Source organism: Cydia pomonella, unplaced genomic scaffold (assembly GCF_033807575.1).
Source record: "Cydia pomonella isolate Wapato2018A unplaced genomic scaffold, ilCydPomo1 PGA_scaffold_48, whole genome shotgun sequence".
NCBI classification, from domain to species: Eukaryota; Metazoa; Arthropoda; class Insecta; order Lepidoptera; family Tortricidae; genus Cydia; species Cydia pomonella.
Window position 1 is genome coordinate 1 of NW_026907881.1, and position 126,355 is coordinate 126,355.

Sequence of the window (126,355 nt, forward strand, 5' to 3'; positions counted from 1 at the left end):
GCAGTCAAAAATGTGTTTTGTACCGACTTATGGCGAAAGAATGATTTCGAAAGACATTTAATTATCTCTGAAACTAGGCCTAATCCAGAAAATTTTATGACATTTTAGTTTTAGGCAGTCGCTTTCGTAAAAACTAGTGACTACGCCAAATCTTGGGATTAGTTGTCAAGCGGACCCCAGGCTCCCATGAGCCGTGGCAATATGCCGCGACTACGCTAGGAAGAAGAAGGATATCGACATATTGAGTGAGCTAAGCTTACTCGTTCCTCTATGGTTTTAAGCGACATTCGGTGATCAGACATATCGGAGCGGCCGAGGCCGAAAAGCGACTGGTAAATATCAAATGATATTTCGTACAGTCAGCGTCAAATACTTAGTAGCAACCAAAGTAGCCAAATAGTTCGATACACCATATATTTAGTATGGTGTACCGAACTATTTGGCCATTTTGACTGCTACAAAGTATTTGACGCTGACTGTACTGATAAGTTCCGAAAAACTCATTGGTACAAAGCGAGGTTTGAACCCGCGACCTCCGGATTGCAAGTCGCACGCTCTTACCGCTAGGCCACCAGCGCATCGTGGATATACTTATTTTATAATGATAAGCTGTAAGGGAGGTGTGGTTAAACTTATTATTAATAAGTTTCTAACTTGCTCAAAACTTAATATGTATTTATTACACTTGAATCTTACCATAAATAAGTAAGCATAGAGTGCTCACTCCATGATAGATAGATAGATAGATAGATAATCCGTTTATTTGTTTGCCACAATACACACAGGAAATACAATTAATAAAATGACAAAAAAAAAACAGATAGTAAATTATACGAGAAATACACATTTATACAAAATAGAAGTAGAAACAAAAAATACATTTAAATAATACTGTTCCATACATATAGGAAATGTTGTGTGCGTCGCAGCAAAACAAAAGGGTTCTGGCTCAGTATTACGCTTCACCCTATGGGAGAGGCACTGATATTCTGCCAGGACCAGATCACGTCAACCAAGATACAGTGTAAAATATGCAATATTCAAAGTTAGTACTTACCTAAATACCTTGTTTATAAAACTAGTGACATAATTATCATTGAAAGTGAGTACTTGCAAAGTTATGATATTGAAGTGTCAGTGTGATTAGCATGCTTAACACTTTCACTGCCAAGAACTCCACTAGGGAGTTCTCGAAAACTTTGTTTACATGCCACGCGACTCCCGAGGGGAGTTCGTACTATACAATTATAGATGACTAAAGGCCATGCCATCCGACTCCACTAGCGAGTTCTTACGAAACTTACGATTTTTCAGGGTTGTCACTATACCTCGTTTTTTAGCCGCTCAAATTCGTTCAGCTTTATACTAATAGCTAGCCTAGTAAATAAAGTTTAGAGTAGGGGCCCGATTCGAACAATGATTTAGAGATGCGTTAGTTCTTGGAAAGAGATTGAAAAGATCGATAACTAAACGATATGTCAAAATTGACGTTAACTTTGATTCCGGTCTTATTTCAATAAGACATCAATAAGAGATGGTTTAGAGATCTAAGCAAGATCTAAGTGACTTCTCGAAAGCTCATAAACGTGATTGGTCGTGGAGCATACTTGTCAATTTTGACAGATAATTTGATACGTCAAATTATGAAAACCTGTCTTAAAAATGGCGAAGTCGGGTCAAGAATGTTTGTTTTTGTTATTTTGCTCGATGATAATATTTAAAATGTAATACTGTTAGCTTATACTGCAATAAACTAACGTGGAAGTGTGCAGCTAATGAAGAATTAGTCTTGAAACCATTCTTTAGTCAACAGTCAACACCCCGCACTCCATCCATTGTGGCTATTTGTTAATAAAAACCAGCGATCACTTTACTAAAAGCAACTACGGGACAACTTTATCCCCTATGAGAACGGTTCCTGGCGAAATCGTCATTAACTAGGTAAATGGAAAACATAAATATATATATCGTGCCCTCACGAAACAAAGGTTCTCCGAAGCAGATTCATCCTCTGTTCAAGCTAAAAGATGATTCGTTCGTGCTAAGTATGGACTAGCAGACTTAGAATCCTAGAGGAAGGCAGCCTGGGGTCGCAAGTGTCACGACAAACTTTTGAAGTGTTGACGACGTGGTTGTTCGCGCCGCCTGGTTCCAGCTAGTTACTCATTTAGGTACACGTGGACTGTCAAGATAATAATTTTATTTGTGGTGATTTAAGATAAAGTGATAGTGCCTCTTTTGTTTGTGTTACCTCAATTACAGGTTTGCTATATGTAAGATTATCTAAAATTATTTTAATTCAGAAAATCCGTACACTGTCTTGTGGTGACCCATTTAAATATAGGCCCTTACCCATCAGTTAGTAACAAACTAAAAACAATGTTGCCTTGTATGACACAAAATTGCTTCTTTCCACTATCTGATTAGTTGTTGGTACATACATAATATTGTACACTAACTTGTCTGCTTATGAGTTACAAATTGTTTCATAATAACTCATTACCCTTATAGTATATACGAAAGTGATCACTATAGTAAGTTATAATGTTTAAATATTAGGCAAAATAATATTTTACTGAATAAACTCCAAATCAGATGAGCGGCCCAAACGGGTCAATATTCTAAGTTATAGATAGACTAGCTAAAGAATGGGTTTTCTCATCTTTCTTCTAATAATGATCTGTAGTACCATTAACTTACTTTGGTGGGTCCTAGTGGGAATGATTATTCTCAGTTGTTACCAGTAAAATATTTTAATGTTCAATATTCATAAAAATACATAACACATAAATATAGAGTGAGTTATTTTTTCCTTTCAAAGCCGTTTCAGTAAACGGCTCCAGAACTAAAAAAACATTTTAAAACAAAAAGGTATGAAATTAATAGTTCTTCAAAAAACATTCTAACAATACAGCTACTTCATAATTAAGTTTCTAGTATGTTAATACTGATAATTAAACATTTCAAATTTGTTTCTGTAGTTACCTCCTTCTCCTACTCCTCTGGAGTTTCAGGCGTACATAGGCTACGGAGACTGCTTATCATCAGGCGGGCCGTATGCTTGTTTGCCACCGACTTAGTATAAAAACCTGTAGTAAAATAAGAACAAACCAGCGGTGCCACTATGGTTCTATTTTTATCACTTGTCACTATGCCCATCACTTTCGCACTTACATACATACTTGTTAGAATGTGACAGGCGTGGTGACAAATGATAAAGAGTTGACCTTAGCCCTACAGAGAAAGTTAAACTACAATTATTAGTCTTATCAGCGGTGGCATCATGGTTCCATTTTTATCATTTGTCACTATGCCTGTCACTTTCGCGCTTACATATTTGTTAGAACGTGACAGACATGGTGACAAATGATAAAGAGTCGACCATCTTAGACCTACAGGTCTTATCCATTAAATAAGTGCGAGAAAATTTACTTATCTTAGATGAGTTTTCTGTTTATTTTTTTTCTTTGATGACTCATTCTTTGATAATTTATTTTGACATTTATTAGTGATCTCATGTGTAATATAAGAATTGCTTCATTGTTAATAATTATATAATATGTTATGAGTTATGATTATGAATAATAAGATATTATAAGCTGTGCCCTTGCAGGGTCCATGTGAGACATTGTATATCATGTATAACATCTATACTGTACCATGGTTGCAATAAAGAATGATTATGATTTAGTATATTATGTGTAGTCCATACTAATATTTACTGTTGAAAACAACACATTTGTTATTATTTATGATTGGATTTTATATTATTTATTTACTGGGTTAGATGTGTTTGACTGCTTTTTATCTGAACCAAAAACCCAATAATTGGTATAAAATAATAACTTGTTATGTTTATTTAAGCAAGGCCTGTACTTTCAAGGTAGTAAATAAAAAATTAAAAAAGAAATATTTTTTATTTCTATACCGTAAAACTACCCAACTATAGTCCAATACTGCAACTATGGTCCACAAGTTCAAAAGGAAATTAAGTATCTATAACAATGTTCCTTTTGGTTTACTCCTAGTTTTACCTTCCATTTATAAACATACTTTGCCGTAGAACTACAGAAATATAGTAAAATACACACCTGAACGAGAAAAATTGAGTTTATTTGTGGACCATAGTTGGGAGCTTTGGACTCTAGTTGGGTGGTTTTACGGTACTTCATAAATAATGCTCCTTTTGTGACCGATCAGAAAGACACTTTACCCCCAATTTTAAATTCTACATTGTAGTGTAGAGATTGTTAGCAGAAGTTGCTAACTTGCTACCTAGGTTTATGGTTGAAACATTCAAAATATTTTAGAGGATAGTGGACGACCACTTCCCCCATTTTCCTCCCTCAATATTGACAATATTGCAGTGTTGCTCATATAGTACCAAAAGTTTGTATGTTAAGATACCGCACAATCACACAAAATTAGCTGATACAAATATTTGGGTGAAATTGTTGTTTATAACATAACAGAGGTGCTACATTTTACCTTAAAATTTAAATATTTCTTAAGCGAAAAAATTTACTTAAATAATTAAGCTGTGTACAACTACTTAAATAAGTATTTGTTTTAGGTTCTAACAGCATTACATCTGCTGGCTGATGGCAATTATCAACACGGGACTGGTCAGGATCATGGTTTATCTATTGGTCAGACGACTGTAAGCCAGTATCTCGAACAATTTGTAGATGCTGTGAACAGAAGGTATGTTCATTGGACCACTGAACTACTAGGCATCAAAAACTGTGAGAGTATACTAGGGCTATCTTAGTAGTTTTTACTTTTTTGAATAAGCATCAGTGTTGATGTATTGTGTAATGAGATAGGTATTGTTTGATAGTTATGTTCAGGTAGTTAGTTACATTGGATACATAATCTGGAATTGCAATACTAGCTAGGTTTGACTAAGGTTAAGTTCTAAAATGTGCCATCTAAAATATGCTCCTTTTTACAGACTTAAAGACCAATGGATAGTTTTTCCTGGAACTGATCGGTCCCGACGATCAGTTGCCTCAGGATTTGAGGATGCATATGGTCTGCCAAATATCTTGGGTGCAGTAGACTGCACTCAAGTGAAAATATTTCCCACCTGTGCCACACGGAGTGCAATATCTGAATCGGAAAGGCGTTCACGCTCTTAATGTACAGCTAGTAAGTTTCAATTTTAGTTACAAATAATGATTTTTTTATATTAATCATAAAATCCTCATCACTGACCACAATGTATGTATATTATAATTAAATAAAGAAATATAAATACTATGGGACAATCTAACACAAATCGACTAAGATAATGATGTACCTAATCTATATTGATTATAATAATTCATTAAAATAATAACTTATATGTTACTACTTGGTTGTCACCAATTCTCAATTAAGAATATAAATAACCTCATATCTTCAGATTGCAGATGTCAACTGTAAGATCTTGGCAGTAAACACGAGGTTTCCTGGCCGTGTGCACGACTCTTTCATATTTAACAATTCGTCCATTAAGGATGAATTAAGAAGATTGTACAATGGCCACATTGGGGAGTATTTCCTTCTGGGTAAGCAGAAAATTGTGTATCTGTACCTAGTGTAAATTTATTCGATGGGGAGACGTGACGTACGCGTTTGCGTTAACTGTCATTTTGTATGGAATTTTGAGTTTCCAAAACATCCCGCTTGGCGCGCTGTTTCTAAATCCCTTAGCACCACTTGCACCATTTCACTAACTCGGGGTTAACTGGTTAACCCTGGAGTTACCATGTTACCAGTACAATTTCACATTGGGTTAACGGTTTAACCGGTTAACCCCGGGTTATTGGGATGGGGCAAGTGCATGTTAGTAAATGTACTTAGATCACGACCACAGAATAAATAGTTCATGACTAAGTTAATATACCTATCATAATGTAAATAACCGGCCAAGAGCATGTCGGGCCACGCTCAGTGTAGGGTTCCGTAGTTACTCTTCCGTCACTATAAGCTAAACTGGAGCTTAAAGTGTAGTAAATGGTACCTTTCACCCGAGTTAAACAAATAGGCAAATTTGCATAATCAGTACCTAATTAAAGTAAGTCTTTTTACTATGAAGGGAAAACTTTTTGCGATAACTCAAAAACAGCTAAACTGATCATGTCCGCTATAGTTTTCATTTAATGTCTTTCTTAAGCTCTACTTCCACGATTTTTTTCATATTTTTTGGACCTATGGTTCAAAAGTTAGAGGGGGGGGACACATTTTTTTTTTCTTTCGGAGCGATTATCTCCGAATATATTCACTTTATCAAAAAATGTTTCTTGAAAACACCTATTAGTTTTGAAAGACCTTTCCAACGATATCCCACACTCTAGGGTTGAAGCGAAAAAAAAAATTCACCCCCACTTTACGTGTAGGGGAGGTACCCTAAAAAAATTAAATTATTAGATTTTATTGTACGACTTTGTCGGCTTTATTGATTTATATATCCATGCCAAATTTCAGCTTTCTAGCACTAACGACCACGGAGCAAAGCCTCGGACAGACAGACAGACAGACAGACAGACGGACATGGCGAAACTATAAGGGTTCCGTTTTATGCCATTTGGCTACGGAACCCTAAAAAGGCATAAGCAAGGGGGAAGTTTCGTTAGTTGTTCAGATGATTAAGTATTATGTAACCAAAAAATAATAATTTCAGGTGACTCGGGGTATGCTCTTGAGCCATGGCTCATGACGCCAGTGCTGAATCCTGCCCCGGGAAGCCCAGAAGCAAGGTACTCGGTCTGGCACTGTCGCGTGCGCAACACGATCAAGCGTACCAATGGGTACCTCAAAAACGTATTCCGGTGCCTGGGCCACGACCGCGTCTTACACTACAGCCCGACGAAGGCATCGTCAATAATAAATGCATGTTGCGTAGTATACAACATAATGCAACATTATAGGTAAGTGAGCTTAACATTGCAGATTCTCTTCAGTGATAGAGAGGTTAGATAAGTAACGAAATTTTCTTGTTTCGCGGTAGACCCTCAGGGCCTCCGCTAGCTGACGCGGACGCCCGCCGCGTGCGCACGCTCGCGGGTCCTGCTCCCAGGCCAAATCCGTCGCACGCGCCCGCGCCACTTAGCGCTATTCATACAATTTGTTATTAGACGGGGCGTCCGTTCGGATAATCCGCGTCAGCTAGCGGAGGCCCTCAGATTGTGATGGATTGTGGTAGTTGTGACCCCTACGCAGAGTTTCGCGTAATATTCCCTATTAAATGAAGTTAAGGGCAAATGGAATAAATTTCATTGTTCAGTGATTGATGAAGAAAGTTTCACATTTTTACTCTTTATAGTGATGATTAGGATCTTCAGATTTCTTCTTTAAATTCTAATATTCTTACCGATGTTCTCCTTTTTCTTGCAGAAATGTTCCCGAGGAAATCGTAGGAGATATTGATGAAGACGCTCCTCAAGAACTTCCTCATCGTCATGCGCAAAACGGACTCCTATTAAGAGTGGCGCAGGAAAAGCGTGCGCGTCTAATAAATACATATTTTGCTTATTACTATGTTTTATTCTGATACAAATACCTACCTAATATACAGAACGTAGAAAAATGCGCAATGCTTTAGATTCCCTTAACTTTGTTATGGCTACAGGAAAAATGAGAAAGAGTTAACCATATTATAAAATGTGTATGAACCAAATCCCTTTTTCCCGCTCTATGTAGTAATATACTAAATAAATATGTATTTTCTTTCAAGAAATGTAATCAGAACATTATTTTACTAATAAAACACAGTTTTTAAAATCAGTAAGCTTTAATTCCTTTTGCTCGGAAAACAAATAGGTAAAAACTCAAAAACGCCCCGAAAACCCCCATATAGCAAATTTAATTGAAATCATTTGAGCCATTTTCGAGATCACCGTAATCATTGACATATATCTAAGGACGGGCCTTATGGGCAATAAGAAAAACCGGTCAAGTGCGAGTTCGTTTACCGAGGGTTCCGTACAAACTTTAAATTTTCTCATGAAAGACTTGACCAATATAAAAAAAACAATTTTTATTCTTAAACTTCGGAGATAAGAGTGGGGGGAATGGTATTATTTTTCACATATTCCTTCATAAGTCAAATTTTTTTTACTATGAAAATAAAAAATTGTTTTGTAATTTTCAATTCGAGCTCTTTCAAATGATACCCCACTTGACCCATTTAACTAGACTTTGAAATTTTGCCCCCTCTTCATATTGGGAATTTTCCATTAATCCAAATCAAATAAAATAAATACACATCCAATATGTTTGGGTCAGCGTTATTCATTACTATTCCAAATTTCACATCTATAGCTTAAGTACTTCTCGAGATATTTAGCAATAGCACCATAAGGGTTCCTTTTGTACCTTTTTGGTACGGAACCCTAATAAACATACAGTGTGTATTTTGATATGGCCGCAAACGTAAACTTGACGGAGGGTGCGAGGACAGCGCTTAGCTCAGACGTCTTCCTCTTCCATTATAACTGTGTCTTCCAAGTTCTCAATAATCTCGGCGTCCTCCAATGTGTTAATACTGGAAAAATACCAAAATATAATTATAATAATAATTAAGAAGTGGGTCCTTTATTCAAGGTACGAGATATTAACTGTGATTACTTTTGAAGCCACATCCATATATGTGTGTAAGTAGAGTCTTTCGAGCAACTCGCAGATGGCGCTGCAATCGTTTAAAAACATATCACTAGGTACAACAAACCCAAAGGAACAAAACCGACATTAGACGATTCGATGGTAATCCCAGCCAGTGTAGACGTGCCTCGGCCGAGGCGGCGCACTAGGGCGAGGAAAACGCGCGCCCCGCCGCGCCCGCGCCACGTCTACACTGGCCGTTTTGTGCGTGAGGAAGTTGCCTGGTGCGTGAGGAAGTTGCCTGGTGCGTATGTTCGCTCTGTGTGGACCCGGCTATTTGTTACTTTTGTTTGGTGACTAACTAATCAAAGATGAAATAAGATTTACCACAATTATGAATGAGGAGTGGAAATTCACGATAAAAAAGCTATGCATTTGACATTTCGAAAGACCTCCGTCTACACTAGCGCCCCTAGTGGTGAAATTAAACGCGGTAGCACTCATTCGGGCGTTAATAATATTGTATTCCAAAGGCTCACATACACGAAAATAAGATCTTGCTCCTTGGAAAGGTCAGAGGATGAACCCAGCGGCGTAGAGTATATGTTTGCCGCCCGGGGCCGATCAGAAATTTTCCGCCCCAATTTACGACCAACATCACTTAGACAAGTCGTAAGTTCAGTCACAAAGATTTTTACTGATAAAAAAGTTATAGGTACAGTTTTTACAGTTTATTCTATTTAATTTTCGAAGGAAATGGTTTAAATTTATTATTTTACTTTATTAGGTACACTAAACAGATATCGTACAATATCATGAAAAACATACAATTGCATATGATGGCTTAAAAATTAGCACGAGATTCATAACAAGTGTACACAGCATGCTTTACAAGTAAGCGCAAATGTATAAAAAATCATGAAAAAAATACGCGGCCTCTTTAAGGTGATTTTGATCCCTATTTATAAATTTTTCTGTTTTACATGGTTGAATCGTACATAAAACAAATGTTGGGTCTTTAATCTTTCCTTAGATACTTAAATCATGTGTATTGGACTGGCAAAATTGCAACTATACATGTTTTACCAAACCTACTCGTTGAATGGCAGTCAAAAATAAGCATGTTACTGAAAAGTACCCTAAGTATGAAGGTATTAGCTGAAGTATAAACTTGTCGAAGAACTAAATGCTGGTGATAAAATAGCGTTATAATAAAGTAGGTTCATATAAATAAACAATTGTACCTATTTTATTTATGTGACACTGATTTTTAGTCCCTTTTGTGAAGTATATTTTTTCACAATCCAGCCGCGTATTCGCGTCTAACGACAATCCCAAAGTAAACAAGTAGTAAATAAAGTCGCGATCTAAATTTTAAAACAATTATAATACGTTTTGATCATATAAAACAAGCTTTCAAATCATGGCTAACTTTTATTATCAAAAACTTTGTATTACATATTATCAGTCAAAACCTTTGTGACATAACATATGACCTGACTAGACAAAGTTGGGTAAAAGTGGTAAAATACAAAAATATGTTCAAAAACCAAAACTCAACTACTGAAAATCTGGCTCATAAAAGCATGAAAAAAGAAAAAAATCTCATCTGAAGTAATCACGGAGAAAATATTGCATATTTACATCTTTTAAATAAAGAAATACAATTTAACATAATTTACTAATTTTTGAATACACTGTGGGAACGAGTAACCCGACAGACTTTAACCACGTATTGCTGACGTCATACGTTTTGATCAAATTCGACAAAAATGTGTGTGTATTTGCACACGACACGTTATTTATTTTTACATCTTGGTAAAAAAAAAAACATTACAGCGAATGTAATTGTTATTTGCTTTACGTTGTTGTTAACCACTCGTACTAATATTGATAAACGGGCAAGCGAAAGATTCAAAAATTGAAGTTCGAGCGGTGGAATCGTGACCGTTGCGAGGGTTTCAGGGTTAAACAGACTTTGCCTCCGAGTAAACACAACATTTTTCACCACACCAAAGCGAGGAAAATACTAACTATGAAATTAAATACCAATAAAATCAAACCAAATCAAATTCAAATGAACGTAATAATACATTTATCATTGGAAATGATAATTTAAAAGTAAACAACACTAGGTAACAACTTACAATTTGCATCTGATTAGTTGCCTCACATGCATGTGGATAAAATTCAACTTTCTCCTTCGTTTTTGAACAATCAATCAAGAGAGGTGAAAAGTTTTTTTTATTATTTACTGATAAATTTTAAGGTAAATTATTATTTCAGATGAGAATGTTTTCTTGTTAGTACGGTCAAATTAACTCAAATTTCACTAAAGTCAGGAACTAATTCTAAGGACTAATAAAATCACTACGGATTGTTTTGTATGGGCTAAAAATCGAATTTTATACAATCGTTACTAAATTCACTCCCCCGGAAAGGGGTGAAATCGGCTGAAAATAATGTAATGGTTATAACTAAGAAGAGAAAAAAGGTGTACTCGGTGTAATTTGGCGTACGTTTTACAACACTTATATCTAAATTCGCACGTGTTATTTATGTTAATTTAAGCTACGGAACAGGTAAAAAAAAACAACATTAAAAAAAATCTATTTTGGCCATTGCGGGTCTGGGGAAAGTAATGTACTCGGTGCAAATTGAGTAAATAATTAGAAAAAATATCTAAATCCAATGTCAAATTCGCACCATGGTGCGACACCCGGAAAGTAGTTTTTCATGTTTTACTGTCGTTGTACTTCAGGGGAAATTTTAATACTATTGGAAATTGATGCAATCATATTCATTTGATTTTGTTTACATTCGCACCCCATAAAAAATTGGCATTTTTATACGGAACATGCAGTTTTGTAATCAAGTACCAAAAACGTAGAGCAATAAATACACAGAAGCGACAAGCGCGTGATTAGTGGCAAGAGAAGGAACGCGCGTAGATGCACCGACGAAACACGGCTCTTGAGGCACGAGTAGTGGCATGTACTGCAAAAATAGTAGGGTTTCTGAGTATGTAGACAGACAGTCAACAAATTAAATACAGGTACGCTCAATGTTTGTTAAATTCGAAAAATCGCGTTTTTCCATATACTTACGAAAACGTTAGACTACTTAGTTCACTCAATGATTGTTTAAAACAATAGTTCCGTTTTAATGCCAGAAGAAAGATTTGTGCTCGTTGCCCGTCAAAAGTGTCAAACAAACTGTCTCGGAACAATCGCTGCGCGTAGGGTTTGAGATCCGGATATCCGAAATATCCGGATATCGGGTCATAAGATCCGGATATTACGGATCCGTTAAATATGGTTATTGTATTGACCTATAACCGGAACAATTTTCTAATGAAATTTATGCATAATTTCATACCATTTTGTCATTTAAATATAGTATTTTCATATATTTAATCAATTCAAATACTAACAGCACATCAATTTTGATAGGTACATCATGTCACGCAGTAACTTTATACAATGAATGCGAATGTTGCTTAATGCAAACATTAGATCATTGGATATCTTGATGACTTGGGGCTATAGGCTCAAAACAAAAGCAACCTGAAGGCCAAGGCTAGGATAGTAGAGTAGGAAGGAGAGAAAATTGGTCTGATAATCAACCACTAGAATATCTCCAAATGAATAGGGCTAAGATGGTCGGCTCTTTATCATTTGTCATGAAGGGCATAGTGACAAGTGATAAAAATAGAACCATGCTGCCACCGCAGATCGAAAAGAAAAGACCTACCTAAAGTAATCGGGAAGAGGAGATAGATGTTCGAATCCAAAATGCCCTAAGATGCTCAGCAGCGCTTCGTCGAGTTCTAGTGTCCAAGCTGATCAGTAGACTGTCCATGATTCAAGTCTATAAGACAATAATTAGATTTTGATGAATGACATCTGGACATTGGACTCTGAATCAGAAAAAAAAGAACAAGTTCTTAGTGAAGAAGACGAAATTCTGGCGGAATATTCTGGGACCTATCAGAGATGAAGATAGAGAAGATGAAAGCGTAGGAAAAATAGGGAGCTAGAGTAGCCCTAAAACGCCCTCGGAGTATCCAACTAGCGTGGAGTGGTGCAGAATAGAGCAGAGTGACGTTGTTCTTGTATCAAAGGCCAAGATTCTTTTTGGGTCACTGATCCAGTGAAGTAAGTAAGTATTGCTTTCATAGTTAGTATTTCATGACGAATGAACATGAGGTGAGGCATTGGATGTATTTCCAACTATGCACCAGCTAATCCAGATATAAACCCTCCTTATTAAGTACGGTTTTAGAGATAACATTATGTTAGCTATTAGCCTATTATAGTAATCAAGTAATCATTTAAAATTAGTTGGGGTGATATCATTGTATTAAAACATAGTTAAAAACGTTATTTCTTTGTTATCTAAATCAGTTTATTCGGATATTTATTTTGGTGGATATTCGAATAATTAGAACATCACAATATTCTAATTGCAAACCCTACATATAACTTCCCAGTAGGGACACAAATAGGTAATGTAAATACTGCGAGGATGATCTTGTTTAGGAAAAACCAGAGCGATCGAGTATATTCCTTCAACAGGATGCTCTCCTACAGCATATAAAAAGGGCTTAACAGACCCACATTGGGACCAATTTACCTGAATAGCGACCCACAAATGCTAGATTCTTGCAACTAGGCTTGGCGAAAGAAAAATGATGGACCAGCGTACACCTCTGCAAGGAGCTATTGTCTTGCAAGTGCAAAGAATGCTGTACAGGGTGTGGGGGAGTAAAACACGGATTTAAATACACTATGCTTTGCGCATGCGAAGGTGCATGCTCTGGGACAAAATAATACGTAAAAAAAAATATTTTTGTTTAATTAGTGTGTAACTTTAACAGTATTGTTAATTTTGATAATAATACTTTTATCGAAAATATTTTAAGTTACCTTTACTTAAACATCATTTGCCTTGCAAATTGTATTGAAACAGCCATCCGACTCTTGGTGGTGTCATCCGGTATGGAACAAAAATAGTGTAATTTGCTTGTTTATAAACCGATTTTCAAAATTTTAATGGAATTTTATAGCTTATTAATGTAGCATTCATATCTTGATACAATGTCTTCCTGTAAAGTTACTAGTAAAGTTAATGAAAACAAAAAACGGATTTCTTTTCGGGAAAATTTAAATAAAACTTAAAATTTCTCGCAAACTATGGTATTTACAAGGTCAAATATATAAACGATATTGCAGCGCATTTAATTTTGCTTTTTATGACACCCCACACAAGCTTACATGTGATATACTTGCTGTGGTATACGCAATATCCTGAACACGGCACCGGCCATTTTGATGACGTCATAACTGGTGACTTAACCACGTTAGAAACTGTCTCCCGATGGTTTTTTAGTCAAAATAACATGCTTAACAACATACTAAAATATGGTGCTGGTTTCATCAAAGGCACCTATTGGGCCCTATATGACCCTAAGGGAAGCGACTTCATACCTACTCGTATAACATTTTTTTATACAATCAAACACATTTGAATAAGTAGTCGATAAAGAGGTCATACACCGATAGATTATTAATATGTTGTAACATGCCATCACTATTTTTGATCTCACATTGACAATTTACGCACAAACTTGCATTTCATTTTTGGTCGCACTTTTGAAGTTTGACAGGCGTTCTTGATATCCTATTTCTATGTATCCGGATCCGAAAAATTGTCGGATATTGCAAACCCTAGCTGCGCGCTGCGCTATCTCCCCGCGCCGCGCGCCCCGCGCCGCGTGCTGCCAACCACCTTCGCTTGCAGTTCGTTGCGATTAATTCTATTTACTTTTTGACAAACTTCCGGTAAAAAAAATCTATTTTTTATTTAGTGCAAATGTAGTGTCTTTAGATGAGTACCGTTTTTAAAATTTTCACGTCTCTCTTAATTTCCCCCGAAGCACAATGTACAAAATAATTAAAAATACATGTTCCATAATTTGCCCAGGCGTGCAAAGTTAACTGAATGTTTATAATGCTTTAAAAAGCTTAACTTGAGATTGCACCAACCGACTGACTTATCCTCGAGCCGCAATCGAAAAAAAAAAAATTTTTAGGGTATCATACATTGCACATCTTTTTAATTAAGATATACTATGCACCAAGGTGTTCTCTATACACTACTTAGCTTGAACCTAATAGCTTTTAATTTACTCCAAAATTACGGCACTTTATAGTTTATACCTACAATTTAACGGTCTTCCGTACATAATAGAAACGGTGCAACTCGGGGGAAACAATCTAGTTGCGCCATCTAACAAATCCAAAAAAAGCACGACTACACGACTTACTTCCATACTTTTTCTTAACTTGACTATACTATGTTTCATACGTTTTAGAGCGCAATTTTCAGTAGTCTGCTTTTATATTTGAAAGTTTTTTATTTAATTAATTTTGGGGTTATAATTTCATAATCGATTATTTAAAATCATTTTACATTATTTTTGTGCCATGGTCCCTTCAGCACAGCAGCGCACGCAAAGCGCCCAATGCTTTTACATGAGAGCGCAAAAGGCGCCCGTTATTCCATCGCCCGCAGCGTGACAACATACGTCAGGCTAAGCCCGACTCTTTTAATATGAGGGCACCGAAGCCACCGGCATTTAATCGCGCGTATCGCACCACGTTCATTGGGCTACGCCCGACTATTTTTGCGAATGATGGCGCCGAAGGCGCCCAGATTGCGCGCAGAGGGCACCGTGTTCAATTTGGTGTGATGTCATATAGGGTTATCGGTTATACAGGGGGCCTACCGCAAAAACCGAAATTCGCAAATTGCGGGTATCATTCTCTTTTACTCTCACTAAGACGTAATTAGAGTACAGAGAAAAATGCCCGCAATTGACGAACTTCGATTTTCGCGGTTGTAGCCCAGCGAACAATCGTGTATGCTCGGCGGTGTAAGCACTCCGGCAGCGATTGACCGCCGTGCGCTCCCGCGGTGCATTGGTTCGTTTCGTGGCACGATTTGAAAATATGGATTTCTTAATTTTATGTTTTTTATATACCGTATTTTGCCGCCCCCTCTCATGTGCCGCCCGGGGCTATGGCCCCCCAAGCCCCCCCCACGCAACGCCTCTGGATGAACCGATAATTAGTCAGGTAGTTCAACCTCAGGGTAGGAGTGCTTGTTCATTCGTTCGCGTGTTACTACTAGTACATACTACTTAAACAATAAATATTACGTTTATTTGTTAGTTGATATGAGCAAAGAGAATTTGAAATAGAGGTGGATTGTCAAAGAAAATTTTGTAGCTACAACAGATTTACTGCCATCTTTAGGCACACAATTAAAACTTTTAGAACGCCATTTGACTTTGATCCTTTTACTGATGTGTCAAATTTGTTAAATATCATAAAGGAGCGCCATATTACTGGGCATAACCCGGGCCTTTGATCTATTAGATGGCGCCACTTTTTGATATTTAACAAATTATACACATATCAGTGAAAGGATAAGGATCAAAGTCAAATGACGTTCTAAAAGTTTTAATCATGTGTCGAAAAATTGCAGTAAATTTACTGTGGCTACAAAGGTTTCTTTGAGAATCCACCTGTTTCAAATTCTCTTTGCCTTCAGTATTAAAAGTCTTACCGATTCGCCAACAAGTCGTTCCGCTCCTTCAAAACACTCAATATTTGTTTCTGCGCCTCATTAAAAATTTTCAGTTCGTTCAGGATATCCTGTCAACATAAAATATGTTATAGCAAGTTGAAACTAAGTGGTATCACAGAGCAAATAATAAATAGCGCCATCTACCACAATGGAGATTATCTGTTCTACATAACTACATTTACTTGTCCCAGCTCATACTAAAGTTGCACAAGAAAGCCTTCATATACCACTGATTTCTTACGGGCTCCCCGTATACTTATTGTGGGAATACAGAATTTGAGTCAAACATATCCATACACAATTTACGGTATTAACAGCTTTATATCTTATTTCTGTTATGATAACTGACTCACACAAAATATGAACATTTGACTATTAACAACAACCAACTGAACCAACAACAGATTTTACTATTATGATACTACCAAACGCTGATATATACCGCACACGAATGAGAAGCTAATAGGTTACTTAGGATTGAATAAGTCTAGTGTTATGAAATACATTAGTAATAATAAAATTGCCGTGAACCGTCCAGTCAAATATATGACCATGGTCAAGATTTCGAGACAAATAAAATTCCAGCCTTTCAATAAAATGCATGTTAATTATAAGTTTCATAATAACCCTCTTATCGGTAGTTGGTGGTGTTATTTTATTTAAACGGCACTGTACGATACGAGAAATCCCGAAATGTAGATTTTGCGATTGCTCGCGTATATATATATTTATTATTTGTATGTTTTATCAATACAAATACGGTCAGATGGGGTAAGCGAAATATGGAGGCAAGAGAAACACTTGTAGGGAATGGTACGTCAAGTATGGAGCTTACAGGCTTTATGTATGCATTCTTACTGCCAAGTTTGTGCAAAGTTAGCGTGGTGGTCAGAGTCTAATGTTTTTCTTGTCCCAAGTTAAATAAACAATGTTTCTCGTACTCCACCTGATCTTAAAACATAGAATTATTAGTTCATAAATAAATTAGTTACTCTTAAAATATTATCATGCTCATGCTGCAGATGATTAAATTGTGCTGTCGAAGGTGCCGGTTCCGTTGTGCGGTTGCGGGGTTGTGGTCGCAGTAGCGTGGGGTATGGATGTACGCGTGCAGGGCGCGGATCCACGTACACAGAGCTGTGTACTTGACGTGCAGGCAGGACAAGACGTGCGGGTTGGGCGGTTATTGCGGAACGAGCGAGAAGGGCGGGACGGGCATAGCGGGCGGAAAGGGCGGCAAGAGAGGGACGTTCGGGTAGTCCAGGACTTGTGGGCAGTACTGAATGCGTGGAGCGTATAGGGCTGGCAGAAGGAGAGGGAGACGAGGACAAATGAGAGGTGGAGAAGTGTGGTTGTTCGCTGAGCACGGCCGCAGAAACGGTGGCGGTGGTTGGAACAACAACGAGATTTTCAGCAGTGGCAGAAAACGTGCTGCCAGCCACACTGTTCCCAGCACCCGAAAACTCAACGTAGTCGTCAATCAGAGGCAATGAGCACATGCAAGTTTAAAATATTTGTTATAAGAATGAAAACAAGCAAAAGATTGTAAAAACTTTTACCCGACTATGATTTTTTTCTTAACTAAAGCACCTCTTCCTTGTCCAAAGTCAGTTAAATATTATTATGTAGTCTATGTCACCCCATAAAAATGAGCCTATAAACACATTCACCAAAATTGATTAGTAATTTATACACAACAAAAACATACCGGCATCTATACGGCATCCATACGTAGACTGCTAAAATCATAACCCTTCCCATTCTCATAGTCGGGTAAAAATAATTCCGGTTAAACCAAACCAAAAACTTAAAAACTAAATATATCTGAAAATGCTAGCTTCTGCAAGGGTGTCGCCAGCGGGGAGCAGGTGCCCGCCTAGAGAATAAAATCTGTTGCCATTTATACATGATTAGCCGGGTCCACACAGAGCGAGCATACGCGTGAGGCAATATTCTCACGCACAAACTGGCCAGTGTAGACGTGCGCTCGGGCAAGGAAAACGCACGCGCCTCCTCGGTCGCTCTGTGTGGACTCGGCTATATAAATTCAACAATATTTATACCCATAGTCATAACTGCATGCGATTATGGCAAAATTAATATACTAACTATACTTATTAATAGTATTAAAACAGTTTTTACAGTACATATGGTGCTACTTTACCGCACTAGTGCGAAAATTAGCATATTACGTTACTGTGTCCAACATTTAAAGGGTACCTTATGTACTGTAAAACGTTGTACGATACATGTGCGAATAGGTAATTCGCAACTCGTGTCAATTTAAAACACTCCCTTCAGTCGTGTTTAAATTTATCGCCACTCGTTTCAAATTTTCTGACTTATTATTATATGCCGACGATACTAAAATATACACCATTATTAAATCAAGTGATGATTGTATGAAACTTCAAGCTGATCTTGATAGACTGAGTTTATATTGTTCTATGAATGAACTGTACTTGAATGTCGAAAAATGCTGTGCCATTACATTTACAAGAAAACGCAATAAGATAGAGTATAAATTATTCATTAAACAACAAAAATTTAAGGGTTGTGTCTGAAGTGAAGGACCTGGGGTTAAATCTTGATAGCGAACTACAATTTATTTCACATATTGACAAAATTTCAGCAAAAGCATACAGAATGTTGGGATTCATTTTCTGACAAAGCAGGGATTTTACAAACCCTAAGACTCTGCAACTTCTCTTTAACGCATTTGTTAGGTCCAATTTAGATTACGCTACTACGGTCTGGAATCCTCATTTCAATGTTCACATTAACACAATTGAAAAAAATCAGAACAAATTTATCAGAACAATGAAATATAAATTTAAATCTTTTTGCCCTGACAATTTCTCTCTTCAAACCCGTAGAGAAATTCGAGATCAGATATTTTTGTTCAAAATCATACATGGCCTTATTGATTCTCCCAATCTTTTGTCTAAAATTTCAATTCGATGTCCTGATCGGCGAACTCGCTCCACAAACCTATTTGCAATTAACTTTGGTCGTACTACATATGCAAGAAATAAGTTCTTAGCTAGAGTGTGTAGAACTTATAATGAAAAATTTTCTGATATTGATATATTCCATTTATCATTACAACAGTTTGTTTCTGCAATAAAATGTACAGCTAATAATAATATTGATTAGTTACTATATTTCAGCATACTTGCCAATTTGTTAATATTGTTTTCAACAGTTAGAGTTATTTGAGTTTTGCATGTTTTGATATTGATGTTAATTTCTGAGCAACATAATTGTTATTACTCATTAGTGGAAACTGTTTGGCTTGTGGATGTGTAATCTGATTAACTATGTGTGTTGTTTTTGCATGTTTGTTTCCCAAAGGTTTAATTAAATAATTAATTAAATAAATAAATTTCCTATTTTATAGAAATAGAAATCTTTATTGCGAAACCATGGTACATAATAGTTGTTATATTAGAGTGTGAAAACACGTGGCACCCTGTTAGGGCATTGCAAATAAACTTACATCTAATTTTTCGCACTTGTATCGTAATGTACTATTACAATACATATTGTGCTACTTTACCGCCCTAGTGCAGTAACTAGCACTATACATGCGTATATTGAAAAGGGCCATATGTACTGTAAGACTTTGTATGTACAATGTACGTGCAAAAAGGTAATTTCCTACTTTTTGCACTTGTATCGCAAAGTACTTTTAGAAACTTTACTTAGCCTGACATTAGCTCAACAAAATAACAAGACACAATAAACTCTTCATGATCTTAGTTTAAGCAAAGAGAAATAAGAAAGCTTAGATTACTCACTTCATAAATATTATTAAGAAATTAAAATCAAATCAAATGTTCGACGACCGGTTTAGCCTAGTGGGTCACTACAGCAAAACTATACATATTAAATACCTTTTTTAGAAAACATTATAATAAGCAACTGACTCTTTGACCTGCATTATCATGACCTCAGTAATCATTAAGATGGTAATTTTATTAGTTATTATACTTCATTTTATTACTATGCACAGATTGCACTGTAATTTCATTCAATATTATATATAAAAAAGTGTCTTGTTTAGGAAGACTTCTATGCGGACTAAGTGATGGAAATCTTAACTATAGGAAGCATATTTACTTACCACTTTCCATGCCTGACTGACTTATTGGGCCCGTGCTCCCTTAAGGCCTGTGCAAGGGCCTCCCATTGCGCCGTCAAATTCCCGGTTGGCGAACCAATATTCAACGAGCAATCTAATTTGTGCTGCGTTCGAGCGACTGAAAAAAAAACAGTCACATAAGTTAACGATCAAAGGAACTGGCAAAAAGCTATATTTTTCTGCAAATAAATTCTTTTTGTTTTGGAAATGCATTTTCTAACTTACATTTTTGGGATTTTTGGGTGGCATCCTTTCAAAAGTGGTAGTGGCGGTTTGGCCAAACACTTCACAGTAATAACACACAAACTGCCGATAAAACTTTACACTACAAACATAAACGGAAAAGGCTTTAATATTTCCTGAGGAGTAGTGGGCAACATATTTTCATCACTGTGATCACTGTCACACATTTTTATTTAGTATTATTCACGGTTTCACTCACAAAACAAAACTTTATGAGTTTTCAAACTTCAACAATGACTTCAACGCAGAGAAATTCTAGTGGGCGTCCGTTGTAAAAAAAAATGTTTGTGTTTGCCTAACAATCACAGACAGAGGGCCTACCGCGAACCACGTTCGACGTGCTGCCTCCCTGTCATACTTACGTACGAATTTATAAGTGCGACAGGGAGGCAACACGTCGAACGTGGTTCGCGGTAGGCCCTGACGCGTCGCAGCAGCGTGCAGCGTGTTTAAGTAGACCGAAGTATGACAGACGCCGCGACGGTATCGAAACGGCACCGTTAGCAAATTTGCATTGAATTGAGTCTCCTTAAACAAGAAATATTTTATCGAAGTATGTGAAGTTCTATTTTCAACATTTTTATAGTAGCGATAAAATTCGGTGGTTTTCCGATTAATATTATTTAGGAACGCACCGTAAATTTTATACTGCGTACTCAACTTGAATTTGCGTACTATTTTTAAGAGGTGCACGTAACGGAACGCAAAACCCATCTGGCAACACTGACTAAGATCTTAAAAGATATTCTAACGTCAAAGTGACATTGGTCACCCGAATCGTGCAGCTTCTGTCAATTATACGACATACAAACGATATCTAATTGAGAACTTATCTATATCTAAACCAGAACTAATCGTTCTGTTATCTTTTCCGTATTGCATTCTTCGAATAGGGCCGTAGGTAGGTATCCGACATACCTCCCTAATATAATATGTATTTATGCTCACTATGCAACTAAAAATGCATGGCGTTGGCAATTTTGTCCTTTGTGACAGCCCTGGACTCCCTAGAGGAGTCGTCGGCATACGGCATAGAAATAAATGAACTCCCCAGCGGAGTTCTTGGCGTGCAGCGTTATTTATTCTCCGAGTGCGCGTTTGGACTCCACGGGGGAGTCTTATATAGATGTTTGTATTTACGCCGGCATTCAGCGGTGGACTTGAGTTTTGGCCTGGCAATGAAAGTATTAAGTAATACGTAGTGTCAAGTGTAATTATAAGAAGAAAATCATTTTATATACATTATGAATTACTAAGACCAAATAAAATAATAGTATTAGTGAAGACTAAATTCGGGACTAAAAACTCCATATATCAGTTGTCTTACCAATTTTTCGTAGTCGACATCTAGCGTCGAGTAGCGGATCTATGAGTACTGCTACTTGACACTAGGTGTCGCGACGAACGCAGTCTAATGCTCAACAATTTTCAGCTAATTATATTACCGGAACTTTATTTTTAACACTTTATTTTTAACACCTGTTTATTTTTAACACTTTACTTTATTTTTATCACTTTTCGTTAGTCGCGACACTGACATCTAGTGTAGAGTAGCGGTACTGATAAATCCGCTACTCGACGCTAGATGTCGACTACGAAAATAAACGGTTTGGTAACTGATGTATGGAGAGAGCACTCTGTTTGCTTATTTCTCTATGCCATAAATAATAAAAAAAGCTATAAAACTAATTTTTTACAAGGTTTTTAACTATATATGAAGTGAACACTCTAAGATTACTTATTTCTCTATGTCTAAAAAGAAAATTTTCTCGGTAAAAACGGACGTAAACGCGGTGTTTTTTTTTAACTCCGTCAACTCCGGGGTATGGCTAAATAAAGAAAAGAAATGGCATAATTAATATTATTTTTTTTAAATTTATTGTTCATAAAAAGTAATTCATAGCGTTTTAACACAGATATTATATTGCAATCCTCCAAACGATCAAAAATTATGACATTTCGAATATCGATCGTACATTCACGTCTGAAAACATCGACACGATCGAAGCGCCAAAAATATGTATACACCATCTTATTATAACCATACATATATATTAGGGTAGTGTATACATATTTTTGGCACTTTGTCCGTATCGATATTTTCAGAGTACTATCTCGTACTTGCATTTATTAGCAAATGTATACTATACTAATCAATATGTAACCAGGCCCTAAGGCAAGTGTACACGCTCCTGGGCCTTCTCAGATAAAAATAAATCATTGATGTCCAAAACGGAGTAAAATAGATTTTTTTTATTATTCAAATTAGTTACGCAGCATTACAACATTACTACCAAGGCACTGCGAACTTCAAAACATATAAAATAAAAACATGTAAAAAAATGAATACCGGTTTCTTTCAAAAAGTTACTTAAATTAAGCTCAGGAATGCACTCTTAAAAATAACGGACTTTTAAATAACACCGAATAAGCGGCCTAACTATTCCATTTTCCATTCTTGCTTGCGGGTCTCGGAAACCGTTTTATTTTTTAAACCGTTTTCGTTCACTCATCTGAGAACAAAATCGACTTCGTTTCCGTTTTCCGGTTAAAGAACTGTTTCATTGAGATATAGTCAGACCAAGCTAACTCTGCAGCTTGAAAGGCCTCAACATTGCTAATTAAATTTATGGCAGTCGTATTGGGATCAATAAAAGTTGTACGTTTTAAAATCCGCTTTCTGAACCTACTGCACGTTAACGGGTTATTCAATATCGGTTGCCAGCAAGGCTAGGCACCGGTTTATAAAATACCGGTGAATACCGGTTTATTTCGGTTTTCCTCCGAACTTTTATAAGAACGCGAAAGTTTAAAGAACCTTATTGTAACCTAAAAAAACGGTTTATTCGACGAGCGACGATACGGCCAGCTTTGTGGTGTACCACGTAAACAAACACCAACATAGGTAGAAACCGGTTTTTATTGTACTAAACCGGTTAATTTAACACAAACTGTTCTAATAAAAATTGGTTTAAAAATAACGGTATTTCGAGCTGAACCGAAATCAAAAGATTTTGCTTCAAGTACATGGTAACGGTTTAGAAATTTAACCGGTTTTCGAGCCCTACTTGCTCGAATAAGTTGAGATCGTTCATCTGTATGTTACGTATACTTTGGGTTTATGCTTGCCGCATAACTGGCGACTAAGATCATAATGCTATCTCCTTTACCCTTGTTAAAACCAACCAAGAGTGAAAGAAATGGAGTTATGACTCGACTCGCTGCTGTGTTGCGGCAAGCGTAGTCAAAATCATGTTAATGATTTCAATACTTAGTACGCATAGGTCTAAAATAAAAACCATTATTCTATATTAAACTTATCTCTATTCATCGCACGAATAATTAAAAATATTGAATTCATATAGAATACATTAAGGTCAATATTTAAAACTCTGCTATATCACACTCATAATAACAAAGAGTAGACAACTCGCACTTATACATAAATAGCTAAAATTAATCAAATGGGAACTTCGTGTTATCTAATTATTAAAAATACAACATAATGTACACAATTAAATACAATTAAGTTTAATCGATTAATACGAAAAGCACCATTTAGTATAAAATTCATATGGACATTGGTTCTTTTCGAATTAATAGATTCAAATGTCCACGGGGTAACGGCTTTCAAACTTTTCTAAACGTACGCTCGCCATTATATATCTGGGCGGGGAAGGTGCTCAAAAATATCTGAACACGATACTATAGTCGAAAATTGCTCGCCATTATGTTTCACTCCGTACCGAGTAGCGTCATCGGGAGCACGCTTCGGCGCACCGACGTCGGATATCGAATAATTTTCGATTTAAAATATTTGGGTGGGGTCGAAGCCATATATGACAGATATAAGATGCAACTATATTGACAGCATATATTATACAGTGGAACTTGGTTAAGTGGGACCTGGGTAAGTGAGAAAACTCTATAACTGGAACGCATGCTGCTGTCCCGAGACTTTACCACTGAATTGGCTACTTTTTCCTGAGGATCAAATGTCTATATAGGACTCATGGCATTTAAGCAACACAAAGGTCAGAAATGAGAGTTAAAGTCTGACGCTCGCACTCGACGATTGAAACGCCTCTAACAAAATGATAAGGTGATGTGACGTCACATTATATAAGTCTGCCCTAAATGTATGGAAGATCAACGAAATTGCCATTTTGACCCTGAAATATTGCGTTTATACAACTATACACTTGTCATAAAATTTATTTTTCAATAAAATGTAAGGAATCGAATGGTACCATTTTCTTTTCTATTTTTGAAAGACAAAAAAATTTTTTTTTGTTTGAGACTTCGGAGCCTTGTATATTTTTATAATCTCAATATATTTTTTTTAATGCCACTTTTTTATAATGGATGGCTCATTTTCTATGCATTTAACTAAATTTTGTTATAATATTCAACATGTGTCAAGTACCCAATTACCTCTGTTAGTGGTACAAAAGAGATTTCTGTATCTGAGATGAGTCCTGTCGATTTTTTCGTCAAAACCTCTATAACTGAGACAGTGTTTTTACCTCTTTTACCGAGACTGTGTATTAAAGAGCTTTTTTGCTAACTTGTTTTTCTTGAATTTTATATTGTATTAGCCTCTATTACTGAGATGCTGTCAACTTCGGGCCTCTTCAACCCTTTACCAGGCTCCGTTTCGTTCTTGGGAGAATCAACTTTTTAGTGTCATTCGTTGCCATGGTTACGATTAGTTGTCCAGGGGACAAAAGTTCATTGAAATACTGATTTTATGGTACTTAAATGTATCAAACTTGAGTTTTTGTGGTCGTTATAACCAATGTCCATAATGGGCCCCCTACTAAGCATGTTAATAGAACGGCATACAACTTCTCTTCAAACAAACTGTGCCACTGTTGTCCCTTGGACAACGGGACAGGATAACAAACCAAAAAAAGTTGATTCACCCTCTTAGACTAATTTTGGACTTTGGCTTATTGTGCATAATGAGAAGAGTCTATCATCCGGGTGTTCAAATATTTGAAATATGCCGAAACGATGGCTCAAGTGTCTGTGTGGAATTTAATATGCCAAAAATCGACTTTATATCGAAAAAATTAAAGACAATATTCAGTTTCAATTTTCGGAAGGACAATGACAACTGAAGCTTAAACACTTTTGAGTGTGTTCAGATATTCGTGAACACTTTGGCCGCTCCGATATATCTGATGGCGACTTTTTGATGGCTTTTTTTTTATAGTATATCCATAGTCTATTAAAATTGTACGGAACCATTTTCCCTAAAAGCGAAATAAAGTGAACGTCAGCCAAGTGTCATGGTAAAAAATGACATCGTATTAAACTAAATGTATGAAGCACTTATTTCTTATTCCAAATCACCCCGCAGCGCAATCACAGTATGTGTAAGTGGGCCATGTGTTCAAAAAAATCTTCACACACTTAACAACAAAGTAGCGTCTTAACTCCTCTGCAGAATTTGAAATAGAAGTGGATTGTCAAAGAAAACTTTGTAGCCACAGTAAATTTACTGCCATCTTACGACACATGATTAACCTTTTGAACGCCACGCCTATCGCACGCGGCACGTAATCGTGAACCTTGTGGCCACGCATGAAGGTTGATATTGGGCTGTAGCCGCGCGCGTCATATGACGTCTTTGGCGGTCAAAAGGTTAAAACATTTAGGACGCCTTTTGACTTTGATCCTTATTCTTTCACTGATACGCTCCGGCTGTGGAATAAGCTCCCTGCCGGGGTTTTCCCGAGGGTCTACAGGGGGTTCTTCAAAAAAGGAGTGTACAGGTTTTTAAAGGGTCGGCAACGCGCATGTACTACACTCTGGTGTTGCAGGCGTCCATAGGCTACGGTGACTGCTTACCATCAGGCGGGCCGTATGCTTGTTTGCTACCGACGTGGTATAAAAAAAATGTGTTAAATTTGTTAAATATCAAAGTGGCGCCATCTAATAGATCCAAGCCACCCGGTAAGATGGCGCCACTTTTTGATATTCAACAAACAGTGAAAGAATAATGATCAAAGTCAAATGGCGTTGCAATAGTTACAACCACATGTCGAAAGATGGCAGTAAATTTACTGTGGCTACAAAGTTTTCTTTGACAATCTACCACTATTTCAAATTGTCTTTGATACAATGTATGTAATTAACTTATTAGCGTGTGTGTGGAGGTCTGCCATCTTGTGGCCTGAATCGGAACCATAAACATGTACATTTACACGTCACGTGTTTTCTTGTGCATAGTAGGTTCTGCCATCTTGTGGGCTACATCGGAACAATAAACATCACATTTACGCTTCGCACCAAAAATTTGACAGCTCCTGTGCTGCCTCCTACAGTTCATGTACGGTCCTTATTCACTGTAATAGTTAGTGCGGTTGCAGACGTCTCTGCCGTCACTGAGTAAGGTTCTCACGTCACTCGTATTCAGGATTAGCCTCGGGCTTCGAGCATCTCGTAGTCTTCGTTGTTGTCACCTTCGTCGTCTTCCTGAAAGGTAAGTTATTTATTTACAAGGGGGCATAGTTGTTTAACAACTCGTGCTAATATTGATATCCGAGCAAACGAAAGATTCCAAAATTAACGAGCGTAGCGAGTGGTTCGAGAAGTGGAATCTTGAGCGTTGCGAGGTTTTCAATGCGCGAGGGTTAAACAAGCTTTGCCTCCGAGTTAAACAGAATATTTTTCACCACACCAACACAAGGAAATTACTAACTATGAAATAGCAAAAAAACCAAATGAAATCAAATCCAAATAAACGTAAAAAAAAAAAAAACATTCAAAATCATCATTTAAAAGTCAATCCTGGTAAGGGCATTTATTCGTGTGATGAGCATGGATATTTGTTCCTGAGTCATAGGTGTTTTCTATGTATTTAAGTATTTATAAATATTTATATATTATATATATCGTTGTCTAAGTACCCTTGACACAAGCCTTAATGAGCTTACCGTGGGACTTAGTCAATTTGTGTAATAATGTACTATAAAAAAGAAAAAAAAAAAAATCTACTAGCTAACTTATGGAAACAACTCAAAATTTGCATCCGATTACTTTGCCCCACACGTGGATAAAATACAACTTTCTCATTCGTTTTTGAACAATCAAGAGGGCCTTTACCAGCTGGTGTGATGAAAACTAATTAATTAATATAGACTTTACACAAAGTAACTAAGCACCACAGATATATCATATTATTCGCATTAAGCATATTCGCAACTCGTGTCGATTTAAAAGACTCCCATCGGTCGTGTTTTAATTTATCGCCACTCGTTTCGAATTTCCTATTTTTCGCACTTGTATATGTACTATTAACACATTGAACGCCACGTAATATGGGGTTATTCCCAATAGTAACCACCAAGGTGGTAACTAGTGGGAATAAGCCATAATATGCATACCAAATCCGGTCTTCTGTCCGGCGTGGCAGGGTAAGGCATTATCATACCAAAAATAAAGAAATATAGGCCATTTTGTACAACTTTGACTACGAATTCATAGGTATCTTTCGGACCCTCAGATATAAATTTTCATCATGATTAGAACAAATTTTCCGTCGGACGTAACGTTTTTGACCTACAAGAAAAGGGAAAAGAGCATAAATGTATGCATATAGGACCAAATGTGACGTTCTCAAGCAAAAGGTATCACATTCTCGTATGCCATGAGGACTCCCTAACAGGTTATTAGTATGGAGATACAAGCAAATTTCGTCGTTGTAAGCTACAAAGTGGTACCTTTTGCTTGAGAACGTCACAAATGAAGGTATTAAAACAATTTCCAGCTTGCTGGAAATTAATCGTTGGTCTTTCATGTTTTACTTTTGACTCTCAGTTGCTCAAAGGTTGACTGGAAAAGATTCCTTATAGGGATAAATTCGCCTTTGTACATTGCCAACATTAAATTTTTAATTGTATGTTTATATGTCTCTTATGTACAATAAAGTGTTTACACAGTTACAGTGTGTTATTTACCCGGGTACGTCCTTAAACTACGTCCAAAAGAGAGGTATGGGCATTGTGAATGTCATCTCGCTTTGTGTGGTAGGGCACAGCCAGGGGATGTCATTCCAGATCTAGAGCAGAGCCCAACTGGGGAAGTACCTCCACCTTACAGAAAACCGCAGCCAAATAACACTAGACCCTACTCATAGTGTTGTGTTCCTGCCGGTGAGTAAGGTTGCCAGAGCTCAACGAGGGGCGGAAGGGGGTTAGGGTTGGCAACGCGCTCCTCCGGAGTTGCAGGCGTACATAGGCTACGGATACGGCTTACCATCAGGCGGACCGTATGCTTGTTTGCCACCGACGTAGTATTCAAAAAAATACACACATTAATTATTGGATAAAAACCGACTCTGATTGGTCTAATTGTCCTATAAGAATTATCCTATATGCGTAATGTCTAACTCTAAACATTACAATTTCACTCACATCGAAACCGAAGCAGGTGGTGACGTCCTTCTCGAGCTTGATGCTCTTCTCCATGACGGTCTCCATCTCCTTGTGCCGGACCTCCTCGGCACCGCTGGCTACTGACTCCTGTTCTTGGTCATCCTCCTCTTCTTCTTTAGGTCATCCATTAATTACGACACACGAATTTCTAGGTCTTTTCAAGGTATTTCCACCGACGACCTCCAGCACCACGTACTGCTGCCGTCGGCCACGGTGACACTACACACCTGGCTCCTCGCACTCGATGTACTCGGGCGCCACGACGGCCACATGCTGCTCGGTGCCGTCCTCCAGCTGGATGACCTCCAGCACCACGTACTGCTGCCGTCGGCCACGGTGACACTACACACCTGGCTCCTCGCACTCGATGTACTCGGGCGCCACGACGGCCACATGCTGCTCGGTGCCGTCCTCCAGCTGGATGACCTCCAGCACCACGTACTGCTGCCGTCGGCCACGGTGACACTACACACCTGGCTCCTCGCACTCGATGTACTCGGGCGCCACGACGGCCACATGCTGCTCGGTGCCGTCCTCCAGCTGGATGACCTCCAGCACCACGTACTGCTGCCGTCGGCCACGGTGACACTACACACCTGGCTCCTCGCACTCGATGTACTCGGGCGCCACGACGGCCACATGCTGCTCGGTGCCGTCCTCCAGCTGGATGACCTCCAGCACCACGTACTGCTGCCGTCGGCCACGGTGACACTACACACCTGGCTCCTCGCACTCGATGTACTCGGGCGCCACGACGGCCACATGCTGCTCGGTGCCGTCCTCCAGCTGGATGACCTCCAGCACCACGTACTGCTGCCGTCGGCCACGGTGACACTACACACCTGGCTCCTCGCACTCGATGTACTCGGGCGCCACGACGGCCACATGCTGCTCGGTGCCGTCCTCCAGCTGGATGACCTCCAGCACCACGTACTGCTGCCGTCGGCCACGGTGACACTACACACCTGGCTCCTCGCACTCGATGTACTCGGGCGCCACGACGGCCACATGCTGCTCGGTGCCGTCCTCCAGCTGGATGACTTCCAGCACCACGTACTGCTGCCGTCGGCCACGGTGACACTACACACCTGGCTCCTCGCACTCGATGTACTCGGGCGCCACGACGGCCACATGCTGCTCGGTGCCGTCCTCCAGCTGGATGACCTCCAGCACCACGTACTGCTGCCGTCGGCCACGGTGACACTACACACCTGGCTCCTCGCACTCGATGTACTCGGGCGCCACGACGGCCACATGCTGCTCGGTGCCGTCCTCCAGCTGGATGACCTCCAGCACCACGTACTGCTGCCGTCGGCCACGGTGACACTACACACCTGGCTCCTCGCACTCGATGTACTCGGGCGCCACGACGGCCACATGCTGCTCGGTGCCGTCCTCCAGCTGGATGACCTCCAGCACCACGTACTGCTGCCGTCGGCCACGGTGACACTACACACCTGGCTCCTCGCACTCGATGTACTCGGGCGCCACGACGGCCACATGCTGCTCGGTGCCGTCCTCCAGCTGGATGACCTCCAGCACCACGTACTGCTGCCGTCGGCCACGGTGACACTACACACCTGGCTCCTCGCACTCGATGTACTCGGGCGCCACGACGGCCACATGCTGCTCGGTGCCGTCCTCCAGCTGGATGACTTCCAGCACCACGTACTGCTGCCGTCGGCCACGGTGACACTACACACCTGGCTCCTCGCACTCGATGTACTCGGGCGCCACGACGGCCACATGCTGCTCGGTGCCGTCCTCCAGCTGGATGACCTCCAGCACCACGTACTGCTGCCGTCGGCCACGGTGACACTACACACCTGGCTCCTCGCACTCGATGTACTCGGGCGCCACGACGGCCACATGCTGCTCGGTGCCGTCCTCCAGCTGGATGACCTCCAGCACCACGTACTGCTGCCGTCGGCCACGGTGACACTACACACCTGGCTCCTCGCACTCGATGTACTCGGGCGCCACGACGGCCACATGCTGCTCGGTGCCGTCCTCCAGCTGGATGACCTCCAGCACCACGTACTGCTGCCGTCGGCCACGGTGACACTACACACCTGGCTCCTCGCACTCGATGTACTCGGGCGCCACGACGGCCACATGCTGCTCGGTGCCGTCCTCCAGCTGGATGACCTTGTCGAATAAATGACTAGCTTAAACCGTGGGGACTCACCTGTGACGTGGTCTGCAACTTCCTCAGGGGCCCCTGGTTTGGTTCCTTCGATGGTGAAATGTCGTTATCTCACAGGCTGGCGTCGGGAGACGATTTCGATTTATGCTGTACACTGTGTCAATTTGATTTTGGGTTTTTCGACTCAAGCTTCGACGGAGCGAGCAGATATCGCGCGTTTCGATTTGGAGATCGTTGGCAAGAGAGAATGGCAACACTCGAGCTTCGGTGTTGCGCGCTTTGAGAAAAGCGTTCCGTTTCAGGCTTATCCCGTTTGGAATATGCTAGTCCATGAAGTATTCATTGATTTAAAAATAATAAACGAAAATACGTAGTATTTGTGTGTACATATACAAAAGTACCGAACATGCCGCCGACCATAAAATAATACTTATTTTATTTAAGAACTACTATGCTAACTTAGGACTAAAACATGTGATGCTATACCTAAGTGATGCCTATTCAACAGGCAGGGGGCAGACCTTAACTACAGGTCGCTTGGTAAGAGTATTACCGATGCGTACAGTTACAACTCTGGTAATACCGTCGGCGCCGGGATGCAGTTGATGCACGCGCGCAAGACGCCATTGCAGTGGTGGCAGTGTGTTGTCTATCAACACTACTACAGAACCCTCCCGAAGGGGTGTGTTAGTATTGTCGTGGAACCATTTACCTCTTGGTTGTAGCTGGTGTAAATATTCTACGCTCCAGCGTTTCCAAAAATGTTGAGCAGCTTGTTGAATAACCTGCCATCTAGCGAGGCGGTTTGGGTTGTCGTTAGACAAGTCAAATTCAGGTAAAGACGTTAATGGTTCCCCGATGAGGAAATGTCCAGGAGTCAGGGGTAATGGATCAGTAGGATCATTACTAAGTAGACACAGAGGTCTTGAATTACATACCGCTTCAATTTGACAGATCAAAGTGTTAAATTCGTCCTGAGTTAGTTTTAGTGTACCTATGACACGATGTAAGTGTCTTTTCAGACTACCTACGGCTCGTTCGACGAGACCGGCAAAATGCGAAGCATATGGAGGATTAAACTGCCAGGTGATTTGCATGTTTGTCAGCTGGTTGTTTATGGCAGTCTGATTTGACTCGTTTCGCAGAAACGTGTAAAGTTCGGAAAGATACCTGTCACAACCTACGAAATTCCGTCCGCAGTCAGAACGGATTGTTTTGCAATACCCGCGTCGGGATATGAACCTACGCAATGCGTTTAGAAAAGACTCGGTTGAAAGATCGGGAACTAATTCCAAATGGATTGCTTTCGTTGATTGGCAAACGAACACGCATACGTATGATTTATAAACTTTCGCGTTACGAAGTTTACTTGATTTAAGGAAGAAGTGTCCTGCAAAGTCAACGGAAGTATTTAAGAAGGGACGAAGTGATCGAACCCTAGTAGTAGGTAACTGAGCCATGGATGGCTGCGGTGCAACAGGTCGTGCACGAACACAAGATACGCAGCGTCGTGTACGCATACGTACAGCATCGCGAGCACACAGGATCCAGTAGGTCTGTGCGAGGGCAAACTGCAAGGTTTGAGGTCCCACATGTAAATGTGTTTTATGATAGTAATCAATGAGAAGATTCGTGAAGTGATGTTTCTTGGGTAACAAAATCTGATGCTTGGCATCATACGGAACATTGGCCCGATTTATTCTGCCGCCGACCCTGAGAAGTCCGGCATCGTCCAAAAAGGGTTTCAGTTTCTGAAGACGTTTTGTACATCTATCATCGTCCTTGATACGCGAGATGTCTTCGGAGAAATAGTCACTTTGAACAAGTGATATAATTCGACTGAGAGCTTGTTTTGTCTCAGGAACCGTGATATGTTTAGTCGTCGGACTGTTAGGTCTGTTAGCCTTACGACATTTATTTATGAATCGTAACATATACGAAATGACGCGTAGCATCCTTGGAAGCGATGAAAATCTTTCAATGAACTCTAAATTATTAGGTTCTTTGGTTTGTGTGACAAGAACATGCTTACGACGTTCTTCGTCGGTGTGACATACGACGTTAGTCTTAGGCCACTCAGACTCATTTTTACTGAGCCAAGCTGGTCCCGTGAACCATAGTTGATGGTTCAACTGAGATGGGAGAACACCACGAGACGCAGGGTCTGCGGGGTTGTCTGCGGATTGAACGTGGTGCCACTGTGAGGCAGGCACGTTGCTTGTTGTCTCCGCTATGCGGTTAGACACGTATGTCCGCCACTTGTCTGGAGATGAACGTAACCAGGCAAGAGTTATAGTGGAATCGGACCAAGCGTAGACTTGGTCGAAAGACAATCTACTGCTGTAAGCAGTGAGGACCTTTTTTACCAATTTTGACAGTAAATGAGCAGCGCATAGTTCCAATCTCGGGATAGTAAGCCGTTTCAAAGGCGCAATTTTTGTTTTGCCTATGAGAAGGTGGGTGCTGATAGCACCGTTCGAGTCAACGACACGAATATAGACGCAGGCGGCGTACGCCTTTTCAGAGGCGTCTGAAAAGCCATGAAGTGACACTTGATGTGTACTCGGAAGCACGTGACGAGGTAACGCGATGTCTTGCAATAACGGCAATTCGTCGATGAACCGAAACCACAAGTCACAGATACCCTGTGGAGAGGCAGAATCCCAACCTGAGCCTGATACCCATAAAAGTTGGATTAAATGCTTTACAAATACCGTCACTGGACTTAGGAATCCGAGGGGATCGTAGATTTTAGCGATTTCTGCTAGCATTATACGTTTCGTACATTTGCGCGAGTTAGCCACTCCATCCGTTTGGTAGGTGAAAATATCAGATTTAGGGTTCCACTTGAGCCCTAAGACCTTGACCGAAGTGTCAGTGTCAAGTGCTGACAGAATAAGAGCGTCATCATGATTGGAAGCATCATCATTTAAATGCGATAAGAACTCAGCACTATTACTGGTCCATTTGCGGAGTTCGAACGTTCCTGCTTTACAAATGGAAAGTAGCTGATGCTGAAGAGTGAGAGCATCTTCAACCGTATCAGCTCCAGTAACGACATCATCAACGAATACTTCGTTACGAAGTACTTGCGAGGCAAGTGGAAAGTTAGCAGCTTCATCAATTGCTAATTGACGAAGTGTGCGCAAGGCTAGAAAAGGCGCGGAAGCGACGCCGAATGTGACAGAGCACATACGATATTCCTTGACGGGATCATGGGGAGAGAATCTCCAAAGAATCCGATGAAAGTCACGGTGTTCTTTACAAAGACCAATGTAGCGATACATCATTTTGAGATCAGCCGTAAAGACGATTTTATGAAGTCTATACTTCAGTAAAATTTCAGAAATGTCCTGATGCAATTTCTGACCAGTGAGAAGATTATCGTTAAGAGAACGACCTGATGTAGTTTTGCATGAAGCGTCGTACACAATGCGATATTTCGTAGTCGATGCGGAACCCTTCACCACAATGTGGTGGGGTAGGTAGTAGGGGGGAGTGCCAGGACTCGCTGAGTCAGTGACTGGCTCCATATGTCCCAAGTCTAAATATTCTTGGATACATTTATTATAGTTCTCACGTAAGGCAGGGTCGCGAGACAGGCGTGCCTCTAGTTTAGTTAAACGTGAGAGAGCTATAGCACGAGAATCACCCAATGGCGGAGCGTTCTCCTTGAAGGGTAGGGAAACTGTATATTTCCCATTTGCATCTCGTCTGTGAGTATCGACGAAGATCGACTCACAGCGCAATTCTTCTTTTGTAAGATGTGGATGTTCTGGTATGGATTCCAATTCCCAGAACTTTTGAAGTTTCATGTCAAGTTGGCAAGTACTCAAGTTGACACTAAGTCGTTTCATACTGTCATATGAAATTCTACCACCTAACATATAACCAAAAACGCTGTTGATGGCCACGGGTGTGCCCGGTGGACCCTTGATATTATCTAGTAGCAGTATGCTATCCAGATAGTCAGATCCCAGTAGCAGTTCAACGGGCCGCGTCGAGCGCAGTTCTGGGTCCGCTAAATCAAGATTTTGTAGGTGTGGGAACTTCTGAATATTCCCAATTGATTTAGGAATATTCGCAGTGTAGCTTGTAAGGTTAGTTAAGATAAGAGCTTCGATGTGAAGCTTCGGCTCGGGTTTGTTGTGAGGCGTGACCTCGCACAACACGTAACCACGTGGTTGGACTTCGCCACCAATGCCGGTGAGAGTGGTACTCGTCTGCGCGGAGTACCGCGGCAGGCCGAGACGTTGGACGCACGACTCAGAAATGAGCGTGGTCTGCGCTCCTTGGTCCACAAGGGCGCGAACGGATCGCGGCGAGTAAGGCCCCTGGTTCAGGGGTCGTAAATTTACAAGCGCAGTCGTGAGTAAGACCGTACAGTTCTTACTCGAAGGGTGCTCCGTAGCTCCATGTAATGGAGTGGGCGTGTAGGTTTCCGCTACTGAGCGCAACTCAGGGGAAGACGAAGACTCCGTAGTCAGTAAGACGTTTGGAGTGGGCGCATCTTCATGTAATGAAGAGTGATGCCTTTGAGTGCAGACGCGGCAAGTATGGCGCGACTTGCAGTCTTTAGCATCATGGCCAATAAATAAACAATTGGTACAAAGTTTATTTTGTTCCACGAAATGTTTTCGTTCCTTTAAAGTGAGCGTATTAAACTTCTCACATTTATATAAAGGATGTGAATTGTCCTTACAATACGCGCATTTAATTTTAGTTAAATAATCCACCGCAGTTGTAGCATGTACACTCATAGTACGCGAGTTACGCGCAAACGAAGAGTTATTATTGCGCGGTGCATTATATTGCACGTCGGAGTGCGCGCGAGTAAGAGACATCGCACGCTTTCCCGCCAAAGCATGGCGCGATGACGTCACCGCAGCTGACCGGGCCGAGCCGGCCGCTCCGCCAGCAGCAGCGAGCGCGGTCGCCGCGCGCTGCGCAGGCCCCGCGGATGTACTTGAAGTACGCGCGGACGCGGTCATCACTTCAGATGCCGCTAGTTCCTTATCGAGGAAATCGAGTAGTTCGGTAACGTCAGGAATTTCACATGAAGTTTTTAATGATAATTCAAAACGTCTACGAATATGAGGTGTGATTTTGCGTAGCAAAATATTTAAAAGTACGAAACTCCAGTCGTCAACTGGTAAACCTAATGATTTCAAAGCTGTAATATTCTCGTGATAACAATTCACCAAGTTACGTAAACTTGATTCAACATTTTTCTCGTTAACTGACTCACAGTCAAAAATGTTGTCAAAGTGTTTTGTTGAAATAATTCGTTTGTTTTCATAACGCGAAATTAATACCTGTAAGGCATTTTCGTAATTAGAATCCGTAACAGGAATCGATTTGATAAGATTATACGGTTCATCTTTTAAAAACAATAACAAATACCGGAAGCGTTCGACATTTGTTAAAGTGACGTTGTCATGTACAAGTGATTTAAATAAATCATAGAAAGCATTCCATTCAGTTAGAACACCTGTGAACGTTTGAAGCGATAATCGCGGTAAACGAATATGCGATTGATTTGATTGCTGAGCGCAGCAACTCGCATGTGACACCCCATTAAATCCGCCGCAGACGGACGTAATGCTTTGTTTACGCTCCTCTTTAAGCGTATCTAAGGCAACTTGGACCTTAAAGTACAAAGAATCGAATTGATTTCTCACAGCTAAATTATCATCGCGGTTGAATGACTCATTCTTTGCCGATAATTTTTCAATTTTCGCTTGAACTTGGAAAAATGATTTTTTAATTGAGGCTAACTCTTTAACTCGAACTCGAAATTCGGCTGCATTATTCGAACAATCTACAATTTTTTGAATATTGTTAATAGCTAAATCACGTTCGAATGTCAATTGTTCAATCTCCATAGCGGTCATTTTGTAAGAAATTGAGTTATTATACTGTGGAAAATAATAACGTTATCACGAGATAAGAGATGATTAAACTTGTTAATCTGTATAGTAGGTATATACGTTATGTTAAGCTATAAGATTTATAAAATGGCTAGGTACTAGCAAACATGTTAGTTTGTTTGTAAAATAGTTATATAATTTGTCGCAAATTAAAAGTAAGTTGTAATTATTTAACATGCAATGTTAAATACAAAGATAATATTTCCCGTCGGTAGAACCCGAGCTAAAGAAATTTGAACTCTGTGCCGTACGCAATACGAGCGACAGTTTACTCGATACTGTTATCGCGACAGTAAACGATATTGTGGTTTTCGGTACGTTATACCAGAACCTTAAAAAATACACTTAAGTACGTAAATACTAAATGTAATGTAATGTACGTTGTACAAATAAAGAAATAAGTTGCAACAAAATATATTTAGACCTAGGTATTAATTAGTACTAGGCAAATGACTCCACGCGCGCCGCTGTAATATCTACCGCCCGGTTCTCGGAAATTATAGACGAATGTAATTTCGCCAAAAGTGCTCAAAACCATATAAAACTATATATAATTAGAATGATCTCGTTGAGATCTAACTGTACGTATCAGTATTTTTGAGAAATATTGCACGACGTTGTCGGAAACTCGATATTTTTAATTGTAAGCGGAGGTAGGTTCTCGCTAACTTACGAACAAAGGGAAAGGAATTTACTTGAAATTACTTTTGTACAGCACAAATAATACGCATAAAACCGATACCAGATAGTAATATCCGGCTCGAACACAATTATGTCGAATAAATGACTAGCTTAAACCGTGGGGACTCACCTGTGACGTGGTCTGCAACTTCCTCAGGGGCCCCTGGTTTGGTTCCTTCGATGGTGAAATGTCGTTATCTCACAGGCTGGCGTCGGGAGACGATTTCGATTTATGCTGTACACTGTGTCAATTTGATTTTGGGTTTTTCGACTCAAGCTTCGACGGAGCGAGCAGATATCGCGCGTTTCGATTTGGAGATCGTTGGCAAGAGAGAATGGCAACACTCGAGCTTCGGTGTTGCGCGCTTTGAGAAAAGCGTTCCGTTTCAGGCTTATCCCGTTTGGAATATGCTAGTCCATGAAGTATTCATTGATTTAAAAATAATAAACGAAAATACGTAGTATTTGTGTGTACATATACAAAAGTACCGAACAGACCTCCAGCACCACGTACTGCTGCCCGTCGCCGTCGGCCACGGTCACCAGCTCGCCTCGGCGCAGCTCGTTCGACGTCAGACCGAGCTTCACCATGTTGTTGTCGTCCGAGTCGTTTGGTTCCTCCTGGGGGTGTAGGTTTTAGTTAGGAGTTTTGAAGTAGTAATCAAAGGTGCTAAAATAAATAAATATTATAGGACATTATTACACAAATTGACTAAGTCCCACAGTAAGCTCAATAAGGCTTGTGTTGAGGGTACTTAGACAACGATATATATAATATATAAATATTTATAAATACTTAAATACATAGAAAACACCCATGACTCAGGAACAAATATCCATGCTCATCATACGAATAAATGCCCTTACCAGGATTTGAACCCGGTGCTGAAAATATTTGCAAATAAAATAGAAAATAGGTGCAAAGAGGGCACTACTCAATATATTGATAATTCTTGAAAAAAAAATACATTGAACTTTTGTTATTCATTCGCAAACGCATTTAAATACAATATAAATAAAAACGTTTCACAATTTCTCGAGCTCCTCTTTATGCTCGTAAAATTCGTATTTATAGCTAAATATGGGCTGCATAAAATACATTTCATGTTCTAGTATTTATACTTTAATTCGCTTTTATTCATTCGCATCGCCAAAAACTATGTTAAGTTTTACTGTCTCACACTGAAAATCAGAAATTTTGCTCAATAATTTGTTATTATTTTAGGAACCAATGTCGTGTTTAAGAGAAATGTTTTAGGTATATCAATAGAAGTAAATTGTGTTCTAAATACCTAAAGTTACCGTGGAAAACTATAATTGTGAATTTTGTTTTTAACTCGCTAAGCGGCATTAGCGTTTTGTACATCAAGAGGCACTCATTTTAATTTTATTTTGTAGAAACTAGTAAAATTGAATTCGCAGGGCAGCAATTGGGTACTTGACACATGTTGAATATTATAACAAAATTTAGTTAAATGGATAGAAAATGAGCCATCCATTATAAAAAAGTGGAATTTAAAAAAAAATATTGAGATTATAAAAAAATACAAAGCTCCGACATCTCAAAAAAAAAACTTTTTATTTGTCTTTCAATAATAGAAAAGAAAATTATACCATTCGATTCCTTACATTTTATTGAAAAATAAATTGTATGACAACTATACACATGAGCGCAATATTTCAGGGTCAAAATGACAATTTCCTTGATCTTCCATACATTTAGGACCGACTTATATGATGTGACGTCACATCACCTTATCATTTTGTTAGAGGCGTTTCAATCGTCGAGTGCGAGCGTCAGACTTTAACTCTCATTTCTGACCTTTGTGTTGCTTAAATGCCATGAGTCCTATATAGACATTTGATCCTCAGGAAAATCGAGATCGTTTGACATTATTTACAAAAAACAGTCAAGTGGCCAATTGATTTTTAAAGAATTGAGGCAAAACCTTTAAGTCGAACAGACAAATCATACACACATATTTCTCATTGACACTCCCACAGCTGAAACCCAGTTAAGAACACCTCAAACGTTATCAAGCCGTTTTAGAAAATAAACATACATACATACTTTTAAAATTCGTGTTTCATCGTATGATGAAAGGACAATATGTGTCAGTAAATAAAGTTTCTGTTAGTAAAAGAAATATTCGCAAACGCTTGCATTGATACAGGTGACGAAACTTATGTTCTGTGCGGTAATTGGTTAGTAAATAATCACAAAAGCCTTATTTCTCTGCATAGGTTTTACAATATTTTTAATGTAATTTTAAACGGTGTGTCTCATGAATACTGAAGCCTGGGAAGTTGGGATCAAGATTTTACAGAAAAATATAATGGTCTACGACTGTAGGCATACTTAACACATTTACTTCCGGGAACCCACCTAGTGGGCGCTCGTGAACTTTGTTCAGATGGCGGACAACCCGCTGGGCGGGTTGTTTTGTACGCAGCTATAGACCACCGGTTTCTGGGGTAGTGCGCCGTTTTTTGTCTGGCAGTGAATGTGTTAAGAAACACATTTAGAACATGTCTTCTTCACCAATTCAACGAAATCTAAAAATGCTAAAGTTCTACAAAACCTAGTATCCATTTTACAAGCTTTTATTTAACTTGCCCTGTTAGTATGTAAGTTAGTTAGTTAGTGTGGGTCAAACTTTGAAAGCTAAATTTGACCCAATTCCCGATTGAGCTGAAAATGTGCATTTTAACTTGTCGATCGGTTTGGCCTAGTGGGTAGTGACCCTGCCTACGAAGCTGATGGTCCCGGGTTCAAATCCTGGTAAGGGCATTTATTCGTGTGATGAGCATGGATATTTGTTCCTGAGTCATGGGTGTTTTCTATGTATTTAAGTATTTATAAATATTTCTATATTATATATATCATTGTCTAAGTACCCTCAACACAAGCCTTATTGAGTACTACAAAAATACGGTTGATTTTTACTTAATATTTTTTTTAGTAATTAGTGAGTTGCTCGTCACCTAACGATATGTACTGTAAAACGTTGTACGATACACGTGCGAATAGGTAATTCCTACTCTGCGCACTTGTATCTGGTGGGGTCTGGTTGTTTCCTATAAAGTTTCAAGTCATAATGTATTGTTTATCCGCATTTTCGTTAGCCATAATTTAGTTTTTCTCACAAACGCAAAACTTTTCAGGATTGCCATAAAACAAACCTAACCTAACCTATCTATAGGATAACCTAAGGAAATTCCTGAAAAGTGAACGGTTTCAGAGTTATGACTAATGATAATATGACTATTATTACATTATGACTTTCGATAATTATGCGAAAGAAAGGACACGGGACCCGGGTACGTCCTTAAACTACGTCCACAAGAGAGGTATGGGCACTGTGAATGTCATCTCGCTTAGTGTGATAGGGCACAGCCAGTGGATGTCATTCCAGATCTAGAGCAGAGCACAACTGGTGAAGTACCACCTTACAGAAAACAGCAGCCAAATAACACTAGACCCTACTCATAGTGTTGTGTTCCTGCCGGTGAGTAAGGTTGCCAGAGCTCAACGAGGGTGCGGAGTGTTAGGGTCGGCAACGCGCATGTAACTCCTCTGGAGTTGCAGGCGTACATAGACTACGGAGACTGCTTACCATCATGCAGGCCGTATGCCTGTTTGTCACCAACGTAGTATTAAAAAAAAAAGATCCGATCTGGTGTTACCTGCGCGCGCGGCTGCATGTACTTGATCTTGCGCTGGCGGCCGATCTTGAGCGCGAGGGCGCGCTCGGTGTGCCCCGAGTCCGGGTCGTGGATCGCCAAGTGTCGGATCAGGTTGCCCTGTTGGTCACAACAAATATCAAATATCAAACATTTATTCAGCAAATAGGCCACAGGGACACTTTTACATGTCCATTTTTACAAACAATCAATAAAAAAAAAAAAACAATTACAAATATCGAATCGATGAAATAATAAATACTTTATTAGAGATGTATACTGTTTCTAAATGTCAAATAAAATAAAACCATAAAATACTAAAATAGTTTAGAGATGTTTAAGTCTCTAAGTGTCAGAGATAAAATATAAAAAAAGATATTAAATTATCCTTAGAGATGTAGAGGGTCGCCAAGGCTTGAATTCTTATATAAATAATTAAAACACAAAAAAATTAAATCAGACAAGAACCGAATGAAGTGTCTCACGTTAATGTCACTCAAAAGTAAAGTTACATACTTTAACATAACCTGTACCCCGTGTAAGCTTAAACAACGTAATTTAAAAAAAAACGATTTCAATGGGTGAGACTAGTGAAAGAACAGTTATTGTTGATTATTGATTTCATACAATTAAATTAAAAAGACAGCGTCCTACGCCTAATTATGTCGAAAAGGAGGTAACTTTTTTTTTGTCACCGCACCCACCTTGACACATTTCAGTGGTGGCATCATGGTTCCATTTATATCACTTGTCACTATGCCCGTCACTTTCACACTTACATACTTGTTAGAACGTGACAGGCATGGTGACAAATGATAAAGAGCCGACCATCGTAGCCCTACTGATTTGTATAAAAATGTGCCTTGAAAACCTAACAGCTTTACAAACATGCAAAGAGGACAAATTGCCAAACGTGAACTATGCATCGTTGAAGAGTTCCGTTCTGTTCATCATCAGCAGTTCCACTTCATCAAATGTCACTTCTACAAACATAAATACTTGATTTGTTGATGAAAATACAAAAATCATTATATGTATGCCTTTCACATTTGAAGAGTTCCGTCGATTCCTTAGGGATCCCTTCATCAGAACTGAGTTTTAACATAAACGGGACCAATCTGTATATATATAGGCATGGAAGGCACAGACCTATTCGGCATTCAGCCACGATTGAAAATTATGTAAAAATATTTTAAACAGCACTTAAATTAAATATTTTTAAACATAAACAAAAATATTAAATTACAAACAGTATTTTAAAAGTAAAACTCGTTAATGCTACTTGGTTTGTATGAATAAGTGACATATTTTTTTTAAATATCTATAACACCCTAGGGAGTTATACCTTTTTTTACAACCCATAACACCCGCGGGAACAAAATAGGCCTTTGTCCTTGAGTACACCTGTATGAAATAAGATCTTTTTCGGGCAAGTGTGATGAAAAGAGACTAAATATATTAGAAACGAGGACCAACCTTGTGCGCAAAAGTGCGTTTACACTCGTGGCAGGCGTGAGTCTTCTCCTTGGGCGGCTTGGGCACATAGTCCGGGTTGTGGTACAGATTCTGGTGCCGCCGCAGCAATTGCTTCTGACTAAACAAAAAAAAAAAACTTTGATAAAAATGTTTACAGTACATATGGTGCTACTTTATAGCACTAGTGCGAAAATTAGCATATTACGTTACTGTGTCGAACATTTAAAGGGCCATATGTACTGTAAAACGTTGTACGATACATGTGCGAATAGGTAATTCGCAACTCGTGCCGATTAAAAACACTCCCTTCGGTCGTGTTTTAATATATCGCCACTCGTTTCGAATTTCCTATTTTTCGCACTTGTATCGTAATGTACTGTATGAGATATGGAAGAAAAAGACATGCTGCGCCGACCCCAAATGAATGGGATAAGGGCAAGCGAATGATGATTGACTTTGACTTAGTAGGTCCAGTCAACCTAGGCAACCATAGACTGGAGCAACTTTTTAATAAGGCAACCTATTACAGTTAGATTATATATAAAATAATCTATTATTTGATATAATATCCGAATAAATAACAAAAAAAAGTAAAACTGAGTATTTATCATTTATTTCTTATCACAAACAAATTAATAACAAATGAGGCAGATTCCTTATAACGTATCTCCTACTATACTGAATCTGTGTATGTCAAGTACCGGAAGCTCTGGTCGCACTCGGTGCACACGAAGGGCTTCTCGTCGGTGTGCTTGAGCATGTGCGACTTGAGGTGGCGCAGCATGGTCGACGCGTACGGGCACAGGTCGCACTTGAAACACTTCTCCCCTTCGTGAGTCTAAAACAACAAAGGACACTATCAGTAAGCAGATACTAAGTTTAATATAATGTAAATATTTTTACGAATAACGCGCACTTTTTACTTTTAAATTTGTTGGTTTAAATTTATTTAAGCGTATGGTGTAACAGTGTAAGCAATATTATAACTAAAAGCAGGACTTATTATAGCCTTTTTTTGGTGTTATAACACAGTCTCAGAAGCACTTTCAATTGAAAATAGTTATTTGTTTTACAAGGGGGCAAAGTTGTTGTTTAACCGCTCGTGCTAATATTGATACCCGAGCAAGCAAAAGATTCCAAAATTGAATCGAGAAGTGGAATCTTGAGCGTTGCGAGGGTTTCAAGGCACGAGGGTTAAACAAACTTTGCCTCCGAGTGAAACACAACATTTTCACCACACCAACGCGAGTAAAATACTAACTATGAAATACCAACAAAAAAACAAAACCAAATCAAATACAAATGAACTTAATTAAAAATTTATCATCCAAAATTATAATTTTAAAGTAAATTCTACCAGCTAACATAAGGAAACGACTCAAATTTTGCATCTGATTACTTTGCCCCACATGTGGATAAAATGCATTTTTCTCATTAGTTTTTGAACAATCAAGAGGGCCTTTACCAGTTGGTGTGGTGAAAAATAATATATCTCCTTTTGACTCACAATCAATCATACAATCTATATGACAAACTGGGAATAAATTCTGACAAAAAATATTCGTGACTCTGAGCAGAAATAACTCTTTAATATTCTAATTTCTCAAAAAAGTTATATGCATTTTCTGAAAATGGCTACACACAAACGGATTTAACCATAAGAGGCTTGAGAATGCAAGTCAAAATTAAGCGACGGTCTGTCAACAAATTACATTTTTCATGAAAAACACCCTATCAATCATAATATTTGCTCCCTAAATGTGACAACGAGGGAAGCGAGAAGTGAAAAGCGATCCATTACAGCACCTTTTTTTTTATACTACGTCGGTGGCAAACAAGCATACGGCCCGCCTCATGGTAAGCAGTCTCCGTAGCCTATGTAAACCCGGCCCCCCTCGTTGAGCTCTGGCAACCTTACTCACCGGCAGGAACACATCACTATGAGTAGGGTCTAGTGTTATTTGGCTGCTGTTTTCTGTACCTTATTGTGTAGCTTGCAGGAGTAGCGGTCGGGGAACGTTTTCCCGCACCGCTTGCACTTGAGGGGCTTGTCCGAGGTGTGCAGCTTCTGTATGTGGATCCGGAGGTCAGTTTTACGTCCGCACTTGGCTGGGCACAGCTCGCATCGGTACACGGGTTTTTCTGCCACTGAAATAAAAAAAAAACAACATGAGTATACTCATGAACTATGCCAGTTGTCATAAACTAGGTGAAAAATAGTTTGTAAATCGGCAAAAACCAACCCAAGTGTAGTATCTCTGTTTGAATCAAAATGCGATTAGGAAAAATAACTTTTATTGAAAGCTAATTATTACGCTAGTACATTCAGTTATAGCACAGAACGAAATAGGCCCTTGACAGCCCATCATAGACAAAACTCTTCTCAAATGTTGCAAGCAACAAATATTAAACATAAAGTTTACAGCTATGTTGAGACTTGTCTCGAACATAATTGGGCCGGGCAAGGTGAGCTAATTTACATTAGGTAGAGATCGAAAACAACAATTTAACAAGATATATACAATATTTCGTCAGGAGATAAAGGACACAGCTTTGTATTAGGTCTGACATACAATTTGTCACATTTCAACAAATTTTTCAATTAAATTTGTACTGTTTGAAATACTACCAGATTGGTTTATCTTGCCACCAACAACATAGCCAAATAAGGTGCTTTGCAAGACAAGTCCTTCAGGCAATTTGATACAATCATTTAATAATGAATTAAAATAAATATCACTTGCCAGTAGCAATGAAATTTCTGATGGTTCATTAAAGTTTTCATCAGAAAGTTTGACATGGCTTGGAAACTTTAGTGCTGAACAATCAACATATTGTGGTGGCAAATGTGCCGTTACATCTTTTACAACATGACAGCTAACCTTAAATTTAACATCTTGATATTGACAAGACTCCACAGTAATAATTACTGACCTATCCATAATGATGGTCTGTTTAGCTACACCAATTATATTTTCACATTCTGCCACAGTGGAGAAACCCAGCCTTTCTACAAGAGAAGTTGTGGCAAAGGATTCACTTGAGCCAGTGTCAAGCAATGCACGGCAGTAAACATCACGGCCAAATTTATCAACAATTTTAACTTTAATTGTGGGTAATACCTTTTTATTAGATGTTTTCTTGACACATGTCAAAACAATAGATGCTGCCACTGGTTGATTGGCACCTCCAGCATCCTCTGTATGCAAAAGGGTATTATGATGACCCTTACATATCTTACATTTGAACTTGTACTTGCAAGGTTTATCTGAGTGAGGGTTTATACAAACTGCACACATCTCATTCTCCTGCACAAAGGCCAAGCGGTCCTCGACGGAGGCTTCCTGAAATTTCACACAATTATAGATTGCATGGCCAGGTTTAGTACAAAATTTACAACCAGGTAATGATGCTACAACATTAGCAACCTTGGGGTAAGATTTAAATTTAGAAGTACCTACATTATCATTTAGGATACTCTTTTGAGGCAAACTATCCTCTAGCGCCATAGCACGCCTTTCTAAAAATGCAATAAACTCCGACATCGTTGGAAGAGTTTGTGGGTCTCTCTCTAAATGGAAAGCCCGGCTAGTATATTGATCTAGCTTTCTGGATAATATAGAAATGAGCAACATATCCCATTTATCAACTGGTTCCTTTAAGTTTCTAAGTGCATGCAGATGCTGCTGCACTTGTGATACAAATGACCTTATAGAGGCCGCAGTTCCCTTAGGCATACATGGGATGTCTAAGATAACATATATATGGCTTATGATTAGCCTAACATTATTGTCATATCGCTTTTTTAACAACTCTAATGCCTCCATATATGAGACATTGACTAAAGGCAAATTTACAATGACAGATAGTGCTTCATCAGACAAAAACTTTCTTAGGTAAAACAACTTCTGTACATCTGATAATGTTTTGTTTTTATCAATCACTGCTATGAACATTTCATAAAAGGGTTTGAATAGGGTAACATCCTCACCATTGTACACTGGTATGTCAACATGGGGTAACTTTGAAGAAGAGACACCAGCAGCTTGAACTGTATCTGACCCTCTTAGAGACCTGAGAGCCTCATTAATCTTCGCTATTGTGTTAAAGTAGCGGTCCTCAAAGTCACCTGCATCCTCTGTGTCCTTGTCATCAAGGCTCAATATGTCCAGTTGGATTCCCTCGTAATCTTTGAGGGAAGAGGCTAGCTTCTCTTTTCGAGCCTCCAAAGTATCAAGAGAGGCGGAATTTAAGGTATTGGGGTCGTTGACAAACTGCTCGATGCGAGTCATAGTTGCCTTGACTTGGCCGCGCATTATTTTTAACTTCTTGAGCTCCGCCATTGTCGTATTTCACGAAACAAACGCTTAATACTATTTAAGCACAAACCCGCACTTTGATAAAACAACTTTGTTAATAATCGCAGCTGAAATATGTATATAAACACTTGCAAAAGTTGCAAAGCCCGTGAAGAAAATTCCAATTGAGCAGACGTCACTTTTTGTTGGAAATAGGCCACAAACATAAGCGCCTGCAGTTTTACTACATGCAACGCGACGCAGCGCGTGAGAGTAAATCTCGACTTTTAGGTACATCTACTTGCCATATATACGCGGCTAGCAACGTTCCATGTTAATCTTGTTTTAAAGTTTTTTAATATATTCTTTTTGTTTTTCCCTCAAAACTCGTATTATTTCATCAGGTTATGGGCCGCCCCATGCCTACATAGAATAACAATTGAAAGTCAAAGTGTTTTTAAAGTGAAATAGTTAAAGTAAAATTTCAAGTCATTCTAACCTAAAACGGGCACCAAGTAGGATTCTTTTTCAGTTTAATATCAAGTGTAATACATTATAATGACGTCTAATAATGGATTATTGAGCATTGAAAAATTGTCTGGAAGAGAAAATTACGCCACTTGGAGTTTTGCAGTAAAAGCCTATTTGCAGTTGGAAGATTTATGGGAATGCATCGAACCAGAATCCGGCAAGTCAGTCGACGCTAAAAAGGATATTAAAGCTAAGTCAAAACTTATTTTACTTATTGACCCCATAATATATGTGCATGTTAGAGAGGCACAAACATCCAAAGAGGTGTGGGAAAACTTAATGCGAGCGTTTGAGGACTCGGGCTTGACTCGGAAAGTGGGCTTGCTAAAAGATTTAATAAATACTACGCTAGAAACAAGTGCAAGTATAGAAGATTACGTAAATAAAATAATGTCATCTGCACATCGTTTAAGAAATATTGGATTTAAAGTAGACGATGAATGGCTGGGAACGTTAATGCTAGCGGGATTGCCAGACGTATATAAACCCATGATTATGGCTATTGAGAGTTCCGGAGTAAAAATCTGTGCCGATTCCATTAAAACAAAATTGTTACAGGAAGTAAAAACTGTGGAAACAACTGCATTTTACTCAAACTCCAGAAGGCAAGACAATAAAAAGTCTGATAAAGGGCAAGGGCAAAGTAAATCAAAAGGACCAAGATGTTTTTTTTGCAACAAATATGGACATTTAAGCAAAAACTGTTGGCATAAGAAAAATAAATTAGATAATAAAGATAATGGTTTTATTGCAGCTTTTTCAGCCACCAGTGCCACCACACATAATGACTCGCTGAACTGGTACGTAGATTCGGGCGCGTCGAGGCACATGACGTTACACAGAGAATGGCTTGAGGACGAAAGGGCACCACCTGTAACAAGCATCAGAATTGCTGACAATAACATACTCAAAGTACAGAGTTGCGGAGATGTAACAATCAAAGTACCTGACACACAAGGAAACATAAGTAAAATACAGGTAAGAAATGTCCTCTATGTACCTGATATAGGCACTAATCTTATATCTGTCAGTAAGACGATTAAAAGTGGCTGTAAAATTGAATTTGATGAAATTGGCTGCGAAATAATCAATAAACAAACTGGTTTAAAAGTAGCAGATGCCATTGAGATTAATGATATGTATAAGTTAAATACAATAAAAGAAAAAGTTCATGCCATGCCTGCCGCGGTTGCTGATGATGACAATTTTGTTTGGCATCAAAGAATGGGTCACTTAAACTTCAAAGATATGGAAAAAGTTCCAAATTGTACTACCGGTGTAAAATTGTCTCCGTGTAAAGAAAATATAACATGTATAAGTTGTATTGAAGGAAAGCAGACTAGACAGCCATTTCCAGGTGAAGGCTCCCGAGCAACTGAGTTGCTAGAAGTCATCCACTCCGATGTATGTGGACCGATGCAAACTGCATCACTTGGAGGTGCCAGGTATTTTGTCACTTTCATAGACGATTTTTCACGTAAAGTATATGTATTTACCATGAAGAGTAAAGCTGAAGTTTTTGATAAATTTGTTGAATATAAAGCAAGAGTTGAAAATGAACTTAATAAGAAAATTAAAACTCTAAGGACAGATAATGGCAAAGAATACGTAAATAAAATTTTTGACAATTATCTCAAGAAATTTGGCATATTGCACCAAACTACAAATCCATATACGCCGGAACAAAATGGATTATGCGAAAGGATGAATAGAACTCTTGTTGAAAGATCTAAATGTATGGTACTAAATGCTCAATTACAGAACAACTTCTGGGGCGAAGCAGTGGTCACGGCAGCGCACATTATAAATCGTTCGCCGACGAGAGCCCTTTCCTACGTCACTCCAGAAGAGGTTTGGACAGGCAAGAAACCAGATTTAAGCTACATGAAGATCTTTAGGTGCAAAGCGATGGTTCACATACCTAAAGAACGCCGCCAAAAGCTGGATCCAAAATCCCGTGAGTTGATTTTTGTCGGTTATAGTGACTCCGTAAAGGGCTACCGTTTCATAGACCCTAAAAATAAGCAAACTATAACAAGTAGAGATGTAGTATTTCTCGAGGCCACTGTAAAAAGAAATATAATTAATAATGAGTCTGCTCCTGAAAAAGAAAAAGTAATTAGTAATGAAAGGAAAGATAGTACACATGAAGGAAATGTACATGATGATACATCTGCACCTGAAAAAGAAAAAAAAATTAGTGATCAAAGAAATGATGTTACACAGGAAATGAGTAAAAAAAAATTGTCACACAAAAGGGAAGAATTAAACTTACCAAAGCCTAAAACAGTTTACTTACCTTTACCTGAAGAGAGAGAAGAGGATGATGATAATAATAGCGTTGGAACTGATGAACTGAATAGTACATTTATAAATATTGATTCGTCATCGTCACCTACATCAGTTTATTCAGATCCTAATGATGAGTCTTATATTCCTGAAGAGAGTATTGAAATTCCACAATTAGATAGGAATCTTCGACCGCGACGTCGAGAAGAAATATATGAAGCTGATCCTCCACAAGATGATGCATCCTTTATGTGCATGAACAGTGAATCTGCAATGAGTATTTTAGATAAGGATCCGCAAAGTCTTTCTGAAGCGCTACAGAGTAATAAGGCAGAACAATGGATACATGCTATGAAAGAAGAGCATAAATCACTGCTTGATAATAATACTTGGACATTAGTTGATTTGCCTAAAAATAAAAAAGTAATCCCCTGCAAGTGGGTTTATAAAACCAAAACAGATGAGAAGGGAAATGTATCAAGATTGAAGGCACGATTGGTTGTAAAGGGCTATCAACAGAAAAAGGGCATAGATTATCATGAGATTTATGCACCTGTGGTACGTTACACTTCTATAAGATACGTAATTGGTTTGGCTGTAAAGTATAATTTAAAAATTCATCAAATGGATGCAGTTACTGCATTTTTGCAAGGAGATATTGAAGAAAACATTTACATGTCTCAGCCACCATACTTTGAAGAAGGCGACAAAGTCTGCTTACTCAAAAAATCCATTTATGGTCTTAAACAGGCCAGCAGACAATGGAACAAAAAGCTCAATGCAGCTTTATTAGAAATAGGAATGTCACGATCCAGAGTAGATCCTTGCATATATCATCGTATAGTCAATGAAAAAGATATATTGATTCTGACAGTTTATGTGGATGATTTACTATGTTTTTATAACAACGAAAAATCTGTCAAGATGATAAAGAAGAAACTGAGTACAAAGTTTCATATGAAGGATTTGGGTGAAGCTAAATGTTGTATTGGTTTTAGAATTACTCAAGAAAAATCATTGAATGAAATGTCTCTGGATCAAACTATGTATATAGAGAAGGTACTTACTCGTTTCAATATGAGTGACTGCAAACCAGTGCATACGCCGTGTGAAGCTAATCTGCAACTGAAAAAGGCTGAAAATGATGACGATGTCTTAAAAGATATCCCATACCAAGAGCTGATAGGGTGTCTCTTATACTTGTCGCAAGGTACCAGACCTTATATAGCCTACATTGTAAATCAATTAAGCCGATTTAACAATAAACCTACAGCACAGCACTGGATGGCAGCAAAAAGAGTTTTAAGATATCTGCGAGGTACACAAAATTTAAAACTTACCTTCAAGAAAAATAATGCCAATATAGTAGGCTACTGCGACGCAGATTGGGCGTCAGATACTGAAGACAGAAGATCCTGTTCTGGATATGTCTTCACTTTTCAGGGTGCCGCCATTAGTTGGTGCTCTAAAAGGCAACCTACAATAGCTCTCTCGAGCACTGAGGCGGAGTATATGTCACTAGCTACAGCAACACAAGAAGCCATCTGGCTCAAACAATTGGAAGAAGATTTTTGGCCCACCATGTCAGGTATACCAATTGTCATGTTTTGCGATAATCAGAGTGCTATTAGCATTTCAGGTGATGACATCTACCACGCCAGAAGCAAGCACATCGATATACGCTACCATTTTGTGAGGGAGCGTATTACCAACAAACAAATCTCCGTTCGCTACAAAAGCACTCAAGATATGTTGGCCGATGTACTGACAAAAGGGTTGCACCGGCCGAAGCATCAGACATTCTCAATGGCAATGGGTTTGTGCCCAGAGGAGGGTGTTGGAAATAGGCCACAAACATAAGCGCCTGCAGTTTTACTACATGCAACGCGACGCAGCGCGTGAGAGTAAATCTCGACTTTTAGGTACATCTACTTGCCATATATACGCGGCTAGCAACGTTCCATGTTAATCTTGTTTTAAAGTTTTTTAATATATTCTTTTTGTTTTTCCCTCAAAACTCGTATTATTTCATCACTTTTGACAGCCAAAAGTCACTTTTACCGCCAACTCTGTCAAAGGCACGCACACACGCATCGACCGATGATCCGTACTACCAACCTTACAATCTAGTCCCACCTGAGTTGACAACCTTGTCAAAGCAAAGTATTCTCGTTGTACCGCTCAAATAAATCCGCCGGTACTTGCACAAAAATTCCTTTGTGCCGACGAACGGGAACTTTCCTGATGATTGTTGCAGCACGGAGTTAAACGATTTCAGGATAATATCAACCGAAATCACGATGATAAATTCGCCCAAACAATGGGTTGGGCGAGGTTGCGGCGGGCGGCGACAAGATATAGCAAGTCACCTTCGCCCAGCCAGCAAACGAAATACGTAGTAAAACCACGAAATCACTGATTCTAAACTTTTAAAAAGCTCGAAGGACCAACAATCGCATGTTTGAATCAAAATGCGATTAGGAAAAATAACTTTTATTGAAAGCTAATTATTACGCTAGTACATTCAGTTATAGCACAGAACGAAATAGGCCCTTGACAGCCCATCATAGACAAAACTCTTCTCAAATGTTGCAAGCAACAAATATTAAACATAAAGTTTACAGCTATGTTGAGACTTGTCTCGAACAATCTCTCTTCCAGGCATAGTACGATTTATCGACCACATACGCGCCATTAGAATTTCAACTTTAGCGTTCCGATTTAAGGTTCAAATTAGATTACACTTTCAGGAAATGTTACTTGTCTTCAAATGAATCATCAGAGCTGGATTGATTGGAATATATTTGGATTTTTTGGGAAAACCTTGTAGATTGGTGCGGCCTGGAAAACGGGTATACACCTGTATCTAAAATATGGACATTTCGTTTAGCCAATGTTTTGATTTTAAACGTTTTATATCGGAAAAGACATCAGAGAACCTAAATTAGAAACTTGAATTATTTTTGATAAAAAGGGCAGGAATTCGCCATATGCAATAGCTGATGTCTATACACCGTGTTTTTTTTTTGCGTTAATTTCAAGGGTGCATTCCTGAGCTTAAATTAAGTACCTTTCTCAAAGACACCGGTATTCTAAGTAACTCCATTTCGGAGATAATCATTATTTTATTTTTATCTTATAAAGCCCTTACGAGTGTGTACACTTATCTTAGGGCCCGTTCACATATTGATTAGTGTTTAGTACGGGTTAATACATTTGCTACTAAACGTAGGTACTATCTCGGACGATCGATGTTCGAAATGACATTGACATGTCACAATTTTCAATTGTTTGAATGAGATAAATGTAATGCCCGTGCAACAACAATGCTATATGCAACATTTAATTACTTTTTATAACAAAAAAAAATTCTAAAATAATATTAAAAAAAATTTTTTTTTTGGAAAATAACTATGTCATGGAGTTTCCTTAAACGTACTTACCAATACCCCGAAGTTAACGGAATTCAATAAAAACACGGTGTATATATCTTGTTGTGTTTGTAGCCAATATTACAAAAACAGAACTCTTTACGCCAGATTGAAGTATAATTGCGTACTTGACTCATGTTGAATATTATAACAAAATTTAGCTAAAGGGATAGAACATGGGTCATCCATTATAAAAAGGGTGGAATTTAAAAAGAAATACTAAGATTAAAAAAAAATACAACACCCCAAAGTCTGAATTTTTTTTTTCTAACTATCAAAATCAAATTGAAAAATAACTTGTATGACAACTATATTCAAAAACGCAATATTTCAGGATTAAAATAGCAATTTTCTTGATCTTCCATACATTTTGTTAGAGGCGTTTCAATCGTCGAGTGCGGGCGTCAGACTTTAACTCTCATTTCTGACCTTTGTGTTGCTTAAATGCCATGAGTCCTATATAGACATTTGATCCTCAGGAAAATCGAGATCGATTGACATTATTTACAAAAAAACTGTCAAGTAGCCAATTGTAAATAGACGTAAAGCCTGACCAATAATATATGATCACTTGATCACGCGCAATGTTGCGGAATTTCACTGGAACTAATTTTTTCATACTAAACTGAACTGTCATCCTATACATGAGAATAACAGCGCCCTCTTGACAATGATCATATATTCCTGGTCGGGCTTTATAATTGGAGTATCTTAGACATTTTATTCTTAGATGGTTAATCAATTACGTCGTTGGTTACAAGACGTAACCCATAAAACCACAGTAGGCTGGATGAAGTGGAGACAGTAGACCGGTGTTATGTGTGATAAAAGAATGCCTTTAAAAATAAAGGGTAAATTATATAAAACTGCAGTACGACCCGCCTTAGTTTATGGAACCGAATGCTGGGCATCAACAAAACAACACGTTCAAAAACTACATACAACAGAGATGCGCATACTTCGCTGGTCAGCTGGAGCCACCCGGAAAGATAGGATCCGTAACGAATACGTGAGAGGCAGTTTTAAAATCGCTCCTATTGAAGAAAAGCTGAAGGAAAAGCGATTACGTTGGTACGGCCACGTGCTCAGACGGTCTTCAGATCACATGGTACGAGTAGCACTGGATCTACCAACGACGAAACGAGGCCGTGGAAGACGTCCTGCTACTTGGCTGACAACGGTCCAGAATGACCTGAAAAATACAAATATTGACGCCGGAACTGCAACAAATCGTCCTGTGTGGAGAAAGAGGACAAGGAGAGCCGACCCCAGGCAATGACAAAAGGCTTAGGTTGAAGAAGAAGAAGAGATGGTTAATCAATTATTAGTGTCATATGTCATATGACATAATTCTGGTAAATGTTTATTGCAAATATAATCCATATACAATCTAATGATAATACAAATAACATTACATACACAAAAATCACTATGTCTAAATTTAAAATCTAAAAACCAAACGCATGTACATAAAAGTCAAATAAAAATTCTGGTAAATAAATTATCCTAAATTATTTTACCGTTGTGTATGAGCTTGTGGGCCTTGAGCGAGTTGGACTGCGTGAAGCACATGTTGCAGCTGTCGCACTTGTAGGGCTTTTCTCCAGTATGTGTGCGCAGATGTCGCTTCAACTTGAACGTGTCTGGGGAGGCGTATGTGCAGTCCGGGCACTGGAATAAAATACTTATGTTAGAGGCAGGTTATTTTGTCTGAAATATATATAGTAAAACCACTGTACTACTCGATTTTTTACTAAGGGGGGAAATAGCGTCTCTCGAGCTCGTCTAGCCAACTATATTGCTGCTCGACGCAACGTTGGCGCAACTGCGCAGCGACGCCATTTTCCATAGCGCTGACCAGACGCCGACGCTCAAGACGCTAGCGTAAAGTGTGACGTGTAACACAAAAGTATCAAATACTTATATTCAACATAACTTAGCTGATCTACACACCGTGTTTTTAATTTCAAGGGTGCATTCCTGAGCTTAAATTAAGTAACTTTCTCAAAGACAACGCTATTCTAATTAACTCAATTTCGGAGATAATCAATAATTCATTTTTATCTCATAAGGCCCTTGCGAGCGTATACATTTACCTTAGGGCTTGTTTACATATTGATTAATGTTTGGTACGAGTTAATACATTTGCTACTAAACGTAAATACTATCTCGGACGATCGATGTTCGAAATGACATTGAGATGTCACAGTTTTCAATTGTTTGGTTGAGTTAAATGCAATGCCCGTATTACAACAACGCTATATGCAACAATTAATTACTAAAAAAAAATTTTTATTTTTTTTATTTAACTATGCCATTTAATTTCCTTAAACGTACTTAACGGTACCCCAAAGTTAACGGAATTCAATAAAAACACGGTGTATATATATGTGTCCCTGTCCCACACTGATGGTAGCGATAGTAGTCTTCATAATAGGAAATAATAAATGTTAGTACAGCGTATACGGTAGGACAGGGGTGTACCTGCTAGGGTAGGACAGGGGTGTACCTGCTAGGGTAGAACAGGGGTGTACTTGGTAGGGTAGGACAGGGGTGTACCTGGTAGGGTAGGACAGGGGTGTACCTGGTAGGGTAGGACAGGGGTGTACCTGCTAGGGTAGGACAGGGGTGTACCTGGTAGGGTAGGACAGGGGTGTACCTGCTAGGGTAGGACAGGGGTGTACCTGGTAGGGTAGGACAGGGGTTTACCTGCTAGGGTAGGACAGGGGTGTACCTGGTAGGGTAGGACAGGGGTGTACCTGGTAGGGTAGGACAGGGGTGTACCTGGTAGGGTCGCTCGCCAGTGTGACACCGCACGTGTCGCCTCAGCTTGGACAACTCGACCGACGCGTAGTCGCACTCTGTGCACTTGTGCGGCTTCTCGTGCGTGTGCCGGTAGCGGACGTGGCGTACCAGCTCGCCTGTACGACAATAGTACATTACGATACAAGTGCGAAAAAAGGAAATTCGTAACGAGTGGCGATAAATTAAAACACGACCGAAGGGAGTTTTTTAAATCGAAACGAGTTGCGAATTACCTATTCACATGGTATCGTACAACGTTTTACAGTACATATGGCTCATTAAAGTTTCGACATATGCACGGAAAGTGCTCATCCCCGCACGCGTGCAGGAATGTAGCACCATATGTACTGTAATAGTACATTACGATACAAGTGCGAAAAATATTCGCACATGTATCGTACAATGTTTTACAGTACATATGGCCCTTTAAATGTTCGACACAGTCACGTAATATGCTCATTTTCGTACTAGTGCGGTAAAGTAGCACCATATGTACTGTAATAATACATTGTGCAACGAGGGGTGTAAGTAAAATATTGGACACGAGGGTGATAAGGAATTAAAGACCCGAGTTTGCAATACTCTTACCCCCCGAGTTACACACAATTTTTCATTACACTTGCGAAGAAAAATATACATTTTGAGCGAAATAATTCTTATATACCTACGTTGACATTTCAAAAATTCGTCCGCCATGTTGTCATTTTTTGACAAGAATGAAATCTCCATAGGCAGAACTGTTGCAAGTGTCCAGCTGTCAGCTATAGATAAAAGTTCCAAAACTCTCCAGAGTAGCGCTAGAGTAGCTAAGAACCTAGGCGTTATTGACGGAGTGAAGTGCGCTGTCTATGATTTGTTTTTTTTTTGCAAATATTCTAGGTATTGTAGCGCCACCTATTTAAGGTTTTTTAACAGACACTTTTTGGTACATGGGGATTTCATTCCTTACCTACCTTCCATATTTGACAGGTTAGGCATTGAAGGCACAGACCTATCGGTTAACTGGAAGAGATCCCATACAGGGATAAGTTCACCTTTGTTGTATTTAATTTACTCTGTAACTTTGTTTTTCGTGTTTTCTATTTCTATGTACAATCAACACATACATACATGTATACATACATACTTATCTGGCATTCAGCGACGATTGAAAATTGTGTAAAATATTTTGAACGCCTATTAAATTAATGAAAGTAAATCTTTTTCAACATGAAGATGATATAATTCTGTTCAGGGGTTTCATTAGGGACTCGCAGAAGAATTTCCCATTTGTCGTTTCCAGATGAGTCCAGTTGAGCGAGCCTCCTTCTCAACTGATCGCCTCCATCTGATGAGGCCGCCCTGACCGTCTCCTGCCAGGCTATTGCCAGCGGACACCATGGTTTTATTTTTTTTTGGACAGGTGGTTGTCCGGTCTACGAAGCATGTGTCCGATCCATCGCCATTTCCTTATAAGCATTTCCTGGCATATGGATATGGGACTTTTTTTAAAAACAATAATATTAAATTACAAACGTCAGTATTTTAAAAGTAAACCTACATGGTTCGTATGAATTGACTGGACACTACAATGTTCCAAATATTAAAGACCTATACAGACCTATACATATACTCTTCAGATAACGATGATGGTAGTTTTTATAGCCTCCCACCCCCTCTGCGTGATGCTCTTAATAGTCAATTGGCTGATGTCCCTAAAAACTTAAACATCATACATATTAATGCGCAAAGTATTCCCGCTCATTACAATGACTTTTTAACTACTTTTGATCTAACCGGAATACATGCTATCCTTGTCTCGGAATCATGGTTTAAACCTTGTCTGCCTTCAACTTCTTATTCTTTGCCGGGGTTCCATTTAATTCGAAATGATCGCATTGGTAAAGGTGGTGGTGGTGTGGCCATTTACCTTCGGTCACATGTTCCTTATTCAGTAATTTCTGCTTCAACCTCTTGTCTTAATACCGCTGAACACCTTTTCATCGAATTGAATATTTCTCATACAAAAATTCTCCTTGGAGTTTTTTACTCTCCCTCTCTCCATATCGACTATTTTTCTTCTTTCGAAAAGGTACTCGAAGATCTCATACCTTCTTATAATCATCATGTTATCATGGGGGATTTTAACACTTGCCTTTTGAAAAACGATTCACGCTCAAGGTCTTTGAAATCCCTCGTGGAAGCATGTAATCTTACTATTTTACCTTCCAATGCCACACACCACTTTCCCAACTGTACCCCTTCACTTCTTGATCTCACTCTTGTTTCATCTCCCTCCCACGTTGCAAAATACAGTCAACACTCTGCCGATTCCTTCTCTTACCACGATCTACTTTTCCTTTCTTACAAAATTCGTCCTCCAAAAGCCAAACCGAAAGTTGTTCTTCAGCGTAATTTTAGTCGGCTTGACGTCGTTAAGCTTCTTGAAGATGCCTGTAAAATTGATTGGGGCGTTATCGATAACGCTGGCACTGTTGATGAGAAAGTGGCGGTTTTTAATTCCCTTCTCATTGAGCTCTACGATGTCCATGCTCCAATTCGGCCAATCAAAATTAAACATCTACCAGCTCCTTGGCTTACCGATGAGATTAGAGCTTTAATAGTGAAAAAGAATTTAGCTAAGTGCAAGTTCAAATTGAAACCCACGGACAAGAACAAAGCCAAATACCATGCTTTACGAAATCGCTGCAGTACGGTGTGCCGTGACGCCCAAAGGCACCACATTCATCAGTCAGTAGAAAGGGGTGAACCTGCCAAAATCTGGAAATTTCTAAAGACATATGGTATTGGTAAATCTAGCAGTTCTTCTATTCCCATTGACTTAGACGTTAACCTACTTAATCAGCATTTTTCCTCTTCCACTTTTCTTAGCGGCTCACGTAAGGCTGAAACCCTTACTTGTATTTCTTCTTCTCCAACGCCTGGTTTTTCTCCCTTTATTTTTACGCCATTCACTACCAGCGATGTTGAGAAGAATATCCGTTACATTACCTCGAATGTCGTTGGTGTCGACTGTGTGGGCCGCAACATGATCATTCCGCTTCTAGACCTTCTTGTCCCTATAATTACTAGCATCTTTAACGCTTCCATTTCCTCCTCTTCTTTCCCAAATACTTGGAAAGATGCCGACGTAATTCCCATTCCAAAAAAACCGAATCCGTCTTCCTTCTCTGATTACAGACCAATCTCTATCTTGCCTTTTCTTTCTAAAGTTCTAGAGCGCCTAGTGCACTTCCAGCTTACTTCGTTCTTAAATAGAAACTCCCTTCTTAATCCATTTCAATCCGGTTTCCGATCTGGTTGCAGCACGGCTACAGCTCTAGTCAAAATCACAGACGACATCCGCTCAGGAATGGATAAAGGGATGCTTACGGTACTGACATTACTCGACTTTACTAACGCTTTCAATACTGTAGACTTTGATATATTGATAGGGGTACTAAGTAGCCTTAACATATCTCCTTCTGCAATTAGGTGGTTTCGTAGTTACTTGGAAGGTCGTCGGCAACGGATTAAAATTGAGGACACTCGTTCATCGTGGTGCAACACACTGGCTGGCGTCCCGCAAGGTGGCGTGTTGTCTCCCCTCCTTTTCTCTATCTTTATTAATTCTATTTCTCGTGACCTCCTTTCCTCTTATCATTTGTATGCCGACGATCTCCAAATTTACTCACAGTGCCCGATTGCTAACTTATCTTCTCTGATTCAATCCACCAACTCTGATTTAGAACGCATTCTGCACTGGAGCTCCTGTTATGGAATTAAAGTTAATCCTGCGAAGACTCAAGTCATTATTATTGGTAGCCCTATGAATATAGCAAAGGTGAATTTTGAGAGTCTGCCTCCTATCTTATTCGATGGGGTCCAGATCCCGTACTCGTCCCAAGTTAAGAATCTGGGAGTGATTTTGGATCGTACTCTTTCTTGGGGTCCGCAACTTAATGAGGTTGGACGAAAAATTTTTGCTGCCGTGGGATCGCTTAGGCGTCTCCGCAACTTTTTACCGCTTGCCACTAAAATTGCGCTGGCGCAATCACTTCTTCTTCCTATTCTAGACTATGCTGACATATCTTATCTCGATCTTACAGAAGAGCAATTAAACAAGCTTGAACGTCTTCAAAATGTGTGCATTCGTTTCATTTTTGGGCTACGGAAATTTGACCATGTCTCCAGCTTTCGGTCACAGCTCAAGTGGTTACCGATACGTTTTCGACGTAATACGCATATCCTTTCTCTTCTCTACAGTACCTTATTTATTCCTAATACTCCTGGTTACCTTAAAAAGCGGTTTAGTTTTCTTTCGTCTGTTAGGTGTTCTCAAAATCTTCTTCTTGCTCCCCCTCGGTCATCTAGTAAGTTCTACATCAAATCCTTCACTTTCCAGTCTGTAAGAATGTGGAATGCTTTGCCCATTGATATAAAACGAGCTCAATCCTTAACCATTTTTAAAAAACGTCTTAAAGAGCATTATTTATCACTTTCTTAGTCCTGGTCATTAAATTCTCCTTTATTTTCTCTACCTGGTTGTTACTTCACTCCCTAGAATGCTTAATATTTATTTATGTAGGTTTATGTAGTGTATTATTGTAATTTAAATAATTTATGTAGTTTATGTAGTGTATGTTTTATTGTTTGTAGTTTATAATTTAAAATTAACATATTATAAGTATACTTGTTTTATTGTTGTTTTGCACTGCCCAATAGCCTATTTCTTGCCACCGGTTCGCTATCTGAAGGTTGTCTGGAAGAGATCGCTTTATAGCGATAAGTCCGCCTGTTGTTATATACCTACTAATTTAAGTCCTGTATTGTTTGTATTATGAGTTTTTCTTTAGTAGTGCACAATAAAGAATTTTATTATTATTATTATTATTATATCAAGCCAGAATGTAAGGTTGAGAGGACACTCTAAAAAAACTAGTCAAACCTCCATGTGCTAGCAACCCTAGGAAACGCTTCTTGCCAAATCGTGTAGTAAATGTGTGGAACTCTCTACCAGAATCTGTTGTTAGTGCACCGTCAGTGAACTCTTTCAAAAATAGACTAGTTTTTTTTTATACTACGTCGGTGGCAAACAAGCATACGGCCCGCCTGATGGTAAGCAGTCTCCGTAGCCTATGTACGCCCGCAACTCCAGAGGAGTTACATGCGCGTTGCCGACCCTAACACTCCGCACCCTCGTTGAGCTCTGGCAACCTTACTCACCGGCAAGAACACAACACTATGAGTAGGGTCTAGTGTTATTTGGCTGCGGCTTTCTGTAAGGTGGAGGTACTTCCCCAGTTGGGCTCTGCTCTAGATCTGGAATGACATCCACTGGCTGTGCCCTACCACACAAAGCGAGATACACATTTTACAACATTAAAAAGTGCTAAATAAACACAAGTGCTGCGATATACACGCATCAGCTCCAAGAGCTGCTAGTGTATCAAATAAAATAATAATAATTAAGTACTGACCTGAGGTGGTGAAGGGACTGTTGCAGTACTTGCAGACGTGTGGTTTGACCCCGTTGTGCATGTTGACGTGGTTCTGCAGAGAGGCCATGGTCTTGAAGCCCCGCTCGCACACCTTGCACTTGTACGGCCGGTCTTCTGAGTGGGTTTTCATGTGTCGGAGAAGGAGGTAGCTGGAAGGGAGCTTATTATAAATAAATAATAAATATTCTTCCTCGCGTTGTCCCGGCATATTGCCACGGTTCATGGGAGCCTAGAGTCCGCTTTAAATAAATATTATTATATTAAATTTAAATATTATAGGACATTATTACACAAATTGACTAAGTCCCACAGTAAGCTCATTAAGGCTTGTGTTGGGGGTACTTAGACAACGATATATATAATATATATATTTATAAATACTTAAATGGAATAAAACTATAATATATAAATATAAACTTATGGAGCCGAAACCTGGGTCTTCACCAAGGACATACTACATAAGTTAAGCGTTGTCCAACGGGCGATAGAGAGAAAACTAGTTGGGACCACATTGAGAGACCGTAAAACGAATGAGTGGCTGCGACAGAAGAGCAAGGTCACCGATGTTGTAAAACGCGTAGCCAGACTGAAGTGGGAATGGGCCGGTCATATAGCACGAAAAACCGATTCGTGGAGCAAACGTCTATTGGAGTGGCGACCATGGGGGGAGGAACGTCCTCAAAGTAGACCCCAGATGCGTTGGGACGACGACATCAAAAGGACTGCGGGGAAGAAGTGGCTCCAGGTCGCACAGAACCGTGACGAGTGGCATAAAATGAAGGAGGCCTACACCCAAAGGGTAGAGAAGGGCTAAAGAAGAAAGAAGAAGAAGAAGAAATACTTAAATACATAGAAAACACCCATGACTCAGGAACAAATATCCATGCTCATCACACGAATAATTGCCCTTACCAGTATTTGAACCCGGGACCATCAGCTTCGTAGGCATGGTCACTACCCACTAGGCCAAACTGGTCGTCACCTCTTGGCAACCAATCCCGAGTATTTACGAATGCGACTGCCATCTGACCTTCCAACCCAGAGGGTAAACTAGGCCATATTGGGATTAGTCCGGTTTCCTCACGATGTTCCGAAAAACTCATTGATATGAGGTTTGAACCCGCGACCTCTGGATTGCAAGTCGCACGCTCTTACCGCAAGGCCAGTGCTTCTAAATAAATAATACATATTTTACGACATTATAATATTTTACAAATTGACTAAGTCCCATGGTACTAGAAATATTAACATAGAGAAAAGATCAAATTTACAGATATTTTACATAGAATAGACCAATTAAAATAGAAATGGACGGGACATATGATGCGGTCTAAAGAAGGAAAGTGGAGTAAAGAAATAACAAACTGGTACCCTAGAGGATATATTCGCAAGAAACGCCCACAGTTCTGCAGGTGGGAAGACGAAATAACGCTAACAGCGGGACCGTTTTGGAGAAGAGCGGCTATGAACCACTGGAGAGATTTAGAGGCCTTAGCCAGGAGGCACACTGAACCCTATATATACGCTATCTCAGTAATAAAGGCTATTTTATTTTATTTATTGATTTAAGTCCCATTGGAGTTACACAATGTTTTTCATCACACTTGCGAAAAAAAAATTAAATTAGAAGCGGAATCATTCTTAAATGCGGTGACATAGGAAACATTTGTTCGCCATATATTTTGGATAAAATTAAATTATGACTACTTATAAAATAAAACTACTAAAACTAAGCCTACCTAGAAAAAATAAAGATACTTAAAACGGTGTCCTGTCGTTTGGCCAAAAGATGTTTAGCAAATTGACACTTGACAACCAACTACTGGCAAAATTATATTTTAGCAAATCATTTTTTTACAACAATATTTTTGACAAATTATTCTTATTACCAAATAATTAAGTAACTAATAAAATTTCATTTCATAACAGATCTTTTTGACAAATGATTATTTAACAACAAAGTTAACAAATAAATCTATCATTGGTCAAAAAATGTTTCCTATAATGTATTATTTGACATGTGTTTCTGTACTAATCATTTATATTATGGGTCGAATTGAAACATTTAATTTTGACCAAATCAAATTACAAGTGCGAATATAATCAAATATTTACTAAATGATTATTTGTCAAGTGACTTTTTGTAAAATGATACATTTGCGGAATAACATATTTGCCAAATAATACTTTGGTGAAACGTTTTTTGTAAAATGAAAATTTGCCAACATTGTTTTGGTTAAACATTAGTGAACCAGTGAAAAGCGACAATTGAGAAGACGTTGATTACAATTTGGGGCCGCAAAAACACATTTTGTTGTTTGCAGTTATGGAGGGGTTGGTCTAAAATTATTTGCCATACGAGGGTGGCACTGAAAGTTTTTAGAACTGGCCATTTGTAAATGATTTAATAAAAAAGTAAGTTCAATTTTGCAAATATAACTCTCCCATTAAAACTGAGTATATTTTTAAAATTGAAAATTGGCTTTGTCACGTCAGCATGCATTTCTAGAACAAGTTTTAAAGCTGGTTCCATCAGTTTCATTTCAAAAATATAGTGAAAATGATGAAATCTTGAGTCCCCATGCAGCGAACAATAATTCAATCATGATATTTGACGATGTTGCGTGTGAAAATCAGAATAATATACGAGATTACTTTGCAATGGGAAGGCATAAAAATATAGATAGCTTCTATCTGAATCAAACGTATAGTAAAATACCTAAACAATTAATAAGAGATAATGCCAACTTAATCATTCTTTTTAAACAAGATGATATTAATTTGAAGCATGTTTATGACGAACATGTAGGAAGTGATATGTCGTGGTCGCAGTTTCGTGAAATGTGTGGACAAGTATGGAATATGCCGTTTGATTACGTAGTTATAAATAAAGATTGTAATAGAAATTCTGGATGTTATAGAAAAGGTTTTGATACATTTATCGTGCTAGATTAAGTGGATACATAAAGCATAGTATTTATATTAAAATTTTATTATTTAAAATGGAACCACATAGTTCGGACATGAAACATAAAATTAACGAAGAGAAATTATTTAAACAAAAAGTTGTCCAATCTGCTGAAGCAGTAAGAAAAAAAGTTAAGCTCATTCGTGATGTTAAATCAAACGATAATATAATGCTGGAAGCAATGTTGAAACCAATCACAGACGCTCTTAGTGAAATGGTAAAACAGAATAATAATAGTAATAATGCTAGCAATTTGAACATTTGTGACACGGATTTTGGTAATGATAGGTTTAAATGGAACAAGTCGGTAAAAACATTAAATTATAGTCCTTCTGAAGATGGAATGAAAGAAAGTTTAGATAATAAAACATTACTGAGAAAATCATCTGAATCTAACTTAAATTATAGTGAAAATGAATTGAATGACAGTGATTCTACATCTCATGAAAGTGACAACCAAAGCGATTCTGACTCAACAAATAATGCTTCATTTAGAACGTCAGACTCGTACTTTTCTCCTCGCGAAGATCCTGCTTGGAAAAAAACAATATTTTAACATTAACATTCCATTTGGTGTGCGTAATGAGCGCGGTAAGCTAATGCTAGGATCTTATCCAATTTCTGTGAATGATGACAAGCTCTTGATAGGTGGAGAAAGCTATTTTTTAACACAAGGCTTAAACGATTTATTGTTTAAGAAGGTACCTGACTTAAAATTAGTAACTGAAGATGATAAAAGATCATATAAAACATTATTATTGAAAACGAATGCACATAGACGTGACTTCGATCCGAATAAGCCAATAAAAAGCAACAAGGGTATGAAATATTTATACGTTATAAAACCTCTTTTCAAATTATCCAAGCAACGTACAGTAAGTGAAGAATTATATGTATCCGGCGAAGGTTTGCCATCAATGAAAAAGTTAAAAGAGACATCTCATATGTGTATTGGGATGACCCAAACGAATTAGTAGAACGATTAAAACTACTTATTGCATCGCGTGACGCTGGCAATACAGGGCTAGATAACGAAATCATATCTTTCATTGAAGAATTACGTAAAGCCGGCTTAACAAATATTATATAAATGAATACTCTTTTTTTCCCTGTCAGTTGAAGGTTGACATTCAAGTATAAAAATGAATATAGACAAATTCGGCCACCATATTCATAAACGTTTGCGTACCGGTGAAGTGCAAGAGCTCAAGTACAAGGCTTTGCTCCGAACAGAAGCAGGACATTTTGATTTAAAATCTTTAAGGTTAAAAGGTGTTGTTAAACCATTGTCTTCTGATGATGCAGTTAACAAGCAGTACGTCGACGAATACATTGAAAATATGTACTAAAAGAAATATATAGACTCTTTGTTTAACACAATAAATAATCAAATTCATCAACTCGTAACTCAGTTAAAACTGAACTTTTACACGAAGAAGGAGATAGATGATATTTTAAAGAAAATAAATAATGATAAAACAACAAATAGTGAACGAGATCCATCGATCAGCGCGAAGAAATTTTAAGCGACGATCGGTTGTACTAAAAGGAATAGATGATTTATGGCAAGCTGATTTGATCGATTTACAAAAGCTTCATACTTTAAACAGAGGATATAAATATATTTTAACTGTTATTGATACATTTTCAAAGTATGCATGGTGTACACCTATTAAGTCTAAAACTAAAATGGAAGTCAAAAATGCTTTTGAACTAATATTAAAAACATCTAAACGAAGACCTAAAAATTTACAAACTGACCTAGGAAAAGAATTCTACAATAATGTATTTGATTGCTATTTAAAATCATTAAAAGTAAATCATTACTCAACGTATTCAATTAAGAAGGCATCAATTGTTGAAAGGTTTATAAAAACACTTAAATTCAAACTATACAAATATTTTAGTTTAGTTGGTAACTATAAATGGGTTGGCAAACCGTTAGACGATGTAGTAAAATCGTATAATCAAACTGTACATAGCACAACAAAATTTAGACCTGTTGATATAAATATTGATAATGAAATCCAAGTATCAAAGAATATAGAAAAATCACAACCCAATTTACCTTATAAATTCAATATAGGGGATTGTGTACGCATAAGCAAGTATAAAAGCGTCTTTAACAAAGGCTACACACCCAATTGGTCAACAGAACTTTTTACTATTAAACATGTAAATCGCACTCAACCTGTTACGTATCACATTCAAGATCAGCGTAGAAACACTATACTCGGTACATTTTATGAAGAACAACTTCTGAAAACCAACCATCCAAACGTTTACCTTGTAGAAAAGGTTATTAAAAAAAAGGGTAGAAAGTTGTATGTTAAATGGTTAGGTCTTAATGATAGCGAAAACAGTTGGATTGATAAAAGTGCTGTTGTTTAATAATATTTATATGCTTTATTTTTAACGAATGTGTTATTATCTTACGGGATATGAAAGGGAGAGGACTCCTAAACAGCGCTATTAATAATTTACCCTTTGAATTACACTTACCTGGCTGGTTTGGCTATTGTGGCCCGGGAACAAAATTGCGCAAAAGGTTACAAAGAGGTGATAAAGGAATTAACGCGTTAGATAATGCGTGTATGAAACACGACATAGCATATGATAGTTATTCTGATTTAGCTGATAGACATCGTGCAGATTTAGAACTATACGAAATGGCGAAACAAAGAAAAAAGTCGAAAGATGCAGAGAGAGGAGAAAAAATTGCTTCGTGGTTAGTAAGCAAAGTGATGAAGTCTAAAATAAAGGCAGGTGCGGGTGTAAAACCGTTTAAACGTTTTGTGACCAAGATACGCTCTGAATTAAAAAAGAAACCAAAAACAAAAGGTTGTAATATAATTGATCGAGCACTTATTGCTGCAAAAAAAGTTTTTAATACCAATGCCAAGGTACGGGTACCTCGTCTCATACCAATTCCAAAAACTGGTGGGTTCTTACCGTTGATACCTATTTTTGCTGGTCTGTCTGCGCTGGGATCATTAGCAGGAGGTGCTGCCGGAATTGCCAAAGCTGTAGGTGATTATAAAGCCGCAAGAAAGAATTTAGCGGAATCAGAACGACATAACAAGATGATGGAATCTATTGCATTAGGAAAAGGGTTACACATTAAGCCATATAAAAATGGTAAAGGATTATGTTTAAAATTTTCAAAAAACTAAATGAGAGGTTACCCAGGCGCGCTCTTTCAAATATTGACATTTTAAAATACTCAGCTGATATTCCATATTTTCGAGGAGTTTATATGAGAGACAGTTTACCAGAGTCCTAAAAAAGTAGAATGTGGAATTGTTAATTTGGGCAGTTCTAAAAACAATGGTACACACTGGGTAGCCTACGTAAAAGATAACAATTATTGTGAATATTTTAATAGTTACGGTGATCTCCGCTGGAATTAAAGAAGTATTTAAAAATTTATGATTTTTACTATAATTATGACACGTACCAAAAGTTTAATACTGTCAATTGTGGTCATTTATGTCTAAAGTACTTAAAACAATATTGGAATAATCGTTTAAATATCGTCACACAATAAACAGTTTATCATTCTCACAATGTCTTTCACTTTGTCTATAACTGGGACATCTTCTACTCTGGTAACAAACTATTCACCAGCTCTTCAACTGGATGGTGAATATGAGTGTGGAGTATTGTATATGTCAACTTTTAATTCGATACCCAACATAGACAACAGAAATAATAATTTCTATTACGGTAAAAACAAAGTAATTAAAATACCAGAAGGATCTTATGAACTTCAAGATATTGACGATTACCTTAAAGAACATATTCAAGGGTGCTCTTTTGCACTAACATGCAATAATAATACCCTAAAGACATCTATTTTATGCTCTGAAAATATTAATTTCGACAAAGAAAACTCTATCGGTAATTTACTTGGCTTCGGTTCAGAATCCATTCAAGCTAATATATTAACTGAATCCCCCTATCCTGTCTCCATTCTGTCAACAACTATAGTCCGGATTGAATGTGATATAGTGAGCGGTTCATTCGTTAACGGAAAACCTAGTCATATTATTCATGAGTTTGTACCAAACGTGCCACCTGGTTATCGGATTATAGAAACACCAAAAAACGTTATTTACTTTCCTGTGACCCAAAACAGCTTAAATACAATAACGATAAGAATTTTAGACGTTAACAATAATCTAGTTAATTTACGGGGTGAAGAAATTCAGATATTTTTACATATAAGAAAAAATGATTGACTTTAATAAAACTTCAGTCTCCCTTAAAAACATTACCAGTACTCATCCTGCAATCACGAAAAGAAGACCTAAAGTGAAACTTACAAAACAAAACAAGCAATTCCTTCAAAGCCTACGTTTATTAAAATGAGTATATTAAACTTAACAGAACCTTTGGTCTTTGATAACTCTATCGAGAGCTTTGAATACCATTCATATAAACCGTACGTAAAAAGTTTTAATTTCAACGATGAAATACGTATACCTATAAACCAACAAGATCTTTACGTACTACCGTCAGCAAGTTCTTTATACATAGAAGGTACTATAACTGCATTCAATAGAGAAACAAAAGCTGAGGTAAAAAGTGTTCTTTTTACAAACAACCTGTAATATCTTAGCCTGACTAAACTCTACTACAAAAGCTTTGTAAGCTGAAATACTGTTACTTTCCTCAACTCTATTGAGACCTTTAGAAAGTAATACCGAAGTTTAGTAAATAAGGGTCTAGGCTAAAAGGGATGAAGTATAAAATAAACAATGTATTAACTGCTAATAAATTTTATTTATTGCATTAAAATTGATTAAATATGATTCAATAATTTATGAACTCTATATCCAATGAAGTCTGATTAGGACCCATTCGGATATACCGCCTTGATTACTAGGGCCAAATACCTAAGTCAGGAAAACAAGACGGAACAAAAACCTGACTGCCCAATTTAACCTGTACACAAACATAACAAAATATGTCACAGATAAAGACAAATTAAAACCTCATTTAAATTAGGTATGGCGTGATCATTTAGTGGTAAATATAGACCAACATCATGATAAATAACAACCCAAGCTCTCTGAGGTGTGAGACATGTTACATGATAAAATAAAATCTGAAATATGTTCCAACAAGCACAAAACATATCCGTTCTTAAAGAAAGACGAATATTAAACCATGTCAATAAAATGAAACACTATTTTAAGTGCATTGAACCAATAGGAAATTATAAAATCCTATCAAAATTATTGAATACTATTTACAAGACTACTATAATAAACCCTACCTTCTTCCTATAAAATGCCATTGTGGGATATTCTATTAATAATATATAAGGTTTACTAATATGCTCAGATATAAATAAAGATATGTTAGCACTTATGTTGTGATTGACGTATTCTTAAATGTGTTATAAATATCGACCGGGTGAAGTCTGGCTTCCCACAACTGTATTACTTTAATTAGTATACTGTAAAATAGCTGGTTGCAGTCAACTATAAGGCGACCTTTTGGATCTCATAAAATTATCATGCATACGCCGCTCTATGGACAACTCCCTAATATGTCAAGCCGCAAATCCCACGTGAAATGTTTCCATAGGTAAGTCACTTGGACCTTGCACCGTCTGCAGTACCTGAGGCATGTAGCCTAATGGAATATTACACGTAAAGGTTCAGACTATCAAGTACTGAAACCGGGATAATAGTAAATAAATGACATGAGTGACCAAGAACGAAAATATACAAGACAATGATATAAGCGTTGCCCCTAATATCATGAGATCAGCCATTTTACTAAATTATCATATGCAACGTCACGCAAAGAGTAAGACTGTTAATTAAATTAAAAGCCAGTTGGATTAAGATTTGATACCTTTTGATCAAATATAAGTAAAGATATATTAGTACTTATGATAACACATTCATAAATACGCTATAAAATTAGGTAGGATCGACGGGGTGTAGTCTGGCTTCACACAACTTTATTACCTTAATATACTGTAAAATAAAATAGCTGGTTGCAGTCAACCATAAGGCAACCTTTTGAATCTCATAAAATTATCATGCATACACCGCTCTATGGACAACTCCCTAGTATGTCGAGCCGCAAATCCCACGTGAAATGTTTCCATAGGTAAGTCACTTGGACCTTGCACCGTCTGCAGTACCTGAGGCATGTAGCCTAATGGAATATTACACGTAAAGGTTCAGACTATCAAGTACTGAAACCGGGATAATAGTAAATAAATGACATGAGTGACCAAGAACGAAAATATACAAGACAATAATATAAGCGTTGCCCCTAATATCATGAGATCAGCCATTATACTAAATTATCATATGCGACATCTCGCAAAGAGTACAACTGTTAATTAAATTAAAAGCCAGTCGGTTTAGGATTTGATACCTTTAGTCATAACTGGGATCAATCAAATGCAACGACAATCCAAAATATAACCAAAAACCGCATTGTTAAAACAGCCACTTATAAAACCACTGTGACAGGTTTCAACAACTACAATTGATTAGTAAATATATATAATATCCTCTCAATTGGACATAATCCAAAATGTAATAACCACATTCTAGTCATATGATTTGATTCAATATGACAAATAAATTAGGGCAGGTATAATACATTGGCAAAACTATATACCAAATGATCAAAATATATACACCCACAATAACATTTCAACATACGTAATATACTTAGATATGTACCTATAAAACGGAATCATGATCATAAAATAAGTATCAAATAGGCACCAGTTATCTACCTACAAATAAGTAAGCAGTTAGGAATCGTGAATATTATTTAAACCGCTTGTATACTCCTATCATAACTAGACTATGAAATTAAAACCTTTTGTATAATTTATTGAAAGGTTACGTCACCGCTAGGTATTAAGATCTGCTTGATGGGGCTTCGATGCTCTCACATCATGATGAGAAGACAAGGCAAGGCAGGATCAATTCTCGTTCCACGCAAATGGACGGCGCACTGGATACAATGTGCAGGCGTGAGATACAGATGCGGCGTAGTGCAGCCAGCCTCTTCATGTAGAAGGTAGGTCTTGCATCTGGGCGCTCGTGGCAGTGGGGTTGATCAGGTACCGACGAGGATGCTCGGAGACACCGAGACACTCGAAAGCCGCTGATGGAACAAGACTCGCTCCGCAACCACCGTGAACCGGAAATTGAGACAAAAATAGTGCTTAATATTCTAATCGAGTTAAACATTTACGCCCTACGGAATATATGAAGCTAAGTATCTATATGAATAAAGACAACTAGGCATTCAAAGGAAGAATTATTTCAATTATGATAATCAAACTATAATAGTGGAAGTCAAAGGATCTAAACTTAGTGACGTACATAATACCTATAACAGTAGCCACAGTAATTAAGCTACTGTAAGAAGTCATTGAATAAAACCTATAATGTATTGCGACATAATATTACATCATTAGCCATTTGTATAACATTCTAAATAAATAAGTATTTTGTAAAACTCATTCACCAAACAATTATATCAATCTAGTTTATGAACTTGGTTGCTAATTAAACAAACGTGGCCGTATACCTATATACGCGCGCACAAATAATTACACAACCAATTATTTTTGTAGTATTGTAAAAGGTGAATTATGTAACTGCGTATTACATCATAATTAATACACTCAACCTATCAACCTACATTTTCAATCAAAGTGCTGTAATTCACTAACACTGAAACATGAAAGTATCTGATATATAAATATGTCAGGTCAAGATTGAGATAAAATATAAATCAGAACCAACGCACCGTGTCTACTAGCTTGCACCGGAGTGAAACTTCGCCCACATCTGCGAGGTCCGCATCTTGATTTGAAGCGTAGGAGCTCTCGAAGGCAGAACACCCCAGGAATTGATGGCGGGACACGAAGCAGGCGCCCTTAGGATCCGCTGACAGGACTCGATATTCCTCGTACATGAACCGAGAATTCAGAAATAAATAATTTTAAATATATGTTAAAACATTTCATGAATTAAATTACCTACACCGTTCGATGACTTTACGTGTTATACTATATATGGTAATAATGACTGATATTGACGGCTAAACCTACATAAAACGATAAAGAAATGACCGCCGAGTGTAACACAACTAAAGTTATTTATCAACCTAATTGAACACATCTACTTATGCCATCTATATCTAAATCGAGACACATTCCACCCTTGCCATTGAATTAAAACATGGAAAATACATACGTTCCACTTCTTTTCGTAAACGGTTAATCCACTATAATAAACGCGCTCGTTTACTACTAAACATACATTCATTTATTTGCTAATGATTTCACAACTCAAATCAAGTACTTATCGTAATTGAATGCATCTACCTACCCTATAATCATATCACACACGAACACTGATTTACCTATCTTCAAAATTGATTATATTTAAAAAGCATATACACGATATAGGAATTCATTGAACAAATGAAATTAAATATCTCAATCCATTTTGCCGTCGTAGTTAAAATAACACTCTCATACAAGAATCCGACTTGCATTGACAGAGCACAAGAATCGTCATCTCGCTCCACAATGAAGGGTACCCAACGCGATCTATTCAACCTACCCGCTATTCATATATAGAAATAATGATTTTATTTATAGGCAACTCGTCGGTAGGTATCAACCAAGCCTACAATCCTACTGATATTAAGCAAACATTGGAGCCTATGAATGAACGAAATATGTATTTTAGGTTTCCTCAAGATATAAAATGATATGCAAATAATTAAGTAGGTATATGAAATTGCTGCACCGTAACACGTAGTTGTTTGGCAGCTGACCCATGATAGTTTTGTGTTTTTCAACACGCCCATGGTCCGGATGAAGCTCCTACAGCGTCCCGCCCATGTTGGCCGTATCCACACGCTAAGCTTCCAACGAAGGTGGCAGCTTATACTCGTATCTGCGAACAAGTTAGGATTCCTTCTTGACTCGACGCTCTGCTGAAGGCAAAAGACCTCGAATCCACTTTGCAGTTCCTTAAATAACCTCGTTCCCCCATGAGAACCCCTCAACCGCCATGTTAATCCTACTCCTAAGCCCAACCAGAATGCAGAGTTTTGATTGGATAATATTTACTATCCACGTCTATGATTGGTCACTTTTATTCCCGCGTATTTAGATTGATCTGCCTTACAACAGATGGCATCTCTAAAGATAACATAAATAAATTAAAAGCTTACGAAGCAGTTTATTGTGTTTAATCGATTATTCAATAAACATTACTTAAGAATTTATATTGAAAAATATATTATAAACAAATATTGTACTATGCAATATTATCATGAGTAAACTACCTGCTAGTTCAGTCATTCACCGCCAGATGTCACCGGATGCCACTGTCACATTACAAGTGCGAATATTATGCGCGAAATTCACTCCAAACAAATTCAATAATTTCTAAGAGAGTAAATAAATAAATGTAGATGTCAGTCTGTTACAAACCCCATACTTCATCTATTTCAAGATATTCGATATGAATTAAATGGAATTGAAATTGACAAAATTAAAAACCCAGGAGTCACAACAACTATAAAATCTCTTGTATCTATGAATGAACTGGAAGCATCCATGTCTAAGTTATGGGGATTTGATGTCAACGGTACAAAAAACACACAAGGTACATTTTCTGTGTCTGTACCTTTAAACAAGATTCTCGGGTTTGCTGAGGATTACAACAAAATCATAATTAATTGCAAGCATGAACTTATTCTTTTAAGATCCAATACTAATTTGAATAGCGTGAAACTAAATGCAAATGAATATATAGACAATATTACTATATCTAAAATAGTATGGCGCATGCCACATGTTAAGGTGTCTGATCGAGAAAGATTAAACTTGCTAAAATGTTTGGAAAGAGATCGTGCCATTCAGATAGCGTTTAGGACTTGGGATTTGTATGAATATCCGCTCTTGCCTGAAACATCAAAACATTCTTGGTCTATCAAAACTTCATCTCAAATTGAAAAGCCGCGTTATGTTATAATTGGATTAAAAACGGATCGAAAAAATGTAGCTAATAAAGACATGTCACACTTTGATCACTGTAATTTGAGAGATGTTAAGGTTTTCTTGAATTCAGTCTACTTTCCGTACGAAAGGTTGGATGCCAGTTTTTCGGCTGAAAAGTTTGCTGTATTATACGAACAGTACGCGAAATTTCAGCAGTCTTATTATAACCGTCTACAGACGCCATTGCTAAGCCCTCAAGATTTTAAAGATATAGCTCCTTTATTTGTAATAAACTGCTCTCGCCAAAACGAAACCTTGAAAACCGGTTCGGTAGATGTGAGAGTTGAATTGAACTGTGAATCAGATATACCAAAGAATACTGCAGCCTACTGTCTGATTTTAAATGACAGTGTATTTGAATATAAGCCTTTAAGTAATATTACGAAAAAAATATCGTAATGCAGCATATATTTGTAGACCTCCAAGTGTTTAAAACAAAAGAAAACGAATTTATTGTCAAAGAATTTGCATACAGCACGCAAGAATACACTCAAGTTTTCTTAATTAAACCCCCTTTTCGATTTTGTAAATTGACGGAAAGTGAAAAGAGGCAGACGAGATGGATAGAAAAACACTTAGGTATTTTGTGGCACGAGGGTTATGTTGATTATAGAGAATTTAGAAGACTAATTGATAATCATCTAAAAGATAAAACTATTTTTGTGAAGGGAATGGAAAAAATTTAATGGATAAAAGAATTACATCCAAACTGCCAGGTCAAGAGCACCCTAAACCGACGAGCGTGTATGAGGAATGTCATGAAAGTGAAGGAAGCGAGAGGTATGTCAGGATCGTAGCAAGTGGAAATCCGTGGTCTCTGCCTACCCCTTCGGGAAATAGGCGTGATTATATGTATGTATGTATGTATGTATCCAAACTGTACTGTTATAGATTTAGGTGAAAAAGACGTACCTAATTTAATAATTCATAATTCATAATTCATTTATTGCATTTTTAATCATGTGTTACATATGGTCTTACAAAGAGCGTTTTACAGCTAGTGTTCACATGAACCCTGTTAGGGTATATGGCAATATACTTATAACTAAAACTATTTACTAAAACATGATATTTATATATTTAACATTTAAACTATTTTTATATATTATATATGCAATATGACACGTCTTTTTAGTGGAAAAATATAAGACATTTTAAAAATTATTAAAAATATTTTTCATTTTAACTAACAAAGTAATTGGTGAAATTAAACATCAGCAAAAAAATATTTTTATAGATAATAATTAAAAATTCCATTTATATCTTTCAATTTGTAAAAATCTTAATTTATTAATTATTTGACAATGGGGTATATAAGAAAATATGATTTACATTTTATTAATATTTACATTGTTTTTTAATTGGATAAGGTTGTATCATTCAAAAAATCATCAATAGAGTAATAGCACTTTTTAATTAACAGGTCTTTAAGTTTTCGTTTGAACAATTCATCTTTGGTTTCATTTTTTATTACTTCTGGTATTTTATTTGCTATAAGTATACATCTGTAATACGGACCATTTCTGAACATTGCTAATGTTGAAGTTGGTAATTCTAGCTGATTTATTTTATTTCGTCTCTGTGATTTTATTACTTTTTGTTTAAATAAATTCATGTTCTTCCTAACAAATAGAGCTGCTTCCAGAATATAAATAGAGGGTAAGGTAAGGATTTCAAGTTTAATAAAATGCGGACGACAACTATCTGGTACCCGGGTATTTGATAGAATGCGAATGCATTTCTTTTGTAATATAAGTAATTGGTGTACGTCAGTGCTGGCTCCCCATAATATTACACCGTATTGGAGCCAAGCGTGGGCGAAAGCAAAATAGGCTGTAACGCGGTTTTCTGATTTGTATTAACCTTGAGGACACTTAATGCATATATAAAGCTACTCAATTTACTTTTGACAGATTGAATATGATATTTCCAATTTATACTTGAATCAATTGTTATTCCTAATAATTTAAACTCAGTTACTTCTTCAATCATTGTCTTGTTTATCTGTAAAGTCATTTCTAATGCGGCTTTCTGTATGGGTTTAAATTGTATTATTTTAGTTTTGCTAAGATTTATCTCTAAATTATGGTTTTCTAGCCATTCGCAAACTGTTTTTGATACTTCTGACAAGCGGTCGTTACATTCCTTACTACTATCACTACTTATGAGTATGGAGACGTCATCAGCAAACATCACGCTTTTAGTGTTTAGTATTTTTGGCAAGTCATTTATATAAGCAAGGAATAGGAGACAACCAGTTACACTTCCCTGTGGGATTGAACATCTTACATGTCGCATTTTTGAGGTTACGGTTTTTGTTTCTCCCGAGTTTTTTTAGTACCAGTTGATTTGTACACATTGTTGCCGATTTTGTAGATATGTTTGAAACCATCTATATGCGCTACCTCGGATCCCCATGCCATATAATTTTCGCAACAGAATATCATGTGATACGCGGTCATAGGCTTTTGACATGTCCAGAAGTAATCCTATGGCGTAGTTTTTGCAATTTATGTGACTAAGAATTTCTTGAATGTAGTGGTAAACGGCTAATACGGTAGAATGTTTTTTTCTGTATAAATAAATAAACTGTTTCCTTTCTTCTATTTGTTGGTTATTTGTTGGCTGTTTGAAACTGTATGTAACGCTTTTGTGGTCAGAAATGCCGTAGTCCCTGATACATACCGAGTAGTCTATTTTGTTAGTGAATACTAGATCTATACATGTGGATGATATGTTATTTTCCCTTGTCGGCTCGTTAACTGTTTGTCTAAAATTTTGGGTCAACATTTCTGTGAGAAGTGTTTGGGAATGTAGTGAATTCTGCATAACATTAATATTAAAATCTCCTCCAATTATTATATGCATTTTTTGTTGCTTAATTTTAATTTTACATAGGATTTTGCTTAGTGTTTCGAAAAAGGTATTTATTTCTCTGTCCGGTCTATAAATATTAATAATAAAAAGATTAAGCTCGGGTATTTCAATCGCACAACATTCTACAATAAATTCAGTAGATAATTCTGCAATATCTGTTCGCTCTGTTAGCACAAGAGCTGTATAAAAAATATTGTTCTAATGACTGTATTTTTAATTGTGTGTATCATAAAAAGTCATGTGCATTAAAAAATGTTTTATGTATTAAAAAATGGTATTCAGAAAACCATTTATGATTCTATTGTTACTTATTCATAATTTTATTTGTATGAAATAAATGTTATTTTATAAATTGAAGTGAATTTTATTTTTCATCCTTGAAATAAATGGGATTAAATAATCGCTTACTATAAATTTGAGGAAATTAATGAAACACGAAATAACTTAAATAAAGTTTATTAGACCAACATAATACAAAATATAAAGTAGTACCATTTAACTTTAGATGAACAGATCTATAAACTCGCACTGTAACCACATACTTTCTTCGAAATTTTATTTATTACCCCTTCTGTGCAGTCAATAATCTCATCATAGCTATCATTGGCCACGTACTGCGCGCTCAGGAGCACCTTCTCGTCTTGCTCGTTTGTTCTGGAATGCCATCTCGAATATCTATAATTTGGATTCTTACAAGCTTGTTGCCTTTTCCTGCTTCATTATTTATCACGAAACATGGTGGATGTCCAATGTATCGTTTAATGACTTTATTATTGACTTTTGTTGTCCGTTTCTTTACTTTTGGATTGTGAATAGAATTCTCGACTTTTTTATATATGTCGCTGTCATCGAATTCTTCTGGAAGCACAAACTCTTGTGCGTATTGTGAAAAAGGGATGTGGACGTCTTCGGTATCTCCCATTTTTTGAAAATCTATAACAAAACGGAGAATTTAATTTATTTATAGGTTTATTTTTGAAGTTTAGTTTTAATTACTACTTTCTATTTTTTAAGTAGATTTATTTTAAAATTGTATACTTAGTATATGTTTGAATAAATAAATCCATATACTTAAATAAATTTATATAATATAAAAAATGTACACTTTGCAATAAAAAAGAGAAAAAATAGTTGATAAATACAGTTAAAAATAATATGAATATTCATAAATTATATACACAAATAATTTGATGTTTATTAGATTTTTAAAATCAACTTACCAGGTCAGTTCGTGAGAAAGCGTGTGATGCTATTCAAATGTTAGCAATTAAACATTACTATGCGCTTATAAAGGTTAGCTACTGTTTGTTCAGCAAAATATAAATGCGCAATAGTGCTATATGATATCCTAAGCTTTACACGTGGATACTTGTATACCTAAAGCAAGTCACAACTTGTTTCTGTTTCATCACATCACGTGGTTTCATATAGAAACGTATATAAATATACTGGCTTTAAAAATGGTTAAGGTGAATTATAATGAAAACAACAAAATAATAAGATAATACATTTATTTATAATAAGACATCATTTATCAGTAAAATATTAACAAAATTACACATAATGGAGTCAAAAATACAGTGAGTTTAAATCTTAATATTTATGTATGCTTATGTCAATAAATTAACAATTAAACATTAAGTATTGAGATATGTCCCCAAGCTTTTGTGGATTTTTGGTTGTCAGAAATCATCCGCTTGTCATCATTAGCTGAAAGAGCAATTTTATTTACACTTTCGGTAAATATGTTGTGCTTAATGGACTTAAATAAAATGTTTCTCCTTTTTATTACATCTCCTTCAAATAATGATTTCTCGTAATTTGAAAACTTAAATTTGCTTACAACATGTTCTCTCACACCCTTAGCTTTTTTAATAACTTTATCAATGGTTTTAATACAATAAACTTTTGAACGCAGCCCTACAAACTCTTTAATCATTTTTCCTTTCATTTCATCCTTAAAAAGTCCAGGTACTTTTTTATTTTGAACTGGCAGGAAAAATTTATTATCAATGTCGTAACAACTGGTGTCAAAATGAGACAAAAAATGTTTTTTTAAATCTTTAAAATAGTCTTTAGTCTGTATATAGTACACAAAACTATCTGTATCCGTGTAGCACATTTGTATACGATTATCATAAAAACTTTTAAATACTGAGTAATGAAAATCAAACATAATTATGGCTTTTAGATAATTCTAATACTGCGAAACCGATGTAAATCGGTTTATCTAAAATAATATGATCAGGTTTCAATTGCACTGCAACTAAATTTTCAGTAAAGATGGATGCACTGTGAAAATTTGGACTTGCAATCAATTTATCGGCTGTAATTTTCTTTTTTGTTTTGTTAGTTTTGTCGGTCCACTGATTAACTAACCGCACGTCAACTCTTTTCTCAGTGTTTTCTAAAGTTTTACCAAATATACTATTATTCATCAATTTAAAAAAGTTTTGTTCAAAAACAGATGTTGCCTCTTGTCGTAACTTTGTATTCATATCAATATATTGTTTTAAATAAGGTGACTGTTTAAATGTAATTACTCTATGTATCTTTTTTAATTTTAGACCATGTTTAAGACACGTTTTTAAATTTATATAATGAATCACATACGAGTATTTGTCATATAAATTAGGCACAAGCTTATATTGCGTTCCACCTGGCGGTATACATTTTTCAGGACAAAATGGTAAATCATTATGTTTATCATGTAAATCTTTAGGGTAAATAATATCCACTTCAAGAATAAAACCATAATCAGAGTCATCAGGGATTTGGGTGATGTTTAAAGTACTTATTTCATGATTTTCTAAAAATCGAAAGTCAGATAATGGCATATACTGGCACATGCTGTAACCATACAAATTATTACAGTCGATATAAATAAGGTATGAGTCCTTCTGAGTAGGATCATATCGAGGTAAATATTTATTATTAGCCTTTGCATACCGTAGAGATGTCATACAGACCCCACCTCGTATTCCGGACTGGATCATCCTTAGCATGTTAAAGTCATCTAAAAGCTCTAATTCTATACCAGTTTTCAGAAGCATCGCATCAAATGATAAACTAGGTGTAGTTAAATAAAAAGCGGGATCCAAATCATAGTGTTGTTTGCAAGTAGCTCGAAACTTCTCAAAAATATCGGTCAATAGAAGCACATCTGTTTGCAAATAAAGGTCCGTATATTCGCCTAAGTTACGAATTTTAAATTTGTTCCATACTGATTGCGCGTGCTCATAATCTTTGTTAGAGAGATTTTCATTAGTAAGTGAATTATAAAAGGATTCAATACATGGAAGATATGTTTCTTCAAAACATTCCCATTTATTCATGTATTAATAGGGGTACACTCCTTTCCTTGTAAGTAATTTAAACTCCTCGTCGTTACAAAAAAACTTGCGTAAATAAATAAAGTCAGATGTTTGCATAGTTTTTGTTAGTTTCTCTAAACTTGTATCTAAAAATTTGAAAGAATCTACGAAACGAAGCTGAAAGTACTCGTTATCGATCGGAATAAATTTGGTAAAAGAAATATAGTTTTCCTTGGTTTTTGGTATAATTTTTATGTCTCCAGGCGCCTCACCCAGTTTTTTAATAAATAAATGACAGTCATAACCAGATAAATTATGAAAAAATATGGGTATAAAACATGGGCGTTTATATTGTAAGTTACATAAATGATGTGCTGCGCCGCGGTAGTTTCCCGTAATGTGACAGTGATCACGAACCCTATCAGAAAATAATAAATGGTTACAAATATGACATCGCACCGCATTCAGAAAGTTTAGCTCGTCATTTTTGTTGAATATTATGGGAGTATTTTTGGTAACAACCCTATGAATATGAGCAACATCTTTATAGATTGCTTCAATAAATCTGTCAACGCAATCAGTACCGCGATAAGAAACATAGCGATTTTGATTTGGATCTGCATTACAAACAATATAGTATGCAAAGGCAGCTGGAATATGGTGTTGCAACCTAATAGTGTTAGGAGTAATAAGACTATCAAGAGTATCAGAATCATCAGTATCATTACTACTAGAAGTATCAGTATGACTACTAATTTCAGTTGGTTCTAACAATGATTCAAAATCTGCATATATCACAAATGGAACATTCTGCTTGCGATCAAAATTTTTGAATTTAATTACGGTTCCCTTGTCTGGCAAAACAGTCGCTACTCCACTACATAAGTGATTTGCTAGTTCGTACTGTTTAGGAAAAAATAACAGACAGGTTTCGCAAAAGTATATTCTACTATTATGTTTCGTTATTTGTTTACGCACAAGACGACTCAAATCTTTGATCAGAACATAATGCGGTGGATGGCTACCATCATCCATTAAAAGCAAGTTTATATTTTGTTTACTTTCCTGATGTTTAGGTATTTCAGACTTGTACAGCGGACCAATTATAGTCTTTTCTTTTTTTAAACCAAAAATTGTTATTGAAAGCATAGGGTTGTTCCTTTCAAATATTCTAATATCATCGAACGTAACTGGAAAAGAAATTTGAGAAATATTTAAAACGTCTCGAAAATTCGGATAAGATGATACTCTTTCAGGATGATTGGTGCAAGGATACAAAGCTGCTGTTACACAGCATAATTTAATTTTTAATTTTAATTTATTTATTTATAAAATAATAATTTTACACGTCTCAACATTCAAATTACAATGATAATTTATACTACATATAAAACAATAATTTGGTTAAAAAAAAAATTATAGTTTATAGGTATATCACAACACATGCATATTTAATTTGTATTGGAGTCCGAGTATGGATGTTTAACTGCATATTTTATTACATACTTATATGAAATCGTGCAACGAATAGTAGGCAGCAGAGACTAAGTAAGATTTCAGTTTCGTTACAAACAAGTTATTGTTTCTAGCAGCCTTTATGTCATCGGGCACTTGGTTGTAAATTTTCGGACCGATGTAGTTGAGGCACTTTTTAGCCTTAGCCAATCGCGTACGAGGAGCACGGAGCTCCTGGCCACGCCTGAGGTGATACTTGGGTTCATGAGCGTTTGACTGGAACTGTTCCAAGTTATATCTCACCTGCTTTGCGACCTCCAGGATGTAAAGGGAAGGTAAGGTTAGGATTTTGTAACCTATGAACAGCTCTTTGGCTGGATGATCCCACCTGACGCCGGCCACTATGCGGATCGCGCGCTTTTGTAATCTGAAAACTCTTTCACGGTCAGCGGCATCACCCCATAGCATAAAAAACAACATTGATCTTTATTTTTTATGTTTATACATGCTTTCTTGCTTTTAATGAACTTTGGTAGGTCAACGTAGCTTGAACCTCGTAATGGTTGATACTTGTCTATATTAATCTCTAAATGCGAATTACTAACAAAGGCCCACCCACTATCGCGGCCTTGAAACTCCTCTGATTTTTTCTTTAGACAGGTAACGATCTCGCAAAAAAGTCTCTCAAAATCATAACTAAGACATAAAACTTTGTTTTTAGTTCCAAATGACTTAATGGATTGACTATTATCTTTAAACATCATGAAAACTCCAAATAGTTCAAAGTTAACTTTAATGCACGTATGTTTCATCAGAGAACCATCTAAAAGCCATTTTATTTTGTTTCGAATAGAGTTCATAAATGTATCGAGACACCCTAGACTTTGATCGTTTTTAGCTAATATACGATAAGTAACAATGCGGTTTCGAAACGCTGAATCTACTACTTCAACGTCATCATTAAGTACTTTGCTAGATTGTACATTATTTTTATGTGCATTGCTTCGAAGATGTCCGACCCAATTTATTTTTTCTACAGACGTACTACACGAAACACAATAAGGCATTTTGAAATAATAACAATAATAATCTGAAATATATAACTAAACGTAATAGGCTATTTTCATAAAGTAATTTGTCAAACACGAATCAATAAATAATTTGTAAACCATCGATATACCTACGTTTACTATTAGTATACGATGTATTAATTAAAACGGCTGACTCCACATAAAAATACAATTGATAATGAACACTATGCAAAGTATAGATAAGCCTATAAATATATATTAATAAAATAACGAAATATAATTGCTTTATTTGTAATTACTTTTTATTAAATATTTAGCAGAAAGTATCCTTTATCTATATAAAATTTGAATAGAATAGAACGATATATATGTATATATGATTAAAATATTTATTCGTAAAAACTTTACTGCACATAAAATATACCCATTGCACAAATATATGTAATATATGCAAAACCTTTAATATGTATCCATTCTGGTGAAATATTCAGATAACAGCACGATATGTTATAATGCAAAAATCACAATCAAGATTTATTAATAAGCTTATCCACCTTTTTCTAACACAACTTTATTTAATAAACAACGTAAATTATGCATATGTGTTGCTAAAATGTAACTAACAACGTTTGAGTAAGAAATAATTCTGTTATTATCATACGTCGCGGTCCAGCCGTTCAGGACCAAATGCGAACACGTCAGGTGGTACGGTTAACAAATGAATTTTCGAGTTGTCAGAATAAAGAATTTGTACATACGGCGTTAGAGAATTGTGGCCCCCTAAGTTATGATATATTTTGTTTTTATGTTTTTATGTTAAATACACATTTTAAAGGTAAATTCAGTTGTATTTTCAATAATGATCAATGTAAATTTAATATTTTTAATTAAATAATTTTTAATGTATACTATTGAAGTGCACTATTTTAAAATAAGTGGGGTTAACTTTCTTTGACGTAGTGTGTACATATACTCTTTAGTTGAAGTGATTTTTGTCAACCTTACCAAATGACATGGTTATTTTACAAAATTTGAATATATAATATAACTAATTTTTTTTATAATTATTGTAGTAAACAGGATCACTATCTTTGAAAATATTAAAGGCTTGCCCTAAAAACTTTTGCATCTGATCCCATTCAGTGGAATCCTCCTTACACTGTAACTTTACTGCTGCTAACGCTTTTTTATAACGCTCCTCGGGCTGAGTCTTTTGGAAATCGTCAATGTTATACACTTTTAAATCAATTAAAAAATTACCGTCCGTAATTGCAGTACGCCGTGTAGAACCCGATGATAACCGACTGGTAAAGGACGAAGTGGTCTTGACGGTTTTCAGATTTTGCTTGTCGGTGATCTTCTCTTCATCTCTTATAATCTTGAAGATGTCGGCTTCAGGCGCCTTTTTGGAAGAACTAGACAAAAGAAATAAACTTTTTTAAAACATCTACCAAATTTTATGATATATCTAGTTGCATAAACACATAAACAAATATCTTTTAAAAACAACAAGTAAATTAAGTACCTAGAGCCAGGATTCTTGTTTTTACTGGTTGATGCACGAACTATGCTGGTTGATTTTTTCTTTTGCGCTGGTGATGGCGTGCGTGGTCACTGATATGCTGTTTCAAATTCGGATCTATAAAATAAGAAAATAATCATAAGTTAGAAATAAAAATATATGCCACACAAATATATGTCAATCCCGGTAAAAAATCCGATACCTCTAGCTTACATAGTACCTAGACAACGTCACTATGTATTATGAAATTTATAAAGATTATTTTATTTTAATTTATAATAAATTAAATACCTTGATGCTGAGGATGATTTTCTTTTCTTGATATTCTTTGTAGATTTCTTCGGCTCAGGTGACGGAGTCAGACCTTCAAAAATATTAACAAAAAATTAGGATAATAATACTTTTTACACGTTTAAATAAAATAAATAAATAAATAGGTCACTTACTAACATTTTAAATGAAGGCTGCGGGGTTGATTCACTTAAAAAATCGACGAATAGCTTGGAGCACTGTGCACTTAAATATTTAAAAAACAAATGCATAGAAACGTTATGTTTTATAGTAAAAAAAAATATGAGTTGTTATTTAACCGAAATAAGAATATATGGCTAAACAACCAAATTCGAACATTCAACTTTGAACCTTAATGTCATCATTGTAGAAAAAATATAAATCGTTTTAATACCAGTACCTAAATCGTATTCAAAATATGTTTACTTCCTGTTATGCACAAAGCGCCGACAAAATAGATATCGAATATCAAATAATACCCTAGATTGTGAAAACCTTGCAACACGTGGAGATATGGCTGGTACCACGAGTAGATGCCTATTTATTTAAAAAAACTATTTTTTTTTCTTTTTAATTTCAGTAAATATCATCATCACTATCGTTCTCATAAGTTTGCTTCTATTTTGACCATTTTTGTGCATATCTGTATAAAAACGAATAAGAAACAAGCCCCCCATTAATATTTATCTAAAGCCTAAAACAAAATTAAACCTTATGTTTAAATTTAACGCAGGATTTAAATCGTGAAAGAAGAAAAAAACTTCTTGTTTTATTAGTCAATAAAAAAGTATGTAAGAAAAACATAACCCTCCTACTTAGAAATATATATATATATTAAATATTATAAGGACATTATTACACAAATTGACTAAGTTGGTTAATAAATATTCAGAACCTTATATCATGGTACAAGGCTATAAAGAAACAACCCGTCATCATTTTTAAAATCAAGCGCGGTCCTAATGAATGAAATGTGATCTTATGATCAACACATGACAGACGTACATGATAATAGACTCCGCAGACGATATTTTTGTGATTGAATGAATATTAATTGAACTCCTACGGTCTGTATTTTCGTAAATATGTATCGGCATGACCATTCGATTGCTTTATTTATGAAGTAGTACTGTTAATTACTTTGGCAGAAAAAATGATTTATTTTATAAGGGTAACATTAAATATAAATAAGGACTAAACTACATAAATAATTAAAGGAAACTAACCTTATACCTATTATTTACAAAAAGAATACCCCGTCCAGTATTGACAGTAAATATATTTTATCACAAAAGGTAATAGGAAATACTTTTCGTTTATTTTATAATAATCATAACCGAATAAAAATGCTGATATTGCAGATTTATATTTACGAAAAATTAGATCAAGGGAGTTCAAGTAATATTCATTCAATTACAAAAAGATAACTTGTTGAGTCTATTGACATATGTCTTTGACCTGATATTATATATCAACATACGCTGGAATACTGTCCTATTTCCTGCTTGTCACTTGTTCGCTTATACGAAATGCTCGAAGTATGACAAGAACAGAGCATAGGTTCGATTATTCACGCTTCAAAACCAGTTTGAGTTTATTTGTACCATGTCACAATGAATAGATGAAGAGATCTCTAGTTGCATTTATAACGGTTGTCACTGTGACATGGTACTAAATGGGTTAGATATTAAATTTGACTTGCATTCACATAAAAGCATCTATGAAACGTTAGATTCTAATAAAGTACATCTTTATTTTCGATCAATAAGACTGATTTTATTGTAACCCAACAGAACGTTTTGACTGTTTTACTTTTGTTATCAAGTTTACACGTGGGTTTAAATTGCATAGTTTCGTATAATGCATTTCAAACTTTAGTACGATCGAACTATGGTCGAATTTGGTTAGTAGCATACATAAATTACAAAAAAAGGCGTCACATCTGCGTCACACATATTATCCAATCACATAGCCTGGTCTACATCGCACTATTGAAGTTTTTGTAATCGGTTGCATAAATACAATTTACATTGATAGAAATGTCGGAGTGTCTGTGGCTATACCGACCGATAGTTTCAGTACTCTTACCTCTTCGATGTTGCGAGGCATGGCCAACCTTGTGACGTTGAATTGGTAACGCGGTGGCGTGTGCAAACATACTTGGTTCTAATTTACTTCGGACAGGGTATGTATGCATGACACACTACAACGTGGTGACGGTTAAACACATACGCGGTGGCGTGTTACTGTACTTTGCGTACAGTAATGACACGGGTGATCCATGTTGCTAGACGGTCGTAGTGACGTTGGAGATCCCACCCTCAAAATCAAAGTTTAAAATCAAAGTTAAAAATCAAAGTTAAAAATCAAATTCTAATCCCAATCTATCCATACTCTGTGACACACAGTCTCTGGCCAATTCTGTGTTGTCTGAGTGTGACAAACACCGTAATAAACCTAGCCCGACAAATCTCTACCAGTTGCAAATCTGGGCTATGATGGTGCGTTACGAGATCTGGTTTCTCAAGCAGAACTAGATCTGGTGGGTACAATGCTAGCTTGTACCCGTTGTGTTAAGCCTTTTGCAGTTTTTTATCATAACAGTAAAAGTAACATTCGTTGGCAACATACAGAAACCGTCTCATGTGAAAGCTTTGACTCGATTCGACTGAAGTATTTGAATTTTTAGATTTTTATGAAAGAAAGTACAATAAGGACTTTAACCCAAATGCAACTCGGATTATATCCCACTTCTGCAGACTGCGAATCGTGATCCTAACCCACTAGTGTCATTTGGATTCTACCCCACTGTAGTTTGTAGCTTAGATATTGAGAGGAACTGGGCCCATTTTAGCGACGTGGAGCGAGCGAAGCGAGCGGAACAAGCGTATAAATGGGTCCAGAACTCTCAATATCTAGCTACTGATGTCGCCGACAAGGCGGCGCGGCGACTTATATAAACGTTGCGATGAGTTCGATCCGTTTGCTACATCTCATAGGTTCAATACGTACACCATTTTTGGTTTGTAATTATACTGTTTTTGGTTCAGCAAATTACACCTATGTTTATAAATTATGATTTTATACTTGTAGTAATTTTTTAGCGTATGATCCACCAAACCGTCAAATTGGGTCACTAAACTTGAGTCGAAAAGAAATTTCGTTCAATTACGTTAAACATGTTTAAACAAACGACGTTAGTATCAAAGACTCTTAGATTAACAATAAGAAACCATTATCTCATACATAAAACTGAAAAATATACCAAACACGACCACTTTCAATGAAAAAGCACTAAAGTTTAATAAACCGACCAAGTGGGACGCTCCCTATATAAAATCACTAAACTTTATACACACAAAAAGTACTTATAATTTGATATTTTACATACTTTCTATGCTTGATAAGTATGTTTTTTAAGTAATGTTATATATTAAGAGACACATGTATTTTAATTTTTATGCATGGCACTCTTCAAATCATTTGTTATTAACTTTTTGACATAATAACTAAATAAAAGGATCCACAGAATTATTTCTGTCTCTTTTAGCATGGGAAACCATTTATAAATACAACTTTAATGATAAATCTGCGTGCCGTATAATAGAATATAGAAATAAACCCATAATAATATATTCAGGATTTACATATTTTCGTCCTGTTTTTATGTTCAAGTCCCATAACATTCAAAATACTAAGGTTACATACATGATTTTAACTAATTTAAAATCCCTAAAGTATGCCCATTCATTTAATACCAACCACTCTATAACTTCAAAGTAGAAGTGTGTTTTCTGCCATCCCAAACTTTAACCAACGTTTTCTCAATTGTCGCTTTTTCACTTCTGCAACTTTGCAGAATTTTTAAAAAATAACTATAGCACCTAGAGACATGAATCTTTCACCAAAAGATAGCGTATGATCTGTAGTATTAGGAACTACTCTTAACTCTATATCGACGAAGTGGGACGTTTTCCCAAAAACCGTCACAATTGTCTGTTTAAATTTAAGATTAAATATATATGTAGACACGCGTGTCCAGCCAAGTTCAAAGAAAAAGGAACTGGCGACGCAACCGTGTGTAATATTACACGAACCATTTCGAGCTACTTTTGACCCCTTCACAACTTGAAACCTATTTAACCTACACACATGAAATTTTGTACAGTTTATTAAACCCCTTAACTTGTCTAAAATACAAAATTTCATAGACGTAGCTCAATCAGTTATTGATTGAGTTAAAAACCGGTATTTTTGTGTCTGACTGACTTATAGATCAAAAACCTAACCCACTTCCAGGTGACCTAGAAAGTTGAAATTTGGCACCAAGGCAGGCTATGCATTGGGAAAAAAATCTGAAAACTGAAAATTATTGAAAATTCGATTGAAAAAAAATTATATATCGATATAGGTCAAAAATCTAACCCACTTCCAGATGACCAAGACACTTGATATTTGGCAACAAGGTAGGCTATTAGGTGTACATGAGGGGAAAAATCTGAAAACAGACAATTATTTAAAATTCGATTGAAAAAAATCATATATCTATATAGGTCAAAAACCTAAGCCACTTCCAGATGACCTAGAAACTTGATGTTTGGCAACAAAGTAGGTTATTAGGTGTACATAGGGGAAAAAATCGAAAAACAAAATTATTCAAAATTCGATTGAAAAAAAATCATATATTGATATCGATCAAAAATCTAACCCATTACCAGATGACCTAGAAAATTGATATTTAGCTACAAGGTAGGCTATTAGGTGTGCATAAGGGGGAAAATCTAAAAACAGACAATTATTTAAAATTCGATTGAAAAAATCATATATCGATATAGGTCAAAAACCTAACCCACTTCCAGATGACCTAGAAACTTGATGTTTGGCAACAAGGTAGGCTATTAGGTGTACATAGGGGAAAAAATCGAAAAACAGAAAATTATTGAAATTTCGATTGAAAACAATCATATATCGATATAGGTCAAAAACCTAACCCACTTCCAGATGACCTAGAAACTTGATGTTTGGCAACAAGGTAGGTTATTATGTGCACATAGGGGCAAAAAATCGAAAAACAGAAAATTATTCAAAATTCTATTGAAAAAAAATCATATATTGATATCGATCAAAAATCTAACCCATTACCAGATGACCTAGAAAATTGATATTTAGCTACAAGGTAGGCTATTAGGTGTGCATAAGGAAAAAAATCTAAAAACAGACAATTATTTAAATTTCGATTGAAAACAATCATATATCGATATTGGTCTAAAACCTAACCCACTTCCAGATGACTTAGAAACTTGATGTTTGGCAACAAGGTAGGTTATTAGGTGTACATAGGGGAAAAAATCGAAAAACAGAAATTTATTCAAAATTCGATAGAAAAAAAAATCATATATTGATATTGATCAAAAATCTAACCCATTACCAGATGACCTAGAAAATTGATATTTAGCTACAAGGTAGGCTATTAGGTGTACATAAGGGGAAAAATCTGAAAACAGACAATTATTTAAAATTTCGATTGAAAAAAATCATATATCGATATAGGTCAAAAACCTAACCCACTTCCAGATGACCTAGAAACTTGATGTTTGGCAACAAGGTAGGCTATTAGGTGTACATAGGGGAAAAAATCAAAAAACAGAAAATTATTGAAAATTCGATTGAAAAAAAAACGTATATTTTTAATTCACATAGTGTTGTTTCGCCATCTTCTCCAACTGCCTCCAGTGAGACAACTGTCGCCATTTGAGGCAAGAAAACGACCAACTTTTCGGCGAAATGTTGGATCGAGTAAGAATGGGTGTAATAACAATTCAAGACAGGTATACTTAGTCTAATCGACTCCTTAAATTGACCGCTAAAAACCACAAAGACCTGCTTAAGGAAATTATAACTTATTTTAAACTGTTGCCCGATAATACTGTATGCTAATTTTCTACTAAAAATAGGTGCAATCAGTTTTATAATGCAATGTTGGCAAGTATGGAACAACCACAAATTAAATTAAATCCCACAGACGAAATAGACTGTCCACGGTATTAAAAAACAAGAGCAAAGGAAGTACTGAAAAAGACCGAGGATGATTCATCAATAACCGCTGGCTTAGAAAATTTTAATCACAATAAAAATAGGTGCACGTGTAATATTGCGAAGAAACAAAGATATCAGTAAGCGGCTGGTAAACGGATCCGTTGGAAAAATAGAAAAGGTACATTAGAACGCGAACAACAACAATAACGCACGTAAAATTACAATCATATTTAGTCATAATTTAATGTACAAATTAGAACGTGTCAAGACTAAGTTTCAGATATTAAGTAATACATTATGTTCATCGGGTCAATTCCCTATTTGCTTTGTATACGCTATCTACACAAATCACAAGACCTTAGTCTTGACAGCGCTCTTCTAGATATAGGCTCCTCAATATTTCGCAGAGGGCAGGTTTACGTTGCATTCTCTAGAGTTAAAACCTTAGACGGAATACATCTTATTAATCTAGATCCGAGTCAAATCAAGGCACAAGAAAGCTCTATACTTAATAGAATATAACCGCCTACGCACATTATACCACCCCGACTTGGCCAAATTATATATAAACCGAAAACGTGTAAGAAAAATTGCAGATGATGAATGGGCAATTCATCCTAATATTTTAAGGTACAAGAAAATATAGAAAATAACACAAAAAAGAAAACTATACAGCGTAAACTTAGAAAATACAGTAATTTTACAAAAAAAAAAACATTATTAACACTAACATAATTTTTGTACAAAAAGTAATGATATCCCATCAAAAACATAAATGTGAAATGACAGCCAAGTTCAATATAAAATTAAGATAATGCGTCGTTGTTGTCTTTGCCTACAAAAGAATTGAGATCTATATGGATGCCACGTTCTGTGTTGAAAATCCTGAATTTTTAGTTACAAGGATATGCAACGTTCTAAAATGAATTTATATAACAATTTCTTGTTTCTTGATACTATCACAATGTTTGCTGCTTAGTATGAAATATATATTTAATCTTAAATTTAAACCGATAACTATTTACACAATGCACTTATTTCACTTGGGACATTATTCAATTTCAAGATTTAACTTGGCTAGTTTTTACGTACAGGCTAAGTATATTATATTATATTTGACTATTTTAATTTTCTAAATTTTGGTTTGTTAGTAAAAACTAGTTACGTACAGGCTATATTATATTATATTTGACTATTTTACTTTTCTAAATTTTGGTTTGTTAGTAATATTCATATATCAGTTTCGGAGGGCAGGGACGCTACTACATGTTTAATACGGTTAGTCCAAGATCGGCATTATAAGTCAGAGACGGCCTTGTGGCAATGCCACCCAGCTATATACTTATAAATACATAAATATTACATAATAATATATACCTACTTACATAGCTAACATAACTAAATATATAATCATATAAAACACTTACATATATAAATATAAATGCACAAATAAATATATAAATATTCATTATAATAACGCACATGCAATATATACATAAATAATCACATTAAAATCAACATAGATATTAATCGAATCTCCGCCGTGGTGGACACGCAGCCGTGACGTCACACCAGGAAACCGGCTCGACGAGGTGCGCGGCCGCACCAAAGAGCATATAATCACTACGTTTTAAGAGACGGGACTTCCATACTAGCGAGTGGACTAAGTTTGTTTCGCAAATCATTACCAAAATCTACTACAAAGAACTGTCAAGGACCCATAATACCAACATAACCGATTTAAATAGTACGCTACACGCTTGCGATTCTTATCGATATCGATAAAATGGGGAGGGTTGAAACATAGGCTCCTGTCTACAGATTTTGTACTCGAAATCAGGCTAGCATCGAGTCCACATTTAAGTTGTATGTTATATAGTGGATAGTTCTTGGACTAATATCTGGTCGGGCTTAATGTGGACCCGAATTATTTTAATACAGTTTTTAAGTCGTGTTTTTATTTTATTTAAAGCTTTATTTTCAAAATGTTCTGCACATACATGTTTCAATAAATGTTACTTTTCTATGGGAAGATGTATCGTCAGGTCTTCGTTCCCAACAAATTTGACCCACTGCCTGCATCTGAAAACATACAGCCTTGGACAAACATGACTTTATCTACAGTTTATATTCCAAGTATTTGCTAATGAGATGATCAACTGATTATTTAGCGCTAATATGCATCTATAAATCATGTTTTTCGGCATCCAGTTATCAACAACCCTTTATCAATGCTCTAACTTTTTATGTATTTATATGTCTGTTAATCATGAGAACCGGTCTGGCCTACTGGGCAGTAACCCTGCCTATGAAGCCGATTGTCCCAGGTTCAAATCCTGGTACGGGCATTTATTTGTGTGATGCGTATTTGTTCCTGAGTCATGTGTGTTTTCTATGTATTTATATGTATATATCGTTGTCTAAGTACCCACAACACATGTCTTATTGAGCTTCCTATGGGATTAATTCAATTTGTGTAATAATGTTGTATAATATTTTTTATTGATCACAAAAAGAGAGATTAATTTACTTACATTTCAGATTAATATATTAAATAATTACTAGATTAAAAAAATATGTCAAATAATGACCATTAATGCATAGATCATAGATAATTTTCCACTGAAAATCTTCGACGAATTAATTTTGTGTCATATTGCATGCAAGTTCTCAGGAATTTTCGCATATTTTATTTAATTACTCACACTGATATACAAATTAATCAACATACAATTATCGATAGTTTTAGTACATCCCTAGTTCACAACTAAAAATAATATAAAATATCAAAGTTTCGATGTGTTTAAAGCCTGCTGCACCAAAATAAGGTCAAAAGTATCTAAAGCAATACGTACCGGTCTTTATCCAAGGGAAATTTCGCCATAAAATCCCTTTTTTCGTGATTTTCTCGAGTGGCTCGCTTGCCACATATTTCACAGTTAGTAAACCATTTTCTCGGTGGCATTGTAACAAAGTCGCTCTTTACTCTGATCACGGTTCACTATTTTCGATATTTTCACTAAAAAATAAAGAAATTGCACGAAATACCCGAACAAAACATTGAAGCCTTCCTAATAAACAAAACAATTAGGCTGACAGTTGACTTGATGTAAACTTGAGAGAATAAATAGCACTGACGTTTTATTTTTCTTCGTTGGCAAAGATTTGCGAAACAAGTTCCATACAAAACTTATTTTGTTCCTAGTTGCGTCAGCCTGGGCCGCACTGGCCGCGCCGCCCGCCACGCCGCCACGCCAGTCAGACACTCGACCTGACGGCGAATGCATGCCGCTCCGCGCTGCGCCCGCGCTCGCTTATCGCTTACGTTTACGTAGTGTTCACATCTATATTTGAGAGTGATTTGTTATTTCCTTTGGGGTCAGATCCCGTTACCCACAACTACAGCCTTATTACGGGAAAATAAACAGATAAACAATACATTACGGCGGCTAAATCTGTTTTTAGATAAAAACAATTTAAATCGGGTCGGCGGTAGAATTGATGCGTCCGAACTGCCATATAACGCGCGGCATCCAATTTTGTTACCTGGCAAAAATCGGTTTACGGAACTATTAGTTACTCATTATCACAAGGTATATTGCCACATCGGGGCAAACACACTTGAATCTATTTTATCCTCTGGCTAGTCGCCGCGCGGCGGGTAACGAGGAGTGTAACCTTCAACAGGAAAGTTATCGATCTCGAAAGTCAGTGACTTAGTAAAAATTTAACACGATGTATACATATATAAATATGTATATGTATAATGAATTTAATATTTGAATAAATTATTTACTATTTAGATATAAGTGTGAAACAATTTGTCAATAAAATTGATAATCTATAGCTTTTTACGATTAGAATTAAAATTGTGAACATATGTAGCCCATTATACTCCATATAAGAGGAGGTATTTAAAAACTAACAGCAGAGTAGGTAACAAAAAACCCGGTGATAAATAAATATAATAATTAACTTTATAGCTAATGGCTACTGAGAATTTTAGAGCGATAGGCTCATTATCAATTGTCCTTAATTAATAAAATAAATAATTCTAAACCTCTCAGTAATGAGATTGCCTCATATTGGTTCATTGTATTTCCCAAAAAAATAAAGATAACGAGACTTGTTTGCTTCAAATATCATTGGTACCTACAAATTTCGATCAACAGTGTGCTTACGTGACTATCAGTCCACATTGACCTATGAACTGGGTTTTATCCAGAGAGTCTCGATAAAATTCGCAAGGTTTTAGGAATAGGCACTAATTTATAACCTAACATGGTCCTCTTTAATCCAGTAAAATAGATCAATGGTCACTACAGGAAAAACAAAATCAATTACTCATACAGTACCGCTTTCACATCCAGTTTTGACTCACAATAACCTATTGTGGGTGAGTAATTTAATACTGGCAGTGCGAGATAAACTATAATAAACTGTGACTATTTATCCGCTACTAAGTAGGTTTGTTATCGTTGTTCGAAGTCAATTGATACTGTTCAAACGTATCGATATCTTGCAGCTGTACTTAACCCGTTCGTCTAATATTCTCCGATGCTCTTGTTCGAGGATCTTCATTTTACTTTCTTCATTGTAACTAGCGCCAGATTTTTGTTTTGTGACACTTCCGCCCATTTTTGAAAATTCACTTTCGTATTAGGATAAGAGCATTTGTTTCAACCAGAGACTAGTATCGACTGAAAATTATTTTACTGAGAGTGGCACTTTTATAGTCCTGTTTCAGCATAAATATCATTTTTTTCCTTTCAGAATTGATAAACTGAACAATATGACGCACGAGGTTCCAATTTATTAAATTTTATACTCATTCCAACATCATTAAAAATTAATTGTAACAATCGATATTCCCGTGTGGTTAATTAACAAACTTATCAGTGGATTTAAATGTTATCATGAACTTCCTTCCCTTCAATGTTCTTAACAATGGTATTGTTAAATTTAGGTACAATTAAAAATCCTGTATATGGATTTAAGGCAACTAAAGCGTTGATATGACGCATCCTATTTCAATACATAAAATTAAATATTTCTTTTATTATTTTAAACTATTAATTTTCAAGTAATACTTCCTCTACCGAAAAATTTTTGGTTATACCTTCTTACGTACATATACACACGTGTACACATGATGTTTAATCAATATGTAGTTATTTAAGTTGGCTACGTGCCGAATAGAGGGTGCGGGAATGCCGAGCGCGATAACATTTAACCTGCGGGAAAACCCGTGATGGAAGCTATTTTTGTTTATACATTTCTTTATATCGGCTGCGACTATAAAAGACTCATCCAGTAGGACGTAGTATCATTGCGATTCGGGACTTCAAGAAGTAACCAAGCTCTCTAAAAAATGTCTTCGCGTAAACTGAACAACATTTTTGGCCAAGTAAAGTCGGAAAAAAATAATATTATGTTCCATTTAATTGCTGAAGCGGGCCTTGACGATATTTTGGATCGAATTTGGAACGCGACCGGTAAAGACGAACTGGAGAAAATACTGAAGATGAAGAATAACGACGGAGAAACCTGTCTACACAGCGCCCTTAAGAACTTAAGAGGATCAGAAGCTGAAAAAATGATGGCTCAACTATTCGACATGGGAGCAGATTTGGACGCGCAAAATGCCAAAGGTGACACTGTTTTGCACATAGCCGTAAAACAAGAGGACTACAAACTCATCGACTGGCTGATTTCAATGTGTGTTGATAAGAATATCAAAAACAAGAGTGGACTAACGGCGTATGACGTGGCAGTAAACAACAGTAATTACAAAATAATGAAAATGGTATCGACTGGAAAAGAAAAAGATGCTGAGTGTTTAGTGGACCTGTTAGCATCTATTAGTCTCTAGTAATTTTCAGGATATGTTTAAATGTAAGCGTGCAGCTATTAATTGTATTATATTAACAAGTAGATAATAAGTTTTATCGATAATTTGATCTTATGAGCCGTAGTTTTTAAATGTTTTATGTGTTTTATTAAATGGTTGAGTTTTTAAGTCAAGGTAATTTTATTTCAAAGTAGCAACAGATTCCCTCACAACTAGTTTGTTCTGTATTTATTCAATTTAAATAATTTTTCAATTTTTTTTGCGTCAACTCTAGTCTATCGTTCTAAATCACTGTCTCAAAACACTTTGTTATTCAAAACAGGAGTATAAGGATGAAACTTCCGCTCCTGGAGCGGTTAGTTGAACAAAAATGATTCTTATTTCATAGAGAGAAGAAATTATTTTTTTACAGCCATGGAGTTTATTTTTAAAGCAAACGTGACTCTTGACGTCAGTGAAATCGTAAATTTTCGTTTATTGTTTTCAGTTCAAATGCAAAAGAATTTTTGTAGGAGTTTATTAAGAGAATTTCAGTAAAGTACCTAAGCCCCACCTACATATCCGAGTTTTCATTAAATGTTAAACATGTGTTATTTTTTTACGTCTAGTAATAAAAGCTTACCGGGGAGTCATTTCTTCAAAACTCTTAAAATTTTTATAACTTTATAAGTAAATTGCTGTGTAAAAGCATTCAAATTAGTTACTTAATGTACTTTAGGTATTATATGTTTTTCACAAAATAGGCCTGGACTGATGTCATGTCAAGAATTAGGTGAACACTGGGCCCTTTGTTACGAAATGTCGTTAATATCGTAAAGACTGATAGCTGTGATTCATAGAACCGTGGACATAAATCAACTGAAAGCATGTCGCACTCTTATAGCGAAGAAGTTACAAGATATTTATAATTTTAATGCTTATGATTATTCAGACACTGTAAACATCATGAATGCAAAAGTATAAAAATTCAAGTTAAGAGTGTAACCTAATGTAATTGAGGTTTTTGCGTCATCAATAATTTAATCAATTGAAAATACGTCAGTAAATCCTCTCTTTGATGGGCAATGCTCCGATCAACGACCCAATTATTTATGGTTATCTTGATGGTATTTTATAGTCGCTAATCATTAACTATTTTATAGGAATTCCTATACGTACATTATTTGCGTCATCAGAACAATAACCTAATTAACTCAAATAAACCGATACGTTAATTGAGTTTTGGAAAAAATATACTGATAATAATTGTTCTCTTTCATTAGGTTTTTCCAAATGGTTTGAATTAAACGCAGTAGCTGGACGATAGCTTCATTCGTTACGTTGACATCTGACACTGGTCCCGATGACAAATTTGACCTCGCAGCTAATTGTTTCTTGAGTCAAGTAGAACTTTCATATCATATGTTCGGCCACGTATTATCTTTTTATTGGCAACAGACTTACAACTGTATATTTATTGCTCTTAGTAACACATCTCCGAATGCATGAAAAATACAATTTTATATTCACTCTCTTTCAAATTCAAACCGTTCTAACATAATGCACTGTTTAAATAATATATCGATGACGTTAGTTGTCTAAGGTTATTTAGGTCACATTGGCAGTGACTCCCATATCCAGATAATTTTTTGTCTTGTTATTCCTGAGAATGGGAGCAAAATATATGGATGTATGGTAAAAAATGTGCAGCACAGTTGAACAAAAATGAGCTTTATTTTGAAACATTAAGGACTTTATATTGCTTACAAGTCTGTTTCTTTCGACCAGTTAACAAATACCTCTTGTATCGTTATCTTAATTTATTACCTCGATGACTGTAACCCGACGTCCTATAAACCACAGGATACTTATAAGTTGCTTATTTCGTTGTGAAGTCTTATTACGGTCATACGTGTATCAGGATGTATTCTCCTGAAGATAGACTAGAGCTTGCAAAAGAAGTCCTTAGGCTTCAGGAAAAATTTCACCGTTTAAACGCTAGAAATCCTCAAACGGAAGAAGCTAAGCTACAAAATGACGAAGAGATCCAGATAGCAAAACAACAATATGAAAGTAAGAAGTACGACTTGGTTATCATGTGTTCACGAGAGCGATTTGTTGAGGATTTAGTGGAAATGGCTCTCTTGTAATTAGGTAAGTGCTCCTGCTTTGTTTTTATTAATCACATCTTCTATTATGCTAATAATGATTCGTAATAGTAGGTCGATTACAATTACCTAGAAAGCTGCAGTGAGGTCAATCTAGGGTTAAAAGCATCGACCCGCTTAAAAACTTCGTGCGTCAACAATTAGACTAGTTACTTTCATTTAGATTAATTAATCCATTTGGGAATTGCCTACAAAGATAATGAACCAGGAATGCCCTGTTTACGTATAACAATTAAAACCATGAACCTCACCTGGCCATTTAATTTATGCTAATGATTGTTGGACACCTGCGTAAGGTTTTACAAGGGTATAAAGGCATTGTACTACAAAATAAAGTCAGTTTACAAACAAGTGCTTAGGAAGAAACAGTTTTTACCAATTATTGTGCATAGTTGTTTTCTTTCTAACAGAATACGCTCATCATAAAAAGCCTGCACCCCAACCATGAATACCAACGACTTTCTTCACTTTATGGACCAACCAAATCTACAGGCTCGTATAGTACAGGAATTTAACTCGATAATTTCGGAGCAAGGAGCAGAACAGAAAGGCTGTAATCTATTGGTGCATTACCTCCGTCGCAAGAAGCTCAATGATGAAGCAAACCAGGAAGCAAGCTTTGTCGACGGTTACGATACCCATCGGAAATTCTTGTGCATTAAAAATCCATCTGTGAAAGACCGTGACATGTTTTGGCAAGCAGTGTGGGACAATAAAGTCCAAATAATAGTGATGACGTGCCAGTTGATCGATCAGACCTATCAATATTGGTCTCCAAAAGAACGTTACACTTTAGTGAGTAAGAAATTTAATGTTAAGACTTTGAAGATTATAATCTTTCCTCACTATACTATAACTGTCTTAAGTTTAAATCAAACTGGACCTAAGTACAAGCAGAGCCGTCCAATTTTTCACTATCAGTATACTGCTTGGCCTAAAGAAAAATTTGATCATCAACCAGACGCTTTTGTAGAGTTTCATAACTTTGTTAATGAAAGATATGTCAAGTTGAAGAAACAAGTAGCTGATAAGACATTTCCTCCGATGCTGGTGCATTGTAACGAGGGTATTGCCAGTTCTGATGTATTTTGCGCGCTAGATATGTGTATCTACCAATTGAAAGCTACAGGAATCGTCTCATTGCCACATACCCTTAAAATAATGCGACAGCAAAAATTTGGGTCTTTTTGCCACTCTGATCTCTATGTATTATCCTACCGATTGATCGAAGCATATCTTGATAACAATTAGCCCATCAGGCTCTAATGTAAGTTTTGTCTTTTCAATTTTTTATAACTCATTTGACTGATTATAAAGTTTACAACGTATGTTTGAGTTTAAAGTAATTGTGAGATATGAATGAGCCGCTTCTCTTATGAACTATAAGCCAATATTGTAATTAATAATAATAATAATTGCTATTAGAATGTAAGTATAATTTAATTAAAGTTTACATAATCTTAACTCAAGTCTGTTTCTCAGAAATTCGTACCCACTGCGATTAGTGTCTTTATAAACAAACAAGTTTTATGGTTATGTTATTAATGATCCGGACTTGCAGTTTAAATAGATACAAAGAATAGGTTATCACTAAATTATTCTATGACATAGTTTTATCAGCAATGATTCATGACCCGGGAGCATCATCCCTTGACTCTAATTGAATATAAGTGCCAGTTGATACATACTCGTTTATATTAGTCTTCCTCGACGATTCATGTCGTACAGTCGCATTGTTAAAAAATTAAAAATGAATTTACAAATTAAAGTGAGTGACCAAAAAGTAGCTGCAGTGAGTGAGAGTGAATTCAGAAGCAGAAGAATTCAATCCAATTACTTAAAAACTATTAAGTCGGAGCATTATTACATCATGTCACAGTCGCTCTTTGGATCGTTTGAGCACTTTTTAAAGCCAGAAAATGAAAAAAAAATCGTTACTTCGACGTCACCTGCTGGGACAAATCTCGGGTGACAATTACGCCTAAAGGAGGTAATACTGATTACATCCATGCTAATTATGTTGATCATTATGGAAGACCGAAAAAGTTTGTGGCGACTCAAGGACCGCTGAAAGAAACAGTTAATCAATTTTGGCAGATGGCCTGGGAGCAGAATTCCCCGATTATTGTCATGCTGACAGAACTCCAAGTTAATGGTAAAGAAAAATGTGCTCCGTACTGGAATGCTTCAGGTGACACACGAGGAATTTTTGAAACCAATGAGTTTTCAATCAAAACAATGATAAAGACCAAAGACAATCGAAGTTGGATTAAGACACTATTTGAAGTTTATAATTTCACTACCGGAGAAAGCCGGCTGATAATACATTATCGGTACGTAGATTGGCCAGAATATGGAGCACCTCCTAACAGTAAATCGTTTTTAAACCTTATTTTTGATGTAAATAAGCAATATCAACGTGTTTTAAATGATGCAGTGAGTGGACAAGCACCTGGACCTATTATTGTTCACTGTAGTGCTGGGATCGGAAGAACAGGAACTTTTTGCGCTATAGACTCTTGTATCTATCAACTAGCAAGAACCAGAGAAGTCTCAGTACCCAAAATTGTAATGCAGATACGTGAACAGCGGCATTTAAGTGTTTTAACTGTAGAACAATATGAATTTATTTATACTGTTCTACATGACTTATTACAGTTATTTGATACTCATCCTATTACAAGACAATTCTTTAGTGAGCCTTGACCGATGTACTTTACACGTTTGTTTTGAAATAAAAACTGAGCCAATATTGTAATAATTTGATAGTTTATATGACATTTGAAAAAATCAGTAATTAGATTGACACTTGTTGAGTCAATCACTTGTTGAGTCAATCACTAACAATTTTGCGTGGGCAGAAAACGGACGTCCTTTGGTGAACCAGCACCTAAAGTTCTTATCAACGAATACTGAGGGAAACCAATCTGTTACTATGTGAACTCCGACTACGATTCAGAATGAGTACTCTTGATTGCGAAATAACCGAAACATTATGATTACTAATTGTTCTTATCAAAAATATTAAATGGGGAAGTAACATCCTGTGGGGGGTAACATCCTATGATTCCAAGAGATATAAGCGGGAGCTGATGGATACTATATAGTCATACTCGACATTCCAGTGCGAACGGTCATATTGTTTGAACATTTAAAATGAATATAAAATTAATTATGTTTTCCCAAAAATTAAGGACATTGAGTGAAAAAGAATTTAGAACAAGAAGATTTCAAGCTAGCTACTCAAGCACAATCCGACTCGAACATTACCTCATTATATCACATCGGCAATTTGGATCGGTTCACCACTCCTCAAAGCAAGAAAATGAAATGAAAAACCGTTACCACGAGATCCTCTGCTGGGATTCTTCACGTGTGAAAATAACTCCAAGAAACGGCGATACGGACTACATTAATGCGAATTTTGTTAACTATAGTGAAACAATTGATCAGTTTTGGCAAATGGTGTGGGAGCAAAACTCTCAAATAATTATCATGCTGACAAAATTCCAAGTTGCTGGAAAAGAAATATGTGCTGAATATTGGAACATGGACAAAAAACAAATGAATTTTCAAGCAGGTGAGCTGACAATCAAGACAGTAGATGTAATACAAAATTCGGGATACATCACAACGACATTTGAAGTTTCTAATTGCACCACTAAGGAAAGCAGGCTGATTATGCATTACCAGTACTTAGACTGGCCAGAACATGGAGTGCCTTCTAAATTCGAATCTTTGACGAATCTTATTATAGACATGACTAGAAATCATCAGAAGATCTTAAGAAAAGCAACAAATGCACCCACTGGACCTGTTATTGTTCACTGTAGTGCCGGGATTGGAAGAAGTGGGACTTTTTGTACTATTGACTTATGTATAACTCAATTAGTGAGGACCGGGAATATCTCAGTGCCTGAAACTGTGATGCAAATACGAAAACAAAGACGCTCAAGTGTTTGCGATGTAAACCAATACATATTTATTTATACTGTGCTACATGAGTTTTTGCGGTTATTTGACATGGATTCTGAAGCGAGACAAATCTTTTGTGAGCCTTAACTGATGTATTTTGGACATTTGTACTAATTATTACCCAATATTCAACACAGAAATAGTATTATTATATATAATCGTTATTAGAATGTAAGACATAATTGATTAAAAATTTTAAAGGAATTGTCACTGTGATTTTTGCGAAATAAAACGATGCGCATAGCCCTCGTTTTTTTTTTCAAACTATCAGCCTAAGCAACCGAATGAAAAGAATACTCATATTGTATTGTCATTCTAAAGCAACAAATAGATCAAAGATAGACAGTACTCAGATATGGGTCATATAAAAGGAAAATTATGTGCCAGTTTTCAGTACTCAAGTCTAATCTGTCACAACTTGAGTATTCTTAGATGCTATGGAGCTAATACTATAATTTCGGAAGTGTATAATAGTGATGATAGTGTTTAAATATTTTACCTCTTGTATCAATGATAGGTTTAAGTGTTTAGAGGTGGTAGAACAAATTAGTTGTTAAATAGCGGGTAAGTATAATATTGTATGTGCTCTTAAATCTTTCATTGCACTTGTTATTTCAGAAATAAAGTTATTACCTCAACTTAGACTTCTTATTTGACTCCCACAAGCCTGTTTAATGTTTAAGGTCTTTGAAATAATAAAAACGGGGTTACATATTAAATCCTCAATTTTATTGGGCGTTTTAAAAAAAAATTACAAATTCCTTAGATAACTTTGGTATTTTTGATTTAATTATAAATTACAACCTCACTTAAAATCACACAAATCTTATACTAACTTATTTATGACTAAAGTTATTATAGAAACAAACTTGAATACTAAAATGTATGTAAAAAATTTACTTGAGATTTATTACAAAATAGAAAACACCTGTTTTATTCTTTAGGATAAGTTTTAAAATAACAATACAAAACCAAGTAACTGAAACTTAAGTAATTTATATCGAACACGCTGTCAAAGCTGTTAAATCTACTCTTTTTCAGTTCTGAAAGAGTTAACACTCTTGTCTTGTAGATACCTTGAAATTTCTGTGTCTATGGCACAGAACGCCATCGTTCGTCCCGTCCCATCACTGCAATGGATCACCATGGGACTTTTTGTAGGAGAATCTTGTTTGACTTGTAATTCATTGTATAATCGTACCATCTTCACTAACTGAAGAAAGTCATGTGCTGGAGGTGACTTAATCTCATCCTGCCAATTGTTAAATAAAAAGTGTTCCACGAACAATTCATCTCCGTTTTCGTGTGTGACACGAAGTTTTGTAAGTTGGAATGTCTCGAAATTCTTCTGAACATTGACAGTCTCAATTCTGAATTTTTTACAATGAAACGTACCTCCTTCGTTCGGGTTCCAGTAGTAAATGCCCTCCTCTTCGTGAGCAGGTGTATTAAGCATTACAATAATTTTAGACTGGTGTTCCCAAACCATTTTCCAAAATTTGCAGATTGTTACTTTTGAATACGGCGTTTCTGTAGCAATGTACGCCTTTGGTTGTTCAAACCCGTTGATGTAAGAGGCGTTTATGAAGTCCGTAACTCCTTTTTCTTCTGAGAGGACCACACAGTTGTGGTCGAAGCACAGCTTTTCTGTACATCTTTTATCTTCAAAATCAGCAGCAGTTGTACAGGCGTAAAACGTTCCTTCTGTTTTAATCGCCTTTATTTTTTGGTATTCTTGATAACGATATTCAATAGAGTTTTCACTGCTGAGTACTCTCATGTAGTCTTCACGGGTCAAGGCTTTGGAATTGTCGTAACTCATTTTTGTGAATACAGCTGTATTGATGTATGTTAATTTCACCAGATTACAGTGCGAACTGAAGAATTGTTTGCCATTAATCCTCATTTATACAGAATCGTTTTCCTCATTATTACCATCATATATGACGAACCATGGAATACTTGACGTATTAACCCAATTAAAAATATATTTTCACTTCATTATGGTTTAATGTCACTTGAAAACCATAAATGGTAAACGTTAATGACTAACTATAATAATAATATTAATTATCATAAATTAATTCGCAACAAACAACTAACTGTTGAATGATAACGCCGTTGTTTATTCAATTCTACGAAACCCAACTATACCACACTAACCACGTTCACAAGTGAAGTATAATGATAAGGGATAAGAGATCCTATAAAAAGCGCTAATAAGCGTTGATTTATTCTTAATGTTACAGAACCAATCGTTGTAGTAACACTTGTACGCGTCTCACCCTAAGTGAAGAGTTTTTATTTCCTGCTATGGCTTCGATACCATCAACAATTCTTGGAGCTTCTGAATTTGTGCAACGAGCTCACTATCCGGATAACATCAATTTGATCCGTAAAGAACATTCCAGTATTCTTGCAAGATCGATAAGTGGGACCTGTGAAAACTTTCATAAGCCTGAAAATAAGGATAAAATTCGGTTTTCATACTTTCCATGTTGGGACATTACTCGTGTGGTCTTAGCAAAAGATTGCAATGGATCAGACTACATCAACGCTAACTTTATAGATGGATATAACGTAAGTAAAAAATTCATAGCAACTGAGCAGCCGATGAAGTCCACCTTGAATAGCTTCTGGTCCATGATTTGGCAGCAAAACTCTCGCATTATCGTCCAACTGACCAACCTCGGAGAACCATCACAGCCGACCTGTGTCTTGAGAGACTTCATACTCAACGAAGAGGATATCTATTTGGAAAATTACTACACCGAGACAATTTCAAGTTTGACTTACATCCAGACTGGAGAGAAAAGAACGATATATTGTTTCAAGTTTTTAGACTGGCCTGAAAACGGAGCTCCTGATGTAAAATCGTTTCTTGACTTTTTGTTAGTGGTCAATAAGCATCACCAAGAATTTTTCGTCGAAGCATTGACTACCGGACAGCCATCGCTAAGCCCAATTGTTGTCCACGGAATGGCAGGTGTGGGAAGAACTGCAACCTTTTGTGCTGCAGATTACTGTCTGTATCAACTAATAAATACAGCCACCATATCAATACCGTCAGTAGTACTAGGTATAAGGATGCAGAGAAATTTCAGTTTTTTATCTAATTTCCAATATCTTTTTTTAAATTATGTTTTACTCTTCTTCATAGGTACTATTCGATCTAACAGTCAAATGTTCTTGGAACTACGTTCACATTTTACGGACAAAGACGCATACTTAATGAATCTCCAAATTAAAGGAATTTAATTAATAAGAAAATTATAATATTTTGTTTATTTTAAGTTTACAATAAATATTTATTATTGTTTAAGTTATTTCATTTTGTTTTATTTAACTATCAAGTGATGGTTTCTTTAAATCACTTAGCACTAATACACATACGAGTAATTTGATTTTCCAAAAAATATTTGTACGTAAAAAATACAAATCCGCTCATTATTTCATTACTCAATATCAAAAATTTATCCAGTTCACGCAGGGAAGATCACTGCTGAAAGAATTAAAATTTTGAGTTCAAATACTCTAGGTAAAGACCACAAGTCATTAGTCATAATTTCCGTGAGCACTGAGCTCAAATGTGATACCGATTTCAGAAGATTATAACAGGAAAACGACTCAAATAACTTATAAATAGTTCAATTCAAACGATCTTAGTTTGAGCTACCAACTGGAGATAAAGGAGATAAGGTTTGACCTAAGTCTGATCCCGGCGAAGGAAAACCCTGATCGTTGAATAATAGGAAGATAATAACGTTACTAAGCGGCAAATATCTTGACAAAAAGAACATTGAATAAAATCACATTTCAAGTGTTTTGAGCGTGCTGATTAACACGAAATTTTGTGGTTAAAAAAACCTTTTTTTTAATTTATAATTTTTTTTTCGTTTGGAATTTCAACTTTCGACATCAAATTCATTCCTGTTCAAATGTATAGCGTGTTATAAAACCCGGCCGCGATCGGTGCAACCTTTCATGGCGGACTTACCCCCCCGATCGGGTAAAATGCACCCGAGCATTTCTCGGCACGGCAACAGATTTCGGCGGTCCATTTTACATAAAATTTAGTAGCCTTCGTAATGCAAAAATAGAGAAGTGTTTCCTTTGCATATTTGTTTGCCTAAGTACTAAGGCTGTCCACTTGGAAGTAGTTAGTCAATTGTCGGTTGAGGCCTTCGTTGCCGCGCTTACGCGTTTCGTATCTCGGCGTGGACTACCAAATTTATTGCGGTCAGATTGTAGTACAAATTATACGGGCACTAACAAATACTTAAAGGAACTGTACTCGTTCCTGCGGCAAAAGCAACCTGAGATTGACCGGGAATGTGTTAAGCGCGAGATTAAGTGGCTCTTTAATGCACCATCAAGTCCAAATCACGGCGGCTTATTCGAGGCGGCAATTAAGTTTGCAAAGACTCATTGTAGGCGTGTGCTTGGTGCATTTGAACAACTGGCGACCTTTTTCTCCAGGGTTGAAGCGGTGATGAATTCACGACTATTATGCCCTCTAAGTTCGGATCCGGCTGATCTAAGTGTATTGACTCCAGGTAGTTTTTTGATCGGGGAACCTTTAGTAACGCTCCCGGAATACCCGTATATGGAAGTTAAGGAATCCCGTTTATCTCAGTTCCAACGGATACAAAAGATGACCCAACATTTCTGGATCTTATACCTTTAAACGAGCAATTCTTGTATATATATATATATATATATATAATTATATTTCCGGGATCTCTGAAACGGCTCTAACGATTTTGCTGAAATTTGGTATATGGGGGTTTTTGGGGGTAAACAATCGATCTAGATTAGTCTTATGTTTGGGAAAATGCGTGTTTTCGAGTTTTCATGCGTTTTTCTTTCGACGCAGAATATGGTCGCTAATTTCGTGTTGCCGGCCACTGTCCGTCTGGTCCAGCGGGTTAAGACGCGGACGGCTAGAAACGAGTGTTACGTTACGGGTTCGAATCTCGCCCGGTGATTAACTTTTTTAGAAACCTCAATATCATTTTTAAAGACCTATCCATAGATACCCCACGCGTATGGGTTTGATGAAAAAAGATTTTTTGAGTTTCAGTTTTAAGTATGGGGAACCCCCAAAATTTATTGTTTTTTTTCTATTTTTGTGTAAGAATCCTAATGCGCTTTATAGAATACATCTACTTACCAAGTTTGAACAGTATAGCTCTTATAGTTTCGGAAAAAAGTGGCGGTGACATAATCGGACATGACGAATCTATAAGGGTTCCGTTTTTTGCCATTTGGCGACGGAATCCTAAAAACGTGATAATAATGCATGTGCTTGCGTGGTGATAATTTATTGTCTATTAAGGTCATTGAAGTTTATTATGAGTTAACAAGTGTCCTTGGCTCCTACGAAGTCACAAAGAAACAGAATTTATGTTGTTTGTACAAACAACTGGACTTATTAAGCATAATTTTTTTTTATTGCATAGCTCTCATGCTTTAGATTTTATTCATATCTAAAAAAAACGATTTCTCGACGACTCACACACTCACTGATGATCATCAAAACCCTTAGGGATATTATTAGTACACAAACACCAAAAAATTGAAATTTCTTGCCCCTAGGGGGTGAAAAAGGGGGTGGAAATTTGTATGGGGAATCAATAACCACTGAAACGATTTAGTTGAAATTTAGTATGTAGATAGTTTTTGTTATGGGGAAGGATATATAATAGTTTTCGACCCCAAAATCACCCCGTAAGGATGAAAATGGGGAGGAAAAGGGCGTTACGGGGAAAAGGGGTTGAAGTTTGTATAAGGAATCAGTAAAAGCAGATTGTACAAAAGATCTATATGTACGTATCGCGGGGTCGAGGTACGTAAATCACCTCCAACCCTTTAAATTAGGGGATAGAGGATTTTCATAATTCATAAGCGACTTACAAAAATAAATTAAATCCCATCAAAAACATTTTCATGTAAAATGTAGCCAAGACTATACCATAAGGCTCGCAAAAGCAGAACGTATGTACCCGAAACTATTCACAGGTGGTTTAGGTTGCTGTAAAAATGTTTACGTCGATTTGCATTTAAAACCAGAGGCCAAACCAGTATTTTTTAGATCACGACCTGTGCCGTTTGCATTAAGGCCAAAGGTCGAAAACGAGATAGATAGATTAGTTGAACTAGGGATCTTATACCAGTGCCATTTTCTGACTACGCAAGCCCTGTAGTGCCCGTTTTAAAACACAATGGCAGTATACGCCTATGCGCCGATTATTCGGTTAGTTTAAATAAACAGTTAGTGATAGAAAAATACCCGTTACCGCGCATAGAGGAGCTATTCGCAAAGTTACACGGCGGTCAGCAGTTTTCTAAGCTAGATTTATCGCAGGCTTACAACCAGTTATTGTTAAGTGAGTCATCGCAACTGTTAAAAACAATAAACACGATTAAATGATTGTTTAAATTCACGAGACTAGTTTTTGGTCTAGCATCGGCGGCATCAATATTCCAACGGACTTTAGATAAAATACTATCAGGGTTAGAGGGTGTTCTAATTTTCCAAGACGACATTTTGGTAACCGGACGTGATCGGTCGGAACACATGATGAGGCTAAATAAAGTGTTTGATAGGCTGCAAGAGTCAGGTTTAGTATTGCAAAAAGACAAATGCATGTTGTTCCAGGACTCAGTGTCGTACTTGGGATTTAAAATAGATCGGCATGGTCTTCACAAATGTCAAGACAAACTAAAAGCAATAAGTGATGCAAAAATCCCCACTAGTATCACCGAACTTAAATCTTTTTTGGGTATGGTAAATTATTACCGTAATTTTGTGAAAAATGCATCGACTATTTTAAGCCCATTATATAATCTGTTGAAAAAAAATGTTCCGTGGCAATGGAAAAAAGAGCATGATATAGCTGGTAGATACAGCTATATCATACTGCTGGTAGATATAGCTGTATCTATTTACCTACTACCATTAAGCGGGAATTAATTTCAGATAAAACGTTGGCTCATTTTGATCCGGATGCTAAACTGATTTTGACTACTGATGCGTCACCTTGGGGTCTTGGAGCGTGTTTGTCCCAAATTGGGGCCGATGGTATCGAAAGACCTGTATCGTACGCGTCCCGGTCGCTCACGTCAGCCGAGAAGAGCTATAGTCAGATCCAAAAGGAAGCAACTGCATTAATCTATGCGGTACGCAAATATCACCATTATTTGTATGGGCGATCAGTACCTTTTGTACTTAGGACTGATCACAAACCTTTATTGTCAATATTTAATCCTGACAAAGGAATACCAGAGGTAACGGCAAATAGGTTACAGCGTTACGCCATTTACCTAATGTCATATAACTTCGTTATTGAGTACGTAAGTAGTGCCCACAACGCATGATTTCGGATTAATCCTGGGATTTTGTCTGGACAAAATGAATGATTTCAGCGCTTTTTTTATTATTTTGACATAAGCCTCAACCTGTCCGTTGCTACTCGGGTTATACGTTGGAGAAGTTAAATGAGTAATTCCGTTCCTCAAACAAAAATCCTCAAATTCCACTGAAACAAAAGAAGTACCATTGTCAGTACATATGGTGTGAAACAACCCAAACCTTGACATTATCTCACATATCTTTTCTATCACTACTTTAGTCCCATATCCGTTTGAAACATCAAAACATTCAGGCCATTTTGAATATGCATCAATAACAATTAAATACATTCTATTATTTAAACTTAAAAATCTAAATGTACTCGATGGAATGCGCGTGGCGGAAACGGCCAGGGTGTGAGAGGGGCGCGTGGGGGCGAAGGTCGTAAAGAAGTACATATTTCGCACGAAGAAACAAACTTATCTATACATGCCCGGCCACCAAAACCGGCTCCGAGCCTCTGCTCTCATTTTATTAGACCCTAAGTGGCCAATATGCCGTTAGGATTTTGTTACGACATATAATAGGAATCACGACCTTATGACCCCTAGTTACGCATGACTTTTCAATTGCCAATTCGTTTCTAACAGAGAAAAATGGCTTTACACAGTCACTAACTTGACTAGGCCACCCTTGCATCACATATGTGCGTACATTTGAAAGTACATTATCTGCCAATTGTCGTCAAGCTCACCATACTTATTAACCTATCGAGTGAGCTAATGCTTTTACGGATACCGGAAAGCGATATGTAAATGTACTACATACCTATACGAGGCCTGGATGTTAGTGAGATGACGATATGAGTTGTGCTGGTGTCCGACTTTATTACCTACATATAACATGAGTATCACATGATTATCCACCTGGTTTCTTGAGCTTAATAGTCGCCTCCAAACCTCCCCTTATAGCGACCCCATTCCTCACACAAAGTTTACCTTAAGTTCATATTAGCCTCACTGGATCACTGTTCACTCTGAGTACTGATAACGTGGGTCACAATATACCCGAGACACATCATTATTCTAATAACACCATAAGAACGTTCTTGACTTGATCTAAAAGCAAATATCACTGCCGCGTCGATTTGTTCGCACACAACCTTTTTCCTACTGTCGTTCTCATCTACCCTCTCAACTTCCCTCAAAAAATCCCAATAACCTAGAAGCGGTTACTTAAGTTAAACGTGACTACTAGCGCCATCTACTCCATGACGTTGGCAAATATTAGCTGGTTCGCAATACGTTCGCGACACTCCCGCCCAGAAAGACAATGCTACTCTTAATTAAAATTAGATGTCTATAGGCAAACATATAAATAAATCAACAATCAGATAATAAGAACACTTGTGAATAACGATGTGTTTGAGCCGTCCATTCTCGAACCGCATGGTTCACCCTTTGCGTCGTGAATCGGCACGGCCTGACACTTTGTGCAATTTCTGATTGTAATATCATAACCTGGCTCAAACTCTACTACAAAAGCTTTGTAAGCTGAAATACTATTACTTTCCTCAACTCTATTGAAACCTTTGGAAAGTAATACTGAAATTTAGTAGATAAGGGTCTAGGCTAAAAGGGATGAAGTATAAAATAAACAATGTATTAACTGCTAATAAATTTTATTTATTACATTAAAATTGATTGAATATGATTCAATAATTTATGAACTCTATATCCAATGAAGTCTGATTAGGACCCATTCGGATATACCGCCTTGATTACTAGGGCCAAATACCTAAGTCAGGAAAACAAGACGGAACAAAAACCTGACTGCCCAATTTAACCTGTACACAAACATAACAAAATATGTCACAGATAAAGACAAATTAAAACCTCATTTAAATTAGGTATGGCGTGATCATTTAGTGGTAAATATAGACCAACATCATGATAAATAACAACCCAAGCTCTCTGAGGTGTGAGACATGTTACATGATAAAATAAAATCTGAAATATGTTCCAACAAGCACAAAACATATCCGTTCTTAAAGAAAGACGAATATTAAACCATGTCAATAAAATGAAACGCTATTTTAAGTGCATTGAACCAATAGGCAATTATAAAATCCTATCAAAATTATTGAATATTATTTACAAGACTACTATAATAAACCCTACCTTCTTCCTATAAAATGCCATTGTGGGATACATCAGGAGTTCAAAATATTCCTACTTTAGGATAAAGAAAATTATGAAACAAGAAGTTGTAGCAAGTTCTATTAATAATATATAAGGTTTACTAATATGCTCAGATATAAATAAAGATATGTTAGCACTTATGTTGTGATTGACGTATTGATAACGTATTCATAAATGTGTTATAAAGATCGACCGGGTGAAGTCTGGCTTCCCACAACTGTATTACTTTAATTAGTATACTGTAAAATAGCTGGTTGCAGTCAACTATAAGGCAACCTTTTGAATCTCATAAAATTATCATGCATACGCCGCTCTATGGACAACTCCCTAATATGTCAAGCCGCAAATCCCACGTGAAATGTTTCCATAGGTAAGTCACTTGGACCTTGCACCGTCTGCAGTACCTGAGGCATGTAGCCTAATGGAATATCACACGTAAGGTTCAGACTATCAAGTACTGAAACCGGGATAATAATAAATAAATGACATGAGTGACCAAGAACGAAAATATACAAGACAATGATATAAGCGTTGCCCCTGTAAACAACCTCGGAAATAATGAACACTTGTTGTGATGAAGATAAATTATATTTCAAGCTACCACTTGTAAACAACCTCAAAAAACAAATCAACACTTTTTGTATTTCCAACTATTTTAATCACAGACGTCCGTTCGGTTCCGTCGCCCGGTCAAGAATGCCCCTGCGCGCCAAGTCACCTCACTCCCGTTTTTTTTTCCGCCATCGGGCATGACGCCACCAGAATAGTCAATGCAGTTACTAATTTCGGTTTAGTTTCTTTTCTAAATATAATAGAACCTTACACTCGACCATCCTGATGACGTGCATGTCCCCAGGCACGTATCTGGTGAAACCAAAACCTTACACTCGGCGAGCAAGGACATTCCAGACCTAGAAATTGTTTTACATTCAAGATAATTTTATAGAAAACTAAATCAATCAATTCAATTCAAATTTTATATAAACATAAATTCATCATTATGTCATTCATATCTAATTAAATGTAACGAATATAAAACTAGTATATATATTTTTTAGACATAATTATCTATAACAATTTATATTGATTTTAATAGCAATTTACTGTTATATAATAAACATTATGTGAGTGATTATCTATTGGAATAATAATTATATTCATTACGATTTACCATGTATCCAAGTAGCTATATAATTAGTTAACTCTCTATCATAGAAACTATGCATATGGAACTAAGAAACTGAGTAAACGAGTAACCTTATAACTAAAAAAATATATATAACCAATTATCCCTGCTGCCTTATTACCAAATATCCTATTAACCTTGTAACCAAATATCCTTGTAACCAAAATACTTGTAACCTTGTAACCTTGTAACCCAATATCCTTGTAGCCGTGTAACCAAATAACCTTGTAACCAAATATGCAATCAAACATATATCCAGATTTGTTCATCTCGTTTCAGGCCAAGCTAAGCACGCCAACCATTTCCGCGTCTTCTAGCACTCGACCTGAAACGAGACAAAAAAATACATTTGCGATAGCTAGTTTTCTGAATCGTCTACCTCTTCTATGTAAGAAACGTCGTTATCGCTTTCGTTATCACTATCGATTTCTAGTGAGGCTATATGTATCCAAGGGCGGATTCTGTCCGCAGCCACTGTAGTTTTTCGTTTGTTCTTCATACCTTCATATCCAGAAATAGGAGCTACCTTATAACGGTCGTTACCTAGTACCTTAACTACTTTAAAGGGCCCCTCGTATGAAGGCATAAGTTTGGTACTCTTGCCATTATTTTGGAATGCAACTTTAGTAATTTTTACTAAATCGCCATTCTTATAAGAACGCGCAGGACGTCTACCCTGATCATAACGTAGTTTTTGAGCGTCTTGAGCCTTGTCAATTCTATCCTTAACCTCGCTACGAATAGACGTTAGGGACAATTTATTTTGTGTCTTATCTGCAACTTGATTTAAAACAGGATTATATTCGCTTGTCATTTCAACCCCGAACATAACTTCAGCTGGTGCCCTACCGATCGTCTTCTGCACTGTATTGTTTAGTCCCCACTGAATTTTCCCTAATTCCCTATCCCATTCTCTCTCATCCGTTCCAAGGCCCTGAGCTGTCAGCGAGTCGAGGATCGTTCTATTGTATCGCTCGACTTGGCCATTTGCTCGCGGGCTGGCCACTGCGTTTAAGACATGTTTAATGCCTCGATCTAAACAAAACCTTCTGAACGCATGAGAAGTGAAGCACGAGCCACGGTCACTAATGATTCGATCAGGCACTCGGAAAGTGTCGAATATGTCCTGCAATACCCTTATAACGTTCTGAGTTTTCGTGTTTTTGACCGGTTTTATGAATAAAAACTTCGTAAATGCATCTACTACGGATAATATATAAGTGTGTCCCGTTTTTGATCTAATGAAGGGCCCAAGATGGTCTATATGCAGCGTATGAAACGGTTTTTTAATCTTTTCTATAGGATGTAAAAGGCCTTCCTTTGCATTTGTACCCTTTTTGGCATATGCGCACTCAATACAGGCTCCTACATATTTCTTTATAAACTTTTTCATCTTTGCAAACCAGTAATTTCTTCTAACTCTATCTAGTGTTTTTTCAAAACCTACATGACCTATATCATCATGATTACGCTTGCATATTTGCCATCTAGCGCCCTTCGGGACTACCCACCTCAAGCATTCTTTATCACCGCCTATGCATCTAAATACTTTATTGTCCCGTAAAACGTAATTTGATTTAATGTATTCTACGCCTTTGGGGTCTAGATTACTACTGATGGTATCGCGGATGCGGCAGAGTTCCGAATCACCCATTTGTAGCGTAAGAAGCCAGTCATCATCGCAAATTGTCATGACAGAAGGGTATTGTTCGGGACATTCGGTTTCTACATCGGTAATGGGATTTCTAGATAGCGCATCGACGTGTGCCATTTTGGTTCCTGCCCTATACTCCACCGTGCATTGAAATTCCTGCAGTGCTAACCACCACCTGGCGATCCTAGGTATAAGATCGCGTTTTTCGAACGTGGAGCGGAGAGCACTACAATCGGTGACTATCTTAAATGGCTTACCTAATAAGTACACTCTCAGTTTTTTAAGCGAGCATATCACGGCTAATGTCTCCAATTCATAGGAGTGGAAGTTCCTCTCTTCCGGGGTAGTTTGGCGACTGTAATATGCCACCGGATGAAAAGAGCCCCCACTCCCCGAGGGTCGTTGTAGGAGAATTCCGCCGACGCCTAACCTACTCGCATCTGTGTGCAGTTCCGTTTCTGCAGTAGGATCATAGATTGCCAGTACAGGCCTATCAACTAACTTTTCTTTCAACGTTTTAAACGACTCTTCTTGGTCGTTTCCCCACTCCCATATAGCATTCTTTTTAAGCAATTTTGTTATAGGCTGGGCTAACTGAGCAAAACCTTGTATAAATTTTCTAAAATAACTCACAAGTCCAAGAAATTGTCTAGCATTATGCACATTTTCGGGTCGTGGGAAATCGACCACACTCTGGATTTTTGCTTTTCCCGGCCGCATGCCAGCTGAACTAATTTCAAACCCTAAGTAGTTGATTTCGTTTTGTAGGAAACTGCATTTAGATAAGTTAAGCTTCAAATTAGCCTTTTTTAGCGACAAAAGGATTTCTTCTAACCTACTTAAACATTCCGCGGAGGTCTTGCCAAAAATTAACAGGTCGTCAATATATACGGTAGCTTTATCGAATCTGGCCGGTCCCAGCACACGGTTCATCATACGTTGGAACACCGCTGGCGCATTTGCCAGGCCGAACGGCATCCGGTTATATTCGTATTGGCCATCCGGCGTGACAAACGCTGTCAAATGCTTACTACCTTCCGAGATTGGTACCTGGTAGTACCCGGACATCAGATCCAACGTGATAAACCATGACTGGCCGGCCAAACGAGCGATCTCGTCTTCTATTACCGGTATTGGGTAGCGTTCCTTTACGGTTATCGAATTGAGTAGTCTGTAATCGACGCAAAGTCTGACGCCACCATCCTTCTTTCGGACGAGTATAATAGGACTAGCATAATTAGATACGGATTCTCTGATTATACCAGCTTGTAACATATCATCTATCATCGCACGGACCTTCTCACGTTCATGATGTGACAGTCTGTAAGGTCTATATACGACCGGTCGCTCACTATTTAACTCTATATTCATTTCGGTCGTATTAGTGCAACCTAGACTAGCTAAATCAGAAGCAAAGCAATCTTCGTAACAGCTGAGAAGTTTGACGAGCTTGTTTTTATCATCTTCGGTAACATTTTTACCTATATGGAGTTGTTTTTCATCAAACGGTGATGACGCGGTTTCTTCTACAGTTATTTCATTTTCGTACTGGCGTACTGTGGTACCTATATCCGATAACCTATATACCGCCTCTACACGTTCTGCTCGCGCAAATACAAAGTTTTCTTGTAGGTAACAAGACGCAGCACAGGGCATAACCATTACAAAAAGGTTACCCTGCTTCACCTCATAAATCCCGCCACAAACCAAATACTGATCTTGAGGTTTCCCTACCACTTTAGTATTTAACACAACGTTACCACTAAACTCTGTCCCAGTGGCGGCTCTTACGCTAGCTACCCCATATATCCTGTTACGTGCTACAATTCTTACTCTCTCTAACTTTCCATCGGCACGCTCTTGTAAGTTAGGAAGCTCTGTACCTATGTGTAAAAATTGCAACTTATTTGCATCTTTGTAAACCACGATATGTGGTTGTTCAGAGTAAGTCTGACCTATGAGCATCGACTTTTCAAGCAGACTATCATTAACTACCCTACACATAACGGTGGCGGATACACCATCAATTGTTATGGTCAACTCCGCCGATCCTAAAGACTGTACGAGCTTATCACCGAAACCTATCATCGTAATAGGAATGCAATCATGAGAAAGCCCAAGATGAGAGAAACTGGATTCTCGTATAAGAGTGACTTCGCTTCCTAGGTCGACAAAGGCTCCCACTGTCTCACCATTAACTTGTACTGATTTTCTAAATTTGTCAGACGGGTTAGATCCGTATATGCGCATCACTCTGGGTACAGTGTCAGCCTTTGTCGAACCAGAGTCTGACTTTAGCCTACACATCTCTGGTTTATGGCCCACCTTTTGGCACGTACTACATTTAACTAAAGGCTTAGGACAGCGAGAATAAATATGCCCTTTTTCCTTGCAGTTATAACAAAATATGTTAGGATTTAATTTCGTGCTGGCTCTACTAGACGTCTTCTCATCACCCCCAGTCACGCTCCTATCCTTAGGCAACGAAATATTTACGAATGATTCTTTATTATTGCTTAGTAGAAATTTAAGAAGCTGATCGGGTTCCTCACACCGTAAAGCTAAAGCACTAGATCGCATAGTTTTATCTGTGATACCATGAATAAGGCAGTCGACTGCTCGCCTACCCGTGATTTCGCACTGATTAAGCAACGCTAATTTCTCGTAAAAGTAATTTTCCATAGATTCTTGGTACTTACTCCTACGTTTCAACATGTCTTCTAGTAATTGCCCGTAGTTTTGTTCTGATGGAAATGCGTTAGCCAATTTAGTTTGCCACTCGTCCCATGAAAACAAAATTGTATTAAGGCTCTCAAACCAAGTCTTAGCTAACCCTGTCAGTTTCTGCATAGCAAAATGTATAACCGTCTTTTCGTCCCAGCCGTAAACTTTAGCACACTCGTTGACTTTTTTTAACCACACATCAATCCTTTGATTTTTTTCGGATGGGTTAAATTCTGGAATAATGTTTTTGTAGTCGATATTTCTGTTAATCGGAATTTGGCTTTGTGTTGTCGGCTGAGACGGTAAGACATATTTAATTGATTTGATTATTTTGACAATATCATTAGAAGAGAAAGAAGGACTACATGACCTTTTATGCCGTCGATCGATGCTCGTGGAATCCCTTCCTGCCCGATCGCGCGTTGCTCTGGGGCCCCGCTCTCGGCTGCGGCTGCGCGGCTCGTGGCTGATCCCGGCTCTCGGTGGTCGGCTGCGGCTGCGACGCTCGCGGCTTCGTCTTGACGTCGAATTGCGTTCGTTCCTCCGTGAGCGGCGCTCGGCGTCTTTTTCTTTCTGCAGATCCTCCTCCATCTGCCGAATACGCTCTCGCTCCCTCTTTAGAGCCAGGTCTCGCTCCCTCAAGCGGCGGCTGTGGCTGCGGCTGCGGCTCCTGCGTCGTACATACGTCCCACTGCGCCTCGATCGGGAGCGATCACGCTCTGGAGTCACTAAACTTCGGCGTTTCCCATATTCTTCATCCATTATCTGAAACTCGTTGCATACAGTAACATTAGTACCTTAACTAGGGAGGTAGGGAGTAATTTTAGGCGACTAGAACTTTAAGATTTCTCTTTTCTCTTATATCTCGAAAACGGTGCGTCCTAGCGCAAAACTAATGAAATTTTAGCTCCCCTGTGATACCCCTGTTGACCTTAGGCACGATGATTGACAAAGCAAAAATTTAGAAAATCCTAAGTTTTCCAAAAAAAAATTTTTAAGTGGTTACAGCATTCATGTAGGTAGTATAGTACCTTGGGGTACACCTATATCTGTTTTTTTTTTATCACCCGCATATCAGGTGGCTGGTGTAATTCAGATGTTGTATAAAACATGTGTTTTATAAAACACGTGGTTATCACGTGATCGTAATCACTAATACAAATATGCAGGAACAGGTAGTTTATCGAAATAAAAGTGTTTGTTCTAGAAATCTGAGTACTTATTGCATTCAAATATATTTTACACAAAACTATGTAAAATATACCAACCTAACTTTACACTCGTGTCCAAATTACTCTAGCACCTTATTTAGCAAAGACTCCTTATATCATATTTGATATAATATGCATTATTAACAGAATATACATGTGAGCGAGTACTTACGGAATTTCGTTATCCCACTGGCTGACTTGTAAACAACCTCGGAAATAATGAACACTTGTTGTGATGAAGATAAATTATATTTCAAGCTACCACTTGTAAACAACCTCAAAAAACAAATCAACACTTTTTGTATTTCCAACTATTTTAATCACAGACGTCCGTTCGGTTCCGTCGCCCGGTCAAGAATGCCCCTGCGCGCCAAGTCACCTCACTCCCGTTTTTTTTTCCGCCATCGGGCATGACGCCACCAGAATAGTCAATGCAGTTACTAATTTCGGTTTAGTTTCTTTTCTAAATATAATAGAACCTTACACCCCTAATATCATGAGATCAGCCATTTTACTAAATTATCATATGCAACTTCACGCAAAGAGTAAGACTTAATTAAATTAAAAGCCAGTTGGATTAAGATTTGATACCTTTTGATCAAATATAAGTAAAGATATATTAGTACTTATGATAACACATTCATAAATACGCTATAAAATTAGGTAGGATCGACGGGGTGTAGTCTGGCTTCACACAACTTTATCACCTTAATATACTGTAAACTAAAATAGCTGGTTGCAGTCAACTATAAGGCAACCTTTTGAATCTCATAAAATTATCATGCATACACCGCTCTATGGACAACTCCCTAATATGTCAAGCCGCAAATCCCACGTGAAATGTTTCCATAGGTAAGTCACTTGGACCTTGCACCGTCTGCAGTACCTGAGGCATGTAGCCTAATGGAATATCACACGTAAGGTTCAGACTATCAAGTACTGAAACCGGGATAATAGTAAATAAATGACATGAGTGACCAAGAACGAAAATATACAAGACAATGATATAAGCGTTGCCCCTAATATCATGAGATCAGCCATTTTACTAAATTATCATATGCGACATCTCGCAAAGAGTACAACTGTTAATTAAATTAAGAGCCAGTTGGTTTAGGATTTGATACCTTTAGTCATAACTGGGATCAATCAAATGCAACGACAATCCCAAATATAACCAAAAACCGCATTGTTAAAACAGCCACTTATAAAACCACTGTGACAGGTTTCAACAACTACAATTGATTAGTAAATATATATAATATCCTCTCAATCCAAAATGTAATAACCACATTCTAGTCATATGATTTGATTCAATATGACAAATAAATTAGGGCAGGTATAATACATTGGCAAATACAGATCAAACTATATACCAAATGATTAAAATATATACACCCACAATAACATTTCAACATATGTAATATACTTAGGTATGTACCTATAAAAAATAGGCACCAGTTATCTACCTACAAATAAGTAAGCAGTTAGGAATCGTGAATATTATTTAAACCGCTTGTATACTCCTATCATAACTAGACGATGAAATTAAAACCTTTTGTATAATTTATTGAAAGGTTACGTCACCGCTAGGTATTAAGATCTGCTTGATGGAGCTTCGATGCTCTCACATCATGATGAGAAGACAAGGCAAGGCAGGATCAATTCTCGTTCCACGCAAATGGACGGCGCACTGGATACAATGTGCAGGCGTGAGATACAGATGCGGCGTAGTGCAGCCAGCCTCTTCATGTAGAAGGTAGGTCTTGCATCTGGGCGCCCGTGGCAGTGGGGTTGATCAGGTACCGACGAGGATGCTCGGAGACACAGAGACACTCGAAAGCCGCTGATGGAACAAGACTCGCTCCGCAACCACCGTGAACCGGAAATTGAGACAAAAATAGTGCTTAATATTCTAATCGAGTTAAACATTTAATATGAAGCTAAGTATCTATATGAATAAAGACAACTAGGCATTCGAAGGAAGAATCATTTCAATTATGATAATCAAACTATAATAGTGGAAGTCAAAGGATCTAAACTTAGTGACGTACAGAATACCTATAACAGTAGCCACAGTAATTAAGCTACTGTAAGAAGTCATTGAATAAAACCTATAATGTATTGCGACATAATATTACGTCATTAGCCATTTGTATAACATTCTAAATAAATAAGTATTTTGTAAAACTTATTCACCAAACAATTATATCAATCTAGTTTATGAACTTGGTTGCTAATTAAACAAACGTGGCCGTATATAGATACGCCTACGAGATTTTTGTAGTATTGTAAAAGGTGAATTATGTAACTGCGTATTACATCATAATTAATACACTCAACCTATCAACCTACATTTTCAATCAAAGTGCTGTAATTCACTAACACTGAAACATGAAAGTATCTGATATATAGATATGTCAGGTCAAGATTGAGATAAAATATAAATCAGAACCAACGCACCGTGTCTACTAGCTTGCACCGGAGTGAATCTTCGCCTTCGCCCACATCTGCGAGGTCCGCATCTTGATTTGAAGCGTTGAAGCTCTCGAAGGCAGAACACCCCAGGAATTGATGGCGAGACACGAAGCAGGCGCCCTTAGGATCCGCTGACAGGACTCGATATTCCTCGTACATGAACCGAGAATTCAGAAATAAATAATTTTAAATATATGTTAAAACATTTCATGAATTAAATTACCTACACCGTTCGTTGACTTTACGTGTTATACTATATATGGTAATAATGACTGATATTGACGGCTAAACCTACATAAAACGATAAAGAAATGACCGCCGAGTGTAACCCAACTAAAGTTATTTATCAACCTAATTGAATACATCTACTTATGCCATCTATATCTAAATCGAGACACATTCCACCCTTGCCATTGAATTAAAACATGGAAAATACATACGTTCCACTTCTTTTCGTAAACGGTTAATCCACAATAATAAACGCGCTCGTTTACTACTAAACACCTTCAATTATTTGCTAATGATTTCACAACTCAAATCAAGTACTTATCGTAATTGAATGCATCTACCTATCCTATAATCATATCACACACGAACACTGATTTACCCATCTTCAAAATTGATTATATTTAAAAAGCATATACACGATTTAGGAATTCACTGAACAAATGAAATTAAATATCTCAATCCATTTTGACGTCGTAGTTAAAATAACACTCTCGTATAAGAATCCAACTTACATTCACAGAGCACAAGAATTGTCATCTCGTTCCACAATGAAGGGTACCCAACGCGATCTATTCAACCTACCCGCTATTCATATATAGAAATAATGATTTTATTTATAGGCAACTCATCGGTATCAACCAAGCCTACAATCCTACTGATATTAAGCAAACATTGGAGCCTATGAATGAACGAAATATGTATTTCAGGTTTCCTCAAGGTATAAAATGATATGCAAATAATTAAGTAGGTATATGAAATTAACGCACCGTAACACGTAGTTGTTTGGCAGCTGACCCATGATGTTTTTGTGTTTTTCAACACGCCCATGGTCCGGATGAAGCTCCTACAGCTTCCCGCCCATGTTGGCCGTATCCACACGCTAAGCTTCCAACGAAGGTGGCAGCTCATACTCGTATCTGCGAACAAGTTCTTACACACGGTTTTCTATGATTTGCCACTTACAGTGACAAATTAAGAACCTTTAAGACCCGATGCTCGTGAAATGTAGTCCTTTCGGCAGCTGCCCGTGGTAGGCTCACACAGTTATTCACAACCATGGTTCAAGTCAATACGACCCGCGCGTCGTCCATTGCAGTCGCTATTCTTTTTCATATCTCCTGAAGATGGCCGCTAATAGACGTATCTGCAAACAAGTTTAGACACATGGTTTTCTTACAACCTAACACTCACAGGATTCCTTCTTGTCTCGACGCTCTGCTGAAGGCAAAAGATCTCGAATCCACCTTGCAGTTCGTTAAATAACCTCGTTCCCCCCATGAGAACCCCTCAACCGCCATGTTAATCCTACTCCTCAGCCCAACCAGAATGCAGAGTTTTGATTGGATGATATTTACTATCCTCGTCTATGATTGGTCACTTTTATTCCCGCGTATTTAGATTGATCTGCCTTACAACAGATGGCATCTCTAAAGATAACATAAATAAATTAAAAGCTTACGAAGTAGTTTATTGTGTTTAATCGATTATTCAATAAACATTACTTAAGAATTTATATTGAAAAATATATTAAAAACAAATATTGTACTATGCAATATTATCATGAGTAAACTACCTACTAGTTCAGTCATTCACCGCCAGATGTCACCGGATGCCACTGTCACATTACAAGTGCGAATATTATGCGCGAAATTCACTCTAAACAAATTCAATAATTTCTAAGAGAGTAAATAAATAAATGTAGATGTCAGTCTGTTACATGATGACGTTACAGAAATGTGCTGAGACACTGCGTTTCTGAGATCGATCCAATCGTGCATCTGGTCTGAGTTGAGTTGTGAGTGATCTGTCTTGAGCTGATAAAGAACAGGATTCTGAGTCTGGTCTGAGCATTCATCAATGTTTGTGCTGAGCCAACTAATAACAGGATCCTAAGACTGATCTGAATACTGATCAATTTCCGTACTAAACTGATTGAAAGCAGGATCCTGAAACTGGTGTGAGCGTCCATCGATGTCTGAGCTGAGCTGAGTGGGATCACGGCTGCGACCTGTCATATTTGGTCCATTACTGGTCTCTCCGTCAACCCATGACCAATGTTATTTCCTACACTCCCGCGCGTACGGTTCTAGATTGTTCCGAGCAGTCCCTAGTTGCAATTTAGGTCACAAGAAGAGACCGCGTCATGCGGCCCATGTGTCAGAGAGTGGCAATGCGATCTGATATCAAATATCGGTATTGTTAAACAGTGAGAACTCCGTTCGCGATAGGTCTATCCCATCTATAACTACCATCTGTGATTCGCTCTGTCACTTTGTCACTTTGCTCCTTTGACATCGTTATTAACATAATAACCTATTTCACCACTTCAAGTGTCACAACTATTACTAGAGTAGACGTAAACAACTGTAACTGTTTTGAACACTGCGACGACCGCGTGATCGAAAAGAACATACGTTTTTATATGCAATGATAGTTACCACACAGACAAATGCGGCCGTCTTATCCGAACGGGTGTATGTAACCTAAATTCCCACTACTTCTCTTTACTGAATATTACTCGCAGTAATCTATTATGTTAAGTATTCGCTTTAAATCTGTAGTTGTGGTAGCGGGATCTGACTCCAAAGAAAACAACCGAAGCACTTTCACAGCTATATTGTAGCAAAACGGTACATAGTCTATAGCACAAGCGAAGGAAGATAAATGTAAACAATGCGATAATACGAAAGCTATAAGCGAGCGCGGGGCGCAGCGCGGAGCGGCATGCATTCGCCGTCAGGTTGGGTGTCTGACTGGCGTGGTGGCGTGGCGGGCGGTGCGGCCAGTGCGGCCGCGCACCTCGTCGAGCCGGTTATCTGGTATGACGTCATGGCTGCCTGTCCACCGCGTCCGGAGTATCGACACAGTAGCTAAGATAATTTGTTTGTATATATGATATTGATTTTAATGTGTTCATTTATGTTTATATTGCATGTGCGTTACTATAGTGAAAGTGAATATTTATGTATATATATTTATTACTTTATATCTATATATATTGTATTTATTTATTTATATTTACTGTATGTGTAACTTTATTGTTTATGTTTAGTGTTATAAATATTTGGTATTAATATTATATGCTAGTTATGTATATAAGTAAATATTATGGTATTATTTATTATTATATACATGCACTTAATAGAAGTATAGTGGTTACACCACAAATCTATTCGCTTATCCATTAAGGCCACTGTTGACATGTCCATCTCTGGGTGCACCCACTTCATGTCCGGCAGCCCTCCCCAGCCAAGGGAGAATCACGCTATTTTTATATAATCACAAATCAGAATGTAAAATAGAATCTATCTACAACTCGACCACACTCCTTTTTTTTTTAATGCTAATTGGACATTCAACAGTCTTGTCAAATCAGGCTCCCACTTCGAACCGTCAAATCCAAAACAAGTGATGTGATATTCAAGGCACCTTTTCTTACCGTTCATTTCGATTTATCAAGCAGATATTGAGTCAAAATGAACTCTGTTTGTTTGCTTGTTTGCAAAGTGGTTTTTATTCTTCTTATCAATCTCTGGTGCGTTTATATCGCGCCTGGTGTGAAATAATCTAGTTTAAATATGTTGGGACAGTCAAGCAACTGTTTTAAACTGTTTTATAGGCTTAAAGTATTATATCGCGTCCGTGATTTTATTCACGTCTATTTACGCGTAAACATTTTTGCCACACTTTATTCTGTCTAAATTGAGCTACACTGAGACCGCCTTTGGGGGGTGGATGCTGGCGAGTACCTCGGTATTAATTCAACGCATTCAAAATGCTTTTCTTTTCTGTTTCTTGCCGTTCTCACATCACACCATTTTTAAACCGTTATAACCTATTAAATATGTCTGCCAGACCTACCTTGCACTTTGCATCATTGCTTTTTGGAGTCATTCGTGATTAACAGCCGTCTTATCTATTTGAAAAACTTAAGATTTCGAAGGGTCATATACGTGGTGTCC

General features: G+C 37.0%; 7 protein-coding genes, 3 long non-coding RNA genes and 1 pseudogene across 12 annotated transcripts; 5 read left to right on the forward strand and 6 right to left on the reverse strand.

Annotated features, from left to right (window-relative positions):
• Positions 1 to 4,369: 4,369 nt before the first annotated feature.
• LOC133534078 (uncharacterized) lies at positions 4,370 to 7,518 on the forward strand. Of its 3 annotated transcripts, XR_009801973.1 has the most exons (5): positions 4,370 to 4,704; positions 4,955 to 5,151; positions 5,408 to 5,552; positions 6,668 to 6,914; positions 7,381 to 7,518. It is a non-coding gene; the product is annotated as an uncharacterized LOC133534078 (long non-coding RNA). The 3 variants fall into 3 exon arrangements; XR_009801972.1 differs by having other exon boundaries at positions 4,370 to 5,151; XR_009801974.1 differs by having other exon boundaries at positions 4,370 to 5,151; positions 6,668 to 6,743.
• A 240-nt stretch (positions 7,519 to 7,758) lies between these two features.
• LOC133534077 (uncharacterized) lies at positions 7,759 to 20,359 on the reverse strand. Its single transcript, XR_009801971.1, has 2 exons — positions 16,219 to 20,359; positions 7,759 to 8,530 (listed from the first exon to the last, which is right to left on the reverse strand). It is a non-coding gene; the product is annotated as an uncharacterized LOC133534077 (long non-coding RNA).
• Positions 20,360 to 22,237: 1,878 nt separating this feature from the next.
• On the reverse strand, positions 22,238 to 62,972 carry LOC133534074 (transcriptional repressor CTCF-like). The gene is made up of 11 exons (XM_061873168.1): positions 61,801 to 62,972; positions 56,321 to 56,457; positions 55,057 to 55,207; positions 44,969 to 45,135; positions 43,689 to 43,825; positions 42,988 to 43,105; positions 41,515 to 41,631; positions 38,326 to 38,448; positions 31,143 to 31,218; positions 29,050 to 29,183; positions 22,238 to 27,109 (listed from the first exon to the last, which is right to left on the reverse strand). Exons 1-11 carry the CDS (start codon positions 62,042 to 62,044, stop codon positions 27,053 to 27,055), a joined length of 1,461 nt encoding a protein of 486 aa, XP_061729152.1. The 5' UTR covers positions 62,045 to 62,972; the 3' UTR covers positions 22,238 to 27,052.
• LOC133534073 (uncharacterized) lies at positions 45,157 to 47,469 on the reverse strand. The gene is made up of 2 exons (XM_061873167.1): positions 46,979 to 47,469; positions 45,157 to 46,331 (listed from the first exon to the last, which is right to left on the reverse strand). Exons 1-2 carry the CDS (start codon positions 47,328 to 47,330, stop codon positions 46,288 to 46,290), a joined length of 396 nt encoding a protein of 131 aa, XP_061729151.1. The 5' UTR covers positions 47,331 to 47,469; the 3' UTR covers positions 45,157 to 46,287.
• Positions 48,545 to 50,353, reverse strand: LOC133534075 (uncharacterized). Its single transcript, XR_009801970.1, has 2 exons — positions 49,738 to 50,353; positions 48,545 to 48,687 (listed from the first exon to the last, which is right to left on the reverse strand). It is a non-coding gene; the product is annotated as an uncharacterized LOC133534075 (long non-coding RNA).
• Positions 62,973 to 68,234: 5,262 nt separating the features above from the next.
• On the forward strand, positions 68,235 to 76,058 carry LOC133534068 (uncharacterized). The gene is made up of 2 exons (XM_061873161.1): positions 68,235 to 69,398; positions 74,273 to 76,058. The coding sequence occupies exons 1-2, from the start codon at positions 69,157 to 69,159 to the stop codon at positions 75,258 to 75,260; spliced, it is 1,230 nt and encodes a 409-aa protein (XP_061729145.1). The 5' UTR covers positions 68,235 to 69,156; the 3' UTR covers positions 75,261 to 76,058.
• Positions 76,059 to 96,758: 20,700 nt separating this feature from the next.
• On the forward strand, positions 96,759 to 97,259 carry LOC133534069 (putative ankyrin repeat protein RF_0381). Its single transcript, XM_061873162.1, has one exon. It carries the CDS (start codon positions 96,759 to 96,761, stop codon positions 97,257 to 97,259), a length of 501 nt encoding a protein of 166 aa, XP_061729146.1.
• A 1,560-nt stretch (positions 97,260 to 98,819) lies between these two features.
• Positions 98,820 to 102,779, forward strand: LOC133534076 (tyrosine-protein phosphatase non-receptor type 9-like; annotated as a pseudogene).
• On the forward strand, positions 102,716 to 103,635 carry LOC133534070 (tyrosine-protein phosphatase non-receptor type 9-like). The gene has a single exon (XM_061873163.1). The coding sequence runs from the start codon at positions 102,716 to 102,718 to the stop codon at positions 103,445 to 103,447; it is 732 nt and encodes a 243-aa protein (XP_061729147.1). The 3' UTR covers positions 103,448 to 103,635.
• Positions 103,636 to 104,387: 752 nt separating this feature from the next.
• Positions 104,388 to 105,182, reverse strand: LOC133534071 (receptor-type tyrosine-protein phosphatase S-like). The gene has a single exon (XM_061873165.1). The coding sequence runs from the start codon at positions 105,180 to 105,182 to the stop codon at positions 104,388 to 104,390; it is 795 nt and encodes a 264-aa protein (XP_061729149.1).
• Positions 105,183 to 114,376: 9,194 nt separating this feature from the next.
• On the reverse strand, positions 114,377 to 120,120 carry LOC133534072 (uncharacterized). The gene is made up of 2 exons (XM_061873166.1): positions 116,694 to 120,120; positions 114,377 to 114,426 (listed from the first exon to the last, which is right to left on the reverse strand). The coding sequence occupies exons 1-2, from the start codon at positions 119,239 to 119,241 to the stop codon at positions 114,377 to 114,379; spliced, it is 2,598 nt and encodes an 865-aa protein (XP_061729150.1). The 5' UTR covers positions 119,242 to 120,120.
• Between the last annotated feature and the right edge of the window lie 6,235 nt (positions 120,121 to 126,355).

What these genes read in the sequence shown, in the direction of transcription:
- LOC133534071 (XM_061873165.1), bottom strand. Translation starts at nt 105,182, where the DNA reads ATGAGTTACGACAATTCCAAAGCCTTGACCCGTGAAGACTACATGAGA.
- LOC133534074 (XM_061873168.1), bottom strand. Translation starts at nt 62,044, where the DNA reads ATGAACCGTGGCAATATGCCGGGACAACGCGAGGAAGAATATTTATTA. An exon ending in CTGGCGAGCGACCCTACCAG is followed by an intron (nt 55,208 to 56,320) that starts GTACACCCCTGT and finishes ATTTTATTCCAG; the next exon opens with TGCCCGGACTGCACATACGC. An exon ending in AGCAGTACGTGGTGCTGGAG is followed by an intron (nt 31,219 to 38,325) that starts GTCTGTTCGGTA and finishes TTATTCGACAAG; the next exon opens with GTCATCCAGCTGGAGGACGG.
- LOC133534072 (XM_061873166.1), bottom strand. Translation starts at nt 119,241, where the DNA reads ATGGATGAAGAATATGGGAAACGCCGAAGTTTAGTGACTCCAGAGCGT. An exon ending in TGCGCCAGCGGTGTTCCAAC is followed by an intron (nt 114,427 to 116,693) that starts GTATGATGAACC and finishes GTCTCGTTTCAG; the next exon opens with GTCGAGTGCTAGAAGACGCG.
- LOC133534069 (XM_061873162.1), top strand. Translation starts at nt 96,759, where the DNA reads ATGTCTTCGCGTAAACTGAACAACATTTTTGGCCAAGTAAAGTCGGAA.
- LOC133534070 (XM_061873163.1), top strand. Translation starts at nt 102,716, where the DNA reads ATGAAAAACCGTTACCACGAGATCCTCTGCTGGGATTCTTCACGTGTG.
- LOC133534073 (XM_061873167.1), bottom strand. Translation starts at nt 47,330, where the DNA reads ATGGCGGAGCTCAAGAAGTTAAAAATAATGCGCGGCCAAGTCAAGGCA. An exon ending in TGACATACCAGTGTACAATG is followed by an intron (nt 46,332 to 46,978) that starts GTGAGGATGTTA and finishes GTGAAATTTCAG; the next exon opens with GAAGCCTCCGTCGAGGACCG.
- LOC133534068 (XM_061873161.1), top strand. Translation starts at nt 69,157, where the DNA reads ATGAGTATATTAAACTTAACAGAACCTTTGGTCTTTGATAACTCTATC. An exon ending in GTTCTTTTTACAAACAACCT is followed by an intron (nt 69,399 to 74,272) that starts GTAATATCTTAG and finishes AAATAAATGTAG; the next exon opens with ATGTCAGTCTGTTACAAACC.